Here is a 144,179-nt window from a genome sequence, read left to right on the forward strand (position 1 = left end):
GAGCTTCTAATATTACTGGATGCAAGTCGAATGTGTTTAATGAAAAGGCATGTCGCTTTTCTAACTTATTTTGATTGAAGAAAATCATTTTGTTTGGATTTATTGGTTCCCAACAATCATAAACATTAGTTAGGATGACTTTAGACGCTGTGTGTTGTAGATCTGTTAACAGACTATTTTAGACTCACATTGTCACCATTTTATCAGCTCTGTGATTTCTAGGTCAGAAAATCCACCTATCCTTAATATCAACACAACCATCTTTTATACATTTTTCAGTTTATTCTTGCTGAAGCTGAACATCCATGTGGAGTCAGAGATAAGGAATGTGCCACAATAAAAAACAAAAATATGGGTGATCTATTCTCATCTCTAAATGGAAATTTTTAAGTGATTGCAAGATGACTGTCCTAGTTTATAATCCGACGTCTGATTTTAAAGACTTCAAAAGAGGAGCCCATGAGAAAAATCAGGTCAGAAATCTTACAGGCATCGGCATGGAAGATTACCTAGACAGGGAACTGGACCTGGGAACCAATAACACTCAGATTTCTGATCCAGTCGATGTATGATGCTCTGCCAAACCCTTCTAACTTGCATTGTTGGGTTCTTGCAGATACCCTAGCACACCTAATGTGCCAGGCAAGATGTTTCCTTGAGTATGTTTTGAGCTGCTACCTCAAAGCCTTGGTGAAGTAAAGAGCGCCACAATCAGTAGCTGAAGGCAGTAGCTGACGCCATCTGCACCTGGATCCAACAGGCCTAAACTGGCCGTCAGCAAGGCGAAATATTGCTTTCACTGAGGCAGCGTTTCTTTAAACAAAGGTAACTTCCAGTCACATAGCATTAAAATGAAATGTTGTATTTCAGTGTTAAATTTTAGGTTAACCATATAAAGCAGAGCTCTGCTGCTTTAAGTAATTGGGAATCTGCATTTTAAGCACATGAATCTCCTAAAACACACTGCACTGACAGGGATCTCAAATTAAACGACCTGCTCTTTAAGTCACTGGCTTCAGATTGAAGATCATAAGCTGCCCACTGGTTCCTCTTATACAAAAGCCAGCATTTCAATTTCAAAGCTGCCCATTTGTTCAAAGCAACACAGGGCCTCTTCTGCATAAATCTCAGCCCATCTCTTGACAGTGGAACAAATGAACGACTTAAATTAAATTTGAGTCAATTAGGCCGTCTGCTATATGTAATTGGTTTTCTGGATGGATCACAGCGCCAGCTAATGCTTGGATAAGAGGAAATGTGGGTGGATTCAAAGATGCAACAAGGGGGAACATGGACTGAGGAGTTCCAGATGGTTCAACAAATAAAATACTAATAGGATATAACAGTTTTTGACTGGGGACCTGTGCAATCTTTACCTCATAGTCGGATTTCCTCTTTTTGTTTTTTCCACCTTTACTACAATGCCAACCCACTGATAGCCATATAGAGGGTGATTTACCTTACAGCGCTCTCTGCCACAGCTACTTCAGAGTGAGAATTCAGACATCAGGCTCAGAGCATTACCCTCTGTTATCAAATTTCCATAGACGACTGGCAGTTCAATTTTGCAGCTCAGCAGAGCTTATTCCAAAGAGCACTTTCTGGGAAGTAAGGCTTCAGATTGAGCTCGACTAAATGTACTGTTATAGTTCATGCATCACGTTTGAAAGTAAGTAAGAGTACACTGAGGAAGCTAGACCAAGACACTGATGTTGTGAGATACAAGCAGGTCTTTTTATGACCATAACATGTAATGTACTGTGTGGGATCAATAACCAAGAAATAATTTTGGTGACAAAGTGTGTCACATATTTTTTAACAGACACCAAGAGAACAATGCATGAAATCTTTTTAAGTTTAAAAGGGAAAATTTATGATCTCCCTTGTCCCCTAGAAGCAGCATAAAAATGTAAACGGAGAAGGCAAGTGAAGATGCCTAAAATGAAGTTATTGCAATCAATGAATGAAATCCACACAGATGATTTTTCCTAATGTGTAAAGAAGCGGCGTCAGTCAGTCTCTAAAGACTGTTGATGTCTCTGAGGCAATGGGCCATAATTTCCATGCTCAATCAGTGTAACATAGTTCCAGTTTTAATTAGAAACAGCAGTCCTCCCAGTCTGCTCATCAGAAACCATCTCCAGATCACATAAACCCAACTCTTTCAGTTACGACTTTTAGCTGTAAAAAAGGAGTAAAATGTGAAGGACGTGACACACACGTGACAAAACCAGTTACATGTATTAGTGTCTAAAGAGATCTTAACCTCAGAAAAATAAAAACAGGTTGGAAAAAGTTGATAACTCAGCTGCTTAAATTTTTTCATCGGGGTGGAAAAATAGTGAAGATAAAAAATAAATTCTCAAGCATTTCTAATGCCTTTTGACTTGATGCCACGATGCCAGTTCTCTCTTGGAAATGAGATTTTTACCTGGGTAAATAAAGGATGTTTGCTTTTGTACAGATCATTAAGGAAGTCTGTACTCTGGTTTTAGTGAGAAAAGTCGAGGAATCAATTTGGATGTTACTGAGCATATACACATGTTCACTTATAGATCCAAAAAATCATCATGGAGGTGGCCAAAATGCAAAAAAACAAAAACAAGAGAGGCTTCATAATAGTACCTCTCAAACCAAAGATTGACGTCATGCTGGCTGCAGTATGTCCACCTTTTATATTCAGCCTAGTCAAGGTCAAAGCCTGCAGGATTGTCATCACAGTGTCTCTATTGTAGAAAAAAGGGCAGGGGAAACAGTTACACACTCTAGACAATTGAAGGAAAGAGTTACAGGTTAAGAAAGAAGAGAATAATCTTACCTGGATACATGAAGGGCAGTGACACTAGAAAAAAACTGTCAGGTAGTACCACATTTATTTAGCTCTAAAAACAGAATAACAGAAAAGTTTGGGAATCCTGAGACACATCAGCTGAATCTATAGCACAGCTGCTATCCCAGTGTGAATGCTGGTTGATTTATTTTATTTTTCTTTTGGGAGACAGAAGAAGCAGCACTTCCGACTGACAGATTCCCAGAAGGAGACGTTACTGAAGCGCTGTGGTATTTATGGAAGGAGGAAAACATCCTGTTTACCTCCTTCAAATCCTGATTGGAGGGTTCATGCAGTATTCATATTCCCAGTCTCCATCTTCTGTTTTTAGATGGAGGAAGTTTTATATATAATGCAGGTCAACTCGCATAAGGTTTCGAGGAACTGTGACAAAGACTACACATCATCGCATGTCAGCTATGTAGCACTTCATACTCAGAGGAGAAATGCTCGTTAATTGAGGTCAGGAGTGCTCTTTAACTGAACTTTTTAAATCCTTTTCTGCCCATTTGTCTGCTCCTTTTAACACAGTGAAATGGAAGATTGTTCCCTGGGAGTCCTCTGCTTAAATTAAACGCCTTATAATACGTCCGACCTCTTGTCACCAAGGTGGATAAAAAAACCCAGCTCCCTTGTCTGTTGCTGATATGTGTGGGGAAGGTCTCTGGGCTACTTTTTCATTAAATGGACCTATTATAGCTTCACCTGAGCTTTGCCGGCTGCTGCAATCTTATGTCAGTGGACTTGTCAATCACAGGGTCCCCAGGATGCTGCTGATACCTATCTGAGTCCAGTGGATACAGGGCTGAAAATGGAGAGTGAGGTGTTTTCACAGACTTGAATCGCATTTACTTCCCAAGAGTTAATTTGCATATACATAATCACCATATGCTAATCAGAGGAGTCAGCAGGCTTATCTGTTTGGAGCAGTGTGTCCATTTTGGATTTAGTTGAATGAAAAAACACACAAACCTTTTTCAGAGTGATTGCCTGTTTCTGTGTTTTGGTTTTGCTCTGTAGAAATATGACCACGCTGAATGCACACTGTTGGTTTTACTGTATGTTTCACTACTGTTGTTGTTCGCAGACCTAAGAATAAACTTAAACTTACAGGAGACAGAGCTTCTTTGAAAGTAAGGTGTCAGTGTGTGGAACGGGTTAACCAACTTGCTGTTAATCAAATGATTGTGGGCTTGAAATTATGCAATGAGCCAGAGAATTAAGAACAGTAATCAGTCTGCTGGTATTTTGGTTGCTGCCAAAAGCATCGACTACAGGATCTCTGAGCTGATGGCCTGTGGGATATCATACAAGGACATCAGGTGCTGATCCTTTAAGCCTGTAAGTTGCAATTTAGGATAGCTCTTCATGTATTCCCGGCATGAGTTGTTCCAACATGCTTATTGCAACTGACTGTACCTGTACAGATTATGTAATTATGTAATAAAAACTTATTAATTTCATCTGTCAGATGTGTTTTGGCATCTGATTCAGAAAACGATTCCCTCCAGCATCCCCGTACGTATGTATCATGCCATCCTTTCTGATAATTGATAAATAAAATGTAACACAGAATAGCAGGTCTCTTGCAGTCATGTTAGTAAGAGCACATAAAATATGCACTGATATCGTCAGTGTCACATGTTGCCTCACCTTGTTATTAAAAAGCTTCTTCTCTGGCAAATATAACCAAACTTAGATCTTTTCTGAAAGCTGAAGTAGTTCTGTTGCTGTAACCTAACCAAACAATAACTTAAAGCAAAACCTCACAAACTAAAGTCTAAAAACACTCTTCTGACATTACAAGGCACAAGTCTCTTGGTAAACAGTCCAGGAAATGACCTGTCCATTCACAATAGCCAATAGTTTTTCAGCAAACATGCATATACTGTATGTAGAACGCTCCTTCCATTCAGTGAAGACCTGAGGATCCATCTTGAAGAGTTATTATTCTCACATGTATGATCAGCAAGAGCTGTAACAACTGTTGATGACTTTTTAATGGTCTGATAAATGAAAAATGACAACAAATCCACTTCAGTGTTGGAGCTGTGATTTATGTCCACAGAGATTGGAGAGTCACACTCCATGAAAGCCTCTCAGCTGAATCAAACTGAATTCAGTTTTATTTTCAAAGCGCTAAATCAACACACAGGTGCCTTAAGATACTTTTAATTGTAAAGACCCTACAATAATACAGAGAAAACCCCAGCAATCAGGCAACCGCCTGTCAGCAAGCACTCGGCGACAGTGTGAAGGAAAAACTCCCTTTTACCAGAAGAAACGTCCGACAAAACCAGACACTGGAGGGGCGGCCATCAGCCGTGACCAGCTGGTGGTGGTTTAGGATCTATACGCTAAATAAATTACGTAAAGAACTAAATGCAGAATGGCTGAGTATTCTTCATTTGCTTCATTCATTATTGTGGGATTATGAAAAAAGCTATCAAACCTGTTAAATCATGAATTAACTGTGGTTAACCACAAAAAGCATCAAGTCATGCTAGCTTTAGTTGGACATTTACTTTTTCACGTACAGACAGGTAGGTTTGGATAGCCTCAGGTTATCACTCAGGTTATCTGTCTATTATTATCATTTGGATTTATTGTTAATAGAGTTATATATTATATCACAACAGTGCGACAGCAGTTCTGTCCATGTTCCCATGAAGTTTTTCATAAAAGAGAAAAAAACACTGATTCCAGTTTCAGTGTGAATGGTGGAAAGCCAGGAGTCAGTGCCCAGTAGAGAGCAGTTAATTGACATCGACTGTTGCATGTCTATAGGACACCAATAGAGCCGTGGCTCTCCTGCTGCCTAAGTGCTGCTCAGAGAGCACAAAGGCTGCTTGGTTTGAAAAAGCTGCCTCAGTGCATGAATGCTAATGGAATTGATTTATACCTCCATTTCCTGCAGGGAGACTTGTGGACTTTTATTGCAGAGGGGGAACCAAGACCCTTCTGTGTGCTCAAAAGTGTGAGGAGGTTGAAATCATAGGAGGCAACTACAATCACGATTTAAACAGAGTCCAGAGCTGTTATGAAAATCCACTGGGGAAATGACTGTGAGAATATAGTGGCACACACAGAGACAGATGTTGGTGGTTTGGAGTGTGTTTTAATTTAGTTTTTAAACTTTTTAAAACGTATGTAAAGTGAAAGAGAAAATCTGTCCCATCTTTTCTTTAACCGTGATCTCAGTTAGCGTAGTAGTAATTTTGCAGCCTCGACTCTGGTGAAAATAGAAGAATATATGGGCTTATGTACAAACACAACTGACATAAGCCTTGTTTCTCTGAGTTAAGCTTGAGGAAATGCTTTGAATACATCTTTGCTTCATTTGGTGTTGTGAATGACTCCAGGTAACTCTAGAAAAGACATTTAGTCCATTTTTTATTCAAAAATATTAAGGTTGTATTTAGTTGTTAATCTTAATATATTGCTGCTAATGGCATTTTAAATACTAATAATAACAACCTGTCAAGTGATGGGAGTATCTGTGCGTGAAGAGCCGGCAGAGCATAAATTGCTCAGCATCTGTTGGAACAGACAGTAAGAAAGATTTTTCCCCATGTGCACTGGAAACCACATGTGGTTTCTGAAGTGCAACAGAATGCAACCAAATTGCCTGATTTATCAGACAAGTGAAAATACTATTATTTATGGATACATTAACGTGTTTATTCTTGAAAAAAAGCTGTGTGTTTCTGAAAACGCACGGCAGCACTGCAGAGAAGAATGAAGAATGTCAGCATACCTTTACCAAGTGGAATTTGCTGATGCATGAGTGGGAGGTACATAAATGACAAGCCTTGAACAGTAAATGCTTAAATGTGATGCTTGCAACCTTGTGGGCAAGCAACATTAGAAATCCAAAGTAGTGAGAGAAGCAACAAACTCAGAAATGCCAAAACAGATTAATTGAATAATTTGGTTTTACTTTCAGCCTCCTTTCTGTTCCCAAATTAAAACCAGCTCAAAAGTCGGGCGCCATCCCTGATCCCTCCTCGGCATTCCTCCATTATCTTTTCAGTGGATTTGTTTAATGTTAAAGGTCTGCCGTTACCCGTAAACCCATTATCACAGACGCGCTTATGGCAACCAGTTCGCTATAAGAGATGTGCCATTTGCATCTCTTTGATGTCTATGTACTCACTGTGACATGATCACAAGTCAGGTCTGCCTCCAATCGCGATTTGAACGACACACTGCATTCTGTTTACAGCCCTTTTCGCTTTTATTGAATAGATGTTGAAATTCCTTCTGAGAAAAAAAAAGTAAAAAATGCACAACAGTCATGTTGAGATGAAAAACAGGTTTGACTGACACAAACAGTAACATGTGAAATACATTAAAGGTCTTTGCACATACTTCCTCAACGAATGCCATGCAATGGGATATGATCCATGACGGCAGGTCACGTCTCAGAGTCACAAGGCGGGGATGATCCCGCCTCCCAGAAACACACTACATGACTCTACCACTCCTTCCATATATTGTTTTTTTTTTCTTTTGTACACACAGGTAGCCAAAGACTTGCTGCTGTACTGTTTGAATGCAGAAACACAAGACGATGAAAAATCATATGAAATCACTTTATTCTCAGTGTGCGGTGATTCCATTTTTGCAGGAAAGTTACAGACCGAAATATTAGTCTAAAATGGCATGCAGTGAGGCTAACAGGTGGCGCTTTGAAACACAGAGAGGACACGGAACGATTATATCAACAACCTTGCCTACATCGCACACCATAAGCATGCATACATGTTGGTCAACAAATAGGGAGCTACAGAGAGAGAGAGAGAGAGAGGGGGGGAGGAGGGTGAGAAGATTTTGCAGTACAAAAGAATACATCAAATGAACATGTTTTTTTCTCTCAAAATACCAACCACCAGAGGACAGGACCGGCTACAGACACGAAAGAAAAACATACTGCACCAGACTAAATATCTTCTCAACAAGTACAGAAAAGAGAGAGACAGATGCAAGAAGAGAGAAACGTCAGACAGTTACATTCAAGTCACATCAAAAGATTTTTTTTTGTCCTTTTTTGTGCCATGTTTTTCAGGCAGCTTTTTAAATTCCATCAATGGCTGTATGAGCGGCACAAATGACTGACTGGGTGTCTGACACAGTCTACTGGACAACAGGATATTGATTACGCATGACTTGGGCAGTTTGTTTAGGCAGTGATCAAAAAGCCATTTGGAGCGCAATCAACCGACATTTACAAGATGATGATGATGATGATGATAAATGAGTCCATGATGATGTCAGTGGATGAGAAGCAAAGGTTGATCTGATTTCAGAGCACACTCACTCATAGCCTGAAGGAATGCACGCGCTAACGACGTTTGCTAAGGTGTTGTCGTCCTTTGCAGGGGCAGTAATTGTAGCTTTCTAGATTATTATCTGGGCCAAAAAAAGAGATATGTCACTCATAAAGAAAGACTGTAGCTATAGGCTAATTCGCTAGCAATGAAAATATAAAATTCTTTAGCCGAGAACCCAATGAGACTCTAAGTGAAGGCTAGTTATGGTAAACGTCTATGAAAAACATTACTAGAATACCTGAGAATTTTAAAATAAATCAGATATGCAGGAACTAAATGGGAATGACACCCCTTGTCTAGGTCTAATACTACCAGCACTATTCTTTGGTTTGACTGAATAACTGCTGTGATGATGGATTTGAGTGCATGAAACATCTACTGGCTTCTAGCTAGCTGCTAACACACTGTAGGAACAGAGGCTGGCAAAGGCAGTTTACAGGTACAATAAAATCACAGGAAGTTCAATAAATGTGCTCTACAGATGATCTTACCACACTGTGCCATTTGATTTTGTTTTAACATATTCAGGGTATATATGTATATATTCACCATGATTACAGAGCTCACAAAACACAGAGAGAAGCTAAATTCCCCTTTCTCTACGCCATAGAAATACACAAGATCAGAATTAGTGTCATTTCATGTTTAGCTAGCTTAATAAAAAAAACAGTCATAATGTGGCAAAACAGCTGGTTTTGAAAACCCTAATTTAACACCTACCTATGGCTACTGTGCACAAGTGGATCACAAAAGTAATTTCCTACCAAAATCTTCACAAAATTTAAATGATCACTGCAAAAAGCACATTTATGATTTCCCCTAGACTTCATGTGGGACTTTTCCTAAATGGCAGCTAATATAACCTCTCCGCAGCAACATTTTAGTGCCATTAATCAGATTCAGTCTAGATAAATTTTGCGGTTACAACATCAAATTTAAGTTATTCATTGTGATGTACTTGTAGGCTGAAAAGGCATTTACTGAGGTGTAGTGTAAATCTAAGTTTGCGTGTTACCAGCTCGAGTCTGGTGGAATGTCTGAAATATCTGGAATGTTTAACAAGACACTGGGAATGATGGAGAAATTTAAAGAAGAAAAGGCATGAGGAGAATAAGTTTATTCTGTCCTCATTTTTTAAAATTTGTGCCGTTACAGTTACCTGCAAGGCAGAGTAAACTGTAAACTGTAAAGAGCAGGTAAATTTCCTTTTTTCAAGATGCCAACGTGACTTTGATTTTTTAATGTCTGCTTGTAAAAACCTGCAGTTTGTAACTGTGAACACAAATCCTGGATGCCGTATGTCGTGTGGATGAACACTTTTAACAACATTAAACGAATCATCCCACTTTCTCTCTTCCTCGTTTAATTAAATACCTCTGACTGATGAAGGCTTAACTCTCACTACAGTAAGTAGCCACCCTTGCATCTTTAACATCGACTAACATTAAGGATTAACTTTAAACACACAACAATGAAGATTGTCTGTTATTGCTGATTTGGGACTTGACTCCCATCAGTTAAACCAACGGACACGAGACAACTTCATTTCGAACAATATATTGCACTATTGTCACTGTCTGCTCACATATAGTGTATTCACAACATAGTTGTGTTTGGGAAGTGTCTTTTTAAAAAGTAAAATGATGAAAGTGTTAGCACGATTCAAAACTAATGAGCCCGGCCAAACGTTTACACTTCCTATTACAAAAAGCTCAGTGCGCAACACCACAGAAGAAAAGGAACTTTGTTTTTTTAAGCCTCAAACATGTATAGCCAGTGACTTTATAGAATTTAAGGATTTAACTTTATTCTTTTTAAGACAAACTTTATGGAGAACATTTATAGTTTCCTCCATGGAAGAACATTTTAGACACAAAGTCAATTATCGCTTACTGTACACGTTGGTGGATGAGACGTTAACTAAATAAAAATGGAAAACCAGTTATTGCCTCAAATTTCAGTGTATTTTGCTTCATCATAACAAAGGAAATGGTATCCATATAAGTACTTCACAACAGTTTGCTGCATGCTTAAAAAATTAAACAAAACAAAGCAAAAAAAAGTTTCATTTCAACTGAATTCCTTCACTTTTGAGTTTACAGATGTATTGGCTTTGCCAGTGTTCGTACGACACGTTTACATTAAAACACTGAGAACATAAGGGACAGTTTTTGGAACTGATCCTAACCAAGGAGAACCAATAAAAATGCAAGTATATACACTGTATGTATCAAATATTAGCAAGAACATAACAGGACGATTCAATTAAATTTGATATGATTTGGATAATTTCTTACAGGTTAAAAATATGGCTTATACTCTTAGTTATCTTGTTATACGTCATATTTCACTCATATATAGTACTCTTTTTATATAACCGAGGCTATTTACAAACAAAAAGGGTGGATGATGGGTGATATCTGGTCGTATTCTAAGTGCTGGGCATTTTGAAAACATGGCATCAGTTTGCCTTAAGTAAAGACATTTGATCTGTGTATGTGTTGCATACTTTTTAAAACACGATAATAATCACAGGTTATCAAGAAAGATCTCTGTGAGAGATATTAAAAAGTATGAATCACGGTGAGATCAGAAAGTTTAACTTAAAGGCAAAATCACAGCATGTTGTGTAATTCCAGGACACTTAGAAGTTGAGTTGACTGGGTGGGAGGGAGGTGAAGAAAGGTGTGGCTGCAGCTGGAGGTGGGGCAGGGTGGTACAGCATTGATTAGATGGACATTGTAAGAAGTTAACCATTTTTCAGCCAGAACGCTGTTACTTTTTATTGAACATATCCATGAGTGGTGCAGGGATGAATTTCATGACCGTATCCACGATGCTCTCTTCTTCCTCCTCATCGCCGCAGCCAGCGGGAACTGCTTTTTTCGGGCGGGTGAGGCTGCCCTCGGAGGCCTGCTCCATAGCAGCTGCTGCCTCGGCTTCCTTCTCCTCCTTCTTCTTGATGCCATACTGCACGGTGAAAGGGAAAACAGGTAAAAACAAAAAATAGTTAGAAAATGAACACCCTGTAGAGGTTGTAATCAAGACAGAAGCAAAGACAGAAGCCTGAGGGATGTTACCATAAAACCACCAAGTCTGTACAGGTAGGATAGATGGATGAGTTGACAAAAAATTGAATTTTAGCACAATTCCTTTAAGTTAAGGTAGTCAGTTTTGTTACAATGATGAAAATGTTTTTTTCAGTTGTATAAATTCTATCCTTCAAGCTCGGATCCTCTACCAGAGGCGTGGGAGCTTGAGGGTCCTGCGCAGTATCTTAGCTGTTCCTAGGACTGCGCTCTTCTGGACAGAGATCTCCGATGTTGTTCCCGGGATCTGCTGGAGCCACTCGCCTAGCTTGGGAGTCACCGCACCTAATGCTCCGATATACATTCTCCAGCTCTTCTCTGAGCTCTTGGTATTTCTTGAGTTTCTCGTGTTCCTTCTTCCTGATGTTGCTCTCATTCAGAACCGCTACATCTATCACTACAGCCGTCTTCTTGCGGTTGGTTAGCCACCACCATTTTGTCCGTTTGTATCTGGAAGTCCCACAGAATCCTTGCTCTGTCATTCTCCACCACCCTTGGGGGCTCTCCTATTTTGACCTCGGGACTTCCAGGTCATACTTGGCACAGATGTTTCTGTATACTATACCGGCCACTTGGTTATGGCATTCCATGTATGCCCTGCCTGCTAGCATCTTGCACCCTGCTGTGCTGGATTGTCTCAGGGGCATCTTTACACAGCCTGCACCTGAGCTATGCTTCATGCATGAAACAACACCCCATTCTCATTCGCATACTTCCACTATGTGTCAAACCCGCTTGAGTCTCACAAGATATACAAAGTGTCCTTTGGTGTTGGCGATACTTCAGGGTATGGCAGTAGTGTCTCTGATTCCCAGCTCATCATATATGGATACCTATAAGGAGTCATTTATTTGCACTAAGCCTAGTTTAATAAATTCCCTTGTAACATTTCATTAAGCAGTATATTTGCCTCTTTTTAAACTCAACCCTTTTTAAACTCAACCCTTTATAAAGTCTATTCATTCTGATAATTAGTGCCTTTCCAAAAACTTATTTATTATATTTGTAGACACAAGGCCTTAAGCTATTTTTTTTGGTTTTTTTGCGTTAATGCTGGTGACGAGGCTTGCAGAGAAAACTAGGATTCACTTTAAAATATCAATTTCTTTTAAATATGGGGACATAAAGACATGAATATTTCAAGCAATTCCAGGAAGTTGCGACTGGTTAATTGGAAAGCAATAAGTATTCTTACAAAGTAACAGATTTCTTGATTTGCATGGCTTAGCTTGAGGCTGCACGCAAATTAGGCTAAACACAATGTATACAGCAACCTTTTAGGTCCTGTTGCGACTGATTTCTGCAATTAGATGCAGAAAGAAGTTCAGGTTCTTGTTTTATTTTTGGTTATGTTTTTGTGGGTGTATATGGAGGCTTGAACTGCTGCTAGCTCTAATTTAACCTTCCTGGATATTTTATGTACCAATTACAGAGGCAGAGGCACTTGGCAGGTGTCCTGGACAAGGTTTGCTTTTAAAAAGCCCATTTTTAAGACTACTACTAAATCAAGAGTATGTTTGGAGAACAACAAGCTTGTTAAAACATTAAAGACATCAGCTGGGAAATGCACTCTCACAGCCATACTGTAATGTCTGTGAAGAACTGCATGGAAGATAGTATGGACGTGATTTTGTAATTTATGAGTGATATGCCCATAACTAACCAAACACTGTGACAATAACATGAAACAAACAAGTCCGGACAGGCTGAAATAATTCATCGTTATTGCAACATGTTACTTCAAGCACCACAATTGAACCTGAAGCTTTTATGAATTCAGAATAGATGGATAGATTGAATTTGTTGCCATTCGGAAACTAGGATCCTGACCTCAATTTCTGCATTAAACCTGAGGATCTGTGTCCAGTTTGTTGTATTTTGTGCATTTGTGATCATAGATTGAGAAAAATCAATACAGGAGGACTGCAAGGAAAAGGTTGCAGTGCACGGGGAGGTCAGCGGGCCGAGTGATAGTTGATCTTGAGGCAGGGAAGGGGAAAATGAGCTGCACTGCTCCATGACCTCTTGACTGCTTTGCCAGGCACACACTAATGTGATTCTGTGGCAATAAATATCTTAAAGGAGGAGTCGCAGTGTCCATTTCCACTGCAGAGAGGAACACAGGGGCATGTGTGGGTGTGTTTGTGGAGTGAAGCTGTACGACTGTTTGAGGGAACAACAGCTGAAAAAAACCCCCTGTTGCTTTAAATATTTTTTGGTTTTTTGCCTTCATGACTAAACCTCTCTTTTGTCAAGATCTTATGTTTTTTCTCTTTGAGGTTTGAGCCTCAAAGACTTGATTACAGTTTAAAAAATTAAAAGACAATCTTGGAAATAAATATGTATCAAAGAGCTGAATCAACAGAGTTGGACACACTGACAAAGAACTTGTTATTTCTGGTTTCTCATTATTTTACTTGAAGCAGTTATTCTGGAGCCAGTCATGGCAGAGACATCTAACATGATCTGGTCTCTATCCTCAGAATGTCTTTGTCTAAAAATACTGGCTACTTACAACAACTTCCAGTGCTTTATTACATTTTGACAATTTTAGGCCTAAATCAGGTATCATAGGGAAAGAGTGGGAGTAGACCCTGGACAGGTCAACAGTCTATCACAGCACAAACACAGCGACAGACTATAAATCACATTTATGGCTGATTTGGATTAGCCAACAATGATTTTAGACATTATTTTTCAATTATACCGCACACTAAATTATGTTATATTACAATATATTATTTTAGGCTAGACTGGCTCAGATCAGGTCAACAGAAGAATCCTTCAGAACTGTTGAATTGTAGGTTTTCATTTCCTCCTCGGGTCAGTTAAATCCACTGATTTTCAGAAACAGCATCAAATACTGATGTTTTGTCACATCTCAACCTTAACCATCAAATGGTGAGGAACGACATCAATGCCAAAGGACAAAGTTTGTGTATCTTTAAGTGGGTCTAACTCACAGCTCATCAGGTGTATTTGCTTGTAAACAATCCCTTACATACATACACTGGTAATATGCAATGTTAATGTTAAGCTACCATCTTTTCCAAAACCCAACCAAATGCTTTTGGTGTCTAAAACTAAGATGTGTCTGAAAATGAAAAGGAAAAAAGAAAACCGAAGTGAAAATTAAGCAAAATAAAAACAATAAAATTCCCTATAGGACACAAACTGCAGTCCCTAGCAAACATTTGACTCACTACACTCCAGGCTGCAAATGGACTTTCAAATGTTGAGTGGTTGGTGGATGTTGTTGCCACTTTAAAGAATAACGTAATCTCTCAGCACTGATGCTTTCCTGTGTCCTGAGTAGTACACATGAGCATAGATACCTCTTACGGTGCTGACTGCTTTATTGACAAAATTTTATATAATAATTCGTAGACTGTCACAAATCTTTCAATACAAAAAAATATATTAACAGCACTCCAGCTGCTGCAGTTGGAAAATGTGGGAATCCTCATATACATACCTTCAACAATGACTATTTTAAAGATGTGACTATGAAGAAAAGTTTAACTTGAGCAAGATCGAGAAACAAAATATTTTTTGACTGGGTGGAAGGGTGTATCTTACTTCAGTACCTAAGAAATATTTCTTCTGAATTTCTGACAGAAATAAAACAAACATTGGTGTAATTGGTTGATGTAGCTCTCTTCTATAACTCCCTGTGTTTCCACTCGGTCTCTCTCTCTTTCTCAGACTTGTTCCACAGTAACAAAGACTTGCATCAGTTGAAACGAACAGCCGTGCTTAGTCAGCCCCTCTCGCCTTGCTATAATCAAACACTTCCCAAAGATATGCTGTCATATTGTTCTTTTTTGCCTCTTTTCTACCATTGTTTAAAAAAAAAAAAAAAGACAGAGAGAGCGAGAAGAAAAAGTGCTGGGCCTCAGCAGAGTTTAGAGTTGATCCCCAAACTCCAAACATAGTTTTATAAGAGCTACACATAGAAAAGTTTCAGTCTCTCTCAGGGCATTCAAGTCAAATATCTAATGCATTATTAGCAGTGTCAAGGGTAACCCTACCCAGCAAGCTGCAGACACTTTGATCATCTTATATCTTATTACAGCTTAATCAAATATTAATTTAGACATTATCAAAGCCAGAATCATCTTGGTGATATAAAAAGGGCCACTAAGTCAAGAATTCCCATTGAACTTTGAAAATGAACTTCAGAAGGGAATATGTTTAAGGACCTATATCCAGTAATTAAAAAATAAATTTAAGAGTGCAGTGTTTTAAATCAAAACATAGAACTAATATAAAGTAGTCCAGTTTTTTAAACCTCCATTCTCCATTAGCTAATTCATTTGAAAGTGCAATTTGCAGTATAAAGGCTTGATTTATAGTACTTGTTGAATCCTTATAGAGCCATGCCAGAGAGGCTGATGCTGTTGATTATATTTGTGCGATGGTCTCGCTGCACTGTTTTGTGACCATGAGTGAAGCTGAGCTGTTTATGACGGGCCTGAAGCTAATAGGTCTCGAACAACAGTCACCAAAATACAAGAGATGTTTTTTAGAGCCGGTTGAATTTATTGCAGTCAGTGTATAAAAGATGGATGTAACCACCATGACTTCACCCTCTGATTTTGACCCTGCAGTTTGAAGCCTCAGTATGTTTATCAGCATGTTTTTTTCTTTGTTTGTTTTGTTTTTTGAGTCAGACGTTGCAGTTTTTGGATCAGAAAGGGTAACTGTTGAGTTATTAGCTAATACCACCTGGACTGGTTTGCAGCCTGGATTCATGGCCCTGTGTGGGCTGGACACAGACACATATATCACTGCTGACTTTAGTTAACAAACTAGTAAAACCAAAACTGAAGCACAACTTCTGGACAGTCTGTACCTCACCACAAAAACGAATATTTCTCAAATAATTTCATTACAAAAGCTCAAGCAGCATAAAATGAGCAGAAAGGTCCAGATCAGTGACTCCAATTGTCATCAAACACTTGCAAAAAGTGCAAGTTTTTGAGGAAGCCTGAGGAAATGCAGTTTTTGGGATGTTGAGGTTGCTGCTTGGTTTATAGACATGGTAGCAGAACTATACGAGAAGCAAAAGCAGCATCTCTCTACGACTAAAGCCAATCCCACTTTGTTTTACAGAAGTTATATTTGTTTATTTGCACTGTTTCTATCCTCTCCTTGTCCAATTTAGGGTCAAGGGGAGGCTGGAGCCTATTCCAGCTGCCATAGGGCAAGAGGCGTCGTAGGCAGGCCAGTCTGTCACAGGGCTAATACAGACAGACGGGCAAGCGTTCACACTCACATTCACAGCTAGCGTCAATTTAGAATCACCAATTAACCTAACCCTACTACTTGCATGTGCTTGGACTGGGGGAGAAAGCTGGGGGTGTACCCGGAGAAATGACACAACCAATCTCCACACAGAAAGGCCCTGGACAGGTGGCGGAGCCGAACTCACAACCTCACGACTTCACGACCTTCTTGGTGTGAGGCTGTAACCATGCTGCCCAAGTTTACATTGCATATTTCTACCAAACAGACCTGTCACAGTTGTTTGGGGTCTGCATTGGTTTGACATGTAGTTACACCTCTGTGAAGGTGCACATCATGCCACACTGAAGATGTAATGAAGTACTATAAATCAAGTGTAGGAGCTTTATTTGCTGAGTGGAACGTTCTCGTTGTACCAGAAAAACTCTTGAATGTAAGCATGTGTAACAGCTGAACAGCAGTTTGTTTAGTCTGTGGACTGGATAAGAGTTTAAGAACAATGAGAGCACTTCGACCATGATTAACTCGTGAGGCTCTACTAGTATTGAAGTTTACCTTATCCCTGATGCCCTGTCGGATGTTTTCTCTCTCTGCCTCCATTCTTGCATATTTGGCCTTCCTCTCCTCTTCCTGTTGCCTCAGTGCTTCTTGCCTTTCCTCTTCTTTTTTCTGAGCATCAGGATCCTTCTCCTCCTCTCCACCAAGCATCTTGCCCATGTCTTTGGTGGCCCCTGTTGTTGGTAATAGACAGAAAAAAAAAGTGTTAAATAAAAGAAATTCAATCAATCATTTATTTTATGGAGTGACACTGGCAGTTCATAGTGATTGCACATAATAGATCACAGCTATTGGGCTGGTTTTCGACATTTGATGTGCGCAGCAGTACATCTGAAATCTGGATAATTCAATAGATACTGCTTTGTATTTAAATCCTCTCTCAGGCCAGTGAAAGAGCAGCACTCGACTGAACCAAAGACAAAAGGGTCTGACAATAGAGAGAACAAGAGGTGAGCAGCACCATGAGAGCTGAGATAAAAGACACTGTAATAAATTATTAGCAATTCTCTTGATTGCCTTTGTGCTGCTCATTTTGGCCCTTTACTATCTCCAAGAGGAATTTAGATACAAGCGCCCACTTGGACCATGGGTTAAGACCAGAGAACAAAAGGCATGGAGAGCTGTTGAAGGGACAATAACAATCAGACACTGGGGCTCATTCTGCTACTCATGTCTGAACTTATTAGATATGTAAAAACTGAGAATGGAGAATGTGGTAAAAAGATCATATCTTCTGTGCTTCACAGCTGGCTGCTGATGGTTTAACCAATGTGTGTCTTATCTGCTCAATTTAAATGCCGCTTATCTTGGAAATTAAACATTCTATCACTTCACCACACTGATCTGTATCTTAAATGTGAATGTTGAGCTTTTTGTCAGCGATGTTTACGTGGCATTAATGAAACACCGGATTCTGAATTTGGGGAAGTATACAAAAGAATGCCAAAAAGTCTTTTTGATGAGGTGCTCTCTTGATGAAGGCTGGATTATCGAAAGTCCTGCTGGCGCTAGCAAAGCTGCAGCAGGCACTGACATACTGCTTTATCTGGACCACTTCTTTTGTGTATGTGTGTGTGTGTTAGTGGAGCATCTGGTGTGTGTGCTGCAGGCGTCAATTGACATTGCTCATACGTCACTATATGGCCAGTGTGTTTATTTCCACCCCAGTGCCTCTTGGAATCATTCTGTAATTTACATCACGCTTCAGCCAAGGAACACGCCTGCCTTTGTAGAAATACACGGGATGTAAGGGTCTGAACATTAATCACACGCGGCAACCGTGAACTTTTTATAGGAAGAAAGAATATTAAAACATTGGCTTTGGAAAAAAAAATGCATTAAACGTGCCGACTCCACACTGTCAAAGCTGTCAGAGCTCAAAGTAAGCCAAATACTGCACTGGAAATTAACCAAATAAAAATATCTTCCACAAAGATTTTTGCCCCTGAGAGGAAATATTTTGTTTGTTTTCCATTTTATCGTGTTTTAAAAGGTATGATTACTGGCCTAAGATACAAATCCATCCAGGAAAACATAACACTCACAGGTATTGATGCTTTATACTTGAAATGGTGCCTGGGGTCATTTCAAAATTAAGCAATTCAGCTAACCAGTTCACGACCCTTTTAGTGTCCTTCAGGATGAGTGTCCCACAGGCTTATTCAATACACTCAGAGCAACAAGAATGTTGGTTTGAGTGAAAACCCTCCGCTATCATCCTTAAAGTGACAATCACTTGAAAAGCCAAAGATCAAATCAGGAAGTTGCCCAGGCTAATCCTGACTGTCAGTCTGCATGTTGAGCTGCTCCCGAGGTGCTTTTGCACACTGGCGTAACACGGAGCCCCGCCTGTATGAGGCATTAGCTCTTCTTTCCGGCTCGCTGGCTGGAAGCAAGCCAGCACTCTAACAGTGGTCTGACGAATCTTGAACCCATGACTCTGCTCACTTCCAGCTTGAAAGAAGGGAATTGATTTTAATGAGAACTGGACCTTTGGACATGGGTAAATTTGAAATACACTCGGTTCTCCCTCTGCCCTTGGCCCAGCGTACTTGCTTTCACTGTTAGGGCTTTTGCTTTCTCCGCCGCTCTGGGCTTGACTGTAAAGCTGAGCTTCACTGGTTCTCTGGAGGAAACACTCAAAGACTGAGCCATCTGTTTAGGCGGTGAAATTGATGAGACAGTGATGACCTTAAGGTTCTTGGCTGTAGTTTGAGCTTGCCGTATTGACATACCAGTACAAGCCCCAGTCGTTACTCATAAAGCGCAGGGTGATTGCTAATTAATGTTTCTTCACGGTTACTCTTTAATGTCTCTCACACGTGGCATGCTGTCATATTGAGAAGGTAGTGCATCATCATCATTGATATCTGTGAGATTTTATGATATATATGTCAAACATCTGCTTGTACAGTGAGCAAACATGAGTCCTTTAAAGGCAGTCTATGTAAAGTCTTATTTTGATAGTTTTATCACCGCTAACCCGGTAGCACGTTGCTTTTGATAGTCCTCCGTGTCATTCAGCTGCCTCTTCAGTAAGTCTCCTTGTCTCTCAGTGACCACAGACAGACTCTCTATGGGCAGCTTGTTCTTGTTCTGCTCTCCAGCCTTGGGGAGCTTGGCATAGTAGCCTTTCTACAAGTGCAGTTTCTGGTGGGAGTAGCCCTACAACTTGCAACAAAAGACTGCTGCTGCTAAGTGAAATCATGAAATCACAGAAAGAAGAGAATCACTGGAGATGCCACGACAACAGTGGCCTTGCTAACCTGCAGGTAGGAAAACTAAAGATGGGACGAGGTGGAGGAGGATGGTTGGTTACTTACAACTACAAGTTTTACAATAAAGATTGTATTTGTTGTCAGTTTTTATTGTCTCTGTGGGTAGAAAGAAATAGCTGCTAGCTGTCATTATAGTTTAGTCTCTCTATGAGGCTGTTATCTGTTCATATTTGCTATAGATGCTATAGTTTATTTCCATTTCTTAAGATTAGTTAATTGACTTTACAGTGCCTACAATAAGGAGAGAAATTCAAATTAATTTCTTACTTCAGTCCAAAGTTGGACTGTGATTAATCTCATCTCCACACTCAACGTGAGGTAAAAACTAACAAATGATGTTTTAGGAAAAAAGCTGCAAAAGCATGTTTTGTAAAAGACACATGCTATCAGGATTACGATGCTGTTTTCATCTGCTGTTATGATCCTCTTGCTTTCTGTGCAATCACACGATTTCCTTGCAGGCACCAAGGAACTCTGGGGTTTAATTATTTAAAACATTTTCTATGCATTTCTAAAGAATTCAGGTTTTTTTAGGTTACTTTTTTGGTATAACACAGAATATGTGTAGCCTAGAGATTATTTCTTTTTGTCTGTGCCTTGCCTCAGGATGAAGTGCTGAATTCGACTGTAAACTTTGTTTTCCTGTGACTTTGTTGGTAGCTTGAGGAGATTTCCCAAATTTTGTATGAGCAGCAATTGTCACAGAAGCTGAGTAGACTCTACAAAGAAGATACCCTTAATCACTTACGGCTAATACAGTCTTCTTTGGCCAAGCTGAACAGAGAAACTTTTAAAACTCAAAGTAGTTATTATACGTTAGAGTCTGCAGATACAAATTAAAACGCAGCACGGCAGATACTGTTACCTTGTCTGGGTTTATACTTTATTAGATATATATTCCTACATTCCTGTCATCATGAGCTATTCTCACCATCTCATTTGCACTTCCACTGATACTGAAATGGAAATTTATGCTAGCAAAGTCCACAAAATTGGATCACACTGTGCAGAAAATGTATTTCTACCCCAAATTAAAGTCATATGTAAAGGAAGTTTTGAAGGGTGTTTGATTTTTGGTTGATTTGTTTGATTAAATTGTACTCATCAGTATTGTCTCATATGAATAGGTTTTCAAAGTGAATCATATTCTTCTTTTCCAGTTAACTGACATATTTCTAATTGTCCAGATGAATTAGCTGTGTTATATTTAGGCATTTTTCAATAGAAAGAAGCTGTAACATCACACTGATATATCTTCTGTGACTGATGTAACTTTTTCTTCCTGATTTTTTTGTCAGTTCCCATGTTGCTGTTATTCTACGCTCGCTTCTCCCAAACCTCTGCATGACTAATCTCAATGCTCAAGCCTAATTAGCTCATCTGATTGTGACAAAGTTGTTGTGTAGAACTATGAGACATTTATTGTTCCCCAAAGCCTTGGTATCATCAAAAGATGCCAGCTATGAAGTCTTGAAGTAGTGCTTTGAGAAAGCCCTAGAGGAAGAGCTAAGAGCCTCAGTTATGGTTAGAAAAACATCGTAAAATGGTTTAGAGCAGCGGTCCCCAACCTTTTTTGCACCACGGACCGGTTTATGCCCGACAATATTTTCACGGACCGGCAATAAGGTGTCGCGGATAAATACAACAAAATAAAAACTAGTGCCGGTACCGAAAAAAAGAAGATTTATTCATAACACACGTGAAAAGACCCAGGAAAACCGAGTTAACGATAAAAACGATAATAAAATAACGCTAAAAACCGATTAAAAACCCTGAAAACCATACATTTTACACCTGAGCCTCAACTCTCGCGGCCTGGTACCAAACGACTCACGGACCGGTACCGGTCCGAGGCCCGCGGGTTGGGGACCGCTGGTTTAGAGTACTCCATTAGAAGACACAATGCACCACAAAATCAGTGTTTTACAGATTTATAAGATCACTTGTTGTTGTTTTTTATGTTAAGACCATGAAAGGTTTTTAGTGGGTTGCTACATTTCCTGCCCTTAGAGATTATTTAACCAAGCCAATCAAGCTCATGCACAAGGAGAAATGATCTGTAATGTTCAAGATCAAAGACACATCGTTGATCGTCTTAGTCAACCCGGTTAATGTATCCAAAAAAACATTATATTATAAACCTTTTGTCAAACCAATGGCTCTTTTTTTAATGTAAAGAGAAAGAGAGCGGTTCTTCATGGTATCTTATAATGTCTGTCAAGTAAGAAAACACTGTTGAAATAATTCAATATATCAATATTATATATCAAAGCAATGCAGATTGTATGAGGATACCAGATCCAAACTGCAACATGGTCAGCAATCAGCCAGGAAACAATGAACAATAATAATAATAATAATAATCTTAAACATGGGATAGCAACCGCCTCCAAAGTCTCAAGACTATTTGTTGTACTATTTAAAAACAAAAATATCAATGTTTTAGCTCAGACTGTGAATAAATCCACGCATAATATACATTTCATTCCACACATATTAAAAAAAGTTGACTTCTTTATCTTAAACTCAGAATGTATTTTCATTAATTCAGAATGATTCCATTAATACTTTAAAAACGAATACAGCTCATTAAATCTAAGCGCTACGGTGCAACGACTTGAAACATGACATGAAACAAGACAATTATGTCTGTCTGCATGCTAACACATGCAAAATTCACACTGAAGAAAACCAAACTTTTAGTTTCAGTATATAATGAAATTTTTGGACTGATTAAACACTTGAGATTTAAACACGGGGAAAAAAAGCCTAAGGAAAAGACCCTATAATCTGACATTGAAATTGAGCCACCAATCTGGATATTTCAATCTGAGCCACAAATCTAAAACTGCTGGTATTGCTGGAGGAAAATATAACAACAGGACCACTGAGTTCTGTAGCAAAGTTCATGGCAATCCATTCAATACTTGTTGAGACATCTAGTCAAAAACGTCAACCTTAGGGTTGGTGAGCAAAAATCTCTTTCAGGGTACCATGAAAGGCAGAACCAAATTCTGCAATTGACTGAGTGGCTGAACTCATTCAATACCTGACAGACAGGTAATGTTGCCATTTCATGAGTTATAACGCTTGAGTGTCTAAAACCATTTTTTCAGTCACTGCAGTACACCAGAAGCACAGTATCAACACTAATAATCACATCACTTCTATGAATACAGTAAGCTGTATTTATACGTGTCGTCTCATTAAGGCTTTTAGGGGCCTTTTTTTTTTTTTAGTTCAGCTGAGACATAGGGGCTGATTTTAAAGGACGAAAAGACTTGGTGAGAATAAGGGTGAAAATTTAAAAGGGGATAAAAAAGACGTTGGAAAGTTGTGGATGGTTGAGTCTAGGGATGGATTAAACTGTGCAGAGTTACATAAAAGCTGGAAAAATGTGGAAGCATCAGTGGCACTCTGCATGTGTGCGTGGATGAAACACTGGAAAATGAAAACAAAATGTACAGCTCTCCATTGTGCTATTAAAGTAAGATTGAGTGCATGTCCTCCAGGTGCATTTGAGCTCCAAGAGCATTTCCTCTGAGTAAGTGCGTGAGCTACAGTAGCATGTTTCATCCTGATAGACTCGGTGAGATCACGAGATGTGTCCCCTGTGGAGCACAACACATCTGAAGGACAGAAAGGGAAATGGGAGCAAAGTCAAAAGAAGGGAAAAAGGAAAGAAAAAATAAATAAATAAAAAAGGTAACATGTAAAGTGTGAGCAAGCAAATTAGAGAGGTTGTAATAAAAACTGGCAGTGCAGTAGATTTAGAAGAAAACAGTATATCTGAGATAAGTTAAAGAGAGAGAGAGAGAAAAGAGAAAAGAAACTTTTGTGTATTCAGTTAGGAGAAAAGACATAAGCAGAAAGACAGGGCAGTGACTGGTAACAAAGGAAAAGCACAGAGAATGATGACTGAATGATAAATGAAGAAGTTAGGTGGGAGAACAAAAGGATAATGGACATATACCTAAATGTGAAACAGGAAAGACAAAAGATTTCTCAAAAATGATTTAGGGCACTGTGAGAATGAGAGTGCTGCTGCAGAAAAAAAGTGATAGCATAAGAGAGGAAAACAGCGGGACCAGCTCAAGGACTCTGTGTTCCTGCTCTCCCATCTGTCACTACTCCTCAGCAGTCCCATAGCTGCCTACAGGCAGGTCCCCCCGTCTTGACTCCAGTGGGTCAGACCGTCTTCATCAGCTTCCCACCCCAACCTGGATGGTCAAAAATCCCAGTGGGAAAACTACTAAAGACACCATGCATGGCTGCATTCTCTTTCAGTGCCTTCCACAAGTGGGATCCCACATCTTTTAGAAACTATGATTCGTTCCCTCAAATTACAAAACAAAATAATATATAAAATATATTTTTAAAAAACCTCAGAATTGCATAATGTTACAGAGGAGGAAATTCACAATATTGCTATGATGGGGTAAAAAAAGGTGGGGCACATCCTGGAAAGGTCAGCAGCCCATCACAGGGAGAGCACAGAGAGAAACAATCACATCCACGCCAGTTAAGTTAACAAGCATGTCTTGGAAATCTAAATTGAGTTATTTAGATCAATGAATGGGCATGACGGACAACAGAGGAGGTATTATGTACCATGACTCATCAAAATCCAAAGTAAAGTAAGGACAAAGCTTTTACATTTACTGATAGATTAAAAAGGATGCTCCAGTTTTTGGACCAGATTTTAGATTAAAATATTCTAAAATCATGTTAACTGTGTGACAAAATTGCTGACCATTTTTTAATTGGATTTAATAATTACCTCACATGCATTTTTCCTTGACTGGGTTAAAACAGTCTTGCTGATGTCAAGGAACCAGCGTAGGTGTTTATAAAGTGTCAAAATTTCTTGCCAACTTTTTACAGGTGTCATAGAAGTTGTGGTTGCATCGTGATGCTTTAGATCTGTGGCTGTGTTTCAACTCCTACACAAAGTTTTATCAGTGTCAGACCTTGAAAAGATCTTTTGTTGAAGCAGCACTGAGTCACTTTTCACACTGAGCTGTCTGTTCCCGTCCTAACTATTGACTCCTTCTCTGAGACTGTTCTGGTTTTTGGAACACAGCTGTCCTTGGAGAGCTCTAGCCACACTTAGTGTTGGAGAAAAGGAGAAAGCCCCGTTCAGTACAGAAGATTACTTCTTTATTGCTATGAGTGACAGGCTGACCAGGGAAAGATTATTTTATAGTGCAACTGCGCCAAGTTAAATCTTCTCTGTCCTTGAGCGAGAGACAGAACCATTTCCTTTTCATTCCTTGTACATTCTTGTGGATAAGAGAGTGTCCTTTAATTGGCCTTATGTATAACACTTTTCTTCTACCAAGGTAATTGAAAGCATTAACTCACTAAAATGAAAGCATTACCCTACAACAATAATAAGGAAAAACGGATGGCATATTGGTGGATAGAAAACAGATTCACTGTACAAGTTTGTATGGGGATCCTATTGTTTCTTTATTAACACTTTGCATTATAGCATATCATTACAACAAGCCAATAAGGATCAATTTTATTTAAAAGAATAACATGAAAGACACTGTGTAGCCTTCATGGGGGACATGGCTAGCAGAAATAAAAATACTATGGAAATGAGGCATAAAAGAAACACCGAGTATTCTGACTTCCGAGTAATCACATCTATGAAACCATAAAACTCCAGATTTTTTTGAGTGTACACAGTAGTCCAATGACACTGAGAGAAAAGACTGGTGTAATACCAACCTAATGCCTAGTTATGGTAACCAAGGAAAAGCCATGCAATGTGTTTGTCATTAAGCATGCGTTTAAAGCCATTAAAGCCATTATTCTCTGTAAATGTAACCAAAGTGACAGAAAAGTTAAAGTCAAAACCAAAGTAACATGAAACCAACCCCGCCCCATTGTGTTAAATTATTTTTGGAAGAGTGAAACAATATGATGAGGTGTTGGGAATTGAGTCTGTCCTTGCTGTCATAGGTTAAAAGGCAGTATGACAAAGGTAAGCTCAGCAGCCTTTTGCGGGGCCAGTACTGACAGACAGAAAGACATTCACACCTATGACCAATTTATAATCAGGACACCTGCACAGCCACAGGGAGAACATGCAAACTCCACACACACCGATGCTAAAGTAAAATTTGGATGTCTTGTTTGATCTGAACAGGACACATTAGACTGCTCTCCTTCCCTGTCAGCCACACACAGCCAAGCAGTTCCAGTGATGTTAAAGTGACACTAGAGAGTGTTGTTTTTAACTTCCTCTGGTATTTTTAGTGATTGCTTGAGAGGATCAGGAGTATCACAGCCCTCTAAAGTGGAGTGCGACTGGCCCTGATTTGTATCCATCTCAGGAAATCCCAGATGGATGAGTTCAGATTTACTGAAGAGATGCAATACAGAAAAAGATACATGAAATTAAGAAGTGTGAATGAGGCCATATTATCATCATCTGCAAATTCAGAGGAAAAACAATGTTTACTGCCCTATTTGATTACAACATTTGATTTATGATGATTTGACAATCAATCTAGAGGATTTTGGTAGAGTATTTTTCTTTAATTTTACTTCAGGAATGAATGTTATTCAAAGCCAATTTGAAGAACTGACGTGGACATTCCAGTGTTCCAGCAAGTAAAAACTGATAATGCACGATGGGGGTAAAGTGCCCCCCATTTTTCCAGATTCACTGAATACCTCAGTAAATCTCTGGGGCACATGGGAAAAGGAGGCTTGAGCTACATCATTCCTGTTCTTTATCACCCATTTGCAACCATTATCATTGGAAGACAGCCTCGCAGAGGTTGGCCTTGGAGATGTGCAAGCAGCGACAGAGCACATTAATCATCTCTGAGGATGGCACCAAGCATGAGGCAATCCATCCATCCTCTTAAACACACACACACCACACGCAGAGTTGTGTATCAGTAACTTGAGAAGACATGAACTTAAATCAATTTCCTAAAGACTGTAACTCAATCTCTACCCAAACCAAACATTACTAATACAGGAAACACATATCTACACAGTTACACAAACAAAAACAAATCAAAGTGTTCAATTGAAAATCAAAACAGCTGTATTATCGCATCATATTATGCAAGACGAACATTTTATAAGAACTGTATTTATCTGGGGGGGAAAAGGCAAATCCAAGTAAGCCTTGAACAACAATCTCAAGTCAGGGATCATTTCCTTCTAAGATTACATAAAAAAACCCCAAATAACCCTAAATGTAATCATTTCTGCCACAGTTATCTCCAGGGTAATATCACTCTAGGAGCCACTGTCATCATGACATCCAGGCCTCATTATGATAACTGGCTTTGTATATGGAATCTAGGTCTGATTTCCTTTTCTGCCTCTTCCAATAAGGACTATCAGCGTTAGAGCGTGTTCACCCAACCCCCCAAAGCTCAGGGTGTCACGTTTGGTCGCGTGCCAGAGATCACTGAGAGCAATAGCAGAACTTCATAAGCAATTACTCTGGAGTCACTGCAGTAATGAGTCATAGAAGGGGACACTGCAGCAGGAAACTCAACCAGCAGCACCGAAGACGCTGCCCCCATTGGATGAAGAGGAGCAAGAAAACAGCGAGAAAATAAAGATCAAATCTTAAAGTTTTAAATGGGAAATTTCCCAAAAAACAGATTAAGTTGGAAGAAACACACGCACACACACACACACACTGTTCTCAGCCACGCCCTGCACAGTAACCTTTAAGCAAAAGTCATATAACTAACTTGAAAAGAAGGTAGGAGTACTATAGGATGATGGACAGCAAACATTTTGGCATTAGAATATCCTCGATAGATAGATTCTAGTTTCATTCATCAGATATTTGGTTCCTACATTGTTCCGGCTGTTGTTTTGCTGTCCAAGGAGACAGCAAGGAGACCAAAAGGCAGTTTACTGGTATAAAAAATGACTTTACTGCAGGACTGCAGTATTCAAGTACTTCAGTTAACTGATGACAGCAAGTCTAGTTTTACGGACTGAATAGCTGATGAACATGTGATGTAGATTTAATGTATACAAATTTCTTATCCTAAAATGAGAAGATGGCAGATGGCCCCGCCCCTCCCTGAGCCTGGTTCTGCCGGAGGCTTCTTCCTGTTAAAAAGGAGTTTTTCCTTCCCACTGTCGCCAAAGTGGTGCTCATAGGGGGTCATATGATTGTTGGGTTTTTCTCTGTATGTATTATTGTTGGGTCTACCTTACAATATAAAGGACCTTGAGGCGACTGTTGTTGTGATTTGGCGCTGTATAAATAAAATTTATTTGAACTGAATACATGAAATTAATCCATTTATCCATCCACTGCTTCACAGAGTGAATGGGTTAAATGCAGAGAGGAATTTCCCCACGGGGATCAATAAAGTATACATTATTGTTGTTATTATTATGACACTAAGCTTTTGGTGACTGTGGGTGGCTTGGTAATAAAGATTTCAACAATCTGCCATAATAAATTTTCCAATTAGTTGAGGAAATTAAAAAGTGTGATATCATAAAAACCTCATTGTCTCCTATGCCATCTGTTGTTTAAGCATTAAAAATTTGGCTTCTTCTAAAAGTTATTCATTGACTGTCCCCAAACTTACTCAGTCAACATATGCAACCATGAAAACATCCATGAAAACACATATAGGAGCTTTTTACAAACACATCTGCTTCAATTGGGAGACAATTTGACTTTCAACTGGGACCAATTTTTAGGTCTTGATTTCACTTCCTGTTCACGTGTGTTTGGTATCTACCCTTACTCTTATTGAAAACCCCAACTGTGTAGGTTTCCAACTCCATCTGAAAAACAATCTAAAAATGTGATAAAACAAGCAGGCGTTTAAGTGCCTGTTTAAAATATAGCTACAGTACAGGTTATAATAACAGCTTGCACAAATGACCTATCGGATCATTTACTGGGGGAGGGCAGTCTCCACAATTTATGAAACCGCATGACTGTGTGGAGGTTAAGTCATCAATTCAAGGTTTCAACCTCTATCACAGCACTGCTGAAGAGTTCTTCAGCAAATTACTGCATATTTGACTGCTTCAAGGGCCCTGCTCTAAAAACCACAGATCTGTTATGGCAGACTCTGACCTGTCGACAGGGGATGAGAGATCAATAAGGTATCAGACAGTGCTTTGAAGGCATAATCTTACACCACTGCTCTTTTATTGCTATGTCTGGCTTTCTGAGCATTGCATGTGCTCACATTAAAGAAAATATCCAAACACAGCCAGCAAGACAGCTCATTAAAGCAGCGAGAGATGAAGTATAAAAGTTGGCTTTCTAAATAAAATAAAGAGCCTTTGTGCACTGAAGGCCAAATTTACAGTCATCTTCAGGTCAGATTTTAAGTTTTAGTTACAAAAAGTAGATGAAAAGTGGGAGCTACCTCTACTGACCTGTCATTTCCCCTTCCAGTTCAAATCTTCTTAGCCCATTGAACTGTCTAAACAGTTCAATGGGCTGCATCAAGTTAGTGATCCCAGAAGGTGAATAACCCCAGAAGTAACTCCTTTTGCATCAGTCTGAAGAAACACTGTGGAGAAGTATCCTCTACAAATCTGTTTCATTTTGGTGCACTTATGTTCAGAAACATTTGACTGCATGTATCTATACATTTTTGTGTGTTAAAATGTGTAGAGTGTTACTGAGTGTTTCTTATGCTTGGTGCTTTTCAAGTCTTCGATTGTTCACTGTACATTTTCAGGCATTTACTGATGAAACTTAAAAAGCACCTGTTCCATCTGCACCACACGCAAAACAAACAGCAGCTGTCAGCTGAAGACCACCTGGAACAGAATAAAGCTTGACATCCATTTTTGATCCTTACCGTCAAGATAACATGCACTCTGCACTCTGCTATAGCATAGGACGTGTTTGAAGTAGTGTTTTAGTTACATAAAGCCACAGTGACATGTGAGAGCTCACCTGGAGGATGTGTTCTGAAAAATTCAGACATTCCTCTGGTTTACTGTCCTCATTTTAAGGAATTATTAAACAAAGCACTGCAGTTTTAAGCCTAAAAAGTTATTTTAGCATTAGTTACTGCTCTACTACTAATCCACACATTCACTCCATCCATATTTCACTTCAGCTCTCCAGTGCAGTTCAGACACAAATGTTGACTAGCAAGCTAATTAGCTCTGTGAAGACGCTGTTATGTGACAGGGGAAAAGTGAGCAGGTAATCGGCTCTACAATCACATTTAAATGAAATGTTCATTGATTAAACTTTTATTGCTTTTCTATGAATGAACAATGGGAGTGTACTAAACAGTTTTTTTTTCAGTATGCTGGGGAAGTTCAGCACATTTTAAGGGCATTTCGCTGAAGCTAACAACCAGTTAGCTTTTAGCAAATTTTATCTGAACCAAAAATCTGATTCACTGTCAGCTTTGTAGCTCTCTTATTGTCAAGAATATTATCAAGGACGTGCTACAATACAGCAATGAAAGACAAGTTAAGCCAAGGAGCCATGCAAGAGATTTGCTTTGAGATAGTAAACAGAGAAATTAGTTTTTTGTAGACAAATATTTTATTAATATGACGACCTGTGGCTATGTGTCTATATAAACTAAAATCAGCGTTGGATAATTTTAATATCCTATAGAATCTATGATTTGATTTTTACATATTTCGGCCACTTTAATGTTAAAAACATGTCTTGATGCATTCTCAATCATCCAGGAAAGTAAAAACATGGTTTTACAGCAGTTGCTACATTAAAAATTTCCTCATGTCTTAAGCTGTAAAAGTGTAAACTACCAATGAGTCACTTTCAGGGCAGATTCATTAAAAGTGTTTTTAAAACAAGCTGTACAAACCTGTAGCTGTAAATTATTCCTTCCTCACATATTCCTGAAAACATTCGCTTTATTTTCGTGTCCTATTTATACATCTTTTTTTTTCTACATGTGAGATGTGACTTCTAACACATCAGAATTCATATCAGAGCTAATTAACAGGTTGATTAACAGATTCCTTCATTTTCCCTTATTACAGCTCAGATGAACAAACTCGTGCTTTATAATATTCATTAACGATAACCAGGCAACCAGGCGCTATGTTTAGGAGATTCCATCATTCCTACATTTACATTTAGAAATAATATTTCCCACATGGTTAAAGGTGCAAATGCAACTCCCTTGTCAGCTCTGCGATAAAATTCCCCATCAGCTATTCAGCAGACAGACTCTTTGATGTTATGGACAACAGCCTTTTCCAACATGACTTTCACTTTAACCCATTTCTGCATCTGTCATGTAAAACCCAATGATCCAATCACTGCCGTAATGACATCCCGATCTGCCTGAACGGCCCATCACATCTAAAGGCTAACATTAAAGTAAAAGATCCTTTTGATCATTTAAAATACATGAATAAGTACAACTAGACTTGTTAAACCAACCAGTGAGATTAAGAATCTAAGCCTGCAGCATTCAAATCCCACCAAGATGATTAAAGAGGGGAAAAGCTATAGATGTTTACAGTTTAACAGACTTCTTCAAGTGGGTCAAACTTTTTTATAAGCCAACTTGTTTACTTTATTAGTAAGGAATTGGGGCATCACAAAGAGTCAGTTCTCTGCTGCAGTGATATTAATGAAAAGCTGACTTTATAAATTGATATTCAAAAATTCAATCTGAAATACATAAGCCAAGGTAAACAGAGTCTAAATCGAATCCCAAATTGCAGAATGACCTTTTAGGAAAGTCATCTTTTCAAATCCTGCAGCTCCTTAGAGAGTACCGTGACGCTGCTGTCGCCTCCTAAAACAGGAATTATGAAAAAGCCAATGGAACCGAGCTCTCTGAGATCCTCCTCAGGTATGTGTTGTCAGTATTATGCACATGCATATTGATCCCTAAGACCCTAGGCTTTGCTTGCCTTTCACCCTCCCCTAATATGCTTTTAGCTTTTTAGCTCCAGTTTTGCCTCCTGCCTCTAATATCAGGGGCTGTGATTCAATCCTCTGTGCCTCCTGACAGCTTTGGAGAGCTTCAGTTTGGGAATTAGCTAGATGGATTCATGGTATCCTGCTATACATTATCACTCTAGTCTCATCTTCCCCTGCCACTCCCTGAGTATACTCATCGATCACGTGAGGGAAATCTGATTTCAATGATAACCTAACACCATTACTCAAACATGAGATCGCGCCGACCTCCACGCCGTCACCCGTGGTTTGGATTTGTGCAGCTTTGGAGCATTTTGAGTGTGTGAAATATGAAAATGCAATTCATACCAATCCCTCGCACAGCATGAGTGGTCATGCAGGAGCGAAGACAGTGCGTGCATACAGAGCTGGACTGTGGAGCTCTGCATGACTCAGATGAGGTTGCAATTTATAAATCTGCAGCTACAAGTGTGAAAAACAACAACTGCCACTTTATTTTATTTAATCTGCTGAACTATGCTTGTCTGCAGTCCAATGTTCAACTCATCTCATTTTGAGGTACTTGTACTTTAAATATTTCTATTATAGACTACTTAATGAAGGAAGGCACACTGTACTTTGCTGACAGAGCAATTTTGCTGCTGCTCCTTTATGTGCCACCATAACAGCCATGACCCACTGAGGCTTGGAGTGCACACGATTTCCCTGTTGTCCCTAACACCAGTATGTTAATAGCCACTAATTTAAACTAAGACTGGGAGCCAGCATTGATCAGTCTCATTACAGCACATTTTCCATCACATAGAAGCTTTAACCTGATTAACGATAGTTCTCCTCATTGAGTATTTTGACCAGCTTTCTGACTTACTGCCAAATACTAATTTATATCTGACAATCATTAAAATCTTAGATAACAGAAAAATGTTATAAACATGTTTTTTAGGTTGATACAAGCACCAACAAAAATAGGTCCACGTAAACCACCTATAACCTGGGTGTCGAAAATAAGACCAGGGACTCAATCCAGATCACTTTGGAAAATGTGAAGGAGAGCATAAATTTTTGGACTTTTAAATGTTTTTTAATACCTTTTACATCTTTTTCTGGTGATGAAGAACTCCCATATGGCCATTCATACTACACCACACTAATGAAATAACAGATAAACAATTAAATGACAATTAAATGACTAAAGAAATCCGCCTCCACAAAGAGGCCTTTTTTAAAATTAACATAAACTTTCTATTCCATAATTACAGGACAGTCTGGTGAGTGTGATGCCAGATTTGTTTCTGTAATTTTACACATTTATTTCTTAAAACTTAAGCTGAAACAACCATATTCAAAAATGTATTTTATTTATTACAGCAGCATTTCTGTATCGTGAAAATTTGGGACTGTTGGAACTGCACTTCTTTGTCTTATATTAAGCTATCTCAGGGATTACATGTGCTGTCAATTTACATATTCCTACTCTCACCTATGGTCATGAGCTGTGAGCAGTGATGGAAAGAATAGGAACATGGGTAGAGCGAGCAGAAATGAGCTTGGGTTGAAGAGGTTCAGGCATCTGACCAGGATGCCTCCGGGGCACCTCTTAGGGTGAGGTGTGGAAGGAGGTCTTGGGGCAGAACCCGGACACGATGGAGCGATTACACCTCAGTGATCCTCCAGAAAACCTGGAGGAGGGCACCAGGGAGAGGGAGGTCTGGGCAACTCGTTTTAAACTGCTACAATCTGGACCCGGATAAGAGGAACAAACGTTTTATGAGGGAGAATAAAATTTAAAACTACATTTAAAAGTGTAAAGGAAAAATACCTCTAAATATTTGCAGTAACATTAGCATCAAGATTCCTGAACAATCTGCATCCTTATACACAAATTACTCCCTTCTGTTTCGAAGATTAAAAAGTCTCTCTGTCTCTCAGTGACGATTCAAAGAGTGAATTCTAAATTTCAAAATCAAAATGGGGTCATATCGTTCCCTTGAATTTATTTCCTATGATTACACTTCTACTGAGAGACCAGGTGCTCTTCATATTTTATACATTCAGACTTGAGAACTGGGTGAGCGCAAAACAACATAAAAAATGTGAAACTTCGAAGTCAACCTGGCCTTAATGAACAAGTCTGACTGGCAGAGAAAGGGATGAATACAAATGCTAAAATATATTTTAACTCTTGGCACCGAGAGTAATAGAAACTCTGACTTTCCATTCCTGACTTATCATCCCGTCTGGAAGTAAAGCGGCAGTTGGTAATGGGATACAGCTGAGCTGATTCATACTGTGAATCAGAGCCTGTTGAATAATTACGGCCTCTCCCTTTGTCTTCAGCGCCATAGAATCTTCCACTGAAATGATATGTCATGTGATATTATGCAATAAAACGTTTCCTGTACCCCATCATAAAGGGTGGCCTTATTAATTATCAGACTTATGAATTTGCAGAAGATACATTTGGATTTATACCATTGCTTTACACATCATCAAACGCATTAGTAGCTTTATTAGGAGCCTCAATTCAGCTTTTGCTCTGCAGCCGCTCGCCATTTTGATTTCTCACTTTGCATTTCTATCTTACCTGTAAAATACTCTTGTCATTATACCTGATTAGACAGTAGGCATACATTACTGTCTTTAAGTTTACTAATTCATGTTATAAGAGTGGAAAAATTAGATAAAAGCATCAATCAAGGTATTTGTGAGGGTGACCAGGCAGTCCATTAAACAAATTACATCAGAACTTCTTATTTAGTGAGCTTTACATGTGCTGGTAGGCAGGCACTCATCTCCCAGTAGAGCCGTTTTTAGCTTTTATGCTTAACCTATAACACTAGCCCTCCTGTCACGTTCACCTCCCGCCCCTTACTTTAGCGTTCCCAGTCTAAATTGAACGGTCTGTTTTAACAGCTCTTAAATTAGCACAACAAACATTTTTCACCACCAAATCCAGTTCAGTGGGGGTCGTTCAGTGGGTCGTTCAGTGGGTCGTTCAGTGGGTCGTTCAGTGGGTCATTAAGTGAGTAAGTGAGTGGATTTCCATTAATTTCCTATGGCTGTCACTTTTGACCGGGAACACCATAGGTGTCACGGTCCTGGGCCTGTGACCCAGTGTTTTGTTTTGTTTAATGTTTATTTACATGGTTATTACTCTCTGTGCTTTGGTTTTGGTTTTGTATTTCTAGATCTTTGGTTTTGATCCCATTTGTTCTTGCTGTTTTCAAGTCAGTCATGTCCCTGTGTGAAGCCCATGTCCTTGAGTCTGTGTACTTCCTGTTTTACTTTGGTAGTCTTCAGTCTGTGTGCGTCAGGTTCTGTTTTGCTGTCCTCCATCTCGTCTTTGTAATTCATGTCAGCTGTGTCGCCAAGGTGTTTGCTCTTTGCGTTTCCCTTTTGTATTTAGTGTCTGCGTCTGCTCCTGCTCGTTGTCGCGTTGTACCCTCAACCGGTTGTGTGTTCTGTCTATCTGCCTGCCTGCATACTTAGTTTGTATTCTCAGTTTAGTTCAGTTTGTATACAGCAATAAAGCTGTTTTTCAGTTCACTTTCCACCTCCGTGAGTCTGCATATTGGGTCCTTTTTCTGCCTGCCTGCACACAGTCATGACAATAGGTGTAACAAGGTCGATTAAAACACTCAAAATTCAGTGAAAGAGGTGATCATCACTTTTATACATTCAAGTGCATAGTGTGGAGGATATCATAAGGCCTTCAGATGTAAAACACAATATTTATGAGTGTTTTAAGTTGTAAATCGGTCAGATTTGACCCGAACACAACGGGAAGGCTACGTCAAGTCTTAAAATTTCTTATGGTCCACATATATTTAATGGTTTTCTAGTTTCTGTGCTTTCCTATTTATGGCTTCACGTTTCCCAGATATGCACTCTTTGAAGGTTATTTTCCCCCACGAGTGTTACTGTCTTTGTTCTCAATGTTCTGCACTGGCTTGATTTTTTCCACCTATGTCTTGTTTCTCAATCAGCCCTCTCCCCATCAGTTGGTCCTGTTTGCATCACCTTCTCCCTTCTTCATGCTCCTTTCTGTATTTTGAGTTTCTTTGATTTCTAGTTTGTTTATCTGTGGGTTTTGTGTAGTTGGTCGTGCATTTGCGTTGGTTAAAGCTCATTTTTTGTTGTTATTCATCCTCATGTGTCCTCTATTTAGATTTTTCTCCCATGGATCTTAAAAAAAAACACCTTTCAAACAGAAAGATGAGGTGATAATGTGAAAATGAAAAGTTTTATTATTTGTATGCTACAGAGGACAACGATAACTTAAAAAGCTCTTACATATGTAAACAATGTTTTTGGCTCGCACCTTTCTCCAAATAGACGACTCCTACTTGTCACCCACTGTGAGAGCGGTACGGTAAGTAGGTGTAGCTGACAGCAATCCAACTAAAAACAAGCCGAAAGGTTATCTCTGCACAGCACACATTTACTTTATTTCACTTTCACTATTAATCCTAAGAAAGTCATGTGGCTGCAAATGGCATTTCATAAATGAAAAGAACTTCCATTAAATGACTTTTTTTCCCCTCTTAAAGCCTGGCTTGACCTCCAGTTTGACAACCTCTGCTGTGACACGTCCACTAAGTTAGGTGTGAAAAGTGGAACTGTCTGCAGCATAAAAATCCCATCATGCCTTTCGTCTTGACTGATTCTTAATCATGCCGCATGCTCTGGCACGCTTTCAGGCTTACTTGATGCTTGAGTATTTCTAGAGGTCCTCTGATGTTCACCGGGTGACTGGTCCCCTGCCTAACCCACAGCTCTTTGAAGTTCTTCTCAGGCAAAAAGAGGACAAGAAAATTGTAAGAATCAAATTCAGAATTCGGGTCAGCACATTTTCTGAGGCCTGATATACCCTCGCTTTTTCTGTCTGCGTTTCAAGAAATAGATTACCTACGTCATAGAAAATGGAGTAATAAGAGAGGGTGAAGGTGAAAGAAGGAGAGAATCAAAGAGAGATTGGAGCAGCAGACAAAAGGAAACCAGGGAACCAAAAAAAAAAAAAATCAAGAGAAAAAGAAAGAGGTCGAGAAACATCCTTTTTCTCCTGGGGAGAAAAAGGAAGTAGAGTGTGACAGCAGGGCTTGCGATGCTGACTCATCCATATCGGTGACCTTGGCTGGCAGAGGAAGAGGAGCAGCACAGAATATCAATGTTTTCCCCTCGGATATAGAGTAGAAGGAAATGGGTCATACTTTACATGTTAAAACCTGAGAAATCTGACAATGAGGAGTTTTCTAACAATGTTTTTGGTTGCATTCAAACATAACCACAGCTTTTTTTAATTTAAGGAGCTTTGTTGATGAACTAGCTGTACTAATGAGTTATTTTATTGGGTGGTACAACTGGGATTTCACTGACAGCATAGAGATATTTGCTCAGTAATATGAAAAATAAGAAAATCATCTCACTGCCTGCTTTCCTTCTTATTGCTGTGATGTGTTCATGGTGCAAATGGGTTTTTTTTGCCATGGTACTAAATGGAGTGACCTTTTTTGTTAGTGGCAACTCAAATGCAAGTTGCTAAACAGCTCAACAAATAAAAGAAATATGAACATTTAGCTAGCAGACTGATCACAGCTTTTAAACCAATGGCTGAAAAATGTGTCTGCTAGCTAAATGTACAACTACTGTGTGATAAATAAATGTGTGACACAGAGATGGAGGAAAGAGAAGGAGAGGAAGATGAGATTATTTTCTTTTTTTTTTTTTTTTTTTTTTTTTTAACCTGTCCCGTTTGGTTCTTTTGCCATCAGAATTATTGTCTAAAGGCGAAGAAAGATGCCCAACGGATTTACTTTACCAAATGGACCATCCCAGCCTTGCCGTAATGGTCCATTTGATTCACCTTTATTGTTTATTTTATTTTCACTTGCTGAATACGGGACAGACTTGACTGGTGGAAAGAAAGGGGAGAAAGAAAGAGGGAAAGAAAAACAGCTGAGAAGAGGGACGGGGAAAAAGGGCAAAACCAAAACCAACAGAATAAGCAGACAAAAAATACATATATCGATCACCTGGATCACCTGTTGAGAAAGAAAAAAGAAAGCAAGCAGAAGAAAACGAGAGTAATAAACAACATCACAATGATATATGGGAATATGACAGTAAATACTAAATATTAAACATTATTGTGCAGCACGTGAGATCGACAGCGCACAGTGTGCTTTGAGGTAGGAGCCAAAAAGGGTGTAGTTTGTGCGTGTGATCACCCGTGTGTGCACCTGTGAGCATGAACGCGCTTGTTTTTAAAAGGTTCCTTCATGTAACGATCTGCTAGAGGGTGTGGGGGGCCACTGCCCCGTCCTCCAGGGCATGAAGCAGGTATGGAGGAGATCAAAACTCCAGACATCCAGAGGCCCCCAGGACACAAGAGACCAAGGAAGACCAACAGAGGGGCAGCCGCGCCAGATTATTTTCAAAGACAAGGACTGCTTGGCTCATGATAAACTAGAGTTTTAAATCATATAAATAATGTCCTCAGTCATTTTAGAGTTTTGAAATCAGATATTGTGTTATTTAGAGGTTGCATGAAAGTACTCTACTAGCCCGTTTAGTGCGGGCAAACCCGGTTAGCTTGCAGTATTGTGGTGAAACCTGGAGTAATGCACTATGTTGCACTGGTGCAGGGCATGCTGTGCTGTTTATGGTCAATGTACATCAAGGGTAGCAAACATCAGTTTATATTCCAGCTGATGATGCTGATTAGATCCACTGAATCCTTTTAAACTAGCTTTATCGTGTCAAGAAGGTAAAAAGAGCTTTTGAAACATCTGCATCTATCTTGTTGAATTTAGTTAGCTAAACAAAGGGCAGTAGTGCAGGTCAGCTGATCCCAGCCTGTAACATTTTATTAGGCACCTTATTTCAAAGTGATTCTTCTCGCCTTGCTACAGCACTACACACTTTAAATCCACTTTAACCCCTGACTGTAGTACAGAGGCAGTGGTCTCCTCTATTAAGCAAATGCTGTATACTCCTGCTTTGACATGCTAACAGATTGTTTGCTAGCTAATTAAACAGCAAGCTAAACATAAGGGATGTTTAGTGAAAAGCAGGCTGATGGTGATAACTTTCATGTCTCCTGGCTTGGTTTCAACCAATAAATATATTTAGTTCAATTATTTGAGCAGTGGGTGGACTCAGCCCTTTAAAAGACCACACTTCAGGTACATTATATGTGTGAAGGGAGTGGTGTTGGTGAGTGTCACTCCTGATAAAAGTGCCCCTCTGTGAGCTACACAATCACCTCCAGCTGCAGACCAGCTGCTGTTTCTCTGATGTGTGACCTCAGAACGGAGGAAGGGCAGAAAAAACTGCATTTAATAATAAATATATTTTGTTTCTTGCTTCTATTGCTTTGGATTCATCATGTCAAACAAATTCAATGAAATCTGATGAAGTCAGGGAGTCTATTGAGAATTTTCTGACCTCTAAGAACAGAGCTGTATCAAAACACATTTCAAAGCTGCTTGACCATAAATGATCCGCCGGTGTGCTGATGTATCATGGGACGCTGTGGAGGTAAGGTCAGAGATGGATGTTCTATACTGGAACTCTGAGGGAAAATCATTAGTGCTAGTTTATGGTGTCTTTATTACGAACATTGATAAAATTACATAAAAGGATTTCCCACATGAAAAGGTAATTATGTTCTTCAGTGAACCCACCTAGTCCCAGTGGGAGAGTGCATATGGAGGGCATGCATTTGACTGTCTTTGGATAATTACAATGTCTTGGAATAAGCATGGAATACCACACAACACAGGAACGCACACAAACAGACAACCATAAAAAGACAGTATTCTCCCAAGGTTGGAGGAATTAGGGGTGCTGAGGGTGCTGCATCACCCCCTGGTGAATGACGGAGGACTTGCATGTTCACGACGACAAAATAAATCAACAAATCAGTTTTCATTTCACTTTTTCCCTTATATTACAGAGCCCTATGATATTTTAATTAGGTTAAAATGATTAATATTCTAAGTATTTAACAGTTGATCTTTGGTGTGGTTTGCTTTAAGTCTTCCAAACAGGAGCAACAGCAAAGACAAAATTTTGTATTTCCTCATGGATCCATCAAAGAGAGCAAAACCAGATTATCAGCAGCTCACAGCAGCACCTACAGTTCACAGCTAACTTACGTGTACCTTGCTAACTCTTTGGATGCAAGAAAGCAGAAGGTAATATTAATGAAGCTAGTAAATGGATAAAACCATTTTTTAATTCTCTGCCACCATACAGTCGGCTTATATGCACATTAGTCTAATATTAACTGTCGCTTAATGAGCCAATGCAGCTTGCTTTGCCTGCAAACTCTGTGTCTTATCATTAATAGATTAGATCATTGTAGGCTTTGCTGGTAAATAACGGAGTAGCAGCTTGCCATTTCTTTGTGAACATTATTGCCAGATACTGTGTCTGATGTATAATATATTTTGTGCATGTTTTTTGTTCTCACATTATTATCGTCATTATGAATTTAATACTCGACCATGATTGTTCTGTCATGTATGTAAATGTATTTAACATACAATCCAAAGAGAAAGCATGAATAGAAAATGTATTTTAAAGCAACATCACTGATGCACATCTTTCTTGTATCTGTGTTCAGGCTGTCACGCGTCAGCTCATGCAGCTTTTCCTCCCTGAAACAACTTCCCTCAGGTGTGCATTATATCAAGTACTCAAAGCAGAAGCAAAAGCATTTCCAAGAACTCTTACAGTACTCTGTTTTCATGTGTGCTGATCCTTTGAGTGGCACAGAGGATTATCACTGTAGCAGGGTGTTGGTTTGCTTTAAACGGCAGAACATGGAACATGAGCAGTTACCAAACACCTTTTGTCTCATGAATTAAACACGTACAATAAAACATCACTCAAAATGCCACAAAATTCTTCAAGCAGCAACAGATTATTTGGCAGAGGCAAACAGGAAGCTGAAGGAAATATTCATGACTCTTTGTTTGCAGAGAGTATCCGTTAGCATCACTAGTCCCCGTTACTTTCTTTCACTACATTTGTATATAATCTTATGAACTGAACATTAAGCCGTGCCCTTTCCCCTTTTATATAAATCTGAAAAAAGTGTAACAACATTCACTTGCACAACCAGAAAGCACAGCAATTTTTGAGGTGCTCGTTTGTTTTTTTTAACCACAAAGTAAAACTGAATTTTAGTATCCTTGTATTGGTAATCCTAGGTGTAATCTGAAATCAGATTTTGAAACAGAAGGACAAGTATAACCCAATTCGTCCGCCTCCTACAGCAAAGAAACATTTAGGCATCTTTTAAATCACCGTTTTTGTGTTGCAGCCCACAACTTGACTAATTTTGGTTCAGCCTCAGCTCTTAGACTAACTCTTGCTTCCCGTCCCAGCAAACAAGCTGTTTTCAGTGATAATACCACCACTACCCACCAGCAAATGGCAAGCAAATTTAGGAAATAGACATGAGACTGTGCAACATTTAGCTACTAAAGAGGCTTTAGGAGATGTTGGAGAGCCAAAAAGAGCTGAAAGGAGAAAGAATACAGGAGCGGCTGCTTGATTGCTGCTTGATGTTTGTAACCATATATAAGATTATAAGACAAGATAATGTGTTATGTATAGATATACAGTGGATCATCTGCCTTCACCTCATCCTATTTCCAGCATCCTCCTCTGTCACATCAACCCTCTGCAGGTCCTTCATTACATCCATGAATCTCTGAGGTTTTCCTCTGTTCCTCCTGCCTGGGAGCCCCATATTCAACATCACTAGTCCAATAAATTCATCCAGTCCTCATGTCCAAACCCTCTCAGCCTTTCCTCTCTTTGTTTCCAAACCAATAAACTTGAGCTGTCCCTCTGACATAGTCATTTCTAATTCTGTGCATCCTGGTAACTCCCAACGAAAAATCTTCCGCTCAACCTGCTGTCTTTTTGTCAGCACCACCATCTCATAGCAGGTTTATCATGTTGTAAACCTTCCCTTTAACTCCCGCTGCTACTGTCACAAATCATCCCTGACACTCGTCTACACCCTTGGAGACCTCGTTGGATGTAAGCAAGGTTTTAATGAATTGTTAACATAACCCTGCTCTGCACCCCTAAAAAGTTTTTATCAGAATTCATTTACAACTTTTCAAACTGCCATATTTACAGATTGTTGTGTGCATGTGTAAATAAAGCATACTGAAACCAAGAGAACCGTGGTCCCATCGTGACTCTTACCTGTCACAGCTACCAAAAAAACAAACTCCTTAGGGGAGGTAAACATATTGTATATACTCGTAGACAAAGTATTGAATATATTAAGTTACTAAAAAATGTTAAAATGTGTAAGTTCCAGTACCTAAATAGCAGATTTGATGTTTCCAGGTAATGAATGTATTAAGCATCGAGCATCAGTTATGATGACTAGCGGGTTTCAGTGAGTAATTTTATCCAGATATAGCAGAAATCTGTCTTTGTGGGACTGATCGAAAGTGTCACACACACACACACACACACACACACACACACACACTATGAAAACACTCACCACTCATATTCAGCTTTTTTTTGTTCTTCCTGTGTCTGAGCTGGACAGCAGTACCAGTCATGCCAGAGCTCACTGAAACCTTCTGACAGTCTCGATGTCCAAGAGTCACAATGAGTCACACAAAGACATGAGAGGGCGAGATACACTCTCTGCCTGGACTTGTATACATACCAACACAGAGCCACTACACAGTTTATGAATTAGCATGTTAATGCATGTGACAGGAGCAGCTCAGTCGGAAAATTAACCTTTTTTCCTCAGGGTTGAATGGCGGTGACTGGCCATGTTCAACCCGGGAGGAGAAGCTTGTGTTTACCAGGTTTCAGGAGGCTAAATGGACCTGGAAGATGTCAGATGTGGAGTAAAGTGATGTCAGACCAACTTAGATCACTCAGTTGCCTGAAGGTTGGCAGGAACATCACACTGTCAAAATAAGAGCGTGAGTACTTACATCATAAAATCGGAGACTGAAATCTCTCAATTTATAATATATGTACAGTATCTCACAAAAGTGAGTACACCCCTCACATTTCTGTAAATATTCTCTTTTCATGGAACAACATTGAAGATATGACACTTTAAAACAATGTAAAGTAGTCAGTGTACAGCTTGTATAACAGTGTAAATTTGATGTCACCTCAAAATAACTCAACATACAGCCATTATTGCCTAAACCACTGGAAACAAAAAGTGAGTATACCCTAAAAGAAAATGTCCAAATTGTGCCCAATTAGACATTTTCCATTCCTGGTGTCATGTGATTCGTTAGTGTTACAAGGTCTCAGGTGCAAATGAGGCGAAGGTGTGTTGAATTTGGTGCTATTGCTCTCACACTCTCTCATACTGGTCACTGGAAGTTTAACATGGCACATCATAGCAAAGAATTCTCTGAGGATCTGTAAAAAAGAATTTTTACTCTACATAAAGATGGCCTAGGCTATAAGAATATTGCCAATACCCTGAAACTGAGCTGCAGCATGGCCAAGACCACAGAGCAGTTTAACAGGACACGTTTCCACTCAGAAAAACAAACCTCGCCACGGTCGACCAAAGAAATTGAGTGCACATGCTTAGCATCATAATCAGAGGTTGTCTTTTGAAAATAGACGTATGAGTGCTGCCAGCATTGCTGCAGAGGTTGAAAGCATGGAGGGTCACCCTGTCAGTGTTCAGGCCATACCTGCACACTGCATCAAATGGCTGTCCTCCCAGAAAGAATCCTCCTCTAAAGATAATGCACAAGAAAGCCCGCAAACAGTTTACTGAAGACAAGCAGACTAAGGACATGGATTACCTGTGGCCTGATGAGACCAAGATGAACTTATTTGGTTCATATAGTGTCAAGAATGTTTGGCGGCAACCAGGTGAGGAGTACAAAGACAAGTGTGTCTTGCCTACAGTCAAGCATGGCGATGGGAGTGTCACAGTTTGGGGCTGCATGTGTGCTGCTGGCACTGGGGAACCATGAATGCCAACATGTACTGTGATATACTGAAGCAGAGCATGATCCCCTCCCTTCAGATAATGGGCCATGGGGCAGTATTCCAATATGATAATGACCCTAAACACATCTCCAAAAAGACCAGTGCCTTGCTTAATAAACTGAGGGTAAAGGTGACCAATCATGTCTCCAGGCTTAAAGCCTGTTGAGCATCTGTGGGGCATCCTCAAATGGAAGGTGGAGGAACGCAAGGTCTCTAACATCCACCTGCTCCATGATGTCATCATAGAGGAGTGGAAGATGATTCAACCTGTGAACCTCTAGTGAACTCCATGCCCAACAGAGTTAAGGCAGTGTTGGAAAATAATGGTTGTCACACAAAATATTGAAATTTTAGGCACAATTCAATTTTCACTTAGGGGTGTACTCACTTTTGTTGCCAGTGGTTTAGACAAATAATGGCTGTATGTTGAGTTATTTTGAGGTGACATCAAATTTACACTGTTATACAAACTGTACACTGACTACTTTACATTGTATCAAAGTGTCATATCTTCAGTGTTGTCCCATGAAAAGTTATAATAGAATATTTACAAAAATGTAAGGGGTGTACTCACTTTTGTGAGTAACTGGATATAGCTTACAGTGACCTGAGTGCAAAAGGACCTTCAAAGTACAGCTTTTTTTTCTAGCAGTGCTCCAATCACAGTGCTTTTGTTAAGAATCTTGTGAGAGAAGGATTATTTCTTCTCTTACAAGCCAATCAAAATCAAGAAGGTGACTTATGATATCAACACTACAAAATGGTGGAGGGAAAACTGACCCTTGGTGTTTTGCAACAGCAGAGATTTGCCCCTTTGGTGTGGCTTTTCAGTTAACTTGATGCTGACAGTATTGTTTTTAATCTGCCTACTCAAACGTAAGGCCTCTTTGACGTATTGCCACTTTGGCGTTTCTCTCGTTATTCAAGTGTTGCCCCCTGACAGCGAAAACAAAAGAAAACTAATTAATCAAAACTTCTTAAGTCACGTGACTCAGTATCATCTCATTTTTCACACCAGCTAGAACCCTCATTAATTAGCAGCTTTACATTAGCATGCCATCAGTGCTGCTTTGCAAATCACTCTCTCCCTCTCTCATTTGCATGCTCTTCATCACGTCTTCTGACTCTCATTATGTTTTTCTCAGCTTTGAGCTGAGCTTGACAAGCACAGGAACACACAACAGCTTTCAAGTGTAACCTCCTGTTAGGATTTCTTCTGTTTCCTTTTTGTAAATGTTGCCTAATGTGAGTCTTTGATGCCCCTGGAAATGTTAACGATATCTGCATTGAAGATAAATGAAGTAAAAGTTTAGTAAAGATATAAACTAATGTGATTGATGCAGAGTGAGCCTATATGGGGAGTGAGCGCACATACATTTTTCAGCCTAATGGACTGTGGTTGCTGGCATGTATGCATTAGCTGGTAAATGAATAGCTCTAATGAAACCTTTATTGTACTCCCCAGTGCTTTGTTTCCTGCCGGTGCATCTCAAATCTTAACGCGGTTACCTCTTGTAGTGTCGGAAATAAACTCAAAGGTCTGAAATCTCAAACCTGTTTTTCCTTCTGTAACTCTGGAGGTAAAATGGCAGGTTGCCGCATTTACAGGCTGCTCAGCGTACAAATATCAAAGATTGTCATTCATTAGTGACATAGCTGTGAGACAGCGAAAATATATGTGAATCGGAAACAATGTAACTAATGCAATATAGATTTGAAGTTGTGACATTAATTCATTATTGTTAAAACATTTTAAAGCATTTTTTCCTTCTTTAATTTTAAAGACCAGCTAAAAAAGTACATTTTAAAAAATCAAAAATCACTTTCCACCACCGGCATTTCACACAATAGCCAAGGACTTTTTTTTTTTTTTTTTTTTTTTTTTTTACAAATGGCGGGTAATCAACATGCAGTGTTTAAGTTTTCATGAGTACATACAATAAAATATAAGAGGTGGATACAAAATAACAAGCAGTATGTGTTCACTGGGAATGTTGGTGATAGATTTGAGAGATAAACATATAGTTTCTTGTCAAGTAACTATAAGATTTCACTTTAAAAGGCTGAATCAACCTCATCACAGTGCAGACACCAAGCTTACTGTTATGCCTGCAGTAGACGACACAATCAAATTAAAGCCTACTACTCAGAAGCCAGGAAGGCAGAAATTCCCCCGAGGAAATATTCGTGTGTATTGGATCTTTCGCAGGACAAAAGAACAAACTTGTTTGGATGCTCTGATGGGTTCTGTTTAACAACACCTACAAGGCAATGGGCAGATGCAAAGATGCTGCTAGTTACATAACCCGCACAGATGCACCTCCACACTGAAGTGACTGTGTGACATTTCACGTCTGTGGTGTGATAAATGTGCCACGTAAAGCCAGTTAATGCGTTTCTGATGAATGTGTAGCTTCAGTTCAGGAGAATTTCTGAGCTTTTCTTATATATTTATAACTATTTTTCTGGCAAATGTATGACTTTATACTGTTTTTATACTTTTATACTTTTTTTTTTATGCACCCATTTTGACTTTAATGACTTTAATCTCAGCAGTTGTAAATATTTTTTCAAAATAACAGCCCTATCCTCATGCACTACTTTAAAGAAGACACACTTTATTGCCTAAAATTGTTATCTCTGAAGCGTACGAGTGCATAAAGTCTTTTTTCCTCCTGAACAGCTGCTGTCCTGTTCCTTATCTGCTCTGACAGGTCGAGGTTTTTATGCTGCTCGTTTGGCATGTGGGACAAGTCTCTTTGTAGCTCTATAGATATGGATTGAGGGGCTATCTTCTCTATTGTCTTGGAGGACAAAAACCAGCATTGGCGTGCGAACTGTGCACTACCCTGATAACAAAGCTGTCAATTCTCTGTCACGATCACAGTGGCAATAGAAAGAGCAGCATGGCCCTCGCGCTGTTATCGATTACTTGTTTTTTCACCTGTGAAGAGTCAGGAAGGTGACACGATTACACTAAAAATATATGTAGCTTTGAGTCGGTGATAGTCTCAATGCCTATAGAGAGAGTGACCTTTACAGCAAAGGTGCATCTCTACCTCTCTTTTAGAGACTTATGAAATATATTCATGTCTGCATCCTTGGGCAGCGTGCTCATAAATGTCTGACAGGAGCTAATTTTTCATTCGCCTCATTTCTGACCCTTAAATCTGAGAGGCAGGCTCACCTAGGACTATTTGCATCAAGGTATGCACAAATAAATCATGTAAACAACAACTGCCTTTTAACTTGCTTATTATTTCCCCCATCTAAACACATCATTATATCTCTTAAATGTTCACCACACATACCCAGAATCTGATAGTTTAGTGCATCTGTTGTTGTGGCTTGAGGTGCTAAGTTTTGTTGGGAGGTATTTGTTAATGTGGTGCTTATGTTCAAATCGCACCTTAATACTTTCCGGATGTCCTCAGTGATTCATTATTCAGCTGGGAGGGATATAAGCGAGGCACACTAATTTGATGCCTCTCTCTTTTCCTGCCAGTGACACATTTAACTGTCCCCAAAATTGAGGCACTTGCCATCCAATTCACATCTGCAACCTAATTAGCGCTCCATTGTGGCAGTTGGCTTCATTTTTATGCCTGTTTTTTTTTTTCTTTCTGGAGTTTCTCTCTTCTTGGTGGCTTGGCATCTTACAGAGGATGTATTTGCTCAGTTCTGTAAACCGGCCTTCAGTTAAACACTGCACAGCCCGTGGACACCGTTTAGCTTAGAAAATGCTACTATCACAAAGACCAAATATGTCAGATTATGCAGATAAAAAAGCAGATATATCAAAACAGGGCTTTTTTGGATAGAAATAGTAAAGGAGAAAAGCCACCTGAAGCACTAGAGTGATAGTCAGTTGAATATAAAGTGTAGTTCCTATAAGTTTTACTCCAGTTCCTGCAGAGATTTGTTCTTTTTATTCATCCCCATGGCACAGACATGTGACTCAAAAGCTACTTCCCTTGTGGGCAATGGTCAGTGAGAGTCAGTGAGGCATGCATAGTGTGCTTCAAGTGCACTGGCTGGAAGCTTAAAGGTCCTGAACATATATGTCTACACCAAGAGCCAACAGTTATGCCTGCAGCGAACTAGCAAGAGCTCAGTGAGACAGCCCAGAGCTGAAGGAGTGACCTAGTTTATGAGGGGGACTCTCACCCTCTTGGTCATGACTGGATGAGAGACCAATGTCAGGTGACTTATGGTCTCAATCTTGCTGCTAAACACAATTTTCCATTACTAGTTAAAAACAGCTAATCTCAGGTCTCTTCTGCCAACAATGATGGTTTGATCCAGTTTCTTGAATCCCACCTACTGCTCTTTAGGTGGAACAATCCAGGTAGCTTCATAAAACCTTTTAGCAGTCGGTAGAAGTTAATGCCCCCACTCACAGCAACCCAACTGCTTTTTCTCCACACTCATACTGCATGTACCTTCACAAATGTTCACAATATGAAGGTAACCCAAGCAAAATCTGCAGCACTTTGCCTTTAGTACTGCTTCATGAAGAAAAATTCAGCACTGAAACAGTACAGTATCCAGATTTGCTTGTTTCATTTATGAAGGGATCTCATAGAAATCCACTCAGACAAGTATTTTTTAACCAATATCTGTAAAATATTGAACTTTAGCAAAATGGAAAACTAAATCATGTTATCTTTTAATTTGCCAGAACAGCTTAGATTTGTGTCATTTCACAGAATTTTTGTTTTTAATGAAGAAACTGTTCGAAAAGTAAATCAAGGAAGCAAATTGCTTCTACAAAGCAGTAGTTGTTATTGGAAGACTTGTGTAGGGAACACTGACAAAAGTTCACATAGTAAATGTTGTACGCTCTGCAGAAGGTAAATGCTGAAGGCAAACTCTAGTTTTGTTGAAGTGTCCACAAAGCAGAGCTGTATGAAAACTCGAAAATCCTTAATCAGCTTCAGGATTGGTGAGTTTATTCACCACAATCATCACCTGAGGTCAGGAGTTTGCTGGAGGATACATGAATCATGTTATGACTCAGTTCATGAGGGATATGCACTAGAGAACACAAAAAAAGGAAAAAAAGAAAAAGTAAGAATAAATAAAAAAGGGATTCCACCCTCCGAAGGATTTCAGGTCAGTAAGAGACAAACCATGATACTCAATCAGCTGTGCTATTTTTACAGCACTTCCTTCTTTAAATCGATATAAAAATAAATACTCTGTTTATGCTCTACTGTTTTAAACAAGAGTAGAGCATGTGGAAAAAATATAATTCTACCGTAACGTGCTTCTACCTCCCTGTACTTCACTTCTGTCTGTGCAAACTTCCCTGAAATATGCGGAGGCTAACGTGGTCCTGAGCTTGGCAGCATAGTCAGGGCAGCATTGGGCGCTTGCCATCATCCTGTTCTCATCTTCATGTCCCGTTCTCCAGCAAGTCCACTGCTACCAGGCCAAATACCACAAGCTATTAATCCCCAGTACCATACAATATCGTGAGTGTATACATTTTCCGCTTGGCTTGTCCCAGCAGGATTCGAACCACAGAAACCTTGGCAGTGCTTGAGACCAAGGACTGTTGAGGACACTCGGCATATGACAACCAGCAGGCTATAAAGCTTGTCCTGTACAGACTGCAAAAAGATAATGTTCATAGTTACGCTTCTAGAAAACATCTAGATGCATGGGATAAGCTGGAAGAGTGACATAAATAGTAGAATTTGAATTTTTATTAATGCATGACTTCCTGATTCAGTTCTGTTTGAAATGGACTTCACAGCGTTGTCGATGAAAACAAAAGTTCCTGCTCGCAGTCCTTTGGATCCAAAGTCCTGTTGGCTTTTATTCCTGCCAGCTAATCAGGGGCTAATCTACACCTGGGAAGCCATGTGAATTCTGTTAACACCAATTAACTAAGAAGAAAAACCAGCAGTAGTCATATCTGTAAAATACAGAGGAAAGAACTACCCATGATTAAACAGAGGAAAAGAATTGGCTTGAGGTATTTAGACCTAAACTAGTGCATATGATCATGGCTGCTTTATATGCCAGGTGGGCCTATTCAGAGTTAATGTATTAAGATAAACTAATGAGTTTGTTTACTTTTAGTTTATTTTGGATAGCTAGAATCTAACATCCCATTTAACTTCACTTAAAAACGTCTGAACAATTTTTAAGGAAAAAGTATCGATACAGGCAGAATTTTTCTCCACTTGTTTGTATTCTGTGAACACGGTTCAATGTTTTTTACATTTTCGTGACATGCTAGACTTGTGGTGTGCTCAAATCTGACACTAGTCTGACTGACAGACTTATGTTACTCTACCTTTACCAAAAATGTCTGAAGCATGTGCGCGTCTGTGTTCAGTTTTAGTATTTATAAAATAAATATTTGCCAAAAAAAATCTGTTTATCTAAAAAAAAGTAAAAGATTTCTCATGATTCATGTTGAATCATGTACAGATGCAGTTACATTTGATTAGAGTTGACTAACTTGCCCTATCCATCATATCAAACCACACGTATCTTCTCATGGTCTTCTTGTGAATATATCCACATCAAACACGGAAGCATGTCTCTCTGTATGCTTCTCTCTGTATGGATATAATATGGATGAGGGAGATGCTGGAGGAGGCTAAAAGTCCACTATACCTTACAAAGCTCTCTTCAGTGATCTAAAGGATTAAATTACTTCCCTCCTTTAAGTACACCCTGCCTTCTTATTTCATTTGAGTCAGAAAATAAAATCCAAGTGATGGAAGCTAAAGATGGTGTAACTGCTGTTCACTGACTTTAAAAGAAAGAACACATATTTTAGATAACGGCTGTCCTCTAGGTATTGACCATTTGTTCCACCAGCAGAGTTGAGATGAGCAGAATCATAATTGTTCTGCTTCCTGGCTGAAAATCTCCTTGTAACCTTCACTGAAGCCTCAGTGGGCGTTCTGTTGTGTCTCTTTGATCTGCTGGCTTTCAGCTCCACCTTTCATTGCATTTCAGATAAAATCACCGGTTTGAATCCTTTGGGCTAACAACAACAGCACTAAACATGTCTGGATGAATACCTGTGTGCAGGGTTAAGAAACGCACACTTGCAGTGTTTGCAGCAGGCGTTAGAAGTGTTGTGATTAATGATATAGCAGAACAAATGCAGCAGAACAGTTTAATGGACCCACAGCAGCTCAGCCTGCAGTAGATATAACTGACGGTCCTGTTTGTTTTCCATGAGAAATGTGTGTGTGCCCAGAGCGTGCATCCATATGTTTGTGGATATGCCGTGCAACGTAAAGGGGAAACACCCCAAATCCCATGTTCCTCAGCAATGGAGCGGAGAGCAATCCCATGCCAAGATGACATATTGAAGGGGGCGGCCATTTTGGATGCTGGTCAGGAAGGTGTAGCGAAGGTCAGCTGTTGCTTTTTGCCTTCGCCAGAGAATTACACATTGTTCTCATTGGAAAGAGCTGCACAGTGTGCTGCAGCAGAGAGCCAAGTGGAAAATTAGTGATTATCTAAGTAGGGAAACGTCACAATAGATATTTTAGGCAACAGTGTTTCCTTTACATAATTAGCCACAAATTTTGCATTAAATTCAAAGAGTCTTCTTATCACAAGCTTTTTTTAAGCACTGTAATCCATTAAAACAAAATTTAAAAAAAGATACTATTTTGTTCTTGCCTTCATAAATAGTCTGCAGCCTTAAGCAGCCTGTAGCTATCAACACTTTAAAGATTATCATTAAAACAGAAAACAATATTTATACATAATTATCATATATTACCATAAAAACACAATATTTTTATATATCCCTGTTGTTTTGTGTATAGCTCTTTTTATTCCTATTTTGTATTTCTTTTTATTGTGATTATTTTGCCAGTAACAATTAGTTGATAAAGAGTCACTGAAGGAAATTTTATCTTTCCAGAATGACAAAGTATCTTAATCTTATTATCTTACAAAACTTGATCTTCAATCACAAAACAGGAGTTTTTCCAGAAGTAAAACTGGCAGTTTGTGCACTTCCAAGCGTTGGGATACCACAAAATCCTTAAGCAACAGCCTTAAAAAGTATCTGCTTTGTTACAGATGTAGTACCCATTATCTTGGGTAAATAGTTAATAATAGTACACTTGAATTTTATTCTTCAGATTAGTTCTAGATGACTCGGCTGTCTTTGTGCTGTACTTTACAATAACAAGGTGTTCTTTATTCAAACATCTGATGGTCTTCCTCTCCACGGCGCCGGTATTGTGTTTAAAGCCATTTGACCGACATCACACAACACGAAGCAGCCATTTTGACATGTTGTTGCAAGGATTAACACAGGTGCAGGTAATTAAAATAAATATGACCATTACATTTAGTTGAGCGTAGAGCTGCTGGTTTGGGAACTCGTGGTATCTTTCAGATAAAGATACGGGACAGGGAAGCCTGCTCATGTCTCTCTACTGGATAAACAGTATAAAATAAATGGACAGATAAACCGATACGCTTCCAGTGCCAGGGTATCTGCTGACTTACTGGAACACACAGTAAACAGAATGGAACTATAATTAATGTTATAAATTACACCTGTGTTTACCCTGCTAAGACAGGTCAGAATGGCTGCTGTGAATGGGGCCTATTCACTGAAGAGTTTCCTGCTATGAATAAGAGCCTTTAGTGGCAGAACTGATTAACTACACTGTGTACATTTTTTTTCCTCTCTTTATATTCAAAATTTTCCCCAAAGTTATTGCAGAGGCGCTTCTTTATCTCCCCGAGTCCCCTGACACAAACTAAAGCAGTGTTGCTTGATGTTAAATCGCCATTAAGTGGAGGGTGGAGGTCGGCACAGTGTTCCATGCATAATGTAGGTGCAAATATCCAGGACAGATGACTCGTGTCCTCACAATTCAACCGCTGCCGAGGTAGCGAGCGAGCCCATCTGTGGTGTGCATATGAGCGGCTAACGTGCTGTGATGTATTTTTCTGCACACTGTTACATGCGAGTGTTAGCGTATGTGTTTATTTCTGCATCTCCCGCCTTCATGCATGCCAATATGCACACATGAATCGGTCCCAGTTTGGCATGTTTGTGTTTGTAAGTGTTGTGTATTTGTACTGTGTGTGTGGAAGTAACATTGCTCCCGTTTATAGGCAAATTTATTCATGAGCATATTTATTTTTTTGTGTATATGGTACTCTTGGTGGACACTCATATGTTTATGAGCGTATGTTTTATTGCCGTTGCCACTTGATGGATTGAACTGGCTTCACTACATCTGCAGGGGTTTTTTAAGGTTACAGAATGACTCAGTCACTTCTTGGCCACGTGCATGAAAATTCACTTCACAACCCAACTTGTGCAAAGGAAAACAAACTGCAATATCTAACACTCCTGCAGCAGCCATTGATAACTTCTCACCCCTTGGTGAGTGCATGTGTCACAGTGGCAGGCGGTGTCTCTTTGCATCAGGATCCTACGGGTGGCACAGCGGGCCACAACACATCACTGATTCCTTCTGCCCTTGGTTCAGACAGCCCTGCCACTGCCAGTGTGTGTGTGTGTTTGCCAAATGTACAGCTGCTGACCCCTGCAGAAAGTTCTGGATGCTGCTGGGCTTCTGACAGGATGTCCTGGCCAATTCTTCTCTCTGTGCACTGTGCAAAGCCTGAGATACAAACTACATGCTAATTTAAGAGCAGCCTTTTCGGATTTCCAGGGCATCAAGTATTGCACTGTCATTTTGTCAAAACCCCTGGTGTCTCACACTTAATGTACAAAGTGTCTGAGCCAGGTTGAGGACTAGGTTATGGCAACAATGATACGGGTCCATCATGTAGCTGTAAAGGAACTCTGGTGTCTTATTTAAAGACAGTAGTTCTGCCATTTTTGGACAGTCAAGCCTAATGTTGTGATTCTGCGCATTATAACCCAATTAATTACATTTTGGTTGCTAAAACTGAGTGAATCTAAGAGGCAAAGGAAAATTAAAGAGTGAGTGAAGGAAAAGTGGAAAAACAAAGCTCCCATGAACCATGGTCTCCACGGTCTCTTCCTGCTGTGCGATACTGCAGATTTTGGTATTGATCCAATACCAAATAAATACAGGACCACTACTGACAATACTGATACTGATCATTTTAAATTATAAAGGCAGCTTTGCGTTTGTTTGTTTTCTAATTATTCTAGGGTTTTTACCTTCCAATATGAAGCGTCTTGAGCAAACTGCTTTTTCATTTATTTTAAAGCAGTTTTTTGGTGACCCAGAACGTAAATGTGGTTGTCGTTGAAGCACTTTGGTAATCATCTGATGTTTAAATCTGCCATGGGCTATGAACAGCATTTTTCATATTGCATGGCTGAAGTATATTTTTTGTCATATTCCCCCAAAATTAGTTAACAGAAGTCAGTGGGCTGCATACTCAACTTATAGGATAGAAACAAAGTATCGGTCCTATTGCATTAGTTTCTGATACCAATATCAGCTTTGGTATTGATTCTATGGATATTTTTGTATTGTTCTACTACCTGATTCCACCCTGAGCTTTTTAACTTCCAAATGATTCACTAGACAAAGACATTTTATGACTGTTTATTCACTACATCCTGGTGTTTTCGTGGTATCTCAAAATGACACTTATTGTACATATCTGAAACACTGTAACATCACTGGTATCTGACAGAGAAGCCCTAATTGATAATTGATGCTCTGAGATTGAAATGCATCTGTTATTCACTTTATCAATGACTAAAGGTAGGGAAAAACCCCAAAGGCGTTACCCAAGCATACAAGAAAATTTTACTTCATTTTAGAGAAAGGCAGTTTTTTGGAAATCACCATCCTTCCTCTCAGCAAAATAAACATCAATTTCCTTTTTTTTTTTAAAAAAAAAAAAAAGAAAGAAAGAAAGAAAGAAAGAAAGAATAATAATCTAAAATAACCCAACGAACCTTACCAGACTTAAAATGGCAAATTTTAAGGCTTTGGATAACTTAAATCTCTAAAAATGTATTAATAAACACATTTCCTTACATTGCACTTTTACTTTCATTTTTACAGCCAGCCAGTACGTAACACTGGATATTTTATGGTCTTTATCCTACAATACTGTCTATATATTGGAATGAACTAAATTGGAACTAATTCATTTCTTTTGGTGCTTGTCATCATAACATTACATTTAAGTCTATCCTCGATATACAGCAAGCCTTTTACAGCCTTCTATAGCTGCATGGACAAAGCATTATAATATATAAGATGCCTTCCATTATGTGTGTCTGGGGTGAGAGCAGCAGGCCCAGCAGGAAGCCCTTTAGCTTCACTTTTACATTCGTGCACTGTACCACTGTGCAGAGCTGGGAAAAGTCATCCTACTGCCAGCAAATCATACACGATTAGTTTTCGTCTGATTAAATGTCAGGTTTCGGAGGAACGCTCACTGGTGATGCATAAAACCAATGAGCAGAATATGTTAAAGAAATTATAATTGGCTTAGAATATATTTCTTAAGTTTTATTGAATAAATTTGAAGGAACAACAAGATAGGAGGCAGAGCTGAAGGTGGAAAAATTGAAGATTTTTGATGCGAGTGACCAGGATGGATGAATTAAAAATGAGTGCATCGGAAAAAGGAAGGCTGAGATGGCTTAGACAAAGGATGATGAACCTCAAGCTGCCAGGCAGGAAGAAAAATGGATTTTACAGATGGGCTAAAACGTTTTCTATCTTATTTATGTTTTTCAGTTGTGCAGTTACCGAGCATGTTTACTGTAGTTTTCAAACTTTTGCCACAAAACCACATGTTAAAATAAAAGATGTTTTGTGTCTTATAACTGACATTTCAGCTACACTTATCTTTGTTCACCATTTTAACTTCTGAGATAAAAGAACAACAGGATCAGTTTTTGGAGCAGATTTATGAAAATACAATAATGTTTTCAAGTACAGGACTACTTCTCTATCAAATCCAACCTGCCATGCTGGTGTTACGGTAAATATTTGACAACGATATCAAAAGTGTATGAAATGTCAGCGTACAGCCAACAAAAACAATATCATGTTCTGCATTAAGCAGTGAAGCCGTTATGTACATGTACAGAAGCTGTCAAAAGTACAACATTAATATTTCTATACAGTTATATTTTACATTACATCTGAAAGCACTCGAGAGCCACAAACCTGTCCATAAAAATAAGAGGTGAGTCAACTGCAGATGTTGGCACCGTTCCTACCAGATAATGCTGATATACTGTATAACACTGCACGCACAAACTCAATCAAGTAGGTGCTCCATAACATTAATGCGTGCTATCCAGTCATCCCTCTCACTAGCGTATAGTTAAGTGCCATGCCGGCTCGGCGTACACTATTAACTGCTTTCTAGGTCAAAGCGTGAATCAGTGGCTCTCACGCAGAACAGTGTCTCTCAGCTCTCTGGCGAGGCAGGTAGGAGTGTTTTGATTCCCTGAACTCCTCGCCAAGATCACACACACACACACACACGCACAAAAAAAAATCCATTTGGAGTTGTAATTAGCACTGAGAAGCAAGAGAACTGTGGTGTTTGTATGTTTAGGTTCAGAAAGACTCATTTGTCTGCACGGCTCACTGAGCGGAACTGCCACGTGGTGAAACTGTGCGTGTTTTTGCTTATTTGTCATGCCCATGGCAGTCCTAGTAATGCCATTTGCATTATTTAGTAAATATGGATTCACTCTGTTAATTAGCAAGAGACATGGATTTGCTCACCTCTTCAAACAAGAAGGTGAAGGGCAATAATCAAACCAAGGATAAATGGATATTCAGCTGAGCACAAAGACAAAATGGATGCATCTATCAGTGAACTTTGTTTCTGAGGCTGATGAGACATGTTAGAAAGATAGCAGAAAGATTTTCACTAATTACATGTGTGATAACATCACTGATCTACATGCAGATACACACAGTGAGTTACTTATACACTGCTACAGTATTAATGTGGGGGAAATGAATCTAAAAATCTAAAGAAAACCAGCACAAAAAACACTTTTCTTTTGTGATGCTTATTGTTATTCCTGATCTGTAGCTCCCTTTCCCTCTACAGGTTACTCAGTGACTAGCTTATGAATCATTTTCACCTCATTTAACCACATTTAAAGAAGAATGTTTGTTTTGGCTTTTTGGTGTCCAGAATAAGTGTGCGTTCACGCCTGTATTCTGCTTATTTCTTTCATGTCTTCACTCACAATAGAAGCCTAAGGGAATTTCCCTGCTGAAAGTGAAAAGTTTAGATTGACAGACGTGTTGGTCACATGGGGACTCCCTTTTCAGTTGATGGGCTGCCCACTCACGGCAAGTTGTTGCAGGGCAGAAAACCCCCACAGACTTCTGAATGTCAGTCTATTGTTGTTACTATATAAGGAATATAATTATATAACACTTTGCAAAGAGCATCTGGTAGGTTGTAGCTCCCGTAACCCGAGAAACTTGTGCCTTGATTCACACTAAAACCTTGTTTTTGTCTTTGCATCACTGAAGGCCTCTGATGTCAGATTTTTACAGACTTGTATTGATTTAAACACCAAGTCAACTGCTGCTTTTGTCTTTTAACACTTTTTGCCAATAAGTGGAGATTTTATTACGTATCACGAGTCACTAAGCTGCTTGGGCTGAGATGTTTGGTTTTTTGTTCACTTAAAGACGGTAATACAGTTCAAGAATATGGTATTTTTTTCTGATTTGCTACTATTTGTGTGCCCCAGTTAGACTCAGAATTATTCAAGGTTAAGAGAAGATAATTTTCCTTTTTAAATGATAACAGTATCCTTGTGTGTATATACCCCAATTTCCATCAAAACCTATGAGAGATGATTTGTTAAAAAGACTGGCCAGTGCCCAAATCAGAATTTAATTCAGTTCAATTCAATTCAAGGACTTTATATTGTAAGGTAGACCCTGCAATAATACAAAGAAAACAGAGAAAACCTCAACAATCATATGACCCCAGTGCTTTGGCCAACTTCCCCTGACAGATGACAGGAAAGGGCTGTTTAAATTTCTGGCCCAGCTGCAGCTGTAACACTGGCTGGTAGCCTTTGTGATGTTTTTTAAGTGGTCATCTGAATTGTTAGTTAGTTGTGGTTTTGCCTACAGAAGAATGCGATTATTGTTCTTCTTCACTCACATAACTTGTGAGATAGTGACTCATGACAACAGACAGAAGGGGACATGTGCACACAAAGCTGATACAATAAATTCACTTTTTGTGTAGCTGTTGTCATTAAATCCCATGCCACACCTGGACTTGTATCACGGCACACCAGTGTCGCTCTGCACACCATTTGGAAACCACTAGGCTGTAACTTGAGTTTCAGAAAATTCCCCCAGGTTAGTCCCTGTCACTTGCTCTGTGATCATCGCCCAGACAAAAACACAGTGTGACATGAAGGCCTTCAGGGTGATTTGCTGGACCATGATGACAAGTAAAACATCCATACATCAATCATCTTCAGGCAGACATTTTTTTAAATTGGCCCTTTCAGTTCAGCCAGGTGGAGGGAAACAAAATCATCTTTCATGTGGACATTCTTCCTTTTTCATGGTGGTTTTGAAAGTATTTCTTGAGTATAACTTTAGTGCCAAGTACACAAATATGCAGTTAGCATCTAGCATTTGTCTAACATCTGTCCGCTCCTGATAGAAGTATATTACATTTTATTTGAAGGTGGTAATGTGTCCTTTTCGCCTTCTAGTGTATTACATTTAAATCCCATTACACTATAATGTAGTTCAGAACCATGTTACCGTTGATGTTTTTAAAGTGAGTTTGTGAACCTTTAGATAGTTAGCTAATTTTGATGGAATCTGATTAAGATACATCAGAATTACTCAGTTTAAAATGTTTCCAGGCACAATGAGCAATTTGGGATTTATTTTTGTCATGTAAAGATTGATCCATTGATCCATGCATTTTCTTCCAGTTATTCAACTGAGCTTCAAAGGGATATGTAAAAAAATAAAAAATAAAAAAATAAAACGTGCATTTATAAAGCCTGCCAGAATACAGCAGTTGGTCACATTGTGGTTCAAAGGAGCTGAATTCTGTATTCAGAGATGTGAACTCTTAAAAAAAAACGTCTCTGCACCACGCATGATAAAAACCGCTGCAGCGGAGGTGTCTAAAAATGGCAGATATCATTACCGCAGCTCAATTTATCAGCATTACATTGCCTTCCTTCTTGCCTCATTTCTTTGAATTCACTTAAAATTGGTTAATATCCACCATAAAACATTATTCTTATGTGCCAAGTCAGCTGAAAGCCATTTAAGTGTGGAGAAACTCATCTGAATTGTTCACAGAGACTGCACACTGGGGCCCGGAGATTTTACGTGAAATCCAGCAGGACGTGTGTGTCATGTTGAAATTACATGTTATGTTATCTAAGCTTGTGGTTTAATAGTTAACTCTTCTAAATAAAATAACTTATGTTTTAAAACAGATGATTTTTTTTTTCATTACAGGCCTGAGGGACCAAAATAGCTTGTTGCAATCACACAAGCATGCCGGCAGGACTTCAGCTGCTTTACGATCGCACAATAATTTAAATGAAAGAATAACTAAAAGAAGAAAATCGTGCCTTTACAGTTTTAAAACTGACTCTCTATTATCAGTGCAAAGGCTGCTCTGTTTAAGGACAGTAAGAGGATGGAGGTCATGCCTGTAGCTCTAAGGCTCATTAGTGAGAGTGGACAGAGCGTGAGGATGAGTGGGGTGGAAGATGAAAAGCAGAACTCTATGAGGACAAGCAAAGAGTAAAAGCATGGAGTAGAGGGCACGGAAAAGCCATTAATTTACAAATGTAGGTTTGTTTAAGGATGGTTCTTTGAGGGAAAGGAAATCCACATTAGTGCTAAGAAAAGTGTGATTTGAAAGCACAAAAGTAATTATATGAAACTTATGGCGCTGTCTGAGTGAGTAAACAGCAGTCCATCCATCAGGGGGTGAGTAAGGTCATGTGGGAGTTATATATCTTCATACAGACATATATGCTCCAGGGTTCTCCAGCTAATCCTAATTAATCCTTTAGGATAATTATGTTTTATCACCTATGTAATCGCACAGCCACAGTAACACTGTCACTATTAGTCATGACACTTCAAATTAATGCTTTTTTTTTTTTTTTTTTTTTTTTTTGTTACACACAACTCTATGTGGACTGTATTTTCACACAAACATGGCACCCACGTTAGCTTAACATACACACTTTATGTGAGTATTTGTGCGACTAAATGTAACGATGCTGTTATTTTCAGCTGTGGTTCAAAGCTTTTTATGTGTGACGACTACAGATGAGCTTATGACAGAACCGTCAGATTGGCTTATGTGTCCCTCCACTCGTCAGATGTTTAGTGCTTATACTGACTGTTATATTGCACATAGTCATAAAGGTTTAGCTTGGTCATAAAACAACAAATTTTTCTCTTTTCCTCAGTAGGCCTGGTGAAGTCGCAGTAGAAGCATTCAGTACAAATACACAGATGTGTTTATGAGTACCAAACATTATTTTTAGGTAAACCGCTGAGAATCAGAGGGATGCAATGAGATATGACATAACTATGATCAGTCGGAAATTCTGATAAACACTGAGACTCAACAGATCTTAAAAGCAGATAAAAATTATGATAAGTCTGTTTGACTTCCAGTTTTTATGGAAACCCATTTGGAAATCACTGGATGCCTGAAGGTTAAAATATTCTTCCTGTCTGTACCTGATACTGTGCGCTCTTGGTTCACGTCTCCGACCTTCGTTACCACAACTGAACTACCCTTGAGGACTACCTTCAGTCCATACGCACTTGTACTCTGGACACTGAAAGCACAAGTCATTGTCAGAGGTAGTCGCTATGTTCGACAGCAATTATACACAAAATGTGCACGTAAAATTCATTTTCTCTTTTAAATCACATACTGCTGGTAAATCACATGTAAACTATGAGGTAAGAAACGTGTCAGAGAAGAGCTGGAGCTGAAAACTGACAGTATTGTGGGCGTTCTTTTATGTCCCTCTAACAGCTGACTTTGAATGTGTATATCGGTATTGGCATTCCCCCCAAATGCATGGCATAATAGTATTATATGCAACAGTGTTATCTAGTGTTATTATCCGTTGACACAGAAGTTTGTCTAGAGAATGTTTACATGTTTGCCAAGTGGATGTGTGAAGCTGCAAGCTGCTGTATCTGCACTGTTGTGGTGCTGTTTGGCCTCCTGTGGTTTATAGCTGGGGGCACGAGGCCTGTCGCATCCCACTGATTATGACTCCCAGAGTGCATGCGTGCATGTGTGTGGGTGTGCATGTGTGTGTGTGTGTGTGTGTGTGTGTGTGTGTGTGTGTGTGTGTGTGTGTGTGTGTGTATGATCCTCGGTTTGTTTATCATGTCACTAACTTTGAACGTGATGTTTTTCTCTTGGTTGTGTGTGTCCGTGTTCATGCATCTGTCTGTTGTTTGCCAGTTTCATGTTGTTTGTGTGCGTTTGTGTTTGTCATTTCTGTTGCAGTCTTACTTGGAAACCCAAAAACCCCAGAAACACACACACACACACACACACACACACACACACACACACACACACACACACACACACACACACACACACACACACCTTATCATCTAATGCCAGCTAAAGCCAACTACTAAGGTCCACCCTAGTCTCTCTGTTTGTCACAGACTTTGTGACTCTCTCCCTCTAGCTTACTCACTCTCTATCCCTCTGTTGCCACGCACAAAAACCACATTAAGAAACGCACACATGCACACACACCTACACACATGTTCAGACAAACATATCCTTCTTTCCCCTGTGGCTGCCTGATTGAGGTTTCTTTGCCTCGCCCTTTAGATTTACTGTAATCGGCGAAGGAAGATGACAGGAAAGAAATAGATGGAAAGTTAAATTGAAGGATGGGAGAGCAAAGAAGGGATAAAATGAGTGATGCAGTAAAATGAGAGAGGCTTAGGAGGCTGATCTGGGAGGGTGGGGGGGTGATGTGGAAGTGAGTGAGGCGGTGACACAAGGTGGAGTAAAGGTTTGGTCTCAAAGAGGGATACAGTGATGCAACAAAAACCTTGGTTGGTTGCTAGCAGTGCTGAAATTGAGTACAGAGTACAGAAAAGAGTGACACAAACTGAAAACAGAGACTGTTTACCTTCAAAGTAAAAGTTGCACATTTTGAAGCATGTTGGTTGGAGAAATAAGGCACAACTTTTACTTTGGAGGTGAACGTTCTGTCCCAGTTTGTGCCAGTGACGGCGTAATACCATCCTGCACCACAAGATGGTACATTGAGTTAGTGTAACTTTAATTTAACCAGGCACATGAATACCTTTCAGTGGCAGCCGGGCAAAAATAAAAAATATCAAAAGTGAAACCCCAGCACACATCAAACAACATCAACACACTCAGAGGTAAAGCGCTGCCCCCTGGTGGTGAAAGGGTAATTACAAAGTGTAACTTCCAAAAAATAACAATTTTAAAAATACATAAAATTGTATAAATCATTTTTCTATGACCTTTTACCACAACTTCAGCTAATCAGATGATGCCATGGCAGAGAAGAAGAAAAAAACAGAAATCGAAGAATGATGAGCTTTGAAAGCTAGCAAGCCGCTAGTGAATGCAAAACTGAATAAAGTCACCTTCAATAAAAGAGGATTGGGGGAACCATCCATCTCATCTGAACAGCATCCATAGCTGCAAACTAAGTGGCTTATAGTTTCTCATATGAGGCTGACTGGTCCAAACTGAGCATGAGTACAAGCTCATTGGTTGAAGCCTAGCAACATGGATGCTCTCGTAAACTTCCATGACGCCAGCTGCTTTGCAGGATATAATTTCTTCCTGCTGCAATGAGTTTCTCCACCACTTCGGTCGCCTTTCTACAAAGGTCAGACATTTTACATGCACTTATGTACACATGCATGTGCACCAGTCATTTTAACTTCCTTCAAAAAAAAGAAATCAGCTGCTACTGTCATTTCTGTGTTGAGGTCAGACTGGGAGGCGAGAGAGAGAGAGACTCAGGAGCTGCTGGGCACAGAAAACAACTCCAATTAAAGAGAGATTACAGCTTCTGCCGGTCCACAGTGCAGCGTGACTTTACAACATCTGCCGTCAGTGGCTGATGATAAAACACCAAGTTTTAAAGATCAATTTGTCACTTTTCATCTCCTCCTACACCTCATTTACTTCCAAGGCTGAGGGCAGGAGGAGGCCAGAAGAGAAGGGGGGAGGAGGAAGGAGATGGAACTGCAGCCTTATTGCGAGAAAGAGGTGAGAGTGAGAGAGCTGACTTCTCTTTACGAGCACTTTTGATGATGTCATTTGGAATAAATCCTTCCCTCTGCCCCCTGGCATGGATTCCCGTTTTTGAGATAAGAGCTCTTCATGCACACACAAACATGCACACATTGCTTTAACTGCAATGGAGATCAAATCAATTCCTCATTTGTCCTGATTTTTTTCTCCCTGTGTGACACTAATGAGCTGTATCAAGCAGTTCTAAAACACAGATCCAGGAAGTTCAGGGTGGGATTTATCCCAATAAAATGTTTAGTCTGCATACAAGTTGTACATTGTAATATGTGTATAAGAAACCTTTTATTTTATGTCATATTTCCACCACACATAACTGTTTGAAGCAAGAACCATTTTGAAATATGTCCTTGGAGAAGTGAAGGTTAGAGAGCTAAACCTGATGTAAACAAAGCCAAACACACAGAAGGATTGCATGCTTAAGAAGAAGCTCTCACTTTCGTAACCTTTCTCTTTTTCACTTCTTTCTCACACTGTTTTTATTCCGGCTCAATAAAGGTTTGAATCTGGGTTAAGCTTTATTCGGGATTACATGTTTTATTAATAATAATGATGAATTTGCTTCACCCACACTGGTACATGACAGCTAATGATAGGGTGATGCGATGTCAATCAAGCACAGACTGTACACATTCACACAATCAAACTCTTCGTCACGCTCATTGTGTCCACACTCTTTTTACTGTTTCTCTGTAATTAGCATGACGCTGGACCTTCACTGTGAAAATACAAATCCATATGTTTAGTGTGTTTGTCACAAATCACATGAATTGCCAGATTGTCTGTGAAGTACAAATTAAGAATCTATTTTAGCAGATTTAATTTGGTTATTGCAAACACTGTTTGTTCTGCTATACACATCTGACTGTGGTTACTCCCAGCATTAGCTTGAAATATTTTTAACAAGCATAAAATCCCTCATATAAACCAACACTTTAAAAAAGTCCTGCAAAATTAAGAAAAGTAATTATTTTTGACACTTAAAAGCTGATAAGCACAATCTTGAAATTAACGTAGGGAGGCCAAATGAAAGAAAGCACATGAATGACTATTAATCATTTCATAGCTGGATTAGCTGTCTTAGGTGAGTTTAAATTTATATACAGTTGAACCCCGACTTACGAAATTAATTCATTCCCGAGGGTCTTTCGTAAGTCGAAAATTTTTGTAAGTCGAAGCACCCATCGCGCCTTTTGAGTGAATGATAGGCTACAGGCTAATTGCTAACGGCAACAACAATACGTCGTTCAAATGGAACAGCGAAGCGCAAGTACGAAAGCCAAGGGATTGTCACATGATTCAGAAGGCATTGTGGGCATTTTAGGCATTCTGGGCTCAGCCAATCACAGCCAGCGGATTTCGTAACACGGGCATTTTGCCGTAACACAGGCAGAAATATTGCCGCTCAGTGCCTTCGTAACTTGAATTTTTCGTTTAACGGGGTATTCGTAAGTTGGGGTTCCACTGTATCTGTGAAAAGTGACTAGAAACAGCAGAAGGCAGTTAATTATGCTACCTTGATCTGTTCAATATAGACCACACCAGAAAGAGCCACTGCAGCACTATGGTGCGCTTAGATGGCATATTGACTAGTGAGAAGAATGAACTGTTACGCTACCACAGAAAGCTAACACCCAGCCACTGGGCATGGCAGGATTATTTAGTCATGTTCTCCGAGCTAGCTGACATACTAAGTTTCACCACCCAGTTAATAATCAAGAAATAAATGAATAATAAATCATTAAATTCACATTTGGGAAACTGATCTGAATAGTTTAGGGTGTTGTGGAGCAGCTCCCTCACTCTCTGAACTCAGTAAATATTTTCCTGATGACTTTAAAGGCTCTGTTGTTAGTTTCAGGTTATTTTAATTAAAACGTGAAGTTCATTTTGTAAGTTTTAAGCAGTATTACCGGATTATCCAGAGTATCCAGGGTATTCGACAACTTCTAAATCACAAATCTTTAACCAATCAGGGTGCAGTGTCCTTAAATTCACAGTCAGATCCACCACTCCCTTGCCGTGTCTGGTTTCAAGCAACCAAGATGGTGAAGGTGAAAAAACATGACTTAAGGCTTCATAACAGGACTTTGCTCACCAATGAGTGACATCACATATTTTATACCCTCTATGGTAGCAGGGGGCTTGGGTAGAAGTGGATATAGGTGCAACAGTGAGGATGTTTTGTGATAACTTCTACTGTTTTTGCCTCTCTGGGTGTCTCCTGCCTCACAGCTCAGTGTTGTACAGAGTTATATGTCAAAATACACCAAAATGGAGGATGAGGGGTTAAGGATGGAGTATGTAGTTACCACTGGTTAGCATCATTACTGTATTAGTACATACAAACTGTGACTGACAGACTAAACACACAAACACAAACCAGCGTATGTGTTCTCACATCTTTTTCAAAGTCTTCTCTGTGTGGATCCTTAAAATGAAAAAATTTTGAGACCTCCTGATCGATGACTTGCATTTCAAAGGATGAAAGGGTCGCGGATGGCAGATGAGTACACCTTGCAAGGCGACCTTTCTCTTCAGCGTATAAAAGAGACAGAGCACAGATCGGTGCCTAGATGGGAGCAGATGGAGTGTGAGTTTCTCCTAAGAGCGCGCAGAGAGAACGAGAAGTGAGATAATAGCTCACAGCTAATCCACTGCACACTAAAAACTCATTACTTCTTAAGAAGGAAACAAAAAACTTGCTCCCCGAGATGGAATGAAATACTCTGCTCAAGGTGAAGACCTTGGCACAGCCTGCCTGATTTTCCTCATGTGTGCAATTTCTTTTATGCGCGGTTCAGCAGATTTGACTCTTCTTTATTGACGGGCAGCTTTGTACCAGCCTGGCAGTGGGCACCTGCAGCTCCCAGGACACCCACTAACTTAACAGCCAAATGTTTGAACACATGATGAACGCATTGCTACGGAACCTGTCAAAAACACAAAACGGGAAGCTTCGTAAGTACAAATAATAAATATTTTACATGTGTAGACTTTTCGATGTCATATTAATCATCAGTGCCAATGAATTATAAGTATTCTATGGGTTTTTCTTTGCTTAAATCATAACAATTTCTTAACGAATTTGTCTTGGATCATATAGACTGGAACAAAAGTAGCTGTGTGTTTTACATCAGTGATGGCTGAAGGTTTAAAAGAAGATCACGCACCTATTTCACCTTGCATTTCACTTGATTATTCAGTAAATGCTTCCAGATTGCTTTGATGCTACCCTGACTAGTAACAGGGAGCATTATGCTGCTTTTATCTTCACCCTGTACCTTGAGCACCTGTTTTTGCATGATGTAACTTGGGATGATTGGTTACAACAGCCTTTAGGGCACTACGTCAAACTGCAACCCAACTGTGACCTTCAGCTACCTCTAAGAAGATGTTAGCTAAGTATCTGGAGATCATGGCGGAGAAGAATCGGGGAAAAGGTGGCCAAGCAGGAGGTCCAGTAACAGTAAAGTGGCTTTTAGTTTGGTTTTTGAGAGCTTCATGAAACAAAAGTCTGCGAGACAGACAATGAGCTGATCTTTTTGTTGTGGTAAAGGTAATATTAGCATGCTTGCTTTTTATCTTACTGTAATACACTAGCATTGCATTTCACAGTTTCACTGCGTTTGACCAGCGACTAGCTCTCCAAATCTTTTAACTTGTTAAAAACATGCATGTGCAGCTGTCCATATGGTGGGCAGTGGAGGGTTGCCAAGGTGGGATTTCTGAGTCTTACAGTGGTGTAAAAATGAATCACGATCCAAACATGTGGGGGTATCGAGCTGTAAAACTGTACGGCCTTAAAAAGACATTTAGCAAGAAATGACATTCAATCCCAAAATTTAACATTTTAATAACAAATACCTGCTCGTCAAAGAATTGTGATGTTTAAAATAAATAACTAAAGCTAGATTTGTGCATTTCACTTGATTATTCTGTAAATGATTAATTAGTAGTTTCCATCCAAATGTTTTTAATGTTCTATTTAATTAATGCACTTATTTGGAGAGACCTCCTTGTAGAAAAGTGGAGTCGGCAGGTTTGTGTCTCCTATAAGGATGTAAAGGCTAAAGAGCGCATGGAAGAAGAAGAAGAAGAAGAAGAAGACGCCATTGTAGCATCGTCATCATATTAATGAATCGCTGACAAAAAATAAAATAGAATTTAAAAAAAATGTCCAACTGGCAAAATGACAAGTTCACAAAATGACACCAGATACCAGAAGCATGATTTTAAATCCAGCATCTTTGCTCAAGCGAAAATGTCGCAATTCTCTTATATATTCATGAATAAAGACAATCAGAAAATACATTCCCCGCCATTCATTATGTACTACATTACAGTTTCAAAGAAATTTACTGTGATTCATATTAAAATATGTTGGATCATCCCTCGATAAAATAATTCACATCGTCATCGAGTTTTATGAATATTTTTATTTATTTATTTTTTGCGTAACGTCGAAAACAGACACGCAGTTGGAGAGATTAACTGCTCTGATCACAAAGCGACCTCCGCAAACGCAGTTTACATGTGCTTGAAAAGTCAAACAGCCCCAGTTTCGGTACCTTTGCTGTTCAGGGGGAAGGTGGGCCACTTTCATTCTTTGAACTGTCCAACGAATCATCACGAACCATCCGCTGCTTTGTGAAACCCATCTCGGTCATTTCACCTTTCACTGCACTGTCTGTATATTCATAACAAGTTCATACTCCTTCAAAATTCATTACTCTGTTATGGTATTCACATGTTCAGGGAGTCACTGCAGCACAAGCCATTAGAAAATCATCCCCGTGCCTGCACGCGGGAATGAAATTATTTAAGATTAGATTGTGCCTTGATTATCTTTTCTCCCTCAGGTGAAAAATGTGCTGCAGAGTCCCGGTCAAAAGGTATCTCTGTGTTTGTGATGGGTAAGACTGAAAAATGATAAAAACGTTTTTAACTCATCTTGGTGAACAGTTTGAACTTCTTCGAACATAAAATGCCCCTTTGGCCGCAGTGGTTTAATCAGCGTTAGAAATCACGAGCTCACTGAAGTATGCGCCACAGGGGCCAACTGCGCCACGCGCGCAAAGAGCCACCAGCAGATGTGGAAGAAACGCGCAAAAAAGCACCAAAGCGCAAAACAGGAAAAAAAGAGAGAAATTCTTGAGATGTGACAATCCAATGATGTTTGCGTGGAAAAGGAGGGTGTTGGATACAAAAGTAATCACTTTGGAGAGTAATTAAACCTCTACGAGAAGCAGAAACATCAGCGGACTCACACTCATCACATCCGTCGTTACAGCGGATAAAAAGGAAAGAACTTACCTCCCAGCGCTTGTTTCATAACGAAATTCATGATGATGGCTTTTAATTCCCTGCCTTCCTTATCCGAGCGATGTTACATTCAATAGTTGCGGAAGATGAGAAGTCCTTTGTTGCCAGATCTGCAAATTAAAACGACAAGCACGTTAAGCACGGAGACGTGTATTCAGTTTAGACTACAGTCGACGCTCTTTATATTACATTTGTTAAGCTGAAATATGAAACGGTGATTTCTGAAACGTTTGCAGGAGGTGCTTTTGCGTGTAAAGCACATTTCTTCGATACACCAACTGAAGGGCACCGAGGTCAATGGTTCAAACACAAAAGCGCCAAACATGTCACAACTACTGACCAGCTCAGAAACTACTGCTCGCGGTTTATCTGCGAACGTTTTGCTGTAAAAAAATTTTTTTCCAGGACAGCTGACGGTCGTTCAAACCGTGTGCGGCTGAGCTTTGCCTGCAGTCAGAGGACTTCTGAGAAAGTGCACCGTGAAAGACCCTCAGTCTGGCAGGACGGTCTGCTGTCACGCATGTGAATCCCGGACTAAACCACTCCTGTGTATTTTTCCTGATCATGTGGTAAAACTTTCCATCCTCCATTGGAGGGACGTGGACTCAGCCATCCCGCTTCAGCATTAGAAAAAAGAAAAAGCTACTCGCACATTAATTAAGCAGAAATATCGAGCTATGCACGCATGTCTACAGCTGAAATTGCAGTTGGAACATATGTCCAAAATGACCCCCCTTTTATGAATGCATGTGCTGGGATTGTGTGAAAGGAGAGGCACACATGCACTTCCTAGTAGCTACGAGGCTGGTTTCAGCACCACGGCGAGTGGATAGCTCCTAAACCGTTGGCTTGTGTTGAAGCAGCCGCATCAAGCGTCGATTTACCTCCGTCCGGCGCCTGAATGAAATTCTCCTGGCACACTCACACACCGAGCACGGATCGAGGAGCAGAGCTTCAGCTGCAGTACCCTCCGGAACGAACTTATCCTGCAGCAGGCAACAGCAGCACGGGCTAATCTAACTGCTCGTTCCTTGCATCTCCGTCTCCCGGGGCTGGAAAAAGGACGTCCTTGGTGCTTCCTCCTGCTTGCCGCTTCGTCTTCCTGCACACACTCACTCACTCACTCACTCACTCGCTCACACTTACACGTAGAGAGAAGGAGGAGGAGTGGAGGGGGTGGCGGTGAAGCAGCTGCCGTTAACACTGTGATGGGAAGCAGAGAATGAATCACATGGAGGGATGGAGAGAGAAACGTCCCACTAACGTCCCCCTGACCGATAGAGAGAGATCAATTATTCAGCCTGACGCTGGCTGGCTGCTCGGTCCTACAGCCCGCCCTCCTATCTCTGCAACGAGAAGGGGGACTCGGTGTGTGCTTAAAACGGTGGTGCAGAATATCAGCTATAGGCTGGGGGTGTTAAGAGACACAACATTTCTCGCGTCTTGGTTTGGAGGTGTCGTTTTGTTTGAGGTGACCCACATTTGGTTTGCATTCAGGTGGTCCCATGTTGGTGGTGGTGGTGGGGAGGGGGGGGTCACATCATGTTGTAGATGGCTCGCTACCACTATGTCGGAATTCTCTGTATACAACTCTTCGTCCCTACCTTTTTAATTATATCCACTTCTCTCTTTAAACAGCGTCAGTGTCGTGCACAGACTCTGTAAGGAACACGGACCTGAGGGGGAAGGAGGCACCTCTGCTGTTTTACATTCATTCGTGTACATTCGTGCGTGTCGCTGTAATACTAACCGGCACACAAAGAGATTTTCTACTCTTACCTTTAATTTGACTTTGATTACATAAACACTACCTTTGTGTTAATGTGGGATGTACTTGGCAAGAAAATAAGAATCCCAAAAAACTACAGACATGCATGAAAAAGGAAGGTGTCGGTTGCACAGCGTCAATAAAATTGATAGCAAAAAGAGTAAAAACTGACCTGAAAGAGACTCAGAGAGGACACACAAACTAAATAAACATAAACAACAAAGGGGCAATAAGGCATAAGTGTGCAGACGGGAAAGAAAGAGAGTACCTCACAAAGAATTAGGCTTTGAAGTAAAGCAGGAAGTAAAATTAAAGAAAGACCAAGTCATGCAAAGAGCAGAGAGACACAGACATGGGGGACACAACACGAAAAAGGAAAACACTCAGCGAAGCATGAGGAAAGCAAAACTTACCAGGAATAATTACAAAGACCATGACAGTGTTGTAGAGTTTGTTTTATACTGAATTTCTCATTCACCAAAGACTTTCATCATCTGGTCTATGAAATAGATAGATTTATGTTTTTTTGCTTTTTCCATCTGCATGGAAACAAAAGTTTATATTTCATCTTTATTAGACATCAAATGCTGATTGAAACTTTAATTGAATAATATAGGATTAGTTTAAAGATTTATGGATGTAGTGAAGAAGGGTTGGTGCAGTAGAGGAGGATTGATTATCTGCTGTGGTGACCGCTACACGGAGGAGGAGGAAAAGGAAGAAGAAGAAGACTTGATTATGTGTTTACTTTTCACAGCAAGTGAAAAGTAAACACATGTCTTCTGCAGGTCTGGGGGACCTTTGAGAAAATGTGGAGGTACAGTTTAAAGATTTTATAATGCTGTAAGGAATTTAAGGACTTTGATAGCAGTTCCATCCATCCATTCTCGTCTTCTTATCCTTATCCGGGTCACAGGGGGTTGGAGCCTATTCTAGCTTGAGCGCAATTCATCTTCTGAAAAATAATCCAAGTTCTGTTAGAATTTGACACATAGAAATGATAGACAAGCTTGGCCTCAGGAGCCTTGATTTTGACATGTTTTTTTGTAAAGTCGTGTCTTGCTATTTACCAATGGTTTGAATTGCAGGAGCACCCAGGAAAATATTCAGACAATTTTTATTTTTTACTCTGAGAGCGCTGTTTTATTGGCTAGGTGCACCGATTTTAGGTATTTTCATAGTTTTTATGTCACGATCTGCAGGTACAGATCATGTATTCGAAGTGAGGACCCAAATGCAGACGCTTGGACTCAAGTTACCAGAAGCAAGCCGTTTATTAAGGCTGCAGAAAAATACAAAACAAAGGTAAGACTAAGACCTTTACTAACAGAAAACTAACACTAAGAACATGGATTGTGGAAGGGATACCCCTCTGACCTGTCTTCCCCATGTGATGTTTGTGTAATGTATGTATGGTCGGAAGGGTAAGACGGCGCTGGCATGGCTGGCAGCCTTAACCCAATTTCCCTCGGGATGAATAAAGTATGATCAATCAATCAATCAATCAATCAATCAATCAATCAATCAATCAATCAATCAATCAATCAATCAATCAATCAATCAATCAATCAATCAAACAATCAAACATGGAGGGAGAACTGATGATCTGACAAAAAGCAAAAAAGTGGAACACATGGCAGGCTGAGGAGACAAGGAGGAAACACAAGGGGAGGAAACACAAGGGAACAGGTCAGGAGACGAAACACAAAGGCATGACTTAGACACAGGAAGGGTGAGCGAGATACACAGCGAGAGAGAGAGGGGGCAAACAGAGACATGACTGGGGAAAGACACATAAAAACAGGACATGCCAGACTCTCACTGGAGACACAGGGATGAGACAAAGATACAAAAGGAACCTAATATGAACCAAAAAAACCAAAACTGAGGGACAGTAGAAGAACTGAACTAAAGAACTAAACTGAAGACTAAGCTGTATAGAGCTTAAATAATCATTATAATACAAAGAAAGAATCAAAAATACAAAACAAATTCAAAATGCTGGGTATTTCTCTTTTTATTTTTTAAATCGCCTGTCTTGTGTTCATTAGTGTTTACTTTTTCCCTGTGTCAACTTCCATGAAGTGCTCTGCATATTTTTTACCTGGTTTATATCCAGAAACTTTATTTTGTGTATCTTGAATGTTTGTGTTTCTCTTGTGTGTTTTCAGGTCAGCATTTTACCCTCTCTCTCATTTGAAACCTCCTTGTTTTCCAATGTTTTGGGTCTCTTGCTTGAACTTTACTTGGGCTTATCTTGTTTCCCCCTTTCCCGTGTAGCTGTTTTTCAGTATCCATCAGTTGATTAGTAATTTTGGTATCTTACAGCCTGTTTCTTTGTGCATTCCGGGAAGATTTTGGAAAGAACCCTGCAACATAAAACCAGAGGCTCAAAAAAGGATCATGTTAATGTGAAGAAAGTCAGAACCACACTGCTCTGACCTCTCAAAGCTTTTTTAAAAATAGATGCAACTAAAATGTTTGAGGTGTGTCAGCTCTTCGCAGGATTTAAGGTCTACTCTAGTGTGAAGGCAAACATGTACCAGTTAATAAAGCCTGGTGTATTTGTCTTGCGAATAAAGATGATTAAATGATCATTGTTGTATTATTTTTGTTGCTTTGATTTTGTAACTATGTATCCACCTGTGTAGTGAATGGGACTCTTTCATTCAGCTTCATTGTACTGAATTATATTCAGCTTTTCTTATTGCTGTGTTTGATGGGAAAATAATGAGCCTCCACTGATTTGCACATCATTTTGTTCACAATATGAATGTCAGTCACTGATGACACAAGCATATATTTTCTCTCTCTTAAAATCAATTTTAAAAGTTTTTTTTTCCCCTTTCTTCTCTTAACTCATCTCAGACACTAAATTTCACCCATAAAATTAGTTTAAGCTCTGTTTAAAGAGAGAAATCTACCTTCAGCTATTTTTTTTTATTGATCTGACCTTCGCTGTCTCTTTAGCATTTGGCATGCTGACTGAGGCCTGTAGAACTGAGGTGTAGCTCTTGTTTTTGTTGTTTTTTTGCAGTTTCTCTGAACATTGCACGGTCTGACCTTAGGATAGATTCGCTGGGACATCTACTCCTTAGAAGACTGGCAGCCATCTTGAATGTTTCTCACTTGTCAGTGATCCTTCATGCTGAAGAATGAACTGCAGATTATTTGGAAATGGCCTTACAACACTTCTCATACTGACAGGTGGCAGCAGTTGCTTCTTTAAACCCATTGCAGATGTCTTTCCTCCCTGTCATCATGTTAACACACACCTGAAAACCTCCAGACAAGAAAACTGCAAAAAACTTCTGCTTTCATAGTGGTGCTCACACTCACTGATGATCAGTTAATCAAGTGTATTTGATTAGCAGCACCTGGCTGCTATTTATGCTTTTCGTTTTGAAGCAGTAAGGATGTATTTGACTTTTCAAACAATGTTTCTGCATTTTGTCTTATTTTTTACTAAAAACATAATGACATGGTGCATATGATGTATTTTGTAGTTCATCTGAGGTTGTGTTTAAATCATTTTTAGACATCCTGAGATGCACATTATTCTTTATTATGTCCTGATTATGTCCTTGTACTTTATTTGTTACCACGATTCTGCACCTTCACACTCATCAAACCATTCAGTGAACTTTTTTGTCCTGTGGATGTAGCTTGATTACTCCCATCACGTATCAGAATGATCTCTCAGAGAAATGTAATGGCAGTGACTGTACCAAAACTGTGCTGGCAACATGCCCCCATAGCAATACAAAAACCCAACAGATTATCTCACTGAAGGTCTTAGGCATGTGTGCATTTCCCTTTAGTTCATCACCCATCTGTATCCACTTGTTTCCCCAACTTGTAATAAGAAGTCGCATGTATCATTTTATATATTTAGAAGATTTGTATATGAAATTTTAACATTGTGTTCAGCACACATTAGATGTAACCCTACCTCTGTCTACCGAGTGAGCTTGAAGCCTGGCAGACGTTATATGATTTTTATTGAGCTTGCTTCAGTCCATAATGCCACTTGAGTCCTTTTTGTTCCCAGTTCATAACATTTTTTCTTATCAGGATCTTGCTTTCAGGGAGGTTTAACCTGCTAGCTGTATCTCCCAACATAATACAGTATTAAATTTTATCCTGATAGATGGTGTGTTCTGCAAATTTATGCAAAGCTGTGACACTAAAACTTCCACGTCTTACATGCTTTCAGCTGTTCCTCATTTAACATCCCATTCAGCATTCAAAGTTGCTCTTTGGTTTGCATGATTTGTATGTAAAATCATGCCAATATGAGGCCCTTCACCATTCAGCTGTATTGCAGGGACTTGACATGTTTCCTGGAATTAGGCTTCATGTAGAGAATTTTAATCCCTGCTTTCGTTTTATCTTACTTGCTCACCTATTTGAGAATTCTCAGTAACAAAAGGCTGAGCAGTCTGCCAAACTCAGGTAATTAGGCTTCCTCAGTTTTCACGAATACTGTACTCAGATGGGTGAAAATTCAACCAATTTTCTAGGTTATGTGTTTAACTGCATATACATGAAGCTTGACTTTCACATAAATCACTGCAAGTGAAAAGATATAACAGCAAACTGGAAGGAATATTGTGTCCAAAGCTTTTCCTTCGGTTAAAGCATCACATAGAATGGATTTGGCTGTCCTTGGAGAAGCTTCAGCATAAAGGAGAGAGTATGTAAACCTTGTCTTTTAGTTGTATAATTGGTGTTGTATATATATACAGAGAAATTATGAATACATTTTTGCAGTTTTGAACTCATTTGGTCAGGAGGTGAACTTAAACTTAAATGTGAGGTGTAGAGTTTCTAAAAAATGATTCCGTGCAGGAAGAGCAGGATTCACCACTGCTGAACCTTTCCTAATCCCTTTGGCTCCTTTTTGACATACGGCATCAAAGAGCCACTGGGAAGAATAGCAAGGCTAGATTCTGCATGTCTTGCTAATGTCACCTTACAGGATTTCTGGAAGTCCTTAAATTTCAAAGTGACCTCTCCTTTTCATTTTGCACTGAGTGCTGTTTTCATACAGACTCTCTATTTTCTATTTCTTTTTTTTTCTGTTTTATCCAGTTTCTCTGTATATGTTTTTAGAGAATATGTCTTTTCACCATAGCACAGCAAGACTCAAGCTTGGATTGATATTTATAGTGAGAGAGCATATGTAAAAATGAGCTTGTAAGACATAAAATGGCATACAGATCTTTGGAAATAGTAAATATGTTGCACAAATAAAGTGGATAAGAGATACAAATAAAATAAATACACCCAGACACTAAAAATATACAGTAACTATCAAATTTGAGTTCTACAGTTGACACAGGCTGCCCTCCAGGATGCCTTCGAGTCAAAGCATGGGTCATTTGAGTCCACCTATGAAACTCCATCTGTGCCTTCCATCCAGTGCAGTCATAATTCACGTGAAGCGATTTGTTAACACAGAGCTGATGGGGATTTGTTTGATCATTATTCAGGCATTTGATCAACTGTACTGATCAATTATAGAGCTGTAAATATTCATAGCACTTTTTGTATCTGGGCACTAAACACGACCCTGAATCCTTGAAGCAATCTATTAAACAAAATTATGGTCAAATCAAAAGGCATGTGAAGTTTCATATTTTTAATATGAAACTTAATATTTAATATTTTTATATTTTTAAAGGCATTCTGGTATTTGTTTTTACTTCTGGGGCTCTAACCTAGTAGTAATGTATCCAGTGTAAGTAAATAATAATAATAATAATAATAGTATCTTGCCCAAGGATACTTGACATGCAGATTGGAGGAGCCAAGGATGGAACCACCAACCTTCCGATCAGTAGGTGACCTGCTCTACCTCCTGAGCTACAGCCACCCCGATGTAGCTCGGTGATGTAGCCTCCAGGCCAAAATCCTGCATTCTTTCTATAGATCAGCAGGGGGCGACTCCTCTCGTTGCAAAAAGAAGTCAGATTGCATATAAGTGCACAAAAAAAATGCCCTCGTAGCTGATTTGATTTATGACCCCTGTGAATGCTGTTTTGGGGCTGAGTCACAATTTTTAAGTCCTTTTTATTAAAACATTATTTATTATGAGATTATGTCTATTTTGTAAATAATTATTATCCTGTTTACAGTAAGATAACTGAAAAAGCATGATGTGTGTTTTAGAAAACAGCTACCTTAATAAATCGTTGAAATGGTCACTGCTAAAATGCTGTTTTTTGCAGCATATGTATTTTAACTTTTTTTTTTTTTTTTACTTGAAGTAATTAATCAGATTATTAGGGCGTATGTACCTTTTGGTTTATTAATTTTCAAAGCCCAAGTATTTGGAAGTTTTATACCCTGACTAAACCTTTAAAACCCTTTTCATTTGATGATACCAGTGTTCTTATATTTGGAGCCACTGGCGCTGCCAAAAAGACAGGAGGGCGAGCTGAGGAATTTAAGATTTTCATTGGGAGTGACCAGAATGGACAGAATAAGAAACAAGTACCTCAGAGGGACAGCTCAGGTTGAGCAGTCTGGAGACAAAGAGAGGCAAGGCTAAGGGGATTTGGACAGAGGAGGGATAGTGGATATATTTGACAAAAGATGTTGAATATGAGCTGCCGGGTACAGCTCAGAGAGAAGATTCATGGATGTAGTGAAGGAGTACATGCAGAGGGTTGGTGTGACAGAGGGGGATGCTAGGGATAGGGTGTGCTGGAGGCCGATGATGCAGTGTGGCAATCCTTAAAAGGATCAGCCAAAAAAAAGATGATGAAGGAGAGGAAAACAAAGATAAGTAATGAGTACCTTTAAAAATTGCGGAGTTAAATGGGCTGTTCACGTCTGTCCACACAGAACACAACTAATGACCTTAGAAACTCAAGGACATGATGACACATAAAGAGCAGATCCTGAGATTAAACCTTTCTCAACTTCAAAGTGAGAGACTGAAATGAGGGATTGCTTTGACTGACATGTGACAGGGTGGAAAATGCATTAGAGCGTTACCTAGACAACTAGAGCATTGAATGTCCACTAGCAGCCAGCCATCACCAGGGATGAGCAACTTCCTGTGTGGACATCCCTTCAATGTCAGAGGTATTGTGCAGTATATACTGAATATTCTGTCTTCATCCATGGAGAAGAAAAGTTTTACCATTGATACCTTCCAAATCTGCAGAGCGTTTGATTAGATTAAAGTGATGGATGCTCCAAATCTAGCTGTTATTCCAGACCCGAGTTCTACTCTGTGCTTTAAACCTAACCTGATGTAATAACCTTGGGAACTCTGTCAAAGGAGCAACAACATGATAAGTTCACTTTTCCTCGGTGCACGAGGACGGAGTACAAAAAGGCACAACACACACTCACATGTACACTCTCCTCTCTTGCACACATACTGTACTCCCCTGACGTCTTGTTAATGCAGCTCAGGCCCACTCTTAGACACTAGATCCTTCTTTCTTTTTCCCTCTCACTGTATATCTACTAGTGACACACTCACACATACATGCACACACACAGAAAGTGTGGCTGAAATCAGAGGATACCCACTGACCTGCCAAACTTCATTTATGCGTTTAAGCAGGAAGGTGCCCTGTAGATCAACATGGGAAGCCAGCAAGACACCACTGACGCATTGTATTATTTCCCCTGTGTGGCTGCTGATATGTGCTCAGCTCACAAATTTCCCCGGAGGACGAGTTGTGTGACCTGTAGACTGGAGTATGAGGGCAAACGCTTGCTTCTTGTGTGTTTGTCCTCACTAAATGTACTCACAAGCAGAGAAATCAGGCAATCTGCTTTGAAATGAGGATTATTAGTTGTTTTATGTAATCTTGCATATATAGTATTATCCTTTATAAAGATAACATACTGTAGACCATGTTTGATTTGATTTATAATGTGTAAATAGTCTTAGGTCGACATGTTGTTCTATTCATCATGGCTTGTTATGGAAATTATGATGAAACCAGGTTTGCCTTGTTCAGGAGACGCCAGTGAGTAATATAAACTTTTATAACTTTTATAATGGAAGGTGCTTGAGATCAAGGATGAGAGCGATGAACATGTTCCAGGTGCTAATCTCACACAGAGTTTCATTTACTCCCTTCTACAGCTACTTTCAACATAAGTATGTCTCTGCTGAGAGGCAAATGAAACACTGGTCACCATTATCCAACAGACTCCACTGGGCCTGACCTTCAAGTCTCCCCAGAACAGAGAAGCCTCATCAAATACAGGGATTGGCACCAAAAACATACATTACACAAACCTTCTATGTCTATACCATATCATATCAAACAACAAAATACTCTGTAAATAATACAGTTTATTGGAAAACATTTTATGTTCCTTCATAAAATGTTTTCAAATTACTGTTGAAAAATAAACCTGCTATATAACTGATTTAATTAAAAATTTGTTACATTGAGGGAAAGATCACTGCCTGAGTTAAAATAACTGCTTTTGTTATGGTACTTAGTTCAGTTCAATTTGATTCTGTTTGATTTTATTTATATGGCAATAAATCACAACAACAGGTGCCTCAAGATGTTTATACTGTAAGGTCAAAATCCTACAATAATGCAAAGAAAACCCGAACAATCAAACAACTTCCTCTGAGCAAGCTCTTGGTGACAGTGGCAAAAAAACCTCCCTTTTAGCAGGAGGAACCCTCAGAAGAAGGCTCAGGGAGGGGCAGCCATTGGTTGGGGTTGAGAGGAGAAAGAAGGAGAAAAAACACGCTGTGGAAGAGAGACAGAGATGAATAATAACTATGATCAAATGCAAAGAGGTGTATAAACACTCAGAAATACTCAGTACATTATGGGAATCCCTCAGCAGCCTACACCAATTGCAACAAAACTAAGGGAGGATTCAGGCTCACCTGATCCAGCCCTAACTATATGCTTTATCAAAAAGAAAAGTTTTAATCCTAATCTTAAAAGTAGAGATAGTGTATATCTCCTGAATCCAAACTGGAAGCTGGTTCCACAGAAGAGGGGCCTGAAAGCTGAAGGCTCTCCCTCCCATTCTACTTTTAAATACTCTAGGAACAACGAGTAAGCCTGCAGTCTGACAGCAAAGAGCTCTAATAGGGCCATACTGTACTATAAGATAAGATGGCGCCTGATTGTTCATTAGCGAAACATCAGATTTGGGTTAAAATGTTTACTTTGCTAAGGTTAGAGGAACCTTTGACGCTGAGATCATAACTGACACTAAAGGAAGAATCTTTACATCTTTAAAGGAGTGATGAAGCAGTTATATATTATTGTAGTACGAGTTGCACAGTGTGACTGCGCATGCTCGAACAATTACATTTAAAAGAAAATTCCCAAATACAGCTGATCAGTGTGTTTTATGGTAAATTGCACACACTTGATTATTTGTGAGTTGTTTCAGGTATCAGTCGGAGTGATGAGTAAGGGATCACATTATCAGTCTGTCAGAATTAACAACCCAGTTTTGTACGGTATAATTAGCTAGTTTATGAATTACCAGCTTACTTTTGAGTGGGTGTGTCACAAACTTATGATTTCTTAATTTTCAGCAGTGATTTAAAATTAGTTGTTTTTCCAGTTATGATGCCAGAAATCCAGCCAGTGTTTACTGTTAGTGTTTTACAGCTTGTGAAAGTATTTGTATAAATACAATAAAATGTATTCACAGTGAGAACAGTCTATTTGTTATTGTACATAATCCCATAATGGCATCCAGTCTAACTCATAGTAGAGTGGTTATGCAGAAATTATATCTTCTACAGTGACGACTGTAGTTAAATTAAGGTGGTTATTGTATAGTCTTTTCTGGTTAGATATGGATGGATGGATGGATGGATGGATGGATGGATGGATGGATGGATGGATGGATGGATGGATGGATGGATGGATGGATGGATGGATGGATGGATGGATGGATGGATGGATGGATGGATGATTATGAAGATGAGATCATTGCATCAAAGTTCCATTAGCCCTGAAATTAATAAAGAACACTAATTTCCCTGAAGGCCTCCCCACAATGGAACTGTGGGAAGAGATTTCAGTCAAATAGTTTGAATAATTTTCTGTTTTTGTAATTTTTTTTCAATTTCTCTACTTCTAAATATCAAAGTTGCATACAAATTCAAAACTCTTAAATTACATATATCTGCAAGATGGAATCCATCAGCTAAGCCAATATTCAGTTTACAGACTCCTGCTCTGTCTTTCCCCTTTGGTGTTGTTTCTTTTTATTGTTGATAGACCTGGAGAAATTAATGTTTTATTAATATGCATTCACAGTGGCTGCACTTGCATGATTAAATTGCTCACAATTAAGTACTACTGTGGAGTTTTGCACTTTACTCATACTAAAATAAATGCTTGAGCTGTGCCTCTGAATACCACCCAAAGGCCTTATTCTAGTGGACTAATCCAGGACGATGTTATTAATGCTGCTCTTTACTTGAGCAGCATGAAAGTCTGATATTGACTGGGGAGGAAAAACACAGATGAAGGTTTAAACCTTGTAAATCAAAAAGTGTCAAAAAATGAATTTACAGTCTAGGTGACCGAGTGGTCCTTTGATATCCTGATCGAATGTAAATGAAGGAGACGGGGATGGAAAATTTTAAAACTATTGTTGCTCTGACAGCATTATTTGGTTTTCTTTACCACCGAGTACGTTTTTGTTGCTCATGCACAAGAGGACTGCAAAAGTAAACCAGTGGGCGCCTCACACGGGAGTGTATAAGTCAACTGCAGCAAGTACAGCAACTGAAATCTGAGTTAGAATCTACGCTGTAGACGTTTGTATTCCATCACCTTTCCTCTGACAGCTCACTAGAGCCAGAGGGAGGTACACAGGCACTGAGACAAATACACTCACAGCTCTTTTGCAGTGAGTTGATACATATCCAGTCATTTCACTGGGATCAAATGACTTTTTGTGGGATTGTTTTCAGAACAATTGTGGCAACAGAGTGGAAACTCCATCATGAGATCTTAAAAACTGAAAATTGCGAATATAAATAAATATGACTTCCAGTTTCATGCATAGTGATTCATATTTTGTGTGGTGCTTTCCGAAGTCTCATACAGGTTATAGCACTCAAATGTTCGCTTAAAAAAATCAGAAACTAAAGTTACCTAATGATCCTGCTCCCTATATTCAACACATTTTTCATTCCTGTAACACATTCATGCTTGCAGATGTCAATCAAAATAAAGTGCTTATCTTCAAATGTTGCAAATGCAAATGCAAATGTCCGACTTGCTGTGTGAACTATGTCTCAATATCTAAGGAAGTCCTTAATGTGTATTTTGAGGGTAATTTTTGGTCCCTGTTGCACTGCTACATCAGATCTTAGGGTTCCTCCACTGTCCAAATCCTCCTTTAGCCCCTGGACTGAGGTATGACTTCCTGAGTTTTTATTAGATCTAGTTGACTGAAAAGCTGTTTATAGCAGATGCCTGCAATACTGAGCACATATTGCATCCATGTGTCATACAGAACATTAGTCAAAATGTTGTTGTGCAAGAAGAAACATAGATTTTGGATAATTGTGCAGAGCGGTAATTGCACATAAAAGGGTTTTCTTTCCAGTGGTTTCAATCAAGATTTCTTGGCATTTTGTCATGGACTGTTAAATTCTTGATTTTTCTGCTTCAGCCCTTTGATGAAGGAAGCTCTCTGAAGAAGGAAGAGTTTCTGCAGTCACATTTAATTTTTCTTCTTCTTTCTTTTGTACTTGAGTGTCTGTAAAAGCTGTAAAAAAAAATACACCACATTCATATAGGTATGTATGCTATCCACCCACAAGTGTTTTCAGTTTTTATGACTAACTAAACTATACACTCATATTTACGTTATTATTTTTTTGCCTTCACAATTGTCTCTGTTTTTTGTAACATGGATTCAGCAAGTTGCTGGAAACATTCCTCATGGACTTTGGTCCATGTTGACATGATAGAGTCACACAGTTGCCTCAGCTCTCCAAATCCCAAAGGGATTGGGATCTCATTACGGTGGAGGCCATCTGAGTGCAGTAAACTTACTGTCATGTTCAACAAACAGGGCAATCCACCCCAGACGATGGATACACTGTGGCTTTAAAGGAATGGGAATGGTTAGCAACGATGCTCAGGTAGGCTGTGGCATGGAAATTTTGGTTGGTTGGTGTTAAGGGACTGAAAGTGTGTCAAAAAAATATCTGCCACCATTACACCACCCACAGCAGCCTGAATCAAGGTAGGATGGATACCTGCTTTCATGCTGTTTATGCCCAATTGTGACCCTACCTTCTGAGTGTTACAGCAGAAATCGAGGCTTGTCAGACCAGAAAACATTTTTCCAGTCTTCTCTTGTCCAATTTTCAGTGAGCCCATGCAGATTGTAGCTTGTTGTTAGTTGACAGTAGTGGCACCCGGTGTGCTGCTTCAAGGTTCAATGTGTCCAGTGTTGGAAGGTATAATTATAATTAGCTATTGTAGGGTCTTTGCCTTACAATATAAAGTGACTTGAGGCAACTGTTGTTTTGATGTGTTGTTTTGCCATGTCAATAAAATTGAATTGAATTGAATTCTTTGGCACTTGTTACCTTTGTTGTAACAAGTGATTATTTGAGTTAGCTTTGATTTCCAATTAACTCAGAGCAGTTGGGCCATTCTCCTTTGATGTCCAGCATAAACAGGTCATTTTCAACTGCCGCTCACTGGATATTTTTTCTGTCTCTGAATATTCTTTCTAAAGCCCAGAGTTGGTTGTGTTGGAAAATCCCAGCTGAACTTCTAAGACCAGCCCATCTGGCACCAACAACCATCCATCCCCATTCTGCTGCTCTGCTTGAGCTTGAGAACGCTGTCTTTACTATGTCTAAATGCCTACATGCATTGAACTGCTAACATGGGATTGGCTAATTCCACTTTTGAATTAAGAAGCAGTTGAAGACATGTAATAACGTAGCCGGCGAACCCATAATGAAGTCAAATCATAATATATAAGTATACAATTTGATATGCTTCAAACTCCAAACTCTGTTTTGGCAAAAGAAGCTACGTTTGAAATTTCATTAGATTTCAAAGTCCATGTACCAGCTACAGACTCACTTTCTGACAAAAAGTGAAAAGCTGAATATTTTAACAGCTACCACAGAGTGCAGATGATTAATCAGTAAATCTCTCTCTCTCTCCTCTCAGCTCTGGTGTCAAGCAGGAAATCCTCAGCATTTATTCCTATGGAGATGCCACATGCACTGATAAGGACATAATTGAAAACACCCAGAGGGCTGGATTGTGTGTCACTCATGTTTCACTCAGAACCGCAGCAACCCCCAGACTATTATATATCTTGGAATATATTCCTGCAGTGTTTTCCAGGTTTTGCTTTAGTCTTTTGGTGCAAATTGGCATATTTTTATACTTTATTAACAAATTTATCTTCCTCTGAACCTTGTTAGAGAAGGTCATCATCTTGAGCAAAGGAGCACAGTGATACTGAAATTTTCTATTACGCAACATCATCTGCTACATTCTTTTTTCACCACATCCATCTCTCCTCATGTCTACTTTATTATTTTTACGTCAATCAAATTCTTTAAGCTCGCATATATATTTTTGTTATATATCTATATTATATTTTTAGACTGCGTCATATTTTACAGGGGATATTAAAGTATCAGACAATCATCTGCAGACAGATGCGTGCCTACTTATGTGTTTACTCATTTTTTCCAATCATTATCTTTTTTTTCCTGTTTGGTCCCAGCATTTCAGCTCTTGATGATTAGGAAATGGATCACGGGTAATAATGTTCTGTGAAAGAAAATGAGCTGCTGAAATGAATTGTGGCTATGCTCCTGAATTGGTTCAGCGACTGGATGGTGTCTATAATTCACATGTGAAAGGACAGCAGATGTGATGTATCTCTAAAGAGAGGAAAACTGACAGCTAAAATCAGAGGGTACGGCCTCAGAATGCACTTACGTACGAGTCCAGGCTTTCAGGGTTCTGCTAGTAAAATTTGCTCCATTTTGAGCAGTGACTATGGAAGATTAACTATTTTCCCACTTATAAATCACTTATGGCCATAATAAATAACTGTTTCAGAGATTTAGCAGTACTTCCCAAACTCTAATTGAGCATAGTTTTGGTAAGAGGATGTAGCAATGAAGTTAATTAAGTACTCTAATACTGTCTTGGTACGGGCTGTTCCCATAGTTTTCCTTTTGTTTATCCCCTGTGTTTCTAAGTGCTGTCCTTTTCCCCGTCATCTACGCTTTCCTACCTCTCTCTCGCTCTCTCTCTCTCTCTCTCTCTCTCTCTCCCTCTCGCTCTCTCTCTCTCTTTGTTTTTACTTCTTTTCCTCAGTAGCTACTTACCTATTTATATGTTTGGTGACCTTTCAGATTTTGCTTGCACCTGATTATTCAGTTAGTTCTCAGTGTATTCTCGGTGTCTGTAACCAGATTTGGCAACTGGAGATCAGTCAGCCAGGGTCTCCACAGCACTACAGCTACAGCCTGAGCCTGGATGGGCAGAGGGCTGGCCACCAGGGGTGTTCTGGGCATGTCCAAACTAAGAAAAGACCCTGGGTGATACAGGGATACTCAGGCTGGAGAGATTATATCTCTTGGCTGCCTTGGGAACACCTTCATGTTCCACCCAAAGAGCTACAAGTGTCACAGTCAGCACTGGTTTGTTTTGATTTTCTGTCCTCTAAGCCTGAACTCTAGCCCTTTGGAGTGGAGTTCTGAAGTTTCCCACTCACAGTCAGACCATCTGTTCATCATCATCCTCATCCGTCACAGTATGTAAGGACCAGCTTTTGCAACCAGTCTCCGCCAGATTGTCTGCCTCCTAAATGGTAGCCCTCATTTGCTGAAGAACCCAGGCCTCATCTCCATTACCTACTCTTTCCTGTAAGCTGACTGTTTTCTCAAGACCACCTGTGGATACTCTCCTCTCACCTGACTGCTCACTCTCCAGCGACAGCCATCCTCCCAAGAACAAACCAGTGCGCTCATCCCCTTCTCTCAATTTATCTCATAAATACCTTTGTGGAAAAATCTGGGCCATGTGGATTAACCTCTGTCTCCCCTCTCTTACAGTGAATCTCCTCAGACCTGGAAAATGACAACTGTGTTCTGATCCATGCTCGCACTGCTGCCACTTCCCTGTTCAGAATAAAGACTGAAAACTTGTATTTGGGTTTTTTTTGGTCCTGCTCTTGAGCCATTGTATGATTTAATGGACACACAATGGACCTATGAAACTTTTAAAAAGGAATATGAAGTTTGGTTTATGTTCATTAGTCCTGGTCACATTAGGGGTCAGATCAATTTTTTTTAATGGACTTCAGTTGAAACTTGACAGAATAGTTAGTAATTTTTCCTCCTTTGTTAAAGAAAGAAAAATAATCTTCTTCCACAGTTGTAACAGTATATTTAACATGAGACTATTAAATGTCTAGACTCAATATACTATTTTTTCCAAGTTCGAGTGAAAAACCATTTTCCACTTTCTTTTGAAAAGTTTTGGGCTTCTGCTGATTTTAAACAATTTTGGCTGCACAGCATGCCTTTGGAGTGATGGAAACTCCACTGGTCCGTTTGTGTGGTTTCAGAGGTTAGAAAAGGGCACTTGGAGACCCAGTGGGAGAAGCATCATGGGTAGTCCACCCCCACCAAAACTCTGTGCACACCGCTGCGATCATGTTCCTCAGCTATTAGAGAGAAATATGTTTTCTACAGCTCTGGTTTTTCAAACTACTCTCTGCTTCTCCTTCTTCAACTTCTTTATTAGAAGTAAACAAGTATTTCTTTCACTTCTGTTGAGCATATTTCACAAATGATTTTGATACCAGGTCTGCAAGAAGAAGGATGTGGTACACAATCATAGTTACATGATTATATTGATCTTTCTCTGGACCACTGGGAAAAGTACACTTACTCCCCTCTTCTTCCTCATTTCCCTCTATGTCCTTTTCCTTTTACCTGCAAACATCCACAGATATGAGAGCAATGTGATAGCCATTTATTTTACCTTGAAGTGTGGCAAAAGGGGAATGTTTTTTCTAAGTGTATGAAGCATGCATAATTGGCTTTTTGTCTTGAAGTGCAACAGTTTGGTTAAAATCTAATATTCTTGTGGGAGTCTGTGAATAGGTTCTTTTGTTAGAACAATGACTAGTCATCGTGGGCTGCAAAAGATTCATTTCTGCAGGGAGTTTCCACACCCTGTTTGCTTGAAGGCTGAAGAGGAGGGGTAAACTGAGTCTCTTTAGTATCACTTCTCAGTGTTAATAATGCACCCCACCATGCAGGTCTGAGTCATGATGGAAGCAGGTTTAGCCAGAAAGTGCAAATATTATTCAGCTTAACCATGCATTGCACATTCTGAGGTGGATCCAGAGTCATTACCAGGCCTAATGAGATGTGCATTGCCTCTTTTGTATTTTCACTCTGCAATCTTTCTCTCAAGGTAGACCGGTCCCAGGTAAGGTGTTGGCTGAGAGTCAATAAAGGTCTTCATGGCAAATAATCTTACATAAATATATATATATATATATATATATATATATATATATATATATATATATAGGGTGATGTTTGAAACATTTCTATCTGAACCACCCTCTGGCTAGGAGCTAGGTTTGTATCATGACAGTAAATGGCACCAGCTGACTAAAATAGAAAATAAATCTCATTCTGTTAGTTTGCCAAAAGGGGCCTGGGCCCAAAGTCTGCTCCTTTGGAGCTGTTAGACTTGATAGAGCAAAGAAGCATTAAGTTAATTCCTCATTTTCACACATGTACACAAGAAGACAAAGCTATATATATAAAATTGAAAAGGCCATGGGTTTTATTTAAATACCATATCAAAGTATTATATACTATTAGAGTATATTGATTAAGCATGCAAGCAAGGTTTGAATAGCAGTAATGAACAAAATACCAAATCAAAGTTAATTTCTCCAACATGATTTGTGGTTAAATGTTGCTTTCTTACTTTTTTCCCCTCAGCAAAATACAACGGGAGCAAAAGAATGGAGAAAACCAGCATTACGAATACAAGCCAGCGTGTACAAGCCCCAAATAAATGGGGAGGGTCGCATCAAGAAAGGCATCGAGCATAAAATCTTTGCTAAATCAAACAGGCAGATCATTAATAAGATTCCCATACCTGCTCAGTCAGTCACAGATTACCAATATTTACCTCCAGCACAGCTGGCCAAAAGGGCAACAGTGTAAACTATGCTACTGTTGGACAAAGACAAAGGAAGAGGAGAGAGGAAGGTGTGTTCAGAGACAGTGAGAGAGAACGAAGGCAAGACTGTGGAGGTGTGTTGGGGTAATCTTGAAGGAAGAGGATGTGAATAGTGTTGTGGAGGTGTACAGAATGACAGACAGGATCATGAGATGTGATGTTGAATGTTGTCAGTCTGCACACCCCACAGGTTGGATGTCAGAAGAGAAAGACCAGCTCTGCAGTGAGCTGGTTGAAATAATGGAGAGCGTTCCCAGAGGGGAGAGGGTGGTGATTGGAGCAGACTTCAGTGGCTCTATGGAGAGGATGTGGCTCACGTGTTAGAGCAGGTTGTCTACCAATCAGAAGGCTGGTCGATCCCTGGCTCCTCCGGTCCATGTGTCAGAATATCTTTGGGCCAGATACTGAACTCCAGTGTTGTCCCTGAAACATCTATGGGTGTGTGTGTGTGTGTGTGTGTGTGTGTGTGTGTGTGTGTGTGTGTGTGTGTGTGTGTGTGTGTGTGTGTGTGTGTGTGTGTGTGTGTGTGTGTGTGTGGTTTGAGTGCTCAAATTAACTAATTAAGAAAGGCGCTATATGAGTAAAGGAGGAGACAGAACACTGCAAGGTGGTGTCAGGGGAGATTGTAGCTAGCAAGCATCAGATGATATTCTGTAGGATGACTTTGAAAATCAAGAAGAGAAAGTAATGACCAAGCCAAAGATTAAATTGTGGAAGTTAAAGAAGAATGTCACACAGAGTTCGGCAAGGAGGCTGAAACAGGCTCTGGATGGTAGGATACAGTCACCAGATCACTGAGAAACTACAGAGTAACCGCTGGACAGAGGTAAGAAGACAAGGAGTCTTAGTGGTAGAATGAGGAAGTACAGGAAAGTATTCAAGATGGTGATGAAAAATGAACGTATACAGGAGTACTGGGTGGCTAACAGCATACAGAAGGAGAGAGGAAGCAAAGGAAAAGGCTTATAGTGAGTTGAGAGGCTGAGCAAGAAAGAAGGACTAGCTAACAGTTAGCTAAATAGTGAAATGTATGTAAAGAAACTTAAGGTGGTTAAGGATCGGAGCTATTACAGTTTTGTATTTTCTAATTCGTTTTTATTTTATTTTATTTTGACTTTTTACTTTTAATTCAGTTACTAAAACTAAACTGTTCATTTCAGTTTTTAGTTTTTTGAAAATGTTTGTTTTCATTTATTTTTTGTTACTTTCAGTCTTAGTTTTAGTCTTCAGTAATTATTACTGTATGGGCAGCATATATTAGAGGCAAGATTTAGAAAAAATCAGTACAGGTATTACAGCAAAAACACAGAGCGTTTAAGAAGCAGTTGACTCAGCAGTTGTCTTGTAGACATCCAATGTTTCAATTAATTCATGCATCAAAGGCTCACAAGGCATGTTTTGATAAAATTATTTACCAGACTAACCAGTACTAAAACTAATTATATTTCCTCTAGATTTTCATTTTGATCTTATTTTTCCCAGTTCAGCTTGAATGCAGAAAATCAGATAGAGAATATTTAGAAGGAAGTGTTTCATTAAAAGTAATGTGTGATGGCTTATGATAGAAATCTGTTATTATTTATTTCCTAAAATAAGCTTTGATCAAAGTCTAGATTAAGCTTTTCAAGTTAAAAGAATGAGCATCAGTATTTAAGTGTCTCATATCCAAAGAGATCAAGATTCTTCATGTTATTTTTTACATTTTTGCAAATGTTTTTGGGGTGAAATCTTTTGTCTCCCTGCCAGAAGGAAGGAGTATTTTCCATTGCCATTGCACAAAAAGGCCAATAAACTGGCACTTCAGCTTTGGCACTTGCACTCTTTATTACTGGTTGATTGTAATATAAATCTTTACTAGAGCAGTTATATAATCTTAATGACCCTCAGTTTACGTTGGCCTGTCTCTGACCTCTGAAATCTGCTTGCATTTCAGATTTTAACTTGATTATATCTCTGCTATTGCAGACAAAAAACATTTTTCAACTTTCTTTCCAGCTACTGAATAGTTCCTTTTCATATCTGATATGCTGCTGAAGATTTCCAGCTACAGGTTCAGACTAAGTTCACAAAGACACTGCTGCTGCATCATGATAGATCAGATACCTCGTCTTCTGCAGGGCAAGAACTACAGTGACAGTCAAACTCAGACAGAAGAGAAGAAAATGAGAAAAAATAAAGAGTCTGATTTCTCAGACTAGCTTGAAATGAAATGTTTGTTTTACCAAGTTTTATTAAAGGTTCTGCAAATAGTTGTTTCATTCTAAGATTTTTTAAAGAAGAAACTTTATACATGGCAGTAACATTTATATGTAGCTACCTCCATAAGTATAATACAATAAAGGGAGGAATCAACATGAAGTGTTGTATTCAGGGTTGCTATCGCTGGTTGCTAGAGCACCTTTACTGTGCCTTTAGTGTGGACATCAAGTTTTTAAAAAGATGTCTTGATAATTGTGGTGAGAGTGCTCCGTAATGGGAACTCTTCTGCTTTCTGAAACTTTGTGTACTGCAGTTTGTTACTATACGAGCACGCTAATGATTCAGTCACACCAGAGTAAAAATGAGACGGCAAATTACTTCTGACCACTTTTGATTCTAAGGCAGTTGCACAGGTTGGCTGGTAGGAGGCCATCAACCACCAAATAATGTCAGTCTGACTCAGACTGGCTGCAGTCGCTCTCAGACTGATTGTTGAAGGTTGGCAAATAATTGCTGTCTAATTTATAATTGCAGACAAATTGCCAAAACACTGCAGTCAGTCTGCACCAATGAGAACAACTCTCTTCTCATTGGTGCACTTTGGGGACTTTAGTCAGCAGGTAGCCGACTGGTGTATTGATTATATTCATTATTAAAGGCAAGGTTGTTGAGCACCTATATAATTTTCCAGTTCAATTGCCATCCAGCAGCAATCACGTCACTATTTGTAGAGGAATTTCTTAATTTCTCTGAGGTTCTGGTCAGACTCAGTTCTATGTGTGTAAATGGCAACAGATTTGTGATTTTCAAAGATTTATGTCAATTGCTCGCTAGTGTTAGTGTTAATTGTATTAATACAAAGAGTATGCAAGTAATTACCAACTTGAGCCGATTCAATGATATACTGAGACTGACTCTCTCTTCTTACTGTTGTAATGTATCAAAGTCACGTCGAAGATAGCATCTCACTATGAGCGGTCACAGAACTGGCACACATCGTTGAAGCAATCATTTCAAAGGAATTACATTGCAAGTTCATTGCACGTAGTCTTCTTCAAACCACTGTTTTCCCTGCTGACTGTAGCATAAGCAAACTCCACACTCGAAAATAATATAATAAGAACTGTGTATCCCTGGTTGCCACAGCTGTTTTTGCTTGTGTGCTCATGGGAACATAATACCTTCTTACGATCTACCTTACTTCAGTGTTTTATTTCCATCATCCATTCACTGTGATTTCTCTGTGGAAGAGTTATTGGTCCATTACTATACAAATGTTTCATCACAGATGAAAATAAAAATGTAGCTCTTGGTGGATCCTTTCACTTCACAGCAGCTTGAGTTTAAAATTTACCTTCTAACATTTAACTTACCTTAACTTAACTTACCATTTTACATTTTTCTTTCTTACTATATCTGTTAAACTAATTGCTAGGCAACTGACAGCACTGTTAGTGCTTACTGTTGCATGAGTTAGAATAATTAATGTACTGGAATAACAGGAATCGCAGGCACCTGTGATGAAGGGAAGATTTCCAAATTTGAATGTATGTGCATGAACACACTCTATACATCTATACATGTATCTTTAACTTTTTTATTCCCAGACGATCTCAAACTAATAAACAATACTTACAGCACAGACTCGATATGACGAAAGGATGGCATCACAGTTTCAGATGCAATACTGTGCAATCATGAATCCGCATTATCTTCCACAGCTCCTGTGCTGGTTTGTACATGTCTGAGAAGCTGAAGAAGAAAATGAGTTACCAACTGAGTCCTAATAGCAGACTGTAGATTTTAGCAGCTGAATAAAAGTGCTCAAATGTAATCCAGACCCTGGATCAGAGCTCCGAGGACGCTACAGTTTCTGTTTCTTTCCTTTTTTTAACTTCTTGATTATAGGAAACCTTCCACAACTCCCCTTGCATGCCAGTGTGAAAGCAAAGAGGCTGTTGCTGCGCTGCAGTCAGTCTCAGTGGGATAGGAGGCCAATGGTGGTAAAAATAAAATGTTTGACCAGAGCTGACTCATTTTGGCTGATTCCCAGAAGAAGACAGAAATAGACCTGGTGCACAAGAAAAGGGGCTAAATGAGAAAATAACATGGCAGAATTTTAAGCATTTAATGTGTTTTCAGAGGACTTAAAATGTAAAAACGTAATAACTCATTTATTATTTAATTTTAAATATATAATTTTAGTTACCAGTGTGTGGTATAAAGTAGTAAAAGCCTTGTGATAAAAGCTTAAGATCAACACAGAGAGTAGCCAAGACTGTTTACCACAGAGTTGCACCATGATGACTTTTTCCCCCCAAGCAAAAATAAAAATGATCAATGTGGAACACAGTGCAGGTTTGCCTTTCCCTGCTATGCTCTCATTTGGCATTAATAGAAATGATCAATATTTAATGAAGGTCTGTGTGGGTTTTCAGGGAACTTGTGCGAGGCACAGGTGTGCAAGAGAAAGTTATAAGTGCTGTATTTATTATTTCAATACATCACGAAGGAGGGAAAAGTTCTCAAAGATCATCAAATGCTATTGAAAATGTTGTTTATTGTGTTTAAACCACAGGCTTCAGCTGCTGTTTTAGGACACAGTCCAATTCAACACTTGATTAATGGGAAAATGTCCAAAACAGTTAGATGAGAATCTTAATTAGATCAAACGTTAAATACTAAAGTCAGAAGAATCTGAGGCCAAAATGCACAACATCATTTTTTTCAGGCCCAAAATATGAAATATGCAATAATTACTGACTAGAAGCGAACAGTGCATCATGTTCCAAAGGTGTTCAAATACATTAACACCTGTAAGTTTGACATTTTAAAGTGCAGACATCTGATGAAGAGTGCAGTGTTCGCAGCATCACCTTGCAGATGGTGATAATTTCGTACACTTTGACTTTCAATTCTTCTTTATTGCACTTGTCAGATTCACCTCACCGAGCAAAACATCCAGGCGGACAAAATGGAAGACTGTCACAGAAACACAATGTGCAGACAGTAAATGGGCACATCATTTTATCTCAAGGCTGAAAGTAAGCAGGGATATGAAAAATACTGGACAAGGATCAGCAAAGAGCATTTCCTTAGAAATACTTTCTTAGAAATGGCTTTCACCAAGACAAATTTCACATCTTTCATTTTTGGGTTATTTTTTAAGGTGGTTTTGTGAAAAAGCTAAAGACAGAGGTAGGAGGACAGTTTGTCCTGGATCCAGACTGATCCACAAACATGTACTAAAATGTCCGAAAGACATGACTAAGCACCTTTGCCAGAAACACTTCTTAATTATTTCACTTGCTGACTTGTCACTGTAATAGTTCAGTTAAAAGAAGACCTAAGAAGCCTCCAAAAGTTGATTCTGTTCATCTGGACGTAGCGTTCTGTGGGAGAAACGTTTCGTCACTCATCCAAGTGACTTCTTCAGTCTCAGCTGACTGCAGGTAACCAGCCCACTGAAGGAACAGGCTGGGAGGTCAGTTCCTTAATCTTAATTATGCAAATTCTCATGACCATTGATCAACAACCACTGACCAAAACCCACTGATCAAACACTGATCAATGGCCATGAGCACCATTCACAGAGAGTTGGGGAATGGCTGCAATCACAACATTGTAAGATGGCGAAAGATGTACCCTTAGGACCCCTCCTCGATTCAAAGATGGTCTTTCCCTTTTCACGTAAAAGGCCTCCTTGACTCCGTGCTCAAACCAGCGTTCCTCCCTGTCCAAGATGTATACATCCTCATCATTGAAAGAGTGTCCACTGGCCTGTAGGTGTAAATAGACTGCAGAGTCCTGGCCTGATGAGGTAGGTCTTCTGTGTTGTGCCATCCACTTCGCCAGAGGTTGTTTGGTTTCCCCGATGTATAAATCCTGGCAATCCTCCTGGCACTTAACAGCGTACACTGTGTTACTCTGTTTGTGTCGGGGGACCCGATCCTTGGGGTGGACCAGTTTTTGGCGCAGCGTATTTTGGGGTTTTAAACCCCAAAACACGAGTACCATTCCCCAACTCTCTGTGAATGGTACTCATGGTCATTGATCAGTGGGCTTTGATCAGTGGGTTTTGGTCAGTGGTTGTTGATCAATGGTCATGAGAATTTGCATAATTATGATTAAGGAACTGACCTCCCAGCCCATTGTTCCTTCAGTGGGCTGGTTTCAGTCATTATGCAAATGTACTGTTTATAAGGTAGGGGAAACCTGCAGTCAGCTGAGACTGAAGAAGTCACTTGGATGAGTGACGAAACGTTTCTCCCACAAAAAGCTACGTCCAGATGAACAGAATCAAGTTTTGGAGATTTACTTACCTGGATGATTGAGCATGCATCAAGACAAAGACCTAAGAAGAGACCTGGAGCCAGAGTAAAATCCAAAATCCTAATCTTAAATTGTCAGGCAGTGTAAGCACACTTACCAGGTGAGGAGCAGGCAAAAGGCTAGAAAACAGTCCACAAGGAAGAAATGCAAACTAGGAAAATAAAAAATGAAAATAAAATACAAAGAATACAATCATGGAAGGTATAAAAACATGGAAAGATACCTCTGGGTCACTTCACAAGTAGTCCTAGTCTGTCTGTGATTCTGATAACTGATATCAGTTAACTAAAGAGTTGGTGGTGATGCTGCCACCTCACAGCAAGGAGCTTCTTTACTTGAATCTCCTGGTTGGCCTTTACTCGAGTTTTCTACCACAGTCTAAATTGTTAGTTTGGCTGCTGATTTGAACTGGGTTTAAGTATACACGTGCGAGTGTGTGATGGTCTTTTCCTGTCTTAGCCTGTGGTGGACTTGCAGCCTTCTGTACTATGATGTTAGGCAGGCTCCAGCTGACTGTGAACCTGTATTTAACAAGCAGTAAAAAACTTTAACTGTGTCCCAGCTCACTGTTTTGCATGACTTTGCATGATTTGCAGTTGTCTTTCATGAGCTTGTAGTCTGAATCATTGGTACTTTAAGAAAAATACTTAAAAATACTTTAAGTACACAGTATTTTTCAATGTTTCTCTATTCTGAGACAATACAAATAGTGTCTGACGCACACACGGCAGATATTCTTCCTCATTAAATTCACTAGGAGCCTAAAGGTCACAGAGGCTATCATCACACAGGCTTTAGGTGATTTGGGCAGAAGGGTGAAATCTTGTTATATCTCCTAATGAGCAGAGAATGGCACCAACAACACCACAACACATGACGATGTTGAGGGCCAGTCTGGCACCTTGTTTTGTTGACATTTTTGTCCCTGCTCAGGCTTCAGAAGTAAGGACAAGGTTGGGGACAGCGAAAGTGTACAGGGACGCTCTCACCCGAGCCACCTCCTTCCTCTGCTTGTTTTTCCCCAGTGAGTCAGCCAACTGACAGCGAGTACAGGCTGCTAATGAGGGCAAAGCTCACTCACCGTGACTCCCGGCTCATTGCGAAGGTCGCTGTCATTACCAGAGCGTACACTGAAATAAGTGAGAGAGATGCGGGTTAAGGAAAAGTGATTAATTGTCACACCACTTTCAAGGACAGATACGAAAATCTGCTTTTGCTTCGCCATGACTAATACAGAATCGGTGTTAGGAGCTGTCCAGCCTCTTTCATTTTTAAGTTATTTACAGTGTATTGGTTGAAGTGTTTTTCATATATTATTTTTTAGCAGATAAAAGGTAATCGTACCTGTGCTGAGTGGTGACAGGGCATTCTGTGGAGCATTTTAATGTTCTTTACAGTATGAAAGAACTGAAAAGCTTGCTTTGTCAAACCGACTAATGTGTGCCATTAGCAATGAAATGAAAAGCAGGAGACCAGATGAAATAAAACAACAAACCCGAAAACACACAAAGCCACATAAAAAGGCTGCAAATACTGAAGCTTTTTAAGACACTGCGCATTGGATGTGTCATTTGATACAGGGGATTAATTAGTTAACTCGCTGAATTATAATGAGCTTTGCTTGCACACAGTTGCTTTTTAACTTCACCTTCTCATCTAACCAAATATCTCCAAATTGCATTATTTTAAAAAAAAGAAGTGATCCTGCTCATGTTATGTTTTTTTTGTTTGTTTGTTTTTTGTTTTGTTTTTTGCGCCTGTCCCGTTTGGCTCTTTTGCCATCAGAATTATTGTCTAAAGGCGAAGAAAGATGCCCAACGGATTTACTTTACCAAATGGACCATCCCAGCCTTGCCGTAATGGTCTATTTGATTCACCTTTTATTGTTTATTTTATTTTATTTTCACTTGTTAAATACGGGACAGACTTGACTGGGGAAGAAAGGGGAGAAAGAAAGGGAAAGAAAAACAGCGGGGAAGAGGGACGGGGATAAAGGGCAAAAAACAAAAACCAACAAAATAAGCAGACAAAAAATACAAATATCAGTCACCTGGATCACCTGTTGAGAAAGAAAACAGAGAAAACAAGCAGAAGAAAAAAAAAAGAGCAACATAATAAACAACATCACGATGATCTATGGGAATATAACAGTAAATACTAAATATTAAACATGTTATGTTTTTTGATACCTTAAAGTCATAAACAAGGTTAAAAAAAAATGCTGGTAAGTCCATTCATTTTCAATGAATCGAATGAAAACCAGAAAAAACTTGCTCATCCTAAGAAGTCTTGTAATGTGTGTCCAAAGCCTAATCGATTTGATTCCTCTGCACTACAGAACTCCTTAATTAATTAATTCTAATTGTACTAAATAATAAATACATTTGTTGTGGAAGTTTTCCACTTAAATAAAGCCTGCAGATGAGCGGTGAGCGGTAGCTAACATTCTTTAATCAAAACACACAGAACAGATAACCAAGCTTGGTGGAGAGCCTGCATGACCACGGGGCAGGGTCAGCAGAGTCTCACTGAGCCTAGCATGGCTCTCAGTTAAATACCTTCTCCAGGAACAAAAGGCAGTACAGCTGTTTCACACCTTAAGGTTCACACTCCCTTGCTACCTCCCAGAGTCCTCGAAAAGACAAAAGACTCTTCCTGTGGAGTGGTCTGCTTCCCCCCAACTTCCTTCTTACAGTATGGGTGTGAGACATGTTAAAATCCAGTGGCACCAAGGCATTATACAATAAAATAATGTGATTAGTACATAAGTGAAAGAAATTCCATTACACATTGCACAATATATTTTTAAGCATTTCATTCCCAAAAAAATGCCTGGTGTAGCAAATATGGTATGATACAAATTTAAACTCATACGCAAATTAACTTATTTTTTAAAATTGTCTTTTTTTTAAAAGGGTAAATTAAACAAACAAAAAATTCCAAAAAATAAACATTTTCTGGAAATTATTTCAGGGTTTAGGCTTAAAACGGTTCAAGAAACGGATGCAGCTAAACAAAAGTGCATATCTTTAATTTTAAGATTTAGAAGGAAGAGATAAGGAGGTCATGTTTTTACACTTCTGTATGACTGTCACGACGCAGTCCTGTTTTTTTTTTTCATGTATCTTTCTTTCCTGATTCAGTGTTGAGTTTAACTTATGATTTAATAATAACCTGATGATAAAGTTTACTTTTGTTGCTCATTGTGATTTGAAGATGAGTGAAGTTGTAAGGGTTACTTTTTGTTTCTAAAATCTCGTCTCTTAAAGTCAAGTTTAATAAGTTTGTTAGTGGTTTTTCTTTGCATTACACTTTTGATAACACAAACTCTTCACCAGCTGATTACACTGACAGCTCTGCTGCCTGGACAGAGGCCTGTAATCCCAGAGGATCTAAGGAGGTAACAACTTGTTTTCAGAGCTTTGTACTGTTCCAGCAATCATCATGTAGAATGTGAGGTGTTGGACAAAGATACAGATGGACTGAACGAGTTTTCGTAGCCTGAATATTGAGCCACTGGATGTTGGAATGTATCCATGTAACTGCCTCGGGGAATTCATCATTGCTGTTGCTGTTTGAATCCAACATTCAGTTTGGCTTCCTCCATCAGAGGTCATCCGAATGACGGTGGCTGTGGCGAATGGCTATGAATAATTAATGGATCCTGACTAACCTCTGTGTTTCTTACTGGACAACCAGCTGAACACTTTCTCAAACATCTGTATTATTTTATTATTTTTAGGTTTTGAATTATGGAATGACCTTATATTTTTTTTTTCTTTAAGTGCATTCCTTGGTTTACTTCTCATTTTATCTGTCTGAGCTATTTTGTTCAATAGTGTGTTTATTTCAGTGAGTTAAGTTCATGTTTCAGTAATTTTTCTTTATAATAATAAAATTCCCCTCCATCAAGTCTGTAAGGCTGTTTTTTTGCATTTGTTATTAAACCATCTAAATATCTTCTTTACTACCTGGTTTGTCTGGAATCACTTCCCCTGCTTTCCCAACACATAACAACCACATACCTGATATAACCTCAGAAAATGTAATAAAAAGCTTTGTATTCCCACTGAAAACATTGCACATCCTGTGGGAGCGACATTCAAAATCCAGACTGAGATGCAGCTTTACTTTACAAAGTTTTGTGCAATGTTTGTAGGTATATATACACTTGCACACATAATAACATACATCCTTCTGTTCCTGCCATCTTTTAGCCTGTTGAGTCCTCGAGACTGATTTGCAAACTTGTTATTCTGAGTTACCATTTGGGTGGGTATCATCTTGTAAACTTCTGAGTGATGAATTGGTTATTTTCTATAGAGAGAATAAACGTAATATTTCTCAGACTGAAAATGTTCAATTATGGTTGTGCAGACACTACTCAGCGATCTCTCTGAGAGCGGCAGAGTTATAAATGAGATAGGCATCCTAACAAGATGGAAATTCAGCTGTGCTACCAATTCGGATTTCACCACTTCTTTCATTTCCACATCAAAAGCAGATTTTTCTTCAGTGAAAAGAAATTTCAGAACTGTAAACAAAAAGACAGAGTGCACACACATTCGGCTTCTACTGCAAAATCCCCTTTGCTTATATGGAAACACTGTTTTTCAAGATGTGCATGCACTGAAAAGCTCTTTTTATGTGTTTCTTGTCTTCTCCTGTGTGAAGGATACATGCCAAAACAATAAGAGTAGTCCACATTATCAAATGCTTGACATATTTTTGACACTGACCTCAGGTGACAGCAGGCAACATATAAATATGAAATGCAAATCTGTGTAGCAACTATGGACTACCCACGCATCATACCTTGACGTTAACAGAATATAATTTGAATATAAGTTACTTCTGTGTTATCAGAGCAGTACAGGCTTGTTAAACAACTATTTTAACACCCACCCACCACACCCCTTGTCCTTCAACATCCTCACACTTTTTTCCAGTCACTAGACCCTTCTCTTCCATGCAGACCGGTCCCTCATTATCCAGCTCTGCAGGTTTACCGCCTGGTTACTCCAGTCTCATGTCAGTTTGTGTTTGTTGCCTTGTCTCAAGTGACCCAGCCTTTTTTTTTCCCTCCGCATGCTTAACAACCTGGCTGTCTATTTTTTGACCTTGGCTTGTTCCTAGACCGCAGCATATCCCCATAGAAAAGGTTTACATGTTTTAGGCAGACAGCCAGTGACCGGGTAGAAATCTGCCAGTTGGCTTTGACCTGAAATTCTCTACTTTAGAGTTCACCCTTCTCAGTTTGTGTTAACATGCTCCTGTTATACTCTTTTCCTTTTAACTGAACTTCTCTGGAAACGTATTTATTCTGTTTTTTGATTGGTAAATGACAATCATTAGGGTTTAAATCATCTAGGTAAGAGCATTTATTTTCTTTATGCAGGGTATCTGCAGGTACTACGTGACTGTGTGGATGATTACACAAACATTTAAACATTTTTGGAGTGGGTAGAATTTAAATATAATCTGTATGTTTGCATATTTATATCCCTGCTGATGTTCCTGCGAGATAAACCAATGACAAATATCCAGCTTTCGTTGGATTAAAATGTTTTCCACAGTATTTTATTTTCCTGCCACTGGAAACACACTTGGGAACACAACTCAAAATTTGCACAACAAAACTGCTTTTGCTAATGTGGTAAACCTGAAACATTTAGTTGTCAGAGCAAGTCAAAAAAGTGAATATTGTTATTATGTAAATGCCAATTCACTCTCCCTATCTGAGGCAAGAGCAGCAGTGGTGCCTCTTTCAGGCTAATGTAATATTACAGAGACGTCTGCAGGCTTTGTGGTTATATCTGAGCCCCTAAAAGCCTTGAATGGACTCAATTATGCTTCCATCAGAAAAAATGAATCAGAATGTATTCCCCTTATCTCCTTTGGCCCCCAAGCTTCCTTCTCCCCCCAAAAAATAGACACTGAAGTCACAGAATGCAGCCCTCAAAGAGATTAGATCCACTCAGGTCAGCCGCAGTAATACAGGCAGAGATGGGAAATTAATACAAGCCAGCAGCCAAGTGATGAAATAAGAAAAGTTAATAGTGGTCAGTTTTAATTTCATGCTAATGTAATGATATTTGGATGGTGTTTAACTTCATTAAATGTTATAAACTTGGTAGGCGCTTTATTAGGAGCACCATATAAAACTTTGAATGGTCAACCTTTGCTCTCCAATTAGCTGAAAATGGTGTTTGGATTCATTGAGATAATGAAAACATTCATTTGCAATTCTGAACCCTGGCAACATGATTGCATCTCATGATTTCTGCAGATTAGTCAGTCTCCTGTTTTACCACATCTTATAGTTTTTCTCTTGAATAGAATTAATGTCAATAAAGTGCTCACCTCACTAAGGTTCATTATGTGGACAGAAATGCAAAATTACCATTGGATTTATGAAACAGGGGCACCTGACCATATGTTAGTGAGTCAGAATCATTCCAAATCTATAAAATAGAAACACTTTTTACCTCGAGGCAATGTTGTGAGAAAGAAAGCAGAAACTCAAACAACAGGGTACGAGGAGGGACTCAAAAAAGTGGAACCTTTCCAAACTGTTTCCACGGGAGACTGAAATAACGGAGGTTTGGGAAATCATTTCAAATAGACTATAGACTTTAAGAGTCAGTCATGTATCCAAGTCTCTTAGTGTCAAGTCTGTGTGTTTGTGAATGTCTCTTGTTTCGTGTTTTACTTTGACAGCCTCACATCCTAGGTTAGTGTTTGCATTTTTGCTTCCTCCCGGTCTCGTTGTGTGTGATTACTCCCAGTTGTGCTTTCCTCCTGCTGTCTAATTCCCTCGTTATCCCTCTGTGTGTTTATGTCCTTTGTCCTCCTCTCTTTGTTGCTGATCAACCACTGCATTTCCCATGGTCCATGTCTTAGGTCTTTTGTTTCTTTATACTTGTTTTTAGGTTTCTCCCAGTTTAGGTTTTGCTAGTTTGGTCATGGTCACCTTTTGCCCCAAAAAGTTGATTCTGTTCATCTGGATGTAGCATTTTCAGTGGCAATGAATCTTTTGGGATTTACTTACCTGGATGATGGAGCATGCATCAAGATGGTCACCATTTGCTTTTGTTTGCATTTTGCTCTACCAAAATAAAGGATCACTTTCGCTTAAGTCCGTCACCGTCTGTCTGCATTTGGGTCCACAGTCTCTCTCCAGTTCACGTCTGCTATGGCAGATGTGACAGATAACACCAAACAGCAGAATATAAATGCCATTCCATTTACCCCTTTCTTCAAAGTGCATTACAATCTACAGATACACCTTTTTATATTTGGAATCCTTGGACTGAAATACTCAGATTCTTGTGTATTTATAAGAGTATGACGTAAAAATTAGGAATAGAAAATAGCCTTTGCAAAGACATAACACAGACTCAGAATATATTTTTGGTTCACTGAATGTGCTCTGAATGAAACAAGGGGAAGGACTGGAGTATTGTGACTACTGCAGGTTGAATCATGTTTGCACATGAGCAATGTCTCCATCAGCCCTGTGCCCCATGTGGCACCAGCCACACTCAGATGAGTACATATCATATTACCTCACCTAAAAAGATAAGAAAATCCATTTTAAAAGGTTCATGTTATGGCATACTGGAAAGACAGAGGAATGAGTAACACTCATTTGCCTTCCTCATGAAGTTGTTTTCTTTGCATATGAGATGAAACACGAGTAGCTGTGGACATATTTATTGATGGGGCATTTCTTTGTCCAGTACCACTTCCTTTTCTGGAGCGCTGAGCTGGTTTATATCACAACAAATCATTTTGAGGAATATTACCCCAGCGCAATAAATCTCAACAATAAAAAGTGTCATTAACCTGCTATCGTACAGCAATTTTGAAAGTCATGCTTTTTTATGTGCTCCAATCTGTAAAGGAATTTCTGAAACCTTGGTGTTTGGTATTGGTGTAATATCAAATGATTCACTATAAACAGCTCGAAAGATGTCAAATTCAATTTTGCTAGAAAGAAAAATGCCCAGAGTCATTAAAGTATTGATGCATCTCAAACTAGAAGCTTTTTAGTGTCTGCCATCATTCTGTTGCACACTCACCAGTGTCTCCTCTGATCTGAATATTTGGGCAACCATGAGTTTTAAACCTCATGAAGATTTGAAGTCATCATTTATTTTGCACTGTTTGTAGCTGAGCAGACACTGAAGTCCGACATTACTGGTTTCAATAAATAATCTAACCTTTGAGTTTGGTCCTTATTTTTGTTTCTGAATTTCTGGATTCCTGTTTTAATTTATTACTTTAGTAAATAATTGTGAGTTTTATTTCTGGCGATATTAAGTCTTTGTAATCTGTTTTCACTTTGGTTCTGTTTTTGCTGTGCTTTGTTCATGTCTTTTCTCTTGTTTTAATAGCAGTAGTTGTAGTTCCCTCAGTGTTCCCCTCTCGGCCCCTGCCTTTATCTTTCTGAATCAGACTGTGAGTCTTCTTGTTTCTGTGCACGTCTTTTGGTTATTATTTTAAAGACTGGTTCTCTGTTGTTTAAGCTTTTGCTTTTTAATAATCGGTGCATGTGTGTTTGTATGCATGTGTGACCACAGGCCTTTAATATGAAGCAGGATTTCATTTTATCTTGGTAATTCAGGGTGCTTCAGAAGTGCTTCACTTCTTCCCGGGTTATAAGGCTGTGGTAACTTTAATATAGCCTGGTTAGAGATCAGTGGGTATGAAATCACCACCTACTGACCAATCAATTCTCTGGAAAATGGCATCACCATTCCTGGAAGAATCCTCAGATGTCTATGCACAAATAGCAGGAGGGTCCCATTGTATAGATTTGTCATGTTTCATATAATCAGTCACTCTGCTGCCTGTACACCTTGGCAGGCATTCCCGAATCATCAAGTTACAGATAACAGAAAGATTCTTATAGTATTAAAAATCAAAAATTAAAAAAATACTATTCCCCTAAAACAGTGAGCTCTCAGTGTTTATTGTTACCTCTTGTATTTATTATCTGTCACTTGCCCTTTGTCAAGTCGCCTCACAATGCTGTGCTTTCCCTGTTCTCCCCAGTGTTGTAGTTATTCTTCATGATTCCTGGTTTTCAGCTTTTCTTTTTGGACTGATTCCCTCTCGTCACTCCTTCATTAAATCCTCACTTTACATTAACCTTGATCTCCTGCGTACTTCTGTGGGGTCTGCAAACACAACCACTTTCCACACAGAAGATCTTGACAGCTAAAGCACCATCTAACTCTGGAAAGCAAGAAGGATGCTGAGTGAAGGACGTTTATGCTCTCATTAGTGTGGCTGTTTTCATTAGGAACACTGCCTTATTTTATTCTGTGTATGTTACCTCAGCCTCCACTAGGAGGGGGCTGGCCCAGTGGGTGTGAGCTTTTTTTAAAACTGTTCCCAGACCATGAGCAGGGAGCTAGACAGATTTAGTTGGCTTCATTAAGGGCTGAGTCATCATTAAACTGTTTGTCCGCCCCACTGCCTGCAAGCAAAGTTTATATCAGAGTGCTTTTGCTACCCTTTACCCTCCCCATTTCGCAACAAGCTACCCTATATTATGGTCATTTGTATGGAAAATATACTTTGCATTAAGCAGTTTGCATTAACACTACAACATGGGTATTTAGTCCCATACAAGATTTCTAACCCATTTTATGGTGTCACTTGTTCTGAATGTTGCCACTCGGCAGCGGTCTTGCCAAGTCCTGTTACAAGTCTATTTAAATTTATGGAAAGAAAGCAAATACATTAATTTTCAGCACATTTTTTACTGCTAAAAACTTTTGTGTGTGCTCATCTGTTGTTGTTGTCTTCTTCCTCTGTCATTCTGTCTGTTGTCCTGGTGATCCCCTCTTCCTTTCCATCCTTTCAGTGCCTTTAGCCAGCAGCACAGTATCACTGCCGGATGAGTGTTAAAACCATAATGAAGTATAGCTCTGTGAGCTTTTAACGGCAAAACCACCTTTGAGAGGTGACCATTTAGAAATGGAATCAACAGTTTTTTCTTTGATGAAAAAATGTAATAAATAAATAAATAAATAATGTAAGTAAAACTGAACTATTACATGGATATTGGTTCTTCGGTTGTGAGGTGCAGAAGGCCCTCCACTGGTGAAGGCACCCTGGCTCCTTCATTTGGATCCATCCAAAATTTCAGGTCATAAATCCACTCCAACTGTGAGCTACTGCTAAAGATAACTTCTGGATTAGCTTGCATGTCATCTCGCTGAAAATCTCAATCCAATAATCGGAATGATTTCATCGTGAATTGACTGTTAAAAAGAAAAAAAAAACAAAGAAAAGAAAGAGAGGAAAAAAAGGTACTAGGGCATCTCTAGTTTTTCCAGTTTCCTCTGCTATGCCTGTTTCATTCATTTTGGAAGTAACATATTCACTAACTAGCTGACTCTGGGAGAGACTACTAACATCAGCAATGGATACGAGAAAGGGGCAGGTAAAATACAGACTACTAAATTATACCTATTATATCATTTTCCCATTAAACACTGGACATTGGATAGACGTGCAGATTGGGTCTGTCAGTCCATGACTAATTTTGGACATCTATACAACGTCCAAACTAGGTCCACACTTTGTACGTCCAATTATGACCCAACTTTGATCTCACTTTGATGTTCAGCATTTGAACTTTGGACTGGTTAAATTTTGGGGATGTCATGCAGGAAATTTACATCATTGATAAATGTAGTATTTTTGTTTTTTAATTTACAAATATCAGCACTGTTATCAACATGATACATATGAATATGGATTATTTATAAGTGAACACGATTTCTTATGTGTTGGCATAGCCTGGCCTTCATTTTTACAAGTATCCTGTTTTACTGTAAAGAGCTCATGAATGTAAGGGGAAGTGAATGTGTGTGGTGGGGCGTCATCTGCGGTGCCGCTGCAGGGGAGGCGGACGCACCTGCACAGCAATCACGCCTCGCAGGCTTTAAAATCTGTACTGGGTCCTGAAATTGTGTTGTTGTAGGTGTGTATGTGTAGCTGGGAGCTGCAAAGCTGCAACCATTGTTGGAACAGCAATCGTGCAAATAAAAGTAGATGCTGAAAAGCATGGAAACATGGTCAGATCTGTCGTGCATCGTTCACAATGTGGTTGTGATCTGTAGCCTGCTGTGAGAGAAGTTGCGACAGAAGGTACGAGAAGGGCAAATGTGTATGTATGAACCGGACTATATGCTTGATAGTCTTTGACTGTAAATAGCCCGTACACAGAGGTCCCATAGACGTCAATGCTAGACGTTCAGTAAACATCAAAAAAAGATGTCACTTGCAAAAACCTACAACACAACTCCTTCAGTCAAAATCTGATTCACCCTGTGGATGGAACCAATGCACATGGGCCTGTGTACATATGGGTAATCTGACCAGCCTGCAGGGTATATTGCACATGTGCGAACTTAGAGAACATTACTGCTTCATGCATCTTACAAAACATGTCGATACAGTCAACATCTCAGACCTACTTCACCAACACTCTTAAATAAAGTCATGTGAATTTACGTTATGAATAAAATGAAGTACACCCACTTCCATCTTTCCTACACTAACACACTAACTGTGTGGTCACATATGCTTGTGACCACACAGTCGAGACTATTCCTAACCCTAACTGTGCATTTGCATCAGTGCTGCAGCACTTTTCACTTATGTTTCCCTGTTTGCCTCGTTGGTGGGAGGAACACAACATCCCTCAAGGATTTCTGTTCTAAGGATTTATTTTTATTCTATAGGATTAGAGGTGGATTCAAATCTAGCACAATAAAATGCAAGTATGAGAGATGTTAAAGACACACATGTAGACTTATTTATACCAGAGAAGAGTGCAATCACACACTATGTTAATTTGTAAATTTTGTAGGATAGAAGTCACAAAAATGACAGTGTTTCCCATAACTGTACTGTTTTTGGTGATTTTGCATCCATTCTGTCGAAAGTAGGAAACCGGTATTCCTGTAATGGCAGCAGGCAGCAAACTCTTGTCACTTGCTGTGCGCTGTCAGTTCAAGAATTCAGAGATTTTTGAGTCGAACACGCTGAACTCTGTGCCACGGGCAGGTCCGACACTCCTCAAACATGTCGCTCTTTTGCTTTCAGAGTTGGCGATGACATTTCATCGCAGAAGTGAAAGACATGTCAAAAAGAACTATGTGAAGACATTTCGGATTTTTTCTGTCACTCAGTTAAATTTCATGTTAACTTGTTGACAACAGAGTTGATGTGTTTTTTTTTTGTTTTGTTTTTTAGTTTAGTGTCCCTTCTTGTCTCTGTCTTTAGGGTTTGTCTTTTAATGCTGTTCAGTGCTCGCTCTTAGGGGATTTTTCTTAACATTGTTGTCATAGCCAAATCAGGCTGTTCGAATGTCAGGAGTCTAAATCGGACCTCTACACCGACAGCTTTGAAGTTTTAAAAGGTTTACTGGCATTTTCTCAAAGGAAAGCAGCTGGGATTTGGAGCCAGAGAAACACTGCAGGTCTTCACAACTCAGGAGGTCTGGTCTGCCGGAGAGGAGAGGGAGATTAGCCGGGATAGTTTAGGAGAGTGAGAACTTGGATCAAAATAGGATTTGGTGCTTATTTGGGAGGTTCAAGGCAAGAGCTGTGGGGGAAGCAAGTGGTCAAGGTTCCTCTGGTGGAGATTATTGAGCTGAAAAAGGTGGGTCAGCTGGGAGCAAACAGGTACATTTTCCACAGAGTTGCTTGGTTTGGTTTCTAAGGATCACATAAAAACACATCTGTAGCCTAAGGAACACAAGCAACAGCAACTTTCTACCAGAATACTCAACAAAAGGTGTTCAGGCTGAAGCATGGAAAACCAGGAAGCATCAAGTGAGTAGAAAACAGTAAAACAGAGAAAAACCAGACATAACAATCCATAACAGCCATAACAATCATAACAATAACAATCACCTGTGTTGATGAGATGAACCTCTCTCCCTCCTCTCCTGTTTCTAATCCTCAGTTTGGATTCTGGTTTGACTTCCACATTTCTGAAAAGGATTTTGGTTTCATGTTGGGCAGTTCCTGAACCTTCCATGATGCTAACATCCAAAAACACACTTAGCATATCGGCATATTGGATTCACTGTGCTGGCTTACAGTATGTTACATAAATTAATCAGAAATGTACTAATATGCAACATAGTGCTTTTTCATTAATGTGCTAAGTGAACAGAATAAAACTAAAGGCATTTCATTTAAAGATGCCAGTATTTATGGTATACACTTGTTCAGAATAGGCACAGTCACTAGAATACAGCACTACAAGAGTGTTAGTCTATTTTGTTGCCTGCATTTGACCACATGTTGCCCTCACACCTTATATCCTTCTCTGAGTAGAATGTTTTTATCCATCCGATAAATCCTGGCAATGTTTTTGCAGACATGTCTACACTTCAAGCACTCACTGTATCCATGAGGGACACCTCATCACACCGCTGATGGTCATGAGCTTTTCACCTCTGAGAGAAAAAGATCTCCTCTATGGGGTGGGGATGGAAAGAAGATAGCGGCACCACTCTATGAAGGTCTGGTCTCAGATTTGATTGAAGTTAATCAAACTAGTTTAGATACGCTGCTAACTCTGTGTATTTGTCATCTGTTTTTAATCACTGGTTGCGTGGTAACTGCAGTTCATTCCCTTTTTTCTTTTGTTTTTGCCACATCTACAACCTGAATTCATACTCTCGTGGTTCTTACTGTTACATTAAAATCCGTATCCTCCCGGTATTGGAGGTCTTAGTGCAATCTTTTGCTGACAGACGGATTTGGTGTAATCAAGGTTCCTGTGGTCCCAAACGTTCAAGCTAAACCTCAGTATGACTCTAACCAGAGGCCCATACTATATGGCAGGTTAGGTTCTGATAACGTCAGGCTTAATCCTTGGTTTTCTGTATTACGAAGGTGGTTTATGTAACAGGACACGTCGCCATGGTAACAAAAGAATAAAATAATGGAAAATAATGAGTGCATGTGTATATCCAACACTTCACATGTCTGCTTCAATTAATTTTTGTTCTTTTAGCATAAAAGTCACAAGTCAACTTTTTATCTGCACATATTGTTGTACAAAATGAGGGAAGTGTGGCTGTAAAACCTTGATTATGTTGCTGATCAATACAGACTCAGCACTTACTGGCTAGCTGCTAACAGAGAACAGACATCACGACAAATGATGAGTACTTTTACTATTCCAGCTCAAGGTGAGATTTCATGTCTTTACCTTGCCATTATCATTTGTTATTAATGTCAGTGGTGGCCATGGCAGGAATTTACCTGCTAATTGTTTAATTCTCTGTGGGGCTCAGGGAGCAAAAGTGACAACATGCTGGGACGGGTTTGGGTCCAAAACAATTACTAAACAGTTTGGATTTCACCTGATCTGTATCAGATTGGAGACACAGCTTTCATGTGTCAGTGAAAACAGTGAGACTTTGGTCATTAAATTCTGTATGAAAGAAACAGCTTACTCTATATTTTGCTGAAATTGTATCGAGTAAATCCCATAATTAGTGCCATCTTCATTCAGTCATTCACATGTGTGTCATTAAATTACACGTTCGTTTTTTATGGAAGCGCTTAATGACAATGCTGCTGGGCAATTTAACATTATGTTAAAGTATTCACTAGTAATGCTTTGCAAATAGCCAAAACAAGCCAAGTATCTGTGAGAGATAAAGCAGAGGTACAAAATTAAAATCACCTGCAGTGCTCTGTGAGGAGCTTGTAATGAGTCAGCAGGTAGGTTATGTGTTTTGCTAATGGACATTTTTTGTTTACTGATAATGGAGACATTTGCTGCATTCACATTCTGATAAACACATACAAGAGGGAAAAAGTAAAGGGGAAAAATCCTATTTCAAAGGAGTCTGACGTCACACAGGCATGATCCCAATTAACCCTGGTTTTCATGGTACATCAGTTCAGTGTGCATTGGGTCAGCATTCCTGAATACTGACCCAATGCACACCTCTTTAACATTCATGTGAGAAATGTCACACAGCATCTCAGTACATTGATTATTATGTGTTTTAAATGCATAATTCTCTTAAAACTACATCAGATCGGTGTGGTGTCACCAGTGATGTGGATGCTGTACTGATCTGCTTTGGTGAAGAGAGAGCTGAGTGTAAAAAAGGAGTCGTCAGTTTACCTCTCGATCTGTGTTCCTGCTCTCGCCTATTGCCACAAGCTTTGGGTAGCGATGGAAGGAAGAAGATCACGGATACGAGCAGCAAAAATGAGCTTCGTTTACGGGTGTCAGGCATGTGTTTGTGTTTTTGCGATGCACTCGCACAGCCCTCCTCACCGCTGTCTACTGTCTCACTCACTTACTGAGAGGACAGACGGATGCTCCACTTGACTGTCGCGTCTCTCACCCTATCTGTTTTTCACATAATGATATTATCCTACATGCTCGCATGTGATTGGCCATAATATGGAGGGATTGGAGCATAACTGAGCCACTGTGTGAGAGCTGAGCTCGCTCAATGGGAGTCAACTCTTCTCATTCACTACAAAGCACTGGAGGTTGGGAAGCTCATCTTGTAACCGGAAGGTTACCAGTTCGATCCCCCGCTGTAAACTGTAAATTCAGACACGTGAGGTTGTGCTGAAAAGAATGATACCAAACAAGGCAAAGTAAATAGTTTTTAAAGGTAAAATGTGGAGGGAAAATCAAAAGTAGTAAAAAATGGCCAATTATACCCTGGACGCCAGAGGGTTAAACTTTTTTTTTTTAAAGTAACGCAATAGTTACTTTTCAAGTAATTAATTACTTTTAGAATACTGTAACTCAGTTACTAACTCAGTTACTTTTTTGAAGAAGTAACTAGTAACTATAATTGAATTACTTTTTCAAAGTAACTTGCCCAACACTGGTCATGGATACTGCTGACTCCATATCTCCCGACCACTATGTCGATCTGAGACAACAACACCGAGACAGCGAGACCAAGACAAGACCAAGACCACGTAAAAGACCGGTCTCGAGACATCCAACTCTAGCAGGCACAGCCTACATTATTTGCTGTAAACAGAAGCATGCAGTTAAATGGTCACACATTCAAGGAGAGGCAATAAAAAGAGTCACCTGTCTGAGATAGAGGGTTTGAATATGTGACCTTTTGAATTTAATGGTATACTGTCATTTTTAACCTCCATGCTTACATAGCACGGCCCAACTGGAGCGCTGCTCTGTCATCATGACAAAGGCACAAAGCTTGACGTCACACAATCCTATAATAAGACAAAATGAGATGAGATTAAATGCTTCACGGTGATCACAGCCCTGTCGTTACGACAATAACAGGAAGACTCATGTCATACGAATGAAAAATTAGATTACATTTCATTACTGAGTATTAGATTACATTACAGCAGAGCAGATTTGTTTTGTTTGGATCAGTTCAAGTTATTTGTGATGAATGGAAAGAAGATAAGATGGCGAAACATTTACATTTCAGAACAACAGGATAAATGTGAAATGACAGTGTGATTGCGATTTTAACTGCACAGTGACAGTTGTGTGATATTGTTTGTCTTGCTTATTAATCAGTCCTCTTGTCACGACTCACAACGAGAGTTGGAGTTGAGAGAAAGAAGCCGGCAGCATATTATCTCAGCCAGATGTTATGCTTTTTGTAGCCTGGGAAAGAAAAACATTTCCACTTCCAGAGCTCATGTTTCTTACACCTTAGTAATTAATGCTCCCTTTATTGTAGAGTCTTTGTAATATTTAATATTTGTACATGAGGGTGTCACAGAGTGCCTTTTATACACAATTTTTTTTAAATGATTTGAATATAGAATTAAACAATGTATAATCAAATAACTTATATTTAGATTTCATAGACATTCATGCCATGGAGTTATCCAACTCCATTTCATCTCTGAGCCCACACTGTTATAAAGAAAGTCTTCTTTCCATTTCTAATGTTGTTTCAGTCCTCATCAACTCTGCAGCTGATTGGAGCCATAACGACTGAAAAAGTGCATTCTTTGTCTGCAGGATGTGGTGACAGAACATTTTGCTGGCAGTACATCCTCTGATTTGCATTCTAATTAGTACTCTAGCAAAATGGCAATAGTCTTTAAAACTGTTGTTGCCTATTACACCTGCACACTTGGCTTGTTCCTAATGGCTAGATGCTTTTTGGAGAGAAAACTTTCCGTTTTTGAATTCTGTGACAGTTTTTGCATGATGATAAAGTTTTCCACACCAAGCCGGCACACAATTTTAGCACATGCAAAACAGTTTCAAAGTAAGCGAAATTTCATTGCAGTGTGAGTAATGACTGTGGCTCATATTTAGCATGCATTTAATTAGATAGCAGATCATTTAAACGTCCGCATTGCCCTGCAGAAAATCTTTTTAATCAGGCATACAGAGCACATGGAACTTTAACAGAAGCTCTTGCTGAGGACCACTGAAGTCCACATTGGTCATTATGTTATTTATACTGTATAGTGACAGAAAATCCATGAAAATATGGGAAAGAGTTGTTGTGTGGTACAAATGTGGCGTTTGCTGTGTTTATGGAGAAGTATAGAAGCAGTCAGAAGGAGCTTCACTGTGTCTTTGTGGATCAGAGAAAGCAGGGTGCCAAGAGAGGAACTGTGGCACTGCATGAGGAAGTCAGGAGTGGCAGAGAAGTCTGTGAGGGTGGTGCAGGACATCTGTTACACCAACACAGTGGTCAGGTAGGTGCAACTGATGAGATTAAGGTGGGGTTTGTATTTTATCAGGGATCTGTTCTGAGCCCCTGCCTGTTTGTGATGGTGTTGGACAGGCTGACAGATGAGATCAGGCAGGGGTCTCAATGAAGGCAGGTGGAAGAGAGCCTGGAGAGGTGGAGGTGTGCGCTGGAGAGAGGAATAAGTTCCACTCATCATGTTGCAGAGCAAAGAAGCTCAGCTCTTTTGGGAACTTTCCAATATAAAAGGAGAGACCTCATGTCAGAATTCCTAACCGGTACTTCCTGTGCTCCAAGGTAGAGAGACTTCTTAAATTATTTGCACCACAATCTCCAGCTATTTACATGCTGATAAGTGGATCCATCTCCTTGGAAATTTCAGTTGGGGCAGTGACTTCCTAATACACTATTGTTTTTCATAGAGTACGTCTTTTTTCTTCCTGACAAACATTCAGAAGAAGCTATAAATTCTTGTTTGCAGCGACCGTGTTCAAAAGCTCCTATTGAACTTCCATCCAATGTTCTATTATTCTTATCTCCTTTTGCATGCTGAAAGCTTCCGGGCTTATTTGACTCCAAACTATCTCCAAGTTATTTGGCTTCTCCTCAAGTGAGAGTCAACAACCCATAAATCTCAGCAGCTGATGGAGCAGCCTGGAAACATAAAGACGCTTCAAATAAATCACACTCGGTGCAGCCACTCTTCTCTTGGTGGCCCCTTCCCTCTCACACTGAGGCACCACTTAGGCACTTCAAGTTTCACAATTCAGTGCAGAATAAATCATCCAATAATCCCCAGGACAGATTGCTGTCACTTCTCAAAACAGAAAGCTGCCTATATTCTTGTCACAGCATAAAGCATCAAAAGTGTTCTATCTGTACACTTTGAGAAGTGAGCATGCTGTTTGTTTAATGTGAAAAAAATCACCCTTCAATCATTTTTAGTGTCTAAAGTTTCTAATAAAAAAGTTAACTGTGGAAAATGTGTGTTTTAAAAACACCGTGTGGCGTCCTCCTTCCTGTAAGCCTCATTTCGATTTCTTTATGGCAAATAAATCTTTTCATTCAGGTTTGAAGAATTAATCGAAAAAGTATTGGCAGAACAACAATAAGGTCAACACAGCATTTGACACAAGCTACAATATGTGATTAGTGCCAACTCCTCATAATCTGTATTGAATGGTCCTACTTGCTTCTCTGCACCATTATTGTCATGTTTTTTTTCACACTCTGAGAGCAGCAAATCCCCCGCTGTTCAAAACTGCCATTTCCCTCCCATTAGTTTGACAAAAACGAGTCAGTGCATGTGACTAATCATTCACCATAATCCCTAATGAGTTTTAAAGATTGAAATAAGCTCAGACCTTTGTCACTGCAAAGCCCACCATTTACATTCTGTGGCCGCCACGATTTGTATGCACTATTTTAGTCGTTGTGAGTTACACCGACTATGGTGGCAGAGAGATGACTACTGAACAATTTTGACTACATTCAGTGAAAATAAAAAATGTTGCACGATAAAGTTATGGTTTGGGCATAAATTATATAAAAGATAGACGTAGCTAGGTCACCCACCAGGTTTGGACTCCACATTTTAAAACTGCAATACTAGCTCTTCAGTCGCTGCAATGCAGGGTTTTTGGAGCCAGAACTGAGCATATTTGGATACAAGCTTGCTTTGTTGGCAGGCTGTATTCATAGACTATATGGCTGAATTGCTAAGATACAGATATCCTAGTCAGTGCCAAGTGACACCGAAGTAAGATTTCTGAAGATTTCAATCACCAAAACTGGAGCATAGACTTCTTGGATGGTATGTTGGTACAGTTAAGCACACAGCAAGTCATGTTATTTGTCAGATAATTCGCCCACTGGAAGACTTTGGAAGGAAATTGTGGCCTTTTAAGTTTTTCATAACCAAGTCTTTCATACTACGCCAAAGTAATTAGGTAATAATGACAAAAAAGTTACTGTTTTGTTACCATTATTTAAAATTCTAGTTTTGTTTTTAAACAACTGGTCCGCAGTACGTTTATTTCTTACAGTTTAAGCCCAAAGAGTCATGCTGACAGATTTCTTCCATTTCCTACAGCAGCATTTCTTTATCAAAGAAATCTGAGATGTGAGACGTACCTTTGAAATTGCACTTTTTCTTATATTAAGATGTCTCACTGATTAAATGTGTAGTTAAGCTTCTTCAGACTGAAAGAAAGGGGAGTTTCACAGGTTTAGTGATGCTGATCGATGCTAATCATGCCTTGAACTCTTATTTTGAATCGGAGTCCTTTGAAGCTGCCTTGAACACCTCCAGATAAGGAACCGGTGCTTCCAGCACTTCAGCCTTTACGCTGTAGAAGGAGATCATCTGCAGTGCATCATCACCTCCTGCACTACAAAAAGAAACACTACCCTGAGACACAGCAGGCGAGTAGTACGACACCAGTCAGAGGGAATAGTTTAAAAGTTATGCACAGAAAAAGATTCATTCTTGGGGGTTTGGAGCCCCAGCGCTGCAGTTCTGAGATGGCATCTGCAATGCGTCTGCATCAGTGGAATATTGTTTGTGTGGGTTTTCGCTCTTGCTTTCTCTATTTTCTTCTCTCACTTTAGCTTTTCATGTTTTTCAGACATGAATACAACAATCAGCTTAACCAAAGACCCATTACAGTTGGAACCCTCACAAGAATGAAAATCTCCTTTTCTCAATCAGATGTCTCAGTCTTCAGTTTTCAAGTACACTATGTGGCAGAGTATATGGATTGTATGTCTGCATATGTTATCTACAGGGTAATGTCTCTGATTACTAGTGAGATGAAGATTTCTGCGTGGGAGATTTAAGCTCCCTGTGGTGTCTGTGCTGAGCAGGGAACAAAGGCAGCACATGGCGTACATATCTCCCATGTGTCTCTGCATCAGATCGTAATATTTTGGGAAACTGGGGCAATGAAGTAAGTATTTGATAGAAAATAGTGATGGTATACAGTCTCCACTTGCCTGGGGTGGCAAGAAAAGCACGAAGGAGGGGGTTGTTGGTTTCTTTTCTTTTCCAAAATAAATCTGTCACAAGACAGGCACTGCAAATTAGCTTAGGCTGTAAATGCTATTTTGTGTATTCTTGGTTCATACAAAACATCCCCATATATATTATATATATATCCCCATATGTATTGTTTTATATATACAGTAATAAATATATATATATATATCATAAAATCTAATGATTCTATAGAGAACTTAAGTGACAAAAGAGACCATTTGAAAACCATTTACATGAAGAAAAAATTAATCAGCAGAAGCTTCAAAGCTGCAGAGATGTATGTTTTAAAACTGAGTATTTGTAGTTTTAGTCATGCAGTACCTAAACAAATGTTATTCACACAAAAATAATGAATTATTATTAACTGACTAAGATTTATTACTGCATATCAATTCATATCCAAATTGAGTCCCAAGGCAACGATCAATATCCCCTTCACAGTTGTATAACCCATGTGTGTTGTTTTGTCCTGAGGGAGACTGGAAGGTATACAGGTTAAAAAAAAAGATCTGGTTGAAATTCTGCATGCTCGCTGCTTCTTGCAGACACGGTCCAAACAGCTCTGATGAAGTATTGATTTTTTTTTTTCTGGTCTGTGTAATGACGATAACTTTAAGCACTGACAAAACATGTAAATGATCTTTGGGAAGCTCCTTCTGTTGCTGTCTTAGTGCTTGCTTCCTTAAAAAATGTAATGGTCCCTGGTAAATATTAATGTAAACACAAGCAAGGCAAATTGCCCCCAGTGAGATTAGGATGCAGGGAGCAGAGCCAAAACAATTTGGACTATACATTGTGCTTTTTCAGTATCCGTGCTACTAAAGCAAATGAGCTCCAGAAAACCTGCGTCACTGTATGGAGGTGTGGGAGCTGATTGGCCTGAGGTGCTGACCTCTGAGGGGTCAAACAGGTGGTGGGTGGGGTGCAATGGTCACCTGTGATGGCCCTGGTTTACCTGAGACAGGAGGATCTGGCAATGGCCTCCAGGGTGCCAGAGGGCAGCCAATGATTTTTTGGGATGGTGTTAATTACCCTCTGTGCAGCCTCTCTGTTCTCAGTAGTGACCCCTGCGTACCAAACACCCAGGCAGTATGAGAGCATGCTCTCCACCAAGGAGCAGTAAAAGGCCAGCAGCAGCTTCTGGTCCAGGTTATTCTTCCTCAGGACACCGAGGAAGAGCAGCCACTGCTGGGCCTTAAGTCAGACTGATTGAGGCCGGTTGGTGAGGAGGTCTTTGATCCAGGATCCAGGAGCAAGGGGGGATCTGAAGGTGGTCCAGTTTGGTGGTGAGGATGTCCAGTATTGTGGTGTTGAACACTGAGTTGTGGTCCACGAAGAGCATCCTCACGTAGCTCTTCCTGTTCTCCAGACGGCTCAGCACTCTGTGAGGGGTGATCGTGGTGGTATCTTCCGTGGACCAATTGCTCTGCACGCAAACTGGTGGGGGTCACCCATGGGGTGTAGACAGTCTCTGATGTGCTGAGACACTATCTGCTAGAAACACTTCATGACTACAAACGTCAGGGCTATAGGTCTGTAGTCATTGAGAATGTCTATGCCAGTCTTTGCGGATCTTCTTCCGGAGAGAGAGAATGTGTGTGTGTGTGTGTGTGTGTGTGTGTGTGTGTGTGTGTGTGTGTGTGTGTGTGTGTGTGTGTGTGTGTGTGTGTGTGTGTGTGTGTGTGTGTGTGTGTGTGTCCCCTGGGAACACACACACACAATCGAAAACATAAAACTAAACACAATAAAAGGTCCATTCCACAGTCCGTGAGCTGAAGCCCCACAAAGTTCCCAATCAGTCTCCGCCACACTTAAGGCTGATAACCCACCGAACTCCACCGGTGGGGCCAAGCCGGCAGCTCCCTCCAGTAGTGTCCCCTGCCACTCCGCTCAACTAACAAAGTGAAGCAGCGGCAGTCACCCATCCTAATGTAACAGGGATGTCTTTATACATTTTTCAACAGGACTTACCCCGCGAGGGCAGAGCTCTAAACTCCGCCCACCGCTGCTCCGTGCCTAAAGCGTGACCGAAGGCCCTCTCTCCTTCTCCTGCGACTGTGACCGCGCCCTGCCGTGTGTACATTTAGACATCTTTCTGTGGACAGAAAATTGGTACGCTACTATACCTGTGGGGACCAACAGTCACTTATGGGGATAAAATGCCCGTCCCCCGGAGTTTTTTGAAGGCATTTTTGAGGTGTGTGAGAATAAGTGTCCTTTTTCATCAATAATTATATTTACCCCCATTACATGTTGTGTTGCTCTTACTCTGAGTTTAGTCTTTAGGTTTTCTTAGTGATAGTTCTCTGCTTCCTTGATGTTCCTTTGTACAGTGCATGACCTTCGTCTTGTGTATTTAGTATTCAGTTTTACTTTCCCCAGTCTTGTTTCCTTGATTAGTTCCAGCTGTGTTCACTGATGTTTCCCATCTTCCTAATTGCCTTATGTGAGTTTATAACCTTTGTTTCACTTTAGTTCTTTGTTGTGTCATCCTGTTACTATGCATTCTGTTTCTCTTCTGGATACTGTGTACTGCTGCTACTAATTCAGTAGTCCTGTACCTCCCACATCCTAGTTCATTTCTGTTCCCACAGTTTCCTAACACCCAGTGTTCCCATAGTGTCCCTGGGTTTCCTCATGGATTCCATGACTAAATCTGACAGCTTGGACAGTTGACAGAGGCAGAGAAGTTGGAAAAAAATCACAGCTTTTATTGCTGGGAAGAGATAAATGCACTACATGGTGCATGGAAGAAGCAAATTACTAGAAAGGAGTGTTAAAAAATGTTGTGCAAGTTTTTTATTCTCTTTAGTAGTCTGCATACCCGAAGACCAACAAACAGCAGGTAGTTGTGAACCACAACAATTATGATTTATTATTTAATACTGCTAAAACTCAGAAAAGCAGCTTTATGAATGTAATGTCAAGCCAATGCAAAACGGAGGCAGTAAAGGATTTAGTTAAAAACAGTGACATCATGGATCAGGTCTGATTTGCTGTGCGTGTATTTAGGAAAACAAAGTAAAAATTCTCTGTGGAAGTAAAATTTCTCTCTTGCTAAAAGAAGTTTTAGTCAGGGAAGTCTTGTAATCGACATAATAAGAGGGTGTCATTAAGGTTTATGCGTGGGAATGCCTGTACATGAACGTGTGTGTGTGTGTGTGTGTGTGTGTGTGTGTGTGTATGTGACCTGAAGCTTGTACTATAGGCAGACTGGCAGTCAGTAATTAAAGTGCTCATTTGGCTGTGGTGTATCCTATGTCTGCCTTTAAGGTGACAGCTGTGAGAGCAGGTCTCTTTATGTGAGATGGATGCTGTGATTACAGCAGACAGGAGAGCCGGCTACTAAAATTGCCTGGAAATGAAGTGTAGTTTTATCTCATTATGTTGCCCTTTTGTCAAGATCCACATCTTTCAGTCAACACTTCATTGCAAAACTTTTTTCTGCCTTTTTACTTTTCAGACTCAGGTCCCTAGCTTGCAATAACTTTGCTCTGTGGGCATTGTGACAAATGGCCTCTGGATAAAACTTTGCAGATGCCAAAACCTGCTTAGACTAGATCAAAGGATAAATCTGGTGCCTCTGAATAATGCATTGCACCATGGGAAGCCTTGCAACTCCTGGTAGCTGAATTTTGAGGAACCAACAGAGAGGGAAGTGGAGATAGATGCAAAAAGTCACACATCAGGCGACGGAAAGCTTCAAACTGTCAGAAAAGGTGAGGTGGGATTTCCTCGGCCTAATTGCATTGTGTTTGAAAACCCCGAGTCCCCCAATAAGTGAAGTATGATGGATATAATGAATGAACAACTTCTTTTTCTGCCTACGTGGCAGAAACTGAATCATTTCCTGCTGACAGAAAATGTTTCTCCTGTGGGTAAGTGGATGGAGCACTTCTTTTAGCCTCTCAGCTAATGGTGACAAACTACTCCCAAAAGCCTAGACATACTATATCACAACACAATTTGCCTTTTTTAACCTGACTTGAGGGAAATGAGTTCCTGGAGATATTAAGATGATTTAGGTCCACAAGCAGCACTGTGAGGGTTAAATATAAGTTCAAATACAGTATGAGCCCTTCAGGGCTGCAGTGACGGAAAGATGGACCTGCAAGAGACCGTCCATAGATGAGGAAATTAGTGATACAGATGGATAATCTGAATTTTGTGTTTCTAAACTTATCAAAAATAAAACTTGCTGCATAATAACTCAATATAATAATGTTAAAACTTATTTTTATGTTTTGTTTCGTGCCTTGTCAGTTTATTTCCTTTGTAGTCCCAACGGACTCCTCGCTAAGACTAGGTTCATTTCTGCTTCTTGTACTCTTTCATCTTTTTCCTGTCCTTTAGGCAAAGAAATATAATCACGGCTTTTTGTCTGTCTGCTCATCAGAAAACTAAGTTAAATTTAATGAAACTTCATAGAGAGATGGCGTGGGCAGAGGAAGAAAGTATTAAATCTCAGATCAGGAGTTATTTTCTTTTTTCAAAAATTGCTGAATTGTTGGAGAATGTGCTCCCTGAGTTTTTACCTCTCAGTCATAAGAGGCTGAAAGGGTATTTCTGTCATCCATGTAGCATGGACACACAGCTATGTGAAGACAATGACTTAATTTGACACCATGAGTGTATCGACTGAAAACAGGACCTAGTTATCTGAAAATCTTGTAAATGTGACATCTTCAGGAAAAAGATACCTAGGACAGGTGACTTATACCACAGGTGCAAATCCTAGGAGGCTGAGGGGTAACACTGATGGCAGCAAGTATATTTAAATACTACAAAATATTGCACTTATTTACATCCTTCGTTTCTCTATATTTCTCCACATTTCATGTCCTCCTATTCCTCCTATTCCCCGTCTCTCTCATTATCATTCACACTGTGAAAATATAAAAAGTCTGTCTTTTTTGCAGATATGCACTGCAGCCCTGAACCTTTCTCAGCATTACCAGAGATATTAAAAGAGAGGCCAGGCACTCAAAGAATCCAGAATTCAAATCCACGTGGTAGACATACTTCCAAACTCATAAAAAGTCTGAAATGTTGCATAAAAGCACAAACCGTCTGTGAATATTCACTTTTGTTGGTTCATTTCTTGTTTTGGTTTGTAGTTATCTTTGTTATTTTGTTTCTGGACTTTCAGTCCATCATTGCCTTCCTTGTGTCTCCTATTAAGTCTCCATTTTGGTGTTCTTTTGGTACTCACTTCCTGTTTTACTTTTGTAGGTTTTGCTCACCTGTGTTTTTTTTTTTTTAGTTCTGCTTCCATTGTCTCATTATCCCTGTGCCATGGTCCTGGGTTTGGTGTCCCAGTGTTTATGTGTTTTACTTATTCTTTAGTATTTGGGTGATTTCTAGTCTTTAGGTTTTGTTACTGTACCTCCCCTTTGTTCGTTGTGTTATCTCTAGTCATCCTTGTCTCTATGTTGGTGCATTTACTGTTTTACTTTGACAGTCCCGTGCCCTGTGTTAGAGTGTTCTGTTTTTCTTCCTCCCTGTCTCGTGTGTGTGATTAGTCCCAGCTGTGTTTCTCTCATTACCCCTTGGTGTATTTGGTTCTCTGTCTTCTGTCTGTTGTTGGTTCGTCTGCTTCTCTTTCCTCGTGTTTCCAGGTTCCTAGTTTTATGTAGTGTTTTGTGTTAAGCTTTCCCAGTTTAGGTTTTGTCAGTTCCCTTCCTGCCTTTTGTAATGTTTTTTTACAGCCCTAAATAAGGGCTCTTTTTTTGTTAGCATCCACCTCCAGCTTCAGTGTCTGCATTTGGGTCCGTATTCCCTTCACTCCACGCCGTCTGCCTTCACAGACATGACCCCCTGATTTCTTCCTGCTCTGTGTCCCACCTGTTTCCCCTAGCCTCACTAAGTGTATATATTGTTTGAGTCTCCCTCTTGCCCTTTGCTGCGTGGTCCATCTAAACCAGAGGTAGGCAACTCCAGGCCTTGAGTCCCGGTGTCCTGCAGGTTTTAGATGTGTCCTTGATCCAACACAGCTGATTTAAATAGCTAAATTACCTCCTCAACATGTCTTGAAGTTCTCCAGAGGCCTGGTAATGAACTAACATTTTATTCAGGTGTGTTGACCCAGGGTGATATCTAAAACCTGCAGGACTTCGGCACTTGAGGCCTGGAGTTGCCTACCCCTGATCTAAACTGTGTTCCCCAAAATTCGTGTATCTCCATGTGTGTGAGTTGCCTGGTTTCCACTTAGCACTCTGGATTACTTTGGTATTTTGAGTATAAATCATCATTAAAGGCTTGCTTCATGTTTTACTTCTGCATCTGCGTTCACGACCTGCCTGCCACTCAGCTAAACACTGACACACACGCATTTTTGCATCTAATGTGCAACTTGGAGTGATACAATTTTAAGTCACATGCCTGAGGCACATACCAAGATGACAAAAAAGGTCAAATTTCAAACATCTTGGAGGTTTTCAGTATTAAGTATAACCATTTATGGCTCCAGTGACTGTGTTTACAGTTTTGTATGTGCTGTAGTGAGAGCTGCGTCTGTGTTGGACACAAAGTTGGGGCCATTTCTTTTAAAATGCCAAGTACCACTGAAGAGATGGTAGATGGTGAACTCAAAAACATCAATACACCACCTGTGGACAACCTGTTCTCATGCCACCTCAGGTTATGTTAATGTTTTATCTCTTATATAGTTTTTTTAGAGCCCATTATCTGTAACAGCTCTGATCTTTGCTCCTCTTCTCTTTACATCTGTAGAAGCCTGAAACTCTGCAAGCTGAGGGCAACGAGTAGAGATACTCTAATCTGAAAGCAGGGATAAATGTAGACATTAGTTGAATAGTCTAAGTATGCCCTGTGGGAGGGTGGATCTCAAAACTGCATGACCGTATCTGTTGCAACATGAGTGCTCATCTCTATTGTTGTTAATGACAAGAATTTCATTGATAATGCGAGGGATGGGACTTTATTTCATATTTTAAATCTGAGTTTATATAAATAAAATAAATAAATATTTCTGCATGAGGAAAATATGGTCTCACCAATATTTGCTTAACAAGCTTGTGGCTAGAAAGCTAAAAACTTGTATTGTATATTTATTATGAATTCATTCCTGAGAGTAAACATTAATAATAACAGTGTTTGGGTTGTGCTCTCCCCACTGGCCATGAATCTGTGTGCCTCTAAACCTACAAAAACAGTTTGTTCTGTCATTTGGGCCAGAAAAAATAAAAATTGCCCTTTTTTTTTTTGAAGCTCTTACAGATATATATATCTATATAGATATATATAGATATCTATATAGATATATAGATCTACATCTATAGAGGTAGATGTAGTCATATCTACATAGAGTTAGATGTAGATGTATCTATAGAGGTACATAAAATATTGTTTATTTGTTTATTTTTTCTTCCATCAAGAAGCAAAATCAGTTAAATATCCACAAGCCAATAAAACAAAGGAAGGAAAAAAGCTAACATTTTTACTTTTTTATTGTGTATTTTATATCGTATACCTGATTTACTCAGCGGTCTTTTTTTAATCAACATCAGAATTGAACATTTTGTGTGCAGCATATGATAAAAAGGCTTACACATAGTACTATTAGGGATTTTTGAAGGGAATATGATGTTTTCTGCCAAATGGGACGTCTTTAGCTCACTCCCTACATGTACTGCAGGCCCCATGTTGTGTAGCTGGATGAAATATTTATAAAGGCTCTTTTCACGGTCTACAACTCTAAATAACTTAGTTCTAAGTTACTGTTTTTGCTTAAAATCTATTTTGACATTGCTGAACATGTCCATGGTTCAAACAGGAATCTGTTTCAATTAAAAAAAAATGTGGGTGAAGTTTTTTTTATATAGCTAAAGAAGCTGTAAATTATTCTCTTTACTGTTAAATATTAAACTATTTAAGAGAGTCAGAGAATACTGCACTTAGATTTCCAGTAATAAGATAGGTAATAATGCAAAACTTTTCTTATCAAGGGTAAAACCATCAATTCTTGTATCCTTAAACGAGCCAATTTGACCTTAAATGTTATCATACGCTGTTGTCCTCATGAAATACACATAAATTCTGAGTGTTTATGAGAGACTTTTTTTTGTTTACTGGCAGAAAATGTATGAGCATGTCATCTAAAATGATCTGAGTGTTTTTCAGGAAGCTTGCTGCTTCATCCCTGAGGGTAATTTCCTGCCTTACTGAGCAGCTCCACTGGAAACGTGACTTTGTTAATCAAGCCAATTGTTTGAAAGGTCATCTAATGAGTGGGAGTGAAGATCATATGCTAGCCTTTATCCCTCACTGTGGGATCCCTCACTACCTTTATCTCTCACTGGATCTCATTGACCACCCACTGCATCCAGTCAAAACATTAGCTGATGTTAATTATCTGAAAGGGATCTCCTGGATGGACTCATGTTAAAGTCTTGCTGAATTAATTATTTACAAGTTAAATGAAGAAAGCTGTAGCCTTTCACCTTTCACCTTTTAGTAAAATGTCTGACTGGTATATACAATGTGTACATGTGGCACAAAGATTAGAATCAGTCAATTGATTGAACAATTACAGATACTCCTGGTCTTATATCATTGTTTGTATAAAGCACACCTGTCTTCAGAATCTATTTCTTCCATTCTAACCTCTCCAACATGATGGACAAGACCAAAGAACTGTGAAAGAACATCAGGGAAAGGACTGTAGAGCTGCACAAGGCTGAAATGCATCAGCAAGGAGCTTGGTGAGAAGGTAGCAACTGTTGGTGTGGTTATTCAGAAATTGATCACAGGTGGTAGGTTAGCCTGAAACTACACAAGATGAGTTTGTTAATGACCTGAAAGCAGTTGGGTCCAGTCATAAGAACACAACTGGTAACACACTACAGTGTAATGGATTGATCTTGCAGCGCCTGCAAGGACAAGAAGTTTGTCAGTGAACATCTCAGTGGTTCAGAGAAGGCTTGGGAGAAAGTCCAACCAAAATTGAGCTTTTGGTATCAACTTGATCTGCTGTGTTTGGAAGAAGAGAACTACTCAGTTTGACCCAAAGAACACCAACCTCAGTCCAGCACAGAGGTAGAAACATTATGCTTCAGGACTGTTTTTCCGCCAAGGGTACAGGACAAATTGATCACGTTGAGGGGCTAATGGGTGGGGCTATGATTTGTAAAACCTCGGAAGGTGCTCAACTTTCCATCCTCCAGACAGAACATTAAAGATGGGTAATGGATGTGTCTTCCAATATGACAGTGACCCAAAGCAAGTGGCCGAAGAAGCAGATTAAGGTCATGGGGTTGCCTATCCTGTATCCATGACTCCATCCCATAGAAAATCTGTGGAGGAAGCTTAAGGTTTGAGTTTTAAAGCGGCAGCCAAGAAACCAGAAGGATTTTCTGTAAAGAGGAGTGGGCCAAAATGTGTGCAAACCTGGTGACCAACTATAAGAAATGGTTAACATTGTGCTTGTCAACAAGGGTTTCTCCACCAAGTATCAAGTCACATTTTGCTTCGGGATCAAATACTTATTTCACTCAGTGACATGCAAATCAGTTTATAACTTTTATATAATCTGTATTTTTTGGTTTAAATTCTGTATCTCTCCATTAAAATAACACTAACACAAAAACTAGAGACTGGCCATTTCTCTAAGTGAGGAGTTCAAAACTTATTCCCTGCACCGTTAATCCATTATTTAATCCATCAGTTCATAAGGGCTAAAAACATATCAAAAGGCTTTTTATTGAAGCCTATGTCCTTCCTTTACCTCCATCACTGAAGAATTTTTGGCTTTCAGTACAAATGAGCCGATAAAAGTGATTTCTGTGTGTTGTGCATTATTTAAAATTTCTTCTCAGTCAGTATGAAACATTTCTTTAAAACTGGTAATAAATTTTTACTGACATATTTAGACATTTTTATTGTTTCCTCACTTCAGTAAAACTGCAGCAGGTTGTACGTCATTATCCTCGGACATTGAGGAAGAGGAACTTTATGGTGTCCCTGCATTAAACAAAAATCGTAGTTCTTGACGAGACTCAGTTTTTGTCACTTTCATAGTTAAAGGAGAATTTCTTATTTTTATTTAGTAGCAAGAGAAAAGAATTCCAACGTTTATATAGACACTTATATCGTCTTCATCACTGGGGTTTTACTCACTGTCTGTATTTAAAAATCATCCATGGCTCCTGAGTGAACCAGCATTGCAGCAGATTGCATTTTATGTCACTATGAATCATGCTCACAGCTGGCTGCAGTCAAGTTCATCAGCCAAACCACACCATTTAGTATCCTCTCTGTGTTGTATTACACTGCAAGTATTTGAAGGCAGGGCCTTTCTAAATGAGATGTCCTCCACTGGAGGAAGTTTCAGAACACATTGGCACTAATACTGTCAGTAACACTCCCAAGCTATGAGATCACCTGAGGACCATTACTCGATTTAATAATACCTTCTCCGGATCAGACTGTCTTAGGTTTTCAGAAATTCATCCATTAACTGTCACTGATGACTTTTCTCAGGTATGTGCCACACATTTTACCTCTATATTCTAAAGCTTACTAGCTCAAGTAGAGGGCAGACTTCTCTTCCTGATATGAGTCATCGCCACTGACACTTTCCTCATTATTGTTAAATATTTTACAGATTTTCTTCCTAAAAAGAAAAAAAGTTTTGCAAACTCCAGCTTACCATTCTTCTACAGTATTTTCTTCCCTATGTTATTTTCTGTGTCTTCTCCCATTTTCCCAACTTCCCCTGTCTTTCCATCATTTTCTGACTGGTGTCTCTTTTTTTTTATTATTTTTTTTTTTTTTTGCTCCTTCCTTCTCTGCTCTTCATCACTGCAGACACAGAACACTCCTGTGGATACCAAAAGGTCAGTAAATGTGGGCCCACTAAATGTACATGCAAGCACCAGCCTCCAAAACACCATGACACTGTAGCATGGACACGCACATGCACGCATGCACACACACCAAAAACCCACCCACTAGTGACACACAGAGAGACATAAAGACACATGTACACATACTGACATCCTTGGAGCTCTGCTATAGTAGAGGGTTCATCCTACAGTTTATTTTTGAACATTTTAAATAAGCTGAAAAAACACTCAAGCATACAACAAAACTGGAAGCACTGCTATACTTGGTGCACACCAAAAGTCATTCCATTGATAAAAGTATACCCTATTTTATTTTATAAATAAACAATAAATAAAATAGATCATAAATCTTAATAATTCAAACAGTGGCATAAGCAGTGGAATAAATGGATATAATAGAGGTCTTTCTCACTTTTACACTTGGATATTTCACAGGAATAATCAGTGTTCAGCATGTGACTGCTTAAAGTTATTGTGGGTACTGAGTAACCCCGATGCCCCATGGAAACAAGCTGTTTTTCAGTCTGCTGGTTCCGGCAGCAGGCTAATGAGGTGATGGCCAGGATGGGAATGGTCACTGACGATCCTCTTTGCTCTCGAGAGGCATCAGAAGCTAGCGATGTTATATCAAAGCAAGGAAGAGAGCAGCCAGTGACTTTTTTTCAGCTGTCCTTATGGTCCCCTCTGCAGCATCTTTTCATCAAGGTTAATTTTCATGATTTTGTGGCCATCATATTTTACTACTTGAATGTCAGCTGAAAATAAAAGTGGGTAATATTGGCTGAATTTCGGTTAATATATGAGATAATAATGGTACATGCTAAAAATATTTGCTGTATTTTTACCAATAACATGTGCAAATCCCTCCTTTTGCCTTAACATTAAGCTCAGAGTCGGGTTACCCAGTTACAGGATAAATCTATTATATCCAGCGTGTATGAGATGCCTGCTGCAGTCTCTGTAATCTGAGTGGTTTCTTTTCCTTTCCGCCTAGTTTCCATTTTACATCCCTCTGGACAGTCTGTTTTCTGGGCTGCACTCTGACGTAAAACCCTGATTCTCCTGAGATTCAAACATCTGTGCTCCAGTCTGCTGTGAAGTCCTGTCATTTCCTGGACCTCTAAAGCATTTAGCTCTGACAATTTAAATCACTTTTTTAAGGAGATGCATGTTCACTTAACTCACGTGTCAGCAGACTGTGGGGGTACAGTGGGGCACATATCTACATGTGCATATGAAAGAGGTCATTTCTAAGGACAAACTAAGAGAGAAAGAGTTGTTTATTGCCTTTTATCTCTCTATTCTTTCCAGAGTAGAACTTAAATGGTTTTGTCTACTTTGACTGCTTCCTTCAGTGTCATTCCAGCAGCAGCAGTGCGCCGTTATCCATTGTCTGATTAATTCTGCTGCAAGTCCAAATGTCAAAACTTTTTGCAATACATCAGCCAATCTGTTTGCATCCAGAGGGCTCCACAGATTCATGCAGCCTTTTTGTCTTTATATGTGGGACCTGTGAGGCTTGACTAGAAATTATATTTATGAAGGCAGCTCCACTGTCACAGTAGCCTAGCTTCCTTGAGGCACCGTACGCCAGTGGGTGCTGTGGTTTCAAACAAACTGCAATCACACAGTGTGTTCTTCGTCTTAGCAAGAGGTCCACTTGGAGAAACTATCTTTGAAGGAAGCCTTGTTGTCATAATGATACAGAGCCTGCAGGCCTCTGTGCCGCAATGGATGCATCACATTTTGCTGTTGCTCCCCGTGTGTGACGGACACTCTGCTGTTGTCAGTAACAAACCATGATATAGGAAGACCCAAGCTTTTGGCAGCAGCTGACAGGGATCCACGCTCGAGGCAAACACCCAGTCTTGTTTAATTCAAAGTCCTTCTGAGATGGTTGGCTCAAAGTCACAAGACTCTAACAAGCTTGAAAATGTATCCAGGAATCTTTCATGTCAGCGCTCATCATCTCAGACACGTCTACTGGTCGCACACTAATGAGAGTTCAGCCTCAGTGTCACAGTCCTGTCCTTGCTTCAGTGGATGGTGAGTCTCAAAAGATGTAGTATGGAGAAAGTGTTTTTAAGACCTCATTTGTTGTAGTCTTGCTGCCATGATTCCCAAACCTGCCCACCTCCCAGTCACAGACATACATGCTCTGTGGCCCTGCTGTGAATATACACTCGACATAATGTGCCTGTTGTTTGTGTCCCAGAGACACAACCAGAGCACAAGTATTTATATTAATTAGAGTGAGTGCATTTTATGTAATCTTTGTTTTTTAACATTTTCTTTAAGGTTAAATTGAAATCGGGAATGGGCTTGTTGTATTTTATTTAAAATGGCTAAACAAAAAAAAGAAAAGAGATACATGAAGTCCAGTGGACTAGTAAAACAAAAAAAAAATGACAAGAAGGGGCATGGTGAACAAGAGGAGGACAAACAAATGAAAAAAGTCAAAGATGAAAGTGTGGTAATTAAGGAAAGATGGACAACCACAGAGGAGGGAGAACAAAGAAAGCAAAAACACCGTAGATACACAAAGAAAGTCATTGCGAAGACAAAACAGGAAGTTAGAGCAAAGGAGACGGGAACTAACATGCGGGAAAGACAGAAGGTAAATCCAGATTAAATTCAATTCAGTTTAATTTATATAGAGCCAAATTCCAATAACATTGCTTCAAGGCACTTTATATTGTAAGTTAAAGACCATCCATTAATACAGAAAAAAACAGAGAAAACCCCAACAATCACATGACCCTACATAAGCACGTACTTTGATGACAGTGGGAAGGAGAAACTCCGTTTTAAAAGGAGGAAACCTCCGGCAGAACCAGGCTTGGGAAGGGGCGGCCCTCTGCTGCTGGGTCGGGGAGGAAGACAGGACAAAGACATGCTGTGGAAGAGAACCACAGATTAATAATAACTAATAATTAAATGCAGAGTGGTGTATAAATATATCATATACTAACAAACAGCTGAACAGTGGTAGAAGTGTTGGTGGAAATAAAACAGGAAGTAAAATCATAATGAATCTTGCCTTCAAAGTAAAAAGTAAGTAAACAAATAAAGAAACATAAGGACAGAGATAGAGGAACACGGGAGGCAGAGGAAACAGAGAAATCAGAAACGCAAAGGGCCACAAAAACCAACAGAAACTACCAAGAAACATGACAGAGCTGAAATTTAGAAACAATCCCAACTGACCGTCCGAAAACAATTTGATTCAGGACCAGAGGCTGCACTGTGAACAGAATGCCATCCTGGATTGGCTGCAGGCTCTGATGAACCGCGGTCACAGCAGTAACAGCGGGTTGTAACGCTCTCATCTCTTCGAGACATCTAATTAGAGGTGAGATGTGTCACCCCTCACCGAGAAGAATGACATGTTTCTACTTCAGCCTGAAAGCCAATTTAGCTTTAGAGCTGTCTATAACATGAACAGAAAACATAAGGGAGGTTTTCTGTCAACCATATTCTGCATGCAGTGCAGTGAAAATGTGGGCACAGAGAGGTGGTGTGACTGGAAGAGTGCTGCGTCTATACTGGTAGCAGTAAATTATTCAGGATCTTTACCTCAGTGTTGACATTTTCACTAATGGCGAAAGAGAGTCACCCCACCCAGCTGAAGCAACACAGGCTACTGACTGGCTCTCATTAGAAACACATACAAACACAGACACACATGCGCACTATAAATAGGCCGGTCGCAGGTCCTGCCTGTTCTCTCGACCCCAGCTTGCTACGCGGGAGAAATTACAGGCTATTAGAGAAATCACAGGCTGTTGTACCAATAGCAGGAATGAGCCATTTGTGACATGCTGTGTCATTCATTTCATGTCATTTCTCATCATTAGCAAGCTCTTTATACTGCTGACAATCACTGAGTCATTATGTTAACAGGAAAATATCCATGAAAGCTGGGGAAGCACAGTATGACTGAGTTAAATGGTTAAAAAAATGGCCAGGATAAGGTATGGGAAGCTGTGAATATGAGTGTGTGCTGAGTCTGCCTTTCAGGATTGAGAAATGTGATGCAGCATGGACCTTAAGTTTCTTGGCTGTCACCAAGACTTGGATATATAAAGTAAGCTGGACATGAGTCTGAAACCACCCCGAGTAGATCTGTGTGATCATAGCATCTGTCAAATTATTTTCAGTGCACAAAACTAAGACAATGTTCACTGAAAAATGTGACAGTCCAACTAATAATGCAGTCCTTGTGTTGATTTTAGCCCAATTAGGTGTCTCCGTGTCAGACAGTGTGAAATTCTGAGTGACTGTTTTTCACACCTTTACTTTCATCTATAAATTTCATTTAAATTGCCATCATTAAGATGAAACTAGTGTTTAATACTAGTTTTAAAAAGTAGGCAGGCTGGTGCAAATTACATGAGCGTGAACTTAGAGATTTGGGTTCTTGTCCTGCTTCATTAATCAGCACTCCTCCTAGAATAGTGGTCAGAATGTAGTGAAACTTGCATCGATGATGACCTAATGGGGCCAAAATCTGCTCAAGGTCAAGATCACATTTGTCATTTTTATGTGCGACATCTTGTGTCTTGTGATTGCTTGTCATTTTACACTCACCGTTTACTCTCAGTCTCAGCTGATTGGTTAGTTAGGGTTTGACAAAACTGCGCTGTTTGATGCTCTGACAACGAGACGAGGCTCACTGTTCAGTATTAGAATATATGTTACAATGTTTATATCTGGTTATCAATTTAAAAAATACAGTTCGGCATCAACTGGAACACCCCCATTCCCACTCCGAAAAGTGGATGTGGACAGATAAGACTTGTTTAGCCTGTCTGCTACATATATCCTGTGTTTGATCTCTGTAGGGTGACTGGATTTTTTCCTGGCAACAGGGTAATAAACATGTATTGGGACCCTGTGTATGCAGGGTCTGTTTCCTCTGTCCTTGTGAATTCCTCACTACACTGCTGTATACTCTGTGTGGACTGAATTCCTTATTGCAAGAAGAAAACTCTCAAAAGAAAAACTCTTGCAGTTGGTCTCTGTTATTTAATGCACAAAATACCTAAAAGACCTAACAATCCTGTTCGTCACTGAACCTGTTCCTTTGACGAATTTGGTACACACTGGTAGATACTTACTTCTGAATCTGGATTCCCAAACCTCTGAAGAGAAGGGCAATGCAGTAACTCACATGCCTGCCCACTCTCCACTGCTGTTCCTCTCAGGGACTTGGAAACGTACCTGTTCTCAGGTAACGCCTCCAAAGCCTCTTTCTTACCAGCACAACTCAAAGAGGCTCTTGTATTTACCTTGGCCTGGCTCATTCTCCGTTCACCATTTTCTGCCATTCAATAAACCTTTTTCAACCATGCCTGGTGAGCTGAATCTGAATCCAGTGTTCTACCTTTGCTTAAACATGACAAGAAAGACAGAGAACCCTGATTTCACAATCCAAGGTGGCGGAACTGCACATAAACAGCAGTAAAACTGCATAATTTGTAATCTGTACTACAATTGCTATGTATTTCTGATTCATTAAGTAAGCCAGATACAGACGACTGACCAAGCTTCCAAGAATGTACTGCAGTGGGATTTCTAAGCGCAAAAAAGCAGGCTTGATAATGTTAGTGATAAGTAAATTCCTCTACTTTGCTAAAAAGTATTTCAATACCTGTTTTTCTTGTTTTTCTGACTCCTATTATGCAACAGTAACATTATATATGTTTTGGATTCTGATGTCACCACACAGTATGTAAGTGTAACTGTCATCCGAACCGTGATACAGTACAGAAGGGTTTTTTTATATATAGCGCCACTTCACAGCAGAAAGGTGTCACATTGACACTATTTTAATAGGAATGCTAAACTGGACTCTGTACTGGAGTTCCAGTGTAACAATAAGGTGAAGAACTAAGCAGCCAATCACACAAAGCAGTCATCACGTACTCAAGATTTCCCTGTGGGTTAGTCTGAAGAATAATCAGACTCTTGAGAAACCTTTTTATAACTGGTTTCTTTCACTGTGGTTTAAACTGGACTCAAGGAACAAACTCAAGCAGTTTTAAAGTGTTTATTGAAATAGGTGGTTCTGGTTAGAGACTTGTTTCTGAACTGAGTAAAATCTCACCCCTAGTGCCCCCATGGAGAGAATTAGCTGTGGATCAGGTAAGTGGATGATTATTGCAGCTTTTGATTGCAACAGTACTCCTTGCAGGTGGACAGCAAGGAATCCTTCCCTTTGCAGGTGATCAAGGTGAAAATGGGAGAAGGGCCTGGATGAGCTCACATTCCATAGGAGTGTTTGATTTGGACTTGATTTGCATCTTTAAGCCTACAAATACCCACCAATTGCTTTCACCATAAGGAAAATGTTGGCCAAGGCAGGAAGGCTCCAGCCAAGGGTGGATCAGCGACTCAGTGCCAGCCCAGCACTCCACCTGAGACTAAGAGCAAAGAGGTTGACAAGAGAAAGAAAGAACAGAAACCTGAGGCACCCAAGCCGAACAATGAACAGGACACAGAATATTGTAATCTGCTCGTTACTGACAGAAAGCTCAAAGTTATCTGACAAAACCCCAGATTTACGTGTTTAGTACAGGCTTCGTCAATGATAGCTTCAGTTAACTGTGCTCGAATCACGTATGGAGTTTTTATGCTGGTGTTTGACATTGCATCATGTGGCGCACACCACAGTCTTTGTGGAGCTACAGCCAGTGATGGACCTCTTAATGTTTTTTAACCTGGCACGTTGCATCGCGGCCATTGATTATTTGACTTACAGGGAAAGTTACGATCATTGAGTTGTGAATTGGTGTAACAGGATTTAGCTGATGGTGAGTGGCACTTTAAAGACTGCTGGAAAATAAGGAAAGATCAAAAAAGATTATGAATTATTTGTCACAGTGATACAACATTATGACAGTGCACCCCTTTCATCTTTTTCTCATTTTCATGCTTTTTATACTCTGCCTATATTGTGCATGCTGTTTAATGTGTACATTAAATGTGCATTATGGGTACAACACACAGTGGTGGATTTCTCCATATTATAGTTAACACATCCCACTGAAGGAAACCTGCAGTGTAGGATGTTTAAACAGGACAAAACAAGAAACTTTTGGCTACTGTGCTGCTGCTTTATGTATCACATCCCGCCCACAGTGGTGCTGTACTGCCTCTCAGCCTGACATCTGAACTCCCCGAGGGGGAAAGAGCAGCTAAACGATACTCTGAAGCTTCAATATAGACGATTTTAGAAATGTTAGCTTGTGATTTTAAAGTCCTTTAAATCCTAAACTGTCCAGAAATATGTGGATGTGTGGGAAAAATAATCAGAAGCTCTTTTCAGCTCATTTTAATGGGTTCTTTATTAATGCTCAAACTTCCCAAGGTTTCATTTGGCATTTCCCTGGTCTGAATCTGAAGCAACATTTTATTGCTCTTGAATCACCTTTTCCTGACTTAAATAAAGGTTACAAAAAGCTGACATTTTCCACCCACTTGACGCCTCCATAGCTGGCATGTGGTGACTCTAAGAAATGCCAAGACAAGCGGCGTCGGTGTGTGAGCTCTTTGACACGAGATGCAAGCTCACACTGCAGTTGTGCGTGACAGCATTTTGAATAGCACCTCAAGTTGTGACAGTGCAGGAACATGACAGCCCATACGTCTGCTGCTCTTAACTCTCTGCGGGCAAAACATGAAGGAAAAGACTCGACTGAAAAACTGGGCATAAATCCTCAAACAGCAAGAGGGATGATGTCAGCGTCTCTGCGACACGGAGTCTCTGAATGCTGAGCGGATTCAGGGCACCAGAGAGAAATGGGTTTGTGTTCTGGCCGTCCATCAGCACAGAGAGACGAAACAGAGCTGTGGTGACAGTGTCAGGATGCGTGGGCGTGACTGCAGGTCAAGAGAGGTGCAAGACTCATCTGACACTGCAACATAACTCCAGTGAAACGGATTTATATCAGGGCCTGGCCAGCCTCACGGTTTTGTCTTGTTATTTTATTAGGAACTCTGTGAGAATATGTGAATTTATGTTTTTATGCTATTCAGTTTAGGTTTATCATACAGAATTTGATTTAAGCATACAGAGTTTTGATTGGGTTATTTTTATTATTTATTTCTTTGCATATAATGAAATGGACTAATACTTATTCTCTATTTAAGAAGCACAAAGCACTTTCTTACCACAAGCCTCAGTCACCTATACAAGTGCTTTTAGTGGCTCAGGGTTCAGTATCCTGAGGTTTCTTCTTGTAACAAGGGAGTTTTTCCTTTCCACTGTCACCAATGCTCTTGCTCATAGGGGGTAATAATATTGTTGGGGTCTTCTCTGGGTTTTTTTTTACTATTTTAGGGTCTTTACAATATAAAACGCCTTAAGCCAACTGTTGTTGTGATTTGGCGCCATATAAATAAAACAAAACCCAATAGTTAAACCTGAGAGTGTTTCAGTTTTAGGTCAAGTAGGTCTTTGTAAGCATCCATGTGTGAAGAACTGGGAGGGAAAGTTCTGGATGTTATCGCTCCAGGCAAACAGAAGCTAATCACGTCTGAGAGTAAGGAGGATAAATCCTCATAATTGTTATCATCCAGTGAAGGTTGTTCAGCTGAAACCTGGTGATAGTGGCTGTGTGACAGACTGTGCAGCTCAGTTCTGGGTTCGATGGTGCTGTAGATGGGAGCAGCCACTGCTCTTTTGGGATTGTTGTCATAGTGATGGGAGGCGGGCAGCATCCTGCTTGCACCATTAGATCTGGGCGTGGCTCCATTTGAAGAGGTTGGACCTGGCAGGTGTTTGGGCTTGTTGAGCGCAGTGTGCTGTGAAGCAGCTGTTCTGACTTCTCTGGTTTCTTCAGCTCTACCTCCTGAGCTCCGGGATGATGTTCATCATGCTGAAGTCCAACATGATCTGCTTGGTAAGCAGAAATTCATGGATGTAGTCAGTTGTTTCTGGCTCTGTTCAGCAGATCCAGGACTCCAGCAGTCTTATAGGGAATGTTGCAATCTGCTGGCCTGCTTGTTTGTAACAGTCAGTGTTTTCGCCACCATATCGTCATTGGGATGTGTCTGGGATGAGCTGCAGCCGAGGCAAACTCTCCATTTTTGCTCTAACTCTGTGCAGGCCACGACTATCACCTTGGCATTGTACAGTCAGATCATCCTCCATAAATCAGTCACCGTGGAGCTGTGGGGCCGCTGACAGGTGATGTACTTGCGGTCTTCTGTCGCCCCCTTGATGAGGCTGGCATTGATGTAATCAGAGTCAGAGTCTGTGATCAGCAGAGGCAGCTCCAGCTGAGACTGGTGATGTGGGAGGATGTCCTTGTACCTGTTTTTTATTATGTTTTCCAAGAGTCAGAGACATCTCTCAAGATTGATTCAAGAGATTCTACAAAAAAAAAAACTTTGCAAGAACACTAAAACAATGAGGAGAAAAAGAAAATTAGTTATCTGCAGATATTTTCTGGCACCTGCAAATTTGAGTTTCACAGTTGTTAACTGACAATATTTAAAGTACTAAAACAAATCATTTTTCTCACAAGGAGGCTATTGTCATTATTGTGCTTCATGTAGAATCAGAAATTGTGGCATTAACTGGCAGTGTGGATTTTGTAACTTTAAAGAAAATAATCCCAATCCTCTTAAGTGGCCCTGTTGCCTTGGGGCTAAATAACTGCTCAGCACTCCCGTGGTCGGGACTGGAAATCACACACTAATGGCAGCCGGCTTCCTCCCCAGATTGAAGTGACAGCAGTGATAACTGTAACTCACTCAGTCTTCCCTGTGCTCTCATTCATCATTCTGCACCATCTTCTTCTAAAGGTTGCACATCTATCTGTCTCAATGGGGCTGCAGCTGTCGTTCAAGACGATGAGCTGAGGTCTTTGTCACCAGCCTGAGAAACTAACCTTCACATCCAACTGCTGCAGCATCATGTCTTAGTTTTAGTTTACTGATCCCATTCTGATATATTTATAAAGTAAAACATGTCAGAGATTGTATATGACAGGTCGGGCGTCTTCTCGGCCTTCTGTGGAAATGTGGATAACCAAGCAAACTTAATTTCTGCCAGGTTTATTTCCTCCTTTAAAAGTAAGAATGTGACCTCATTTTTAGATTGAAAGGGCTTATTAGAGCGGCACACAAAAAAACATTTTTACAATTATCATCTTAGATTTGATGTTTAGATTTAATAGAGCAGTTCTATGCATTCATGTAATTATTATTCAATCAAATCACCACGTATTCAAAATAAAAGTCTAATTACATATACGGCATTAGGGCTGCTGCTAGTTGGTAAGAGTGAAAAAGAGCTACTAAGTGTATTTAGTGTATTTGTAGCAGGAAAAGAAAGCCAGCACAAATGGCAACTCTGTACCTTTATAGACTTATCAATATCACAACTTTAGCATTAAGACACAGGAGAATCTGCTGGGTTATAATCAAGCATTTAATTAAATTTGAGGGATCTTCCACAATAATGATGCTATTTTCGGGTAGTAATTTTGTACCTGTTGATTTCTAATCAGGAACATAACCTGCCGCGAAGCTGTATAGCTTCACTGCATAAGTTATCATGGCAATATACCCTGGTAAGAAGTGAACCACCTTTGTAGTACAGAAAGCCCTTGATTAACCCTGAAGTTACCTGGATAAGATGATATCAAAGCTTCAAGCTTCATGGTGTGGATATCAGAACCAAAGAAAGAGAGAAAAGGGAAATAACTTAAAAGAAAACAAAAACATTAATCCGTTTTCTTCCACTTATCCATTTCTGGGTTGCGGAAGTTTGAAGCCTATCACAGCCATCATGGGAGGAGAGGTTGGGTACACCATGGACAGGTCAACACTCTGATGCAGGGCCAACACAGAAAGACAGACAACTATTCATGCTCACATTCACAACTACAACCAATTTACAGCCACCAGTCAATCTAACATGCTTTTCTTTAGACTGTGGAAGGAAGACGGAGAACCCGGAGAAAACACAGGGGAGAACATGCAAACTCCACAGAGTAGATTTGAACCCAGGCTGCGATTCAAAGTTTAAAACTTTATAGTATATTTAATAGTTACATGGGAAGAATTTACATCATAATTAGACATCCTATGGTTGGATCAAAAAAATAAATTAAATGTAGCAAGCTGAAAAACCATGATTGTACAATAATACATAATTTATCTTGACAATTAAATCCAATTTAGTTGTGGTATTCAAGTTCCTTTTTCATGCCCTTTTCTTAACGACCTAGCTGTTGCAGCAGAAATTGTCAGTTTTATGTCGTGTGCAACAATAAAGATGTCAAGTAATAACTACCACTGAAGATAAAACACAGAAAAAATAAGATTAGGGTGTGTGAATATATAGCCAGAGCCCATGCAGGGACATTTAGCTTATCTATATCTACATATACTCTAACTCCAGAATGGATGGGGTATTATAGAGCTGCAGCTCTAAGCAACAAAGATCCTGGCGTAATATTGTTTCTTCTTCTTGCAGTTTTCATTATTTTATATCATTTTATATCATAACTATATATTTTTATGATGGGTAGAGACAAGAGATATAGTTCCTTTAGTAAAACACCTTTCATAAGTGTTAGGGGTATCACAGCACTTTGAGTCACAACATTCACCATTTTCATTTCACACTTCAAACCAGCAGAATTTCCAACCTCTGCAACATACTGTTTCTTATGCACATGGAAGCTTGTGCTTTAGTTTAATTTCATTCCCATCATCTGTCGTAGTTACTGTTTGGAAATGGCTGCCCTCAAGGGAGTATGTCCTGTTGTAAAACCTTAACAGATCAATCACCATGCAGAAAAAAAGAAAATTAGCATTCTTACATTTCTATTCTCACTTGTGATCAATACTGTGTTTGCAAAACTGTATCCAAAGTTGGGCTTTTCTTTGTAAAAACAGGTGTAAATGATTATTATTTTAACTGTCTAGCTTCTGTCATACAAGTGCCTTTTGGGTGCTTTACAACTAATGTCCGTACAATGGCATTAATAGGAAGAGAACAGGCTCTCCACAGAAGAGCTCTGTCAGCTCTCATAAACGCTGATTAAAGTTTTGACCATTTTGACCCTCTGCTCTTCATATCTTTATTTCAAATTAAGAGCTCACTGTTATTCAAGATGATTTTATCTAAAATTGACAAATCAATCTACTAAATGTGCTTCACGAGCCAAACAACCTAAATGTGACCAAGCAGGATAATTGGAGGTAAAAATGGGAAATTGAATTACAAAAGCAGATAAAAATCAATTTTTAAAAAGCTGCTTGTACAGCGAACAAGCATCACAGTCTCTGCAGTTTGACCTGGAGCTTCATAAAATGCAAGTAAATTGCTGATTAGTTTGATTTCACGGTCAGACTAGCAGGGTTCTGATTCTTTATGACAGAGATTAAAGGCCATTGTGTTGAAGAGACTTGTAGCTTCTATCTAAATGATAAAAGGCTTCTATGTTTGCTGTCCTAAACACTCTGGCCTGATCAATGTTTGCTGTGTTTAAGCTTCACAGAAGATTAGATTAGGATGAGAAATGGAACTTAACCTCGTGACTTAACTGTTTAGAGCAGCTGAGATGTTTTCAGTGGCTAATGAAGATGGTTGCTTTTTATCTGAGTGCTTGGTGATTCCTTATTCATTCATATGCTTGGATATGAACTGGTGGGTCAGCCTTTATTATAACAGGGCTGTGCAAAGGAAGGTTCGGTGTGGATTCAAACCTAGGCCTCTGCAATGCCTGTAATGCTCTGAAATACCTTTTCTCCTAATTTCTTTTTGCAAACATGGATGCCTCCTAATATCACAACTTAAAATTTAGGAAAAAAACAGCATAAATTTGAACCTTTTTCTGTTGCAGAACATCTATCTATATCTATTTGGTCCCCTAAAAGGTATACATAGTTATTTGACTTCTAGTATGAATCCTTGGTGGGGTACATTTGTGTGCATTGTACCTATAGGGATAAAAATTTACCTTTTTTGTCTAAGAGCATGCAAACCTACAGCAAGTGTGCATAAATGGCTCCAAACGTGAGTGAGAGAGCCCTGGGGCTCTTTCTGTTTTTAGAGCAGGACAGCCCAGAGTCTCTGCAGAGTTCCTGGGAAATGTGAGAGGATGGATGCCAGAGTAAGACTCTGATGTCTGGTGTCTCCAGGAAAATCCTGCAGCTCACATAAAGTGATGCACGTAATATTTCCAGCTTTTCCACTCTACTGGGAATAACTGAGGAGTTAATGATCAATATGCTTCCTTTTCAGGTGCACATGACACACTAGCCCAGTGTGTTTTTCTGTCTCGCTTCATTTCACATATTTCAGTGTGTATATTACGTTCAATTAAACACAGCAGAACAAAAAAGAAAAAAATCTGATGTGATAATGAGATGGATTTCCCTCAGTGATTGAAATGATTCTTTTGACATTATCAAAGCATCACAATCACAGTAGTAAGTGTGCCCCTCTGTGGATTTCTAACTAAAGAGAGATATTCATGTTTAATTCATCTGTAGCTTAGTTAATTTGGCACAAGTGACTTAATTTCTTTCTCCTGTACATGGTTGGCTCCCCTCAGTGAGCTTGACAGTTGCTCAGAGACAAAGACCTTACCAGTAGAAATTCAGCGGCTCTGTAGTTTGAATATGAAAGTGCACTCGTAAGCCTTTGGAAAGTGGGCCAAGGCATCTCGACTCCTCATATCTCATTGGACATACAATAAGTCATTAGCATTCATTGAGAAGGCTGTTGCCCGTCAGCCCGCTGGTCCTGTGTTTCAAAGCAGCAACACCCACAATCTGACCTCCTGCTGTTTATAAAAGAGAGCATGAATATTTCAACAAGTGTCTAAGTCATGGATTCAAAGTTCATTCTTTTCACTGAAAGTGATTCTCAAGACTAAGATCATCTCCTCTATTTTTTTTCCCCAGTTTGACTACTTCAGCACAAATATAGCTCTAAGATATGCATTCAAATGGTGAAAAACAAGGAATGTTTTGAAAGTGACATGTGATCAGAGAGTGACTACGCTACCCCTTGCCTGAGGGGTTGTACCAGCTACGTCCAACAGTGGTAGCACTGTATATTTCTGTGTTGCATCTTCAGTTTAATTCAATTTAACCTCTCTGAGACACCAGCACAAGCATAAATGTGGGCAACAATGTTGGCCACTTACATGGGTTACGTCACTGGCTCTACAAAGATTTTAAAGTCTAAATCAGGCCTTTATTTGAAAGAGATTCACAAAAATCAGTGATCAGCCTGTGCCATTACAATAATCTTCATTTGCGAGTATGAGGGCTAACAAGGTGTACACCTCCTAGGTAACCAAATATAGTGCAATAAAGTAAACAAGGTCAATGATGAAGGTTTATCGGGGCACTGGAGTAAATTAGAAGCTTGCTTACATCTTTTACCCTCATTGATTAATTCTTTAAGGATCTGCAGTTTGTTTTGCTTTTAACAATTGTTAACAATTTGTTTTATTTCAATTACTTTTTACTTTCACTTACTGCTTAATTTGCTTTAGGGACTAAAGCAAATTTTCAGGTTAAAATACTTGAGCACCTACATAAAACACTTGAGCTGCACATTGAAAGGTGATTAGGTGCATAACTACAATCAATGTGATGCCTGTTATGAGGGTATAACAAGGTTCAATAATTGCAAAAGACACCATCTGTGTATCTGCGGCCTCCAGTGCACGAACATGCTGGGTTCCTGTCGAGTCATTTCCTATTTTACTTTATTATTGTTGGCATCTTGTCGGTTTTACTTCCAGACAAGGAAGTAAAACCGACAAGATGTCTAGTCAGGAATCAAACCCAGGACTTTGTTACTGCAAGGTGACAGTGTCAAGCACTACACCGTTCAGGGTAATCTGTGGCGTCCTCCACACCTCTTTCAAATTAATCATTAGTCTCCGTAGTGTATATACTGTAAACCTCCTGCACTTAACAGAATGTCTCATCTCCTTCCACTTGAGCTTTCTGGGTATTTTCCCAGAGTTCCTTGCTTTCTCATTTGTTTTTTTATTCCTTGTCATCTGATATCTTGGAATCCAGCTTTACTATAATTTTATAAGCTGTGCACTGTCTGTGCTCCTGAAGTCCTCCAAAACCTAAATTATCCAACGTTCTACATTGAAAATTTTCAAACAGTGAACTGTCCATTGGTTTTTATTTGGAAACAGCCACATGATTTGAAATTTAAAGGGGGTTTGATGTTAAGAGGCATCCATGCAAGAACATTAGAAGAAATGTACAGAGCAGAGACCATAAATGACAGTTTATATCAGTGAAATTCAGACACTTATGACAACAAGAACCAGCTGTGCAAAGTGGGTGAGTTTATTGTTTTGTTTTGTTTCTTGTTTTTTTTATAAAGTTTGAGGCAGGAGACCGAAGAGACTACCCGTGGGAGTGAAGGGTACCGCTGATTGACATTTGATGAGGCTGTAAATACGTTAGAGGGTTTCCTACACAAATGGAGCCTGGAACGTCCAACAGACACCAACTGCAAACTGCAAAGCAGTGCACAATGAGCAAATTACTTCATGTGGACTCCAGCTGATATCTGAAAATCTTTTTTGAAAACTAAATTCACGTGAAATTCACGTTCACAGTTACAGTCGGGGGTTAATGCAGAGCCCATTGCACATGTGGCAGTGTAAATATTACTTTGCTGTGATAATACCACCTGGGAGAAAGCTACAAGTAAAAAGATAAAAATGGGTTAAAAAAATACACCTTGGCAAGAGATGTGGTTCTTAAAGCTGTTGTATCTCAAAACAAATATCAGTAATGGCCTTGAAGAGCACTAGCATGGGACTATAGAAGCAACGGGGATAAGCCCACATGCACACATTGTACACCAAATACCCAGAGAGTATAAGAGGGGATATGAGGGAGAACCACCACCAAGGAGGTCATGTTCCTGCTGGTCATCCTCATCCAGCACCAGGAAAGTGAGAACACAGTTAATCAGTAAAATCAGAAGTGAATACTATGTGTATGATAGTATGTGTATAGAAAAGAAAACAACCTCACAAGCTATGACAGTAATACGCACAATAATATGTGTTAAAATCTGAGAAACTATCTGAAGGTGTCGTCAGCTGAAACAACACTTATATCTACTAAAGCAAACCACCCCACCGGAGGAATGGCTGAACAGTGCTATAAGTGAGCAGGTGAAACACCAATAAGCAAGCTTAAGTCAGAAAGGACAACACAACAACAGGCAAGACAGCAGTTCTTCCGAGAGGAAAATCTTTGAGTGTGATGGCCAGTGCAGGTTATACAGCCTTAAGTAAGCGCAACCACAAGGCAGAAGGCATCGCTGAAAACACCAGCCACCAGCTCAGTGGCTCAGCATGCTTGTCCTGGCTTTGGATCACCTGTATACATGGAGAGCCCAAAGTGTGTGGTACAACCAGTCTGCAGGACACTTCTGGCTGTGCTCCTGTTGGTCCATGAGCCAGCTGCTGAGAAGATAAGTTAACATAAGTAAAGTGAAATAAAATGTTGAAAACAATGATGCCGCTGTAAGGGTGGCTGTAGCTCAGGTGGTAGGGCAGGTCACCTACTAATCGGTAGGTTGGTGGTTGGCCCACTTATCACGCCATTAGTATTTGACCCACAGTCAAGCTATGTTCTGTTGGGTTTTTGGAGGACTGCACAGAAGTTCATCCAGAGTCAAATACGTATGCAAGCAAACACAGATATGGTAGCTTAAAACAAGGGGAGACCTCAAAACGAAGGGATGCCATATCGCAACCACAGTTCAGAATTTTGTTTTCCTCTGCGATGCCCAGAAATAAATCGCCATTCACATTTGTACTTGTATGAAAACATGATTAAAACCATGTAGACTCTACTGAAATTCCTGAAATATGTCAATTTCTGTCAAGGAGTGAGATAGATATCTGCCTGATTATATCCCGTCCAGCAATTAACTCACACGTGTGCCCCGACTTCAACACAACACACAGAGAGAAAGCCTGACTGGATAAACACATAAATACCTTTTTGTCATTTTAATGTCATGTCACAGCAACAAAGCATTTCAAACATGCTGGGCTGAAAAATTATATACAAGAAAGCCAAAGCTGCAGGAAGAGGAAAATGGCTAAATCAGATTGATTGATTTGACCCTGTTATATAACTGTATACAGAAATTTTTTTCATTATTACTAAATTTTAATGTCACTAAAACTTTTTTGTATTGCACTTTGAGAAAATCAGAGACAATATTTTTGTAATTTTTAGGCTAAAAGTACAAAAAGAAATCATGAAAGTAACACACACACCCCACGTACTAAAGTGAACCAAACAATCACAGCACTTGTTTGGCCTTGCAGCTCCTCGTGCACTGATCTCACATTTTGCCATGTCTTTACGGCTTGTATCTCTGAAAACATTGAGATGACACTTTTAATCCTCCGTAGGCAAATCAATAAACAAACGCCTCTCCAAAGAACAGCTGTGAACTCATGAACCTTTCCAAAGTCATTCCAACTAATTTCTCACCGTGAAATCGCAGAATTGCAGCAGATCAGGGTTGTTTGGGTTTTTTTGATATTATGAAACAGATTCTCAAATGCCGGGTGAATTTCAAGGCCTGACTATTCACCTTGCTATGAGATAAACTGGCACTTTAACAACACAGAGGATCACATTCACTTATCAGCTGCTCTAATGTGACCACCAGAGACCAGCCATGGGCAGATCACCCAGAGACAGCATGTGATTACACCATCAACGAGCTATTCAACAGCCATTATTTTATTGTCATAAGGAATGAGAGGACATGGATCCGGGGAGAAATCAGAAGAGCGCGAGGCTGTCCTCGGGAAGAGGCCTGCTGCAGGGAGGAAACTGATGACTGAGGAAGCACCACACCACTTTTGTCTGTAACGAGGGCTGTTTACCTGCCCCGGGAAGAGACAGAGAACTTAATATATAGTCACACACACACAGAGATGCTCACAGAGAGAGAGACGGGGGAAAACTACCCACACACTAATACAGCAGCCTCTAATGGACAAATGGATGCACCAAAGCACTGGAAAAACACTCCCATTAAGAGTGTCTGAAGATGGATTGATGCTCTGACATCTCTTTCCCCAGCAGTGTGGCACAGAAGTCTTCCCAAGAGCAAACATTACATACAAGATTAAAAAATTCAGGAGATTGATGGTGAGGGGGCTTCCCCGCCAGGAAGATATCTGAAAAGCCATTTCAAGCAAATACAGAAGACTATTAAGTCTTGGTCTGAGGAAATATTTAAAAGATTGAAAAGATTTTGATGATAATACATATTTGCCTTTGCAGAATAAACATGCAATGCTCAGAAAAAATGAAAAACCCAAGAGCTCTATCTCAGACTCTATGGAGTCTTTGTGATTATGTTAAAGGTTAAAGTTCATGACTGTACACCTTTTAAAAAAAGACTGAACATATATGGCTTGTTTGGAAGAGTTGCTTCTCTCTTTGTACATGACAGCACAGCTTACAGGAGGTAGGGAAGTTGAACCTGAACAAACGACAATGTCCTATGGACAGAGAAGCCAGAGTGGAGATGTTTGACCATCATG

The 144,179-nt window shown here is 39.6% G+C and overlaps 1 protein-coding gene across 2 annotated transcripts; it reads right to left on the reverse strand.

Annotated features, from left to right (window-relative positions):
• Positions 1–7,406: 7,406 nt before the first annotated feature.
• LOC116311473 (complexin-2) lies at positions 7,407–69,607 on the reverse strand. Of its 2 annotated transcripts, none has more exons than XM_031728598.2 (4): positions 69,290–69,607; positions 68,397–68,515; positions 17,055–17,230; positions 7,407–11,133 (listed from the first exon to the last, which is right to left on the reverse strand). In XM_031728598.2, the coding sequence occupies exons 2-4, from the start codon at positions 68,425–68,427 to the stop codon at positions 10,939–10,941; spliced, it is 402 nt and encodes a 133-aa protein (XP_031584458.1). In that variant the 5' UTR covers positions 68,428–68,515; positions 69,290–69,607; the 3' UTR covers positions 7,407–10,938. The 2 variants fall into 2 exon arrangements, with proteins under 2 accessions (XP_031584458.1, XP_031584459.1); XM_031728599.2 differs by lacking the exon at positions 69,290–69,607 and adding an exon at positions 68,746–69,022.
• Positions 69,608–144,179: the final 74,572 nt, after the last annotated feature.

This window comes from Oreochromis aureus, linkage group 2 (genome assembly GCF_013358895.1).
Source record: "Oreochromis aureus strain Israel breed Guangdong linkage group 2, ZZ_aureus, whole genome shotgun sequence".
Taxonomy (NCBI): Eukaryota; Metazoa; Chordata; class Actinopteri; order Cichliformes; family Cichlidae; genus Oreochromis; species Oreochromis aureus.

Excerpts from the sequence above, each read along its gene's own strand:
- LOC116311473 (XM_031728598.2), bottom strand. The coding sequence starts at position 68,427 with ATGAATTTCGTTATGAAACAAGCGCTGGGAG. Across the intron at positions 17,231-68,396 it reads TATGAAACAAGCGCTGGGAG|GGGCCACCAAAGACATGGGC; the intron begins GTAAGTTCTTTC and ends TACCAACAACAG. Across the intron at positions 11,134-17,054 it reads GACAGGGCATCAGGGATAAG|TATGGCATCAAGAAGAAGGA; the intron begins GTAAACTTCAAT and ends TTCACCGTGCAG.